Raw genomic sequence first — 113,549 nt, 5'->3', positions numbered from 1 at the left:
TCACAAACAGTGACGCACTTACGTAACTAACATGCAATCTCAAAATTTATACAATTATTTTCACATTACTCATTCAAACAATTTTCATGAAAAAATAATTATTTGGAATACAAGCGATAAGACATGAAAGATTATCCATTCGAAACCATAACAGAAACATCAAAGATGAATGTTGGATGTACAAAATACCGTGACACGTCGTATAGCAATGCAAATTCACACAAATTCTAAATAGCTGTCATATTCGGGAAAATGACAATGATCGTATTGAAAGGCAATTTTATGATTATTGGACAAGGACCGATAAGACATAACACATTATTCAACCGAAACTCGATCAGAAACATCAAAAATAAATACATGAATGTTGGATGTAGAAAATACCGACACAGATCGTATAGCAATGCAAATGCACACTCGATATAACAGTCATATTTGGGAAAAATTCAATATTGGTACTTAGCAGACAGACGACAAAGATGTTATACCACAATCTAAGACGTGGTAAAACTGACTTTTGTTAGTATAAACACAGACACATCGTATAGATCAATCATTTTGTGATGGTGTTCATAAAATTTACGGAGTGTCATTTTTAATCTTTCCTCCTCAAAACTCTATTGGAGCAGTATCTGCGTAAGGAACACACTCCTGTATATGAAGTCAGTGGACTAGTGTGAACATGCACGATCATCACGTATCAATTGATACATGTGAGCACCGTACGACGGAGCAGAGGGTGAGAAATGATATATTGATAATTGGAAAGTTGAAATCACCTCGTTTGTTATAGGTTTTAGTATGAAGTCGTCCATCTGTGTCAATATTGAGAAAAATATCATGAATCAGTTGTTCTTGTATCAGCAGTATACTTAATTTCAATTTCACAAGGATATTTGGGATTCAAGAACAAACTGAAATATGGGTTATTCAGTGATTAGACATCATCAATATACTAGTATCTGAAAGTAAAATTTTGCAAAGTGCTTTTTCTTTTAACCTTTTAGAAGATTCTGAATGAATTCTGGTCCATACGAGTACAAAACAAGTCGACCAACAGGGGTGCACAATTAGAACCCATTTGAATACTGACTGTCTGTTGAAATATCAATCCTCCATACTCAACAAATAAAATGTCGATTAAAAAGTCCAGCATTTTGATAAAAATCAAATCATTTTCATTGTATTTCCTTATATGCAAATCATCTAAGAATTATTAAGCTGTACTTTTTTTTCTTTTTCATAAGTCAAAGTGTTAATCAGCGTTATAATGGAAATTTTACGTATTTATAGCATCGACATTTTTGACTAATAATTAACCATCTTACATCAGTCCAACTTTTTATATTATTACTTCCTTAAAAATTTTTGGTTTAGTTTAAGAATGATCCTCCTTTGCATCTAACTAGATACACCCCCAAAATGTTTTTAAAAAAAATGGGTCACTGAGGCGTTAATATCTTTTCACTAATTGCATTGTTTTAACTTCCAAGTAAACACACCTTATGATACCGTCATTTATTGTGTAAAGATTAATGTGCTTTCACTGTACAAATGGCATTGATTAAACATTGATAAGTTTTGTGCGTTTAAGAGATTTAATACTGAAGAACACATTTAAACATCCACATTATAAACGTTTCTTTACCAATAAGTTACTCTGTTTGGTAAAATACTTATAAGCAACTTTGTTTATATATTACAGTTGTTGTTTATTGTTGTTTCGCTTTCATATTTTTTTCTTCCTGCACTGCTACCTGTGCCATCTTTTTGATATTCTGTCGGCATTCTAGTTCTTCGTCCAGTTCTTTGTCTAATTCATATATATATTTATTCGCTACATCCCCAACAATTTCAGAACAATTAACCTTTTTACTAGACATTGCCCCTACAACTTCACGTTTATCTACTAAGCTATCACGTTTCTGTTTTTTATCTAAGCTATCCAGGTTCTGTTCTTTGTCGACTAAGCTATTACGTTTCTGTTCAGATATGTGATGTCCTAAAATATAAATACACATGTATTTGCTAAAGGATAATGACTACAAGCAATTCAAATAATTGCATTTATGGGGCTAATGATATATATGAGACACATTATAAATTGATCTAGGCTGATGCGAAGGTTTAGTGTGTTTGACAGCAGGCGTAGTATTCAATCGTCAGTTGGATATTTTGATTAGGGATATTATCACTTGTGAGTGTAATTCTATTCCAAAGAAAACATTTGGTAATGGTTACAGTGTTAAATTGGTTGAGAAACCTCAGAAAACTGATCTAAAATAAAAGCAACAAACAAACTACCAGGTGACACACTAGATCATGATGATGATGATGATGATGATGATGATGATGATGATGATGATGATGATGATGATGATGATGATGATGATGATGATGATGATGATGATGATGATGATGATGATGATGATGATGATGATGATGATGATGATGATGATGATGATGATGATGATGATGATGATGATGATGATGATGATGATGATGATGATGATGATGATGATGATGATGATGATGATGATGATGATGATGATGATGATGATGATGATGATGATGATGATGATGATGATGATGATGATGATGATGATGATGATGATGATGATGATGATGATGATGATGATGATGATGATGATGATGATGATGATGATGATGATGATGATGATGATGATGATGATGATGATGATGATGATGATGATGATGATGATGATGATGATGATGATGATGATGATGATGATGATGATGATGATGATGATGATGATGATGATGATGATGATGATGATGATGATGATGATGATGATGATGATGATGATGATGATGATGATGATGATGATGATGATGATGATGATGATGATGATGATGATGATGATGATGATGATGATGATGATGATGATGATGATGATGATGATCCTCTTTCTCCATTTCATCTAGAGTTAATTCCCAGCTGTACATGAGACCGGTTCTATACCTTTCTGTTTTTAATCAGAACCTGGTGGTCCAAAATATCAAAATGAAAACCAATAGGTCAATCAGGTCGACTCTTCATTCAGAAATATGGACGACCTCTCAAACAAGTTTCGTTATTTCCTGAGACTGATTTGGGCAGACAAGGTGTACAGTTCAAGGCTATACATTTTGACCTTGCTTTAGCAGCCCTAATCTTGTTTCAGCTGTGGTGTTTTATCTTCATACTCATGCAGTACTCACGCATTTCTACCTAGACGATTCTCTTATCAAGAGTTATTGCCGATCTCTTCTGGTGGAACACCCCGATCTTGCGATGTTTCAACTCCAGAGACTCTGTTTTTTATTTCATGGGATACATCAGAGATAGTCCCCAGTCAGAGTTTCATTTTCCTGGAAGAACTGTTTTGGACAGATATGGATTTAGTGCTTCCACCAGAAACAAAGGTAATCAAGGTACGACAGTTAGTCAGTGCTCTGATGCAGTTTTAGACTGTCCCAGCTAGGCAATTTCTTCAGCTGGTAGGTTTTTTGGTTTCAATCATTCCACTAAGACGTCTAAACTTTCGTCCAATCCAGTTGTATCAGTCGTAGTAGTTTTGGCACCCAATTTCTCAGCTATTGGAACCACCTGTTCTAATTCTTCCTTGGTTGTTACCTCATCTTCAGGAAAAACATCTTCTGAAGGGAAATCTGTTGGATCTTTCAGAACCCAGTCTATCTCTGTTTACAGATGCGAGTTTGATGGTTGGGGAAGCTTATCTGGAGGGCCAAAGGCGTTGGGTTCCATCTTGGGACTTGGATTTAGTCTTGAAGGTTCTTCTGTTTCCTCCTTCTGAATCTTTGCATTCAGCCTCCTACAAATATTAATCGTATAAATGTTGTTTTCTTATTCCTTTGGTTTCTGGTCGTAGAAGATTTGATATTCCTGTCTTGTCAATTTCTGAGTTTTGTCTCACTGATTCTTTTTTTTTTTTTTTTTAGCTTAGAATCAATTTCCTCATAAAGGTTCGGAGTTGATTTATATTCCTGTCTTACTGCAGATAGTCAGGTGTTGTATCCTGCAAGAACTTTGCAACCTAGTATCGTGAGCCGTTCTAAATCCGCTTCTAATCCGATTTGTATCTTTCGCCAGGTAAAATTCGACCGAGTCTGTCACGACTGCGTCCCGATTCTACCGAATGTAATCCGACAGAGATCAGATAGTGACAAGACAGTGAACCGACGCTGACGGAAGTCATCCGTTCGAAAACTGTCGGCATACTCGGGATGAGCAGGTACTGTCGGAACGTAATCATATCACGGTCCGCTCTATCGCATTGCAAACGGCTTTGTCTGGTCTCAGTCGTATTGTATTCTGTAATTGTCGGGACTCTGACGTGGGTATCATTGACGAATTTAGAATTAATAACGGGACTGTTTCGGAACGGTTTCGGCAAAAACGGTTCGCAATCGACAAGATCTGGATGCAATCTGGACTCAATCGGCAGAAAAACAGCAATGAAAAATTTCTCCAGATCATTCCCGTTCCACAGGACACCGTCCCGAATACACAGAACATTATTAGGAATTCGATCTGATACAGCAGAATCTGTCACGTCATAGGCACGATTGTATTCCGACTAGAAAAAATCGGCTGAGTTTCCCCGAATGTTACGGGACGCACCTAACTGTCGGGTTGCTTTGCCGAACTATTCGGACCCTTCCCGACCAGTAGGAATTTGTTACGAACTAAAACGACTGCGTTCAGACAATAATAGGACATTCCAGATAATTGAGGATACTAATCCGACTTTTTCACTTTTCGTGTCGTATTGCTGTCTGAACTCAAACAGGAGCAATAATCGGCAATGTGTGAACCCCGCATTAACAATGTTTTTGGTTGTTGGGAATAGTATCATGAACATGTTATATAACTTACATATAAATCCTATCAATATAAATATATAGGAGGGTTAGCAGTGTTAAATTATCAGAAAGAATTCGAAGAAACTGTTGCTCACCTAATAGATTTATAATTATTGCCTGATATTCACGAGTTATCTTTTCAGCCTCAAAACAAATTTCAGAAAAGATGTCACAGAGGAAGCTGTATTCGCCAAGTTCTATTTTGCTTTGAAATGTTAAAGCATCAAAAATGTCTGGAAATTCCTTCTCCGGTTGTAGTATCTCACTGGGAAGATGATGACGAAGTAGCAGTTTTAATTCCTTCATTTTGTCTGGCTCTTGTAGGAATAACCGTCTTAGTTTGACCATCATTAATGATTCTTTGTCCTTAGCACCACTAATATTAGACACTAGAAAATATGTCAAAGACTTATTTAAAATATTAAGATAAAAAATATAATCGAATTGATTTAATGATTTGTTAAATAAGGAGGATTGCCTAAAAACAGAGGCTACGTGGGTCTTCTTGGCATAAATATTAACATATCTACAGCTATGTTTAACTCTGTAATATAAAATAGTAATAAAGAAAGAAAAAACGATGAATTAATGATTAAATAAGTTTCAAGATTTCATTTCATTACAAAGATGTGGTATGATTGCCAATGAGATAACTATTCACAAGAGACCAAATGACACAGAAATTAACAACTATAGGTCGCCGTACGGCTTTCAACCATGAGCAAAGTCATATCGCATATTCAGCTATAAATACGCCGAAAGGAAGTAAAACAATTCAAACGAGAAAACTTACGGCCTAAAATATGGTCGAAATAATGAACGAAAAACAAATATAAAACAAAGCAACAAACGACAACCACTGAATTACAGGTTCCTGACTTGGGGCGCAGGCAGATACATAATGTGGCGTTGTTAATCATTTTAGTGGGCGCCCAATCCCTCCCTTTTCTAGGACAATGGCGCAAAAGAACAATACAAGAACTGTGCAAACAATAAACAAAGAAAATATTACGCTGTTTAATTGGCAACCTTTTAGAATAAGTTTATTTAAAGAATCGGTTAGGTTACCTGGATCGTTTCTAAAATTTTCGGGCATGGTAAACATAATCTCCGTAAAATGAGGATGTGCTATCCCGTTTGAAATATATTTTCTACAGGTACAACCAAACTTCAAAACCAAATCTTTATATCTATGGAATACTTTAGTAAAGGTTTTAAGTAATTTGGGGTAGCGAACGCCCTGAATTAATAATATATTCTTGACATACATAGACTGATTACGTTCATTAAAATCCGAAATATCACAACAGACAATGCCATGGCATAATGAACGAGTTGTAAAATATAAACACCGTAAAAAAGTTTCAAAGGAAAATCACCATTCAACATAGGAATATAAACAATAGGGCGATATATCATAAATTTTTGTGTGGAGTTTCATGTGTAATGATGAAATATCTTAATCTAGGAAAGGACAATTATTGCCGTTTATATGTGATTCATTTAAAATGAGTTTAAATTTTTAAATTGAGTAAATTTCAAATGTGTATTAAGAAAACTGTTGATTATTTAACAAAAACAATATCATGTTACATCAAGATAACGATAAGTGTTGTTGAATTTGAAATTTAGACGGCTCTTTAATGAGTTTTGTCATAAACTGTGATTCAAAACACTATAAGATTAAGTCTGCTATTAAAGGGACACAATTAGTGCCCGTAGGACTACATTGCACTTAAAAACGTGCCGATAAACTTTGTTGCCTAACGTACAGAACTATTTTGATGGAGAAAATTAACAGCTTCAATCATCTCATCAAACCTCCAATAAGAACATGTATCATATTTACCTTTCTATTTATAGAGGAGAAGGCTTTATGAGTTGCAAGAAATAAATTTGCTATCAAATGTACCAAAACCAAACGACCATTAAATTAGAAAGGAACACTTTTGTGAAAATTGTGTTAAAGCGTTATGTTAAGCGCTGAAAAGTCAAAACTATCAACAGAATAAAAAGGACCATAAAAGGACGTAAATTATCTAAAGCGTTCATAGATTTTTTTCAGACCAAATGTTTCATATCTTCACCCCAAAGCAGCAAACAATTTGCACAAGTTCTTTTACATATATGTTTAAAAATTTCATAGAAAATGCAAAAGCATTTAAAAGTCAAAATTGAAAACTTAACCATGACCTCAAAAGTTAGGAACCAATGACATCAAATAAAAAGATAAGGTTTATACGGCAAACGGTTTATCGGTTACAATAACATAACGACACATTTATTTGGTAAACGTAGATAGCTCCCAGGAGATTTCACCAGATTGCTGTGATATAATTCGGTCAATAACTTTCTGAGGATGTAACGAACTTTTAGAAAAAGAATTTTGTTACTATCTTTTTTTTGTTACGAAGGAGGTGTACACATATTTGTTTTTCGTTCATTTTGTGTTCAAATAAATTTCATAACGACTAAATTTATTTCTTAGTAAAAAAACAAGTTTCACTGTTAAAAACCAAATTGCATTGATTAGGACGCAACGTTAGATATTACTTCTACCACGAAAAATAGCGCTAAGTAAATATTTGATTAGGAAATTTTCCTAGAAATGCTGAAATAAATATTTCAAATTATATGTGAAAATAAAGATTGCTTCATAAATTTTCACATTATAATAGAGAAAGAATAAAAATATAATATTCATAGGCTTCGGAAGATTCAGATTATCAGAAAAAACGTTCACTTGGCGTTGTCCAATGTAACAAACTCGAAACATTAAACTCGAACAATTCGCGAAATGTTAACACAACTCTTCGAAATTTTGCATGAATGTTCTATAACGTGATATATTTCAGTACTGGTTTACATGGCCTTCTCAATATAAAATTAACATAGATATTTTGAATATGTATAAATGACTGTCCAAGGGGAAATTTTACAGTTTGGAAACTTGAAACATTTCAGTTAAAAAAATTAAATTTTGACAAATAGTTTATTAAATTGTAAGCACGATCGTTTTGTACTAAGTGTACGCTCCAAAAGTTCAAATTGATGAATGAATTGGGCTACATATTCAATTCAAAACAGTAGGTTTGCAATGTCTTGCGGTAATGTCCTAGTTAAACTTTCTAGCCTTCACAAAACTTTTACTGCCAAAAAACAGAGATTTGATTTCGTGAAGATTATTTTTCGGCTTTGATTACTATACAAATAAAAAGTACTTTAAAAGTTGAAATTGTGACACCAAATTGTATTAAGATTACAGGGTTACCTATAAAAATTAAGGATTAATGAAAATCTCTTGCAAGGTTGTCCGTTAACATTATTTGACGTTGCCACAAGCGTAATATGGAAAGGCATGAACTGCATTCGCGGGTTTCTTCCTCCACTTAATGTAAATGTCCTACTTTCAACAAAACGAAATGAAGCACATATTACAAAAACCCACATCTATAAAACGATAAAACAGTTAAGAAAACATCAGTGTCATAACTATAAGCCATTTAATTGTCTCTTGTTCTACTGCTTAAATAAAATCATATTTGGGTTGTTTATATAATGCAGAAATATTCCCCAAAAGAACATATTATTAATAGAAGTAAAATGTAATATCCTATGTAAATTATTAAATCATATTTGAATGGAATATTTCAGCATTTTTACATGTGTGCTATACTTTGCATTTACCCAACAAGGAAGGCAGGATAAACTTGATAGTGCGCGTTTCTAATTTAACGTTTTTTTTTGTTACACTGAATGGTAGCAATATCTCACGTTACGTCTAGAATTTCATGCATTTTGGCATGTTTCTTGCAAGCACATTGTTAGCTAGGTGCAAGGTGAACAGTGGGCAATCTAGTGTAAAAATATTACCTCCACTATAAAAACTGAAACTTATCTATAAAATATTTTTCCTATTTAAGCACGGACGCTTTTCATTATAAACTTACTGGAACATGTTCTTGTAAATAGAAAAAATTGAAGTAAATTGAAAGAAAAAAAAACACCATTAAAATGTTATCATTTCCCGCATTAAAAATCGAACGACGAGTTGAATATGCTGTAGGAGCTTGATGTAAATTTGTTGCTTTTCGAAAAATTTCTAGAGCACCAATTTAAATGTATTGCCCCAAATTCTAAAGGAATCGATTAATATGATGCAAAGATTAACACTTCTGAAGTTGAATTACTACGCATATTCAAACGGACTTTATCCGATGTAACCTTAAATGTGGAGTACAACAATCGAAACGGAATTGTATAGATACCAACTGTATAATGATGTTTGTCTTTAAGTTTCGACCTGTACACAATATTTTTTACATTGAATTTAGACAACAAAAGGCATTCTGTTTTTTTTCTTATTTGTAAATGATTTGTTATTAATGAATATATACACACATTTAACTTTTTTTGATTGTGAAATGTAATATTTTGTACAACAGTTCTAGATTAACGAAGAAACAAGTAAAATGGCACATCAAAATGAAGTTTCTCTTTTAATTGTTTCTCTTTAAATTGTGCAAATTGTTGGGAAAGAAACATATTAACACGGAGATTGCAAGATTAGTCACTATGAGCAACTCACTATTATAATGTCTGTGCATTGAACGAACATAATGGGCTCTGTCAAATTATCTCCTAGAATAGAAAGTCGATATGCACTATTATTTTGTTCAAAGGTCAAAACATAGGACTGTACGGCATATTTTCAACATTTATATGCCCTGAATTTGGTAGACTTTAAAAAAATCATAAAACTATATACTAACCCTACATTTAAGGTTTGCCTACTTTAGAATTTATTTTCACCGCAATAGTATGTTCTTATACTGGTAACAGTCCCAAGTTATGTCTCTATGAGATGAAACATAGAGATCATATCTGGGAACGAGTATGTTAACTTTGTACTAGCTTGGCTTTATAAATATTTTTATATGAGCGTCACTGATGAGTCTTATGTAGACGAAACGCGAGTCTGGCGTACTAAATTATAATCCTGGTACCTTTGATAACTACCAACAAATCAAATTATCTATGAATATCATATATTTTTCAAAAGAGGCGTGGTTTGAGAAACAGCGGTATTTACAAATGACAACCTAAAGTATGACAAAGCTTTGGACGATGGAGATTTATAGGTGTATGTTTAAGCAATAGCTGACTACGCGGTATGGGATTAATTAATTGTTAAGGCCGCATGGTGACCTAATATGGGTAATTTCTGTGTCATTTGGTTTCTTGTGAGAGTTGTCTCATTGACAAACATACAACATCTTCTTATTTTTATTTAGAACATACTCACCCCTTCTCGTCCAATGAAAAGTCAGTTTTCCCCCTCTAATTTCATAGTACATGGTTTTCCATGCACTATGAAATGCTATACATGACTGACTTTTCATTGTCAGTTAATTATGAAAGTGAACTCTTAATAACTGCACTAAACAAGTGTACAATCCCCTGAGGCATTGTCCATGGGGAAAAAGCCTACTGATTAAAGATAAAAGAGCAAATATTTAAAACAAAACATTTAGAATTTTGCAAATTTTCATACATTTTCTAATGGTACACATATAGAATAAACAAAAAGCAATTGGGGTAAGGATGTAGGTAAAATAGTATTTATTTAATTTATATTCTTGAAATTTGAGGGATTTTTTTTTCTTTCAGGAAAACAATGCCAGACTGCTGATATATATAAAGCAATAGATTTTTTTGGAGAAACACAATACATGTAAATTTTTCAATAAAAAGTTAGCATTTAATGTTGAATGGTCTGAATTTAAATATTTTTGACATAGTTTTACATTTATAAAAAAAATCAAATTTCAAAAAGGGGATTAAATTTATATAACATTGTGTTGCTTTTAAAAAAAAAATAATCTCAAGATATATACATGTAAGTATTAAATTTTACCTGAAGCAGAATAAAAACAATTTATTCATTCCGTCCTCACAAACAATATCAGGGCTATTTCATTCCATCCATTGAAATGATGATTACCTATGTTTTACATTTAGATCATTATAAAAAGTGAACTCTTATTTAGGTTTGAATATTACAATGGGAAAGGATAATTTTGTAAGGTCACTCGAAAGTGTGAATATGTTCTAAATTGGTCAGACAATACTTGGTCATATTTTATGAAGATTGAAGCCCTCGGCTTCGCCTTGGGCTTAAATCTTCATAAAACATGACCAAGTATTGTCTAACCTATAAATCTACCTTTAAATTTAATCCGCTTACCACTGTTCAAATACATATATGCTGATTCTTTGTGATGATTAGTGTTATATTTTCAAGATTAACAATAACAATCAACATACTGGACAATTGATCTCTAAAATTAATTACCACGACGATCATTTAAGAATTGAACAAAATGTATTAATATTATGCTTTCAATATAGATTTATATGTTTTTTTGTTACACTTAAGTGTTTCTGTTGTTTTACTCTTATATTTGATGTGTTTCCCTTAGCTTAAGTTTGTAACCCGGATTTGTTTTCTCTCAATCGATTTATGACTTTCGAACAGCAGTATACTACTGTTGCCTTTAAAATTAAAAATGGTCTGGTTAACCGGTTAGTTTTTTTTTGGTATTTGATATTCGGTACTTCCTATGGTTAACTTAACCAATAAACTGTTGACACACTTTGAAACAGGACCTTAAAAAGCCAAAATCCATCTAAGGCCAATGTTGTCTGAGGGATTTGAAACCTTAGTTTCTTTATAATTTCAAAATCTATAAACGGACAATTTTAGAAAGATTTGTTTTATCGTGTTAATACAGCATTATAAAACTAGTTTAAAACGAGTCAAAATTTAAATGTTAAGATCAAGGTTGGAAATTTTTACACAATTGAAAACTGTAGAACAAAAAAAAAGTTATACAAGTACTTCACGTTGTTTACCAAACAAAAACAAAAAAAAACAAAAATCAAACTGTTTGATTGACTGGTGGGTACTTAAAGACTGTTGCCAAACAGTACGTACATATTACAGAATATAACAAGCCACATTTGCACATTCAAACGGTTGCTCCTCTGTCATTGTTCTTGTCGACATACTTGAAATACTGTATCGCCCTTTTCCAATTATACTACTACCCTTACACATCTTGGACGTAAGAGTATGGCAAACTTGACTTTGTTATGTTTAAAATAAACTATAAATTTCACCTTTGCTTCGATATAGTCTAGTATTTGGTATTGTCTGCTTTTATTGACTCCCCCCATTTTTTTAATAACTCATTACCTATGCATGGTTTACATACTATAATTTCATAACATATGGAAATATTCTTCCGTCGAACATTCTGAGAATCAGATTTACTGGATAAGGAAGTTTACATTATTAAATTTTATTTCTATTGAAGATCAATTAAAAATTTTAATGGTTTTCTGTTGTAGTTAAAATTTAAAGAGCTCTTTAAAGTTTATATCATGAAGTTGGCCTATATAAATTTTATTCAATAATTGAAATAACGCGTCGTTTACATTTATCATCAAATTCATATTTTTAAATCACCTAGTAATATTATTACACCTTTATAAAACGCATTTAATTTTCTGTCTAACAAAAATACAATTGTATAAACTTTAAGTCTGACAATTTTTTATGTTAATTTCGGTGAGATTTTCTTATAAACTGAAAACTGAAGAACAAATAGAAGTAGAAGGGAGAAACACTTGTTACAATAAAAATGCTAAATTTAGCGTAATCAGGAATAAACCACGAGAAAATTTCATAGCTTATTATTTTGTACTGAATGAACATTTTTAAGGAATGAATATGTTTCCTTTGCAAAATGGCGGCATCGAATATGTCTGTTTATGATCGCTTATTTGATTGTTAAAAAAATAAGTTAGTTCGAAAAAAAAAAGGTTTTATTCCCATCTAATGGGTCATTTAAATTATATTTGGTAAAATGTGTATGAAGGCAATCTTTTTTTCTTTTAAATTAGTAAAACGTTTACACTTTAATGACTAAACGTTGAAAGGCTGCTCCAACAAAGTTATGAGGAGAACAGATTAAAATTGACACTCCGTAAATTTTATGGACACCATCACGATTTGGTGGATCCATACGATGTGTCGTTGACCAAACTAGCTAAGGACATTTTTACCACATGGTAGATTGTGTTTTGTCCTAATGTCGTCCAATCTTTTAATTACCAAACGTGACTTATTCCCGATTGTGACTGTTTTGCCGAGTGTGAACTCGCATTACTATAAGACGTGGTACGGTACTTGTCTATCCCAAATTCATGTATTTAGTTTAAATGTTTAATGTTATATTTGTAATTCTCATCGGATTTTGTCAAATGTGTTGACGTCTTTTCTATTATATTTATGTTTTATGGTAAAGAAAATTAATCACCGCCTTCATTTATCAGATTTTATTTCGTTCAACGTAATCAGTACGATATTTTACGTTTGAAGTTAGATTCAAAACAAACCGGACATAGTTTTATAATACAGTTAATTGCTACTTTAGTTTGATATTAATAAGTATTAAAATGGGCTTTGTTATAAAAATGCAATATCAGTATTTAGTTCATATATATAATCTTAAATCAATTCTAATTCTATCTTATTCATTCTTATGTGACGTCATTTTTCATATTTTGATGATCTGTTTTACAAATTCAAATGATTTGAATAAAATTGAGAATGGAAATGGGGAATGTGTCAAAGAGACAACAACCCGACCAAATAAAAAACAACAGCAGAAGGTCGCCAACAGGTCTTCAATGAAGCGAGAAATTCCCGCACCCGGAGGCGTCCTTCAGCTGGCCCCTAAACAAATATATACTAGTCCAGTGATAATGAACGCCATACTAATTTCCAAATTGTACACAAGAAACTAAAATTAAAATAATACAAGACTAACAAAGGCCAGAGGCTCCTGACTTGGGACAGGCGCAAAAATGCGGCGGGGTTAAACATGTTTGTGAGATCTAAACCCTCCCCCTATACCTCTAACCAATGTAGAAAAGTAAACAAATATTCATTTTATAAAATTTACTGTTTGCAAAAGTATAAATTATTCTAAATTATAGGGATTTTCTGGTAACTAACAGAAAACCCTTGACGTTTTTGGCACAACCTTTTTGATCTTTTGGTCCTCGATACTGTTCAACTTTGTACTCGTTTCGGCTTTCAAACTTTTGTATCTGGGCGTCACGCGTAGGTCTTGTGTGGACAAAATACACTTCTGGCGTATTAAAATTTTGAACTTGTTGCCTTTTGTTGGCTGTTGTTCGTGTGATTCTTTGTCAATTGTGTTCTCCAATTTATTTATACTGTAGTCCTGTGTTGTCATTTTGATGTTATATTTCACATGGCCATAAAAGTGCGAGGTTTGGCATGCCACAAAACCAGGTTCAACCACCATTTTTTCCTTTGAAAATGCCCTGTACCAAGTCAGGAATATGGCCATTGTTATATTATAGTTCGTTTCTGTGTGTATTACATTATAACGTTGTGTCGTTTGTTTTCTCTTATTTTTGAGTGTAAATTCACATTGCGATAAGACGTGTCACGGTACTTGTCTATCCCAAATTCATGTATTTGGTTTTGATGTTATATATATATATGTTATATTTGTTATTCTCGTGGGATTTTGTCTATGTGTGTTACATTTTAGTGTTATGTCGTTGTTCTCCTTTTATTGAACCTATACATAATGTTTCAAACGTAATCATTATAATTCAATAGAAATAATGTGAGGTACATACAATTTACAAAATTGAGTCGACACATGTTAACGTACGTTTTTCTTTTATCGACTGAGAGCAATACTTATTGTTTATTTTAATCAAAAAAGGATATATTTGGGCTATTTGTCAATCAGACAACAACCTATCGACACATACAACATTTGTTAAATGTAAAGATCAAGGTTGGAAATTTTTACACAATTGAAAACTGTAGAACAGAAAAAAAGTTATACTAGTACTTCACGTTGTTTACCAAAAAAAAAATAAAAATCAAACTGTTTGATTGACTGTTGCTAACCAGTACGCACATATTACAGAATATAACAAACCACATTCGCACATTCAAACGGTTGCTCCTCTGTCACAGTTCTTGAAATACTGTATCGCCCTTTTCCAATTATACTACTACCCTTACATATCTTGGACGTAAGAGTATGACAATCTTGACTTTCTTGTGTTTACTAAAATAAACTATAAATTTCACCTTTGCTTCGATATAGTCTAGTATTTGGTATTGTCTGCTTTTATAGACTTCCCCCATTTATTTTAATAACTGATTATCTATGCAGGGTTAACATACTATAATTTCATAACATATGGAAATATACTTCCGTCGAAAATTCTGAGAATCAGATTTACTGGATAAGGAAGTTCACATTATTAAATTTTATTTCTGATGACAATCAATTTAAATTTTTAATGGTTTTCTGTTGTAGTTAAAATTTAAAGATCTCTTTGGAGTTTATATTATGAAGTTGGCCTATATAAATTTTATTCAATAATTGAAATAACGCGTCGTTTACATTTATCATCAAATTCATATTTTCAAATCACCTAGTAATATTACACCTTTATAAAACGCATTTAATTTTCTGTCTAACAAAAATAAAATTATATAAACTTTAAGTCTGATAATTTTTTATGTTAACTTCGGTAAAATTTTCTTTTAAACTGAAAACTGAAGAACAAATATAGTTGAAGGGAAGAACACTTGTTACAATAATTATTTGGTTGTTAAAAAAAATAAGTTAGTTCGAAAAAAAAAGGTTTTATTTCCATCTGATTGAGTCATATAAATCATATTTGGTAAAATGTGTATGAAGGCAATCTTTTTTTCTTTTAAATTAGTAAAACGTTTAAACTTTAATGACTAAACGTTGAAAGGCTGCTTATTTAGTCTTAGATGCATAGTTTTTTTATTAGTTGTTAGCGGCTTTGAACTGGCTGTCATTAACTGCGAGTACTCTCAGATTTGTACTAAGGGTCTTCTTGTTGTTGGGATATACAACAACCCGGTCACGTTCACTCAGTGTTTTTGTTAGATTTATTTCTATTTGCATCCATCTGATGAGTTAAATCTTTTTCAACTGATTTTTATAGTTTGTTCTCATTTTGTACTGTTACACTTCTGTTCAAGGTTAGGAGGAGGTTGGGGTCCCGCTAACATTTGTTTTTCGTTAATTTGTTTGTACGTAAATTATGCTGTTATAGCTGTCTATGCGGTATGGGTTTTGCTCATTGTTGAAGGCCGTACGGTGACTTATGGTTGTTAATGTCTGTGTCATTTGGTCTCTTGTGGAGAGCTGTCTCATTGACAATCATACCAAATTTTCTATTTTCTATTAAAAATTTAATCAGACAGGAATAGCCCTACATTTAGATTGGACAAGTAATCCTGTACATGCAATCACAATGTGTCATTTTCTAGTCTAAACCATTTAAAAAATACATGTTCGTTAAAGATTTTTTTTAGAGAACCCCTAAGTCATTTGGAAGAAAGTTAATTCTATGGATAACTGTATATGTGTATTCTTTATTTCGCATATGTATGATTTATTGTAAAAGTTATGACGCTGTAAACAAATACACACAGAACAAAATTCCAATGCATGTTTTAGTTGAATAATTAATAAAAAGTCTCTGTAACCATTAACAAAGTTTGGGCACGCATAGTCTCATATTTGTTTGAAATTTTGTTGATTGACCATTTTACTGAAATATGTCATAAACAGTGACAAATAAATGATGAACATCGACCCAAAGGTCAAAGGTTATTGATGACCCTGAACTTTAAAAACTGGTACTTTTGTATCAAATAAGGGTTGATTTAGGAAGGGAAAGTTTGAATGTTATTGGTAAAAGACCATTTCGACCAGCGACAAAATGTTGATTTACAGCAGGTCACCTGCATAGTCTCACTTATATGTTTTCTGACCTACGTAACCCCTCGCCAATGGTACGTTAGTTTGTAGGCAGTTCAATAATATCTTAAAACAGAACAGTGTGATAAACGATGCATGCGGAATCATAGATGCATTTAGTCGCATGTGCTGTAAATAATAAAATTGAGAAAGGAAATGGGGAATGGGTCAAAGAGACAACAGCCGAAGGCCACCAATGGGTCTTCAATGAAGCGAGAAACTCCCGCACCCGTAGGTGTACTTCAACTGGCCCCTTAAAAATATGTATACTAGAACAGTGATAATGGACGTCATACTAAACTCCGAATTATACACAAGAAACTAAAATTAAAAATCATACAAGACTAACAAAGGCCAGAGGCTCCTGACTTGGGAAAGGCGCAAAATTGCGGCTGGGTTTATCATGTTTATGAGATCTCAACCCTCCTCCTATGCTTCTAGCCAATGTAGAAAAGTAAACGCATAACAATACGCACATTTCACAAAGCGTTATTTCCAACAGTTCGAAAGAACAAAGCAGTTCACTTTTGTTATTTTTATCATTTTGTGTTATGGCGGAACAGAAAAACATTAATGTTTTGTTGTCGAATCATGATGCCAAAGTATTAAGTAGGAAATAGTAAAACAATACCTGTTTTGCATTTGTTTTGTTTTAAAAGCTATTTCTCATGATTCACAAATAAGTAATAAATACATTGATACATACTTTTTTCCATATCTGCCCTGGTATTACTCCGAGATCTTGATAATGCCAAGTGTTTATCACTCGTATTTCTATGAATGGTACTTATTATCGAAGGACTGTGTTGATCATCTGTGCCTCTCTCAATACATGTTGGATACACATTTACTATGAAAAATTCCAGAAAAAATCGTGAGTATCATTCAAATAAGAAAATTTTATTTAGTTTCAACATATGTAAATTGTATTTAATCAAAAAAAAAGATTAATTATTTGTGTAACCATAAAAAAGGAATTAACGATTATTTTTATGTATGTGTTCGTATTATATCTTTAAATTGATGAGTTATAAAAGGAGGACAATACTCATTTAAATGTTGACTGGTATACCTGTTCCTATTTCAGTACATTTGCGTTATTTCATCTGTCATCGAGCTGACGCAGGCGATAATTGAAGTGGAACACGTTCTGGCTATTCTCTCAGTGTATGCAGTTTTGCAATTTCAACAAGTTTGAAGTACTAACGGAAATATGCAAGACAAAATTCAAACAATGACGAATACTTGGATTTATTAATTTATATTTCGAATTCAAGAAAATAAAATGGCCTTATCATAACTGCTAGATTTCGAAAATGAGTTGGGGTTGTCTCTGTGTAGTTAACCGAAAAATGCAATTTGGTGCAACACAAAGACATTGTCGATTAGCTCGTTTTAGTATTGTATTTAACGGTTATATAAGAAAAAAATGTTACGGGCTAAAGTTCAGTCAACATGCTATATTTAATAACTGATTTTATCTTAATCTTAAAGATTTTTAAGTGAGAAAAAAAAACAACAGTAAAGTTCCTAAGTGTGACGATGTGGGTTTTTTTGCCCCTCCCTCTCTCTCAATTGATAAAGATAAACGGATTTAGTTCAGAATCTAGCGATACGTAACAACGTAACAATTAATGCTCAGGGGATCATAATTAGTATATGAACTACGTTTTCGTTTTTTGTTTGTTTGCGATAATTCAATCTTATGCATTATTAAGATAGCCAGAAATAAGGACTCAACATCGTCTTTTGCATGAACGACTAATCTGACACTAAATTGTATTTAATCGTGTGATTGGTCGATCCAGTCAAAGAAATTGCTCGCATTCATGATTTATTTTCAATTGTTAAAATCATGGAATGTATTAGATTTGTTGAAAAAAACTCAAATAATGATGTAAAATAAATGAAATAAATACAAAACTTTTACTTACGCTATTCCAAAATCCTCCTATTTTTTGATGATTGAATACACCTAAATTCGGAAGTACAAAGACAAGTGTGGGATTTAATGTTCACTCATACACATTATGAACATGTTAAATGAATCGGTAAAATAGGTAATAACTACGATATTCAAACATTCATTGTTGTCAAGGATGAGCATACCAAATTTGATGTTTGACCTGCTTTAAAACTTTTAGGAATATTTCGGATTGGATTCAATGGCGTCGCCTGAAAAGTGTGAAGGTACTCAGTCGAAGTCGTCTGTAAAATGTACAAATAATCAGCTGCGAGCTACTATAGATTATATTTTTTTAGAGATATCGACACGTTCAGGATATATGGTTACACCCGATAACGTTAAAATCCTTGCAGAAGCCCTTGCAAAAAATCAATGTTTTGATGATGGATTTCCAAAGGCTGATAATAGACTCAATTTCCTCGAAAACATCAAGAAGAAAATGACGATGACCAAAGAATCGAGGGCTACTTTAATAACATGGCTAATTAGTTTGTCTAAAATGTGTAAGTATTGTAAAATAATCTAACAGTAGTTCACCGATGTTCAAATCTTTAAATCGATTAATCGGGCATTTGCCGTAAATCGAGATTAGGTTTGTAATTATGATATATTATGTATTTCATAACAATTACATGAATATTAGTATTAATATAGAATTGTGTAAGTAATTGTGTAATTAATTCTATTATCTAACTATACAGGGTTTTCTTCCAAATCAAACAGCAAAACAAAACAAAAAAACGGTGCATATAGTTGCTTTAAACTAAAATCTTATAAACTGGGTGATTAATTACGTTTACTTTTTATATATACACATAGAAAATTAAAAACTTAATTAAAACTACAAACGATAAGACTAAAACAATATCTGATCATAATTACAAATAAAACATCATAACTAAATACACAAAATGTACATGGATGCTGGATGTTCAAATACGGAGACACGTCTTACATCAATGCGAATTCACTGTCAGGAAAACAGATATATTTGGGAAAAGGTCACGTTCAGTACAAAAGACCAGACGACTCAAATGATAAACCACAATCTAAGACGTGGTAAACATGTCCTTAGTTAGTTCAGACACAAACACATTGTATGGATTAACCAATTCGTGATGGTGTCCATAAAATTTATGGAGTGTTATTTATAACCTTTCCTCCTCATAACTTTGTTGGAGTAGTTTCTGCGTAAGGAACACACTCTCGTATTTGATCCGTATTGTGTGAACATGCACGAGCATAACGTATCAAGTGATATATATATATATAAAATTTAATTTTGGATGTAACGCGTCTTCTGATTGGCTGACGTTATTTTGTTATCAGCCCATAGACACAATTAAGTCATGTGACCGTGACGTCATCAACGTTTTTTCATGGTTTTCTACGGTTTAAAATGGAATTTAGAATTAAATTATAAGAAATGACTGTAATATTTTTTCTGTCTATTCGAAATAACAGATTGGGCAGAGGGTATGTTACTACTGAGAAATAGGAAAAGTTATAAGTTGAAATCGTCCCATTTGTCATAGATTTTAGTATGAATATGTCTGTCTGTGTCAATATTTAGGAAAATATCAATGTATGAAGCAGTCCTTTAAGTATCAGTAGTATCCTTAATTTCAAGTTCATATGAGATGTAAGTACTGGCTGAAAAATGGGTTATTCAATGATAGGACACCATCAATATATCTGATAGTTTAAAGATTTTCGCAAGGTGCTTTTCTTTTTGTCTAATTGAAGGTTCGTTTTCTTAATATGTAGAAAATGTTGGATAAAACCTGGTGTTATAGCTAGGTAAACCTATCACATGTATGACAGACGCATACCATATCACCGTATTGACAACTTTGTGTGATGTTTTATAATCTTAATCACTATAAAAACAGACAAATATATCAACAAAGAAACACAAATAGGCATAAAGACATAGCATATGAGCAAAAATGAGAGACAAGAATACAATAATTTCTTATCCCAGGCATAGATTACCTTAGCCGTATTTGGCACAACTTTTTGGAATTTTGGATCCTCAATGCTCTTCAACTTTGTACTTGTTTGGCTTTATAAATATTTAGATTTTTCACTGATGAGTCTTATGAAGACGAAACGCGCGTCTGGCGTACAAAATTATAATCCTGGTACCTTTAATAACTATTTACATGAACAAAATAACACAATAACAAAATGACGGGATGCATAAGTACAGATCCACGTCAAATGGATAATTACATAAAAGAAAGACTAATCAGTAAAAGTTATGTTCACAAAGACAAATAAAAAAATAGTACCACAAAGCCAGTAACTATTATCTATACTTCAAGACCATCGTGTATTATTTGTGAAGTTGATACGAAATACTTATCACTAAGGACTTGTATCTGCCGAACCTTTTTTGAAAGAGGACGAGACACATACCCCTGTTTAACCACCTTTCTGCTCAGACACTGATGACAGTCTTCAAATTCCAAGTAGCAGCTGCATATATAAAAGACATAACCGCAACAATATGGAATAGAAATCCTTATTTTGACATTCTATTTTGTAAAGCTACAACTAATCCTCCAAACCAAATCTTTGGAGACGTTCTACAAAGGATTCTCATTTAATTTTGATTTGCTTGCAAGCATTGCAACATTCACGTCAAATAGTTCCCACTGAAAACCACGTCAGAATACTGAATTTGAGACAGCAGATGTTAAAATCTCATAATTCCACTAAAGAGATACGAATCACGGTAAAAAACTGAGGGAATCGCTTTAATTCAGGGAGGTTCTAGACCGGATGCGTAAACAGGAAGTGCATCTGCTGCTGTTTACCACGCGGAATAAGAATCCATTCTTGAAAAAACCACCATTAACCGCCATTAACCACCCTCTAAATTTAAAGTAGTATAACACGAAAAATCTCTCATAGGATGGAATTGATCAAAGTTAAAAGAAAATGCTTCGGTTGTAATATTTTGTTGAGAATTTTCACAGATTCTCATTGGATCATCCTTTTTATTTTATTTTTACAATTTTCTAATATTTATCAAAGGTACCAGGCTTATAATTGGATACGCCAGATGCCCGTTTCGTCTACATAAGAATAATCATTGACGCTCAGATCAAAATAGTCCTGTCTAAAGATAGAAAAAACGTAGATTTCATTCTGTAGTCTAACATATGTCTTTTTAATTCTCACCATACAATTATCGAAAAAAGTCGACCTGACAAGGCTTGGCAAAGAAAAAGACGAAAAGACAAACAACAATATTCAAAACACAAAGACTAAGCAACCTGAACTCATATAAAAACAGTGAACTCAGATGCTCTGAAAAGGAAGCATCATATTCTGTGTCAGGCCTATGGTTCTTCTTAAATCATGTATACTGTAGCAAGTTAAGCATTAATCTCCCCTTAGTCATCCTCGTGTACCTGGATAATCTTTAATTATCAAGATCATGTCTTTCTGTGATTGTTGATGCCGTCTTTAACCTACATTAACATTTAAAGTTGGATGTGTACTGATTGATATTCTAGTCATAGATAGTAGTTTTTGGCTTAGAACTAGCTCATAGATGGTAGTTTTGGTTTAGAACTAGCTCATAGATAGTAGTTTTTGGCTTAGAACTAGCTCATAGATAGTAGTTTTTGGCTTAGAACTAGCTCATAGATAGTAGTTTTTGGCTTAGAACTAGCTTTTTGCGAGAAATCTCAAATCTGAGATAGACTCTTTTTAAGTGACCTACAATCAATGGTAACCGTTAATTGCTGTGTATCATATTTGTTTTTCGTTTATTGTATTGTCATACATTAGGCCTTTAGCTGTCTCGTTTCAGTTGTTTATTATTTGTCTTTTTGTGGCTTTTAATAGCTTGCCACAATTATGACGCATGGTTTTTTCCCCTTATTTGCCGTACGGGGATCTAAAGTTGTTAGCCTCTCCTGCTTTGGTCTCTACCAAAGAGTTGTATCACTGACAACCGTACTACATGTTCTTATTTCAATGTATTATTCGTTTGTCAATATTTTGTGAGATTTATATATTTTTACCAACAGTTAAGTTTTTGTAAGAATATAGCAGAGGAGGTTGCATGTGAGACAATTGTATTTCTTTTATATTTGCAGACTGTAAAAAGTTCGAGGAGAAGGAAACAATTGAAGGTGTAAAAGTATTATCGGCATCGAAAATGTCTGGGACTGATGAACCTAACAAATCAAAGGCAGCAGAATGGTTCAAAGAAATGGGTTTCAAGCCTTTATCAAATGATGGAATACCTGGAATGAGTTCATTACTACAATCAATATTGAAGACATGTAAACATGACCATGTCGATATTGGTAATGTTCTAGAAGATGATTTAGAGAAACGCTTAGAAGCTGGAATTACTAAAAAATTGCAATCAGAGGTACGTTATTTATCTGCTGATATGATAATGTATTTTTTCCCCTCTCGTTCCGCTAACAACAGCGTGAAAAATTAACGATATTTCTATACATATTGCAGACTCATAGATGTACATATTTATGGCTGTTACTATTTACCTAAAATGAATATTGGTAAATAAAAAACAGCAAAACAGTAATTCCTATTATGACTCAGACCGTGTATATTTACGCCAAACATTTTTCATTTTAAGCTGAAATATAGATTTTGCAAAATACTTTACAAATTTTAAAGTTAATTTGATTGATAAATGCAAAGAAAGTTTGTTGAAGTCAGTTCTGAAAAATCATTTTGACGTAAATGTACATGGTCTCGTAACACAACGAATAAATGCATGAAAGTTGAAAGATTATAAAACAAAATAAAATATAATTCATTGAAATTTCATGTATGATCTTGCCATATAAACGTTATACCAATATATTTCAAGCTGACGGATATTCCGTTACGTATACGACTTGTTTCTTTATTATTATTAGGTCGACTTCATGCAGGAACTTCTTAGGAAGAAAGATAAGAAGTTTGCGATATCCTTTAACTCTACTTTCCGCTATATAGATGATGTTCTTTCACGAAATAATTCAAAATTTGGTGACTTTGTGGAACGCATCTATCCCATCGAACTAGCGATAACGGATACTACAGATACTGTTAAGTCGGCCTCATATCTTGACTTACATCTATAAATTGACAATGAGGGTCGGTTGAAAACAAAACTTAAGGAGTTTTTGCCCTTTGAAGACAACTTTACACAATTTGTTCATCATGTTTGCTTATTCATTTTGTGTATTTAAACATCTTCTCTGAATTTATTGGGCCCAATACATCTTAACTTTTACTGAATCTTCCTTAGGGTAGCAGGTTTATAAATTGTATCCATTATCAAATATGGCCGCCATGGACAAAAAATAACCATAAAGGTCAAATGCAGTTTTTGGCTGAAAAAGTATAGCAGTATAAGCAAAAGTGACATGAGGTTAAAGCGATAAATAAATCAAAATCTACCTGTTAAGAAATTTTCAGATGAACTGGACCACCCATTATAGGGTAACTGTTCGAAACAGTTTATTTTTGTTTAGAAATTTTAGTGTTTTTTGTTTTCGTCTTTAAAATATAATAGATAGAGAGAAAGCATGATTGACAAAAACAATCACTGATGAAAGATTGAAGCAAACAACTACAAGTGAGCGATTCTGCTCTTGAGAGGTTCTTGTATTATAATCTACAAAAACATCTATAACTATCATTTCAAAATCATATACTTTTTGACTAATTAATAGTTTTTCTCCAAACTGGTAGAGCTGATTTCTATTGCTTGTAAGATATACTAATGCAGCTATCCATCTTTCTCAAGTTTACAATCTACGATCACACGGTCTTTTGACAATCAACATTCAAAGTATATATGAAAGATTTCGTCAACTCGGTAGTTAATTAGATGGCACCTAGACTAGAATACACACGAAACGAAGTTACATACTATCGACCTCACGACCTGTAAACTGTCTGTTTGAGACTTTCAATAGTTTGAATATATGTTTTACATTGTTATAAATCAAGTATGATAATTTGAGGAAAATCTGTGAACATCAATCTGACAGCTAGTGCCCCTTTAACCCCCCCCCCCTTCAAACCCGCATGCATATATTTCAGCATGAACACATGCATATATGAAGTTTTTTTAATGTTAATATGTGAAGTACAAGAGAAATAACATATTGAGAAATTGTATTTAAATACGATTCAAAGATATATTACGTTTCAGGGAAGCTGTCTAGGTATACATTACACTGACACTGACACTAGACACCAATATACACTTCCTTTTTAAAAGTTAACGGAATTATAACAAAATATGTGGATGTCATGGTATGTAAGACTTCCGAAACAAATATTCGATACAAAACCACTTAGTACCCTAAATCTGAATGATGTTAGTAAGTCAACACCATAAGAAAGCGTCAACTTCACTCTTGAGTATGTTCAGATAACCATATACTGATTAAGCATTTCTTCTGGGTCATATTGATTAGCGATTACATTTTTCACAAGAGATGTGTGAATATTAAAAACCAGCTAGAAACAAATATTGATACATGCATTTGTTTTTTTTTCTCGACGCATTGTAATGGTGTTTTTGCCAATTCCAATTAAAGTAGGCTTGTTGCATCATGTAAGAGAGTGAGCTGCTAGTGGTTTGCGGGACTTCAGAAGTACAATAACTTTAACAAAGATCCAGTCTGAAACAAAAATTCATATTTTTTTTACATCTGAGAAAGAGACCTGATTAGAAATAAAAACATAAGTGTTTTGATTTTAATATGTTGCTACACCTGGAATAGCTTTTTTCTGTTTATTAGCAAAAAGTAAAATACAAAAAATACTGAACTCCGAGGAAAATTCAAAACGGAAAGTCCTTTATCAAATGGCAAAATCAAAAGCTCAAACACATCAAAAGAATGGATAACATCTGTCATATTCCTGACTTCGTACAGACGTTTTTTTATGTAGAAAAATGGTGGATTATACCAGGTTTTATTGCTATTAAATTGACAACGATGCGCATAGGCGGATCAAGGGGGCCATGTAGGTCCGAGTTGCCACTTTCGAGGGAAATATTTGGTTGATTATATAGGGAATCACTGAGGCGTGACTGGAGTGGCCCCCCTTTTTAGGTCAGTCAGCGCCCCCACCTTTTACAAAAAGTTTTGGATCGGCCACTGATGCGTGAACAAAACGAACACACAAAAAAGGTAAAAATGTCAAATAAACAGCAGTCAATATCGTTTTATAATCTTAATCACTCACAAAAAACGAAAAAAAATATGTGACAAAGAAGCACAAAATGGCATAAAGACCCAGCATATTAGCAAAAATAAAAGACAAGAATACACAAATTTATCATACTACAATTACACAATTATAGGATATATAAGTCACGTCAAATATGTAACAAAGAAACATAAAAAGGCAAATTGATTTATTTATGTATATTAAATCCACCCATACACAATTGAACGATTTTAAGTACTGGGACTGAATGGTTAGAAAAAAGCAAAACCACAAAAATACTGAACTCCGAGGAAAATTCAAAACGGAAAGTCCCTAATCAGATGGTAAAATCAAAAGCTCAAACACATCAAACGAATGGCGACAGAATAATTTCATATATCTACCACTTCGGTCACTTACAGTTCCTGCACACAATTCAATCACATTCTTTAGATTTTGAAAAGATCCCCCTAGGAATATTTCGTCGTTATAAAGATAAAAAAATGTTTTGTCATGTTCTTGCAAATCAAAATCATTGTATTGCGAGAGTGTATATAATATTCACCTACACCTGTTTATTTTCAGGTGCACAAAGACATTTCTTACAATATCTAATTGGTGTACTTTCAATGACTTGAAGAATCAAATGATGATTCGAATTAGTTTAATTCGCATTCGAAACGTTTTACAGCCGACCGTAAATTCTAATTCGAATTTTAATGCGCCTCATATTTGCTTTACTGTCCGAACGACGTTAACTTTTAATTCGCATTATGAATTAATTTATAATAACTTGATTCTAATTAACATTTAAAAAGTGACCACACCATAGTTTAATTCGAATTAATGCGAATTAAATAATTCGTATTAAAGAAAACGCATTTCTGATGCGAATTAGCCAATTCGAATTCGATTCGAATTAGAAAAAGAAGAGTGTGTAAACGAGATTAACGAATTCGAATTTACCGTACGTGTGAACAAGGTATCATCTACCACCAATTGAATTAAACCTAGTTTTTTCTTTGACGCATTCCCCGTCTCCATTCTAAATTTTTCTCCTTATTGGTTCGGTTAGTTTTGTAGAATGTTCTACATCATATCGATCAAACACGTCCACGACAAAACAAGTTATTATGGTTATAAAGTCGTCCTTGGTTAGACGTGAAAAAACTGTTGTACCTTTTTACTTTAAGACTGATTAATACCATCTCTGATCAGGGAGTACTTTTTGTTGTTTATACAGGGTTATCACCCACTCAGCTAGAGGCAAGTTTTCCGTACAGTGTCAGATGAGAGTGCATTGTAATCATATTAATTGAAAATAATTGAGGCAAAATATTTATCGGAGATGACGTAATAAAACGTAAATTGTGGAATACTAAATTTTTACAGAAGAGACTAAAAATACTTTTAATACCGTAAAATGCTTTTCAAAATTTTCCCGCATTATGAAGGATCTGGGAGAAAAGAACAACATGTTTCTTGCAAACAATACGACAACAAAAATGTTTTTTTCACAAACAGGTCAACATGCAGACTTACTATTAGTTATTGGGAAGCAACATAATGCTCCGACGTATTAGGAGCATCAGAAGCAAGTTATTTTTTTCATTTCATCCAGTTGTTAACAATGCATGCTGAATGATGCAGCGCCTTTTCCTCGAAGTTATTAAAAGAGAGTAAACTCACCACTAGATACCTTGCCTGCTAATTTGCGTCATTTTAAACATATCAGGCACTCTCAAATGAATTCACATGCCTTAATTGCTTAGATCGTTGTATGACTCTCGTCTGCAAAATAGATATTTGAACCAGTCAAATGGTAATGCAATGGAGCGTGTTTTATTGAAAGATGATTCATCGTCATACGTTTTGGTTTTTCCCTTATTCAAATGAATCAAAATGCTTTCTTCTTGTACATGTATAGGATTTATAGCACGATCTTACTTAGCTACTTTACAGGTTCATATTTAATGGAATTAGCCTTGACCATAATTTTCCAGATTCAATCGAATGTGTTCCAATGTGGTTTAAAATTTATTTAGTCTATTCAAAAAAAAAAACTCAACAAGAATAATAACACCGCAAAAGTTATTACTCCTTAACATCTGTACTTTCTAAAACAGATAGACACAAACCTAGACATAAACATTGACACAAACATATATTCTTATTTACAAAACAAAATGCATATTTCATTCATTGTGAAAAACACAACAAATGTTAAGTCATTGCAAAATATGAAAAGGGAGCGTTACGTGACTTATTTTGTGGTGAATATTGAATAGTAAAATTGCTAAATGGTTAAGTCATGGGGGCTGAAAATATCGTGATTTCACCACGGGTTGGCCCTTTAGGCCCTAAGCGACAGCGAGAGGGAAAATTTCGGCATTAAGGGACAACCCGTGGTAAAATAACGATATATTCTAGCCCCCATGAATTATATCGATTCTAAAAAATACGGCAATTCTTTTGGATCGAGGCGCTCTAAGTGAAGGCAAATATTTTCCGGTCCCATAATTAAATGCACTATTAAATTGACGTAAAAGAACGGAGCAAACTGAATAAGTGACATGCTTAAACAATTAACAATAACGTATTTAGATAGTTTTGGATGAATTTGAAGGATAGTTTGCTAATATGTCTCAAATGTAAAAATAAATATGGCGAATAACACATTTAAGCATCGTTTGTTTCCGTTTCCTTGTGATTAATTTCGGTTTCACAAGCGTGTATACTCCCGTAAAATGCTTATATTCTTACGTCATCGTTCTATGACGTCGGGTAGCTCATTCATAAAAAAGCATATGCCGTGGGAGTACGATCGGAACAACCTTGGCAATATATTTATATTGTATCACGGGTGTTTACTCAAAGCGTTTGAAGGACGTTATGTTAGAATGAGTATTATTAAAAGGCTTGACAAAAGTCACATTCCAGTATAAAATGATTAGTATGTTCAATCAAACTTTGAAACATTATGGGTGGTTCCACTATTTTTGTCCAAATCGACTACAGAAAAAGAGAAAAATCGGAAATTCACCCTTTATACTACGATTTTACATTAAAAAAAACCCTGAATTTTTGGGAAACTTTACGACAGGGCTAAAATGATAGGATAATGTATATTATGAGAATTTTAAGCCGTCAGGTATGTCGGTCCATTAAAGCCTACAAATAAGCGAATTAAACTTAATTTGACACTCCTCTTAACAGTCTACACAACACTACACGGAAATACCAAGCTCCGAAATATAGTATAAATGGTTAGACATCTTCTCTATATGCCGGAACTGTTGGAATGTGAATTTAAAAGGGAAAGTTCAATTTTAGAAGCATCCTTTTTTCCCAGTCATATTTAGTTGTAACCAAATCGTCACCGAAATGATTCTTTTGTCTAACATATACTTTGCACCTTTAAGATCCTAATTATTTTTCATTTTAATTTCCTCCATTTTTTTATCATTTCTGAGTTTAACCAGTTTACAGTAAAATGGCAGTTTTCTTTTAAGTCATTTACTCTTCATTTCTTGCTTTTGAACTCAATTTAAAATACATTGTTATACACCCTTTGCTTAGCTCTTGACAACATGTACAAACCCTGACATCGGATATTCATAAGCACAGGTAATCACTGGTAATTTGGTAGGAAATTGCCTCTATTCCCACTTTTTATAAATCTGGTAAAAAAAGTTAAAACTTCATGCGGGAATAGGAGGAAAACTGTTTATACAGTATAATCCTTTGTTTACCCATTATTTTATATCTTTGATTATTGGTCCAAGTAAAGTAGAGTATACTTTTTTTCCACATCTCAAGATTATACTTGGTTATATTATTATTTATTTTTAAGTTTTTAAGTACAAATTAAAAAAAATTAATAATACATCTAACTCCAATCTATTTATCATAATTTTTCTTTATTTTTAAGTACAAAAAACAAAAAAATAAAAAAAAATCTAACTCCAAACTATTTATCATAATTTTTCTTTATTTTTAAGTATTTCTTTAATGAAAAAAAGAAACATATTACAAATAAACAAGGTATTATACCTAAACAGTGTACCAAATATGTTATGCTTTAGAAAAAAAAAAATCTTAGGTGAAATTCTAATTAACCTTGATTGTTATAAAACCAAATTATTTATCAAAACATCTTTTGTTATTTGTAAGTGGGAATAGAAGGAATAGTATTTTTAAAAGTGGGAAGACACCGAAATTGCAGACCAGTTGTCGGTTTAAAGATTTCGTTTACATAGTCTTGATTTCTTTTATATCACTTGAAACAAATTTTCCTTCTCTTATTTACCTAGTCAGAACGCCGGACTAGAAATCGTTGTCACATAAATCCCTCCAGTTCTGTAAGAATCATATTTTTTCTTCAATTTGATTGATAAATCAGTATTCGACAAACAATACTTTTAGTTAGTCTATTCTTTTAAACGCTGATTTCCTATGCAAATTGCATCGTTGCTATTGGCTTTAATTATAGTTATCAAAAGTACCAGGATTATAATTTAGTACACCAGACGCGCGTTTCGTCTACATAAGACTCATCAGTGACGCTCATATCAAAATAGTTATAAAGCCAAACAATACAAAGTTGAGGAGCATAGAGGATCCAAAATTCCAAAAAGTTGTGCCAAATACGGCTAAGGTAATAAACTTGACTATGTGCGGGTTTTAAAACAAATTGGTTACTACAAAACTAAATATATTAGGCAAAGCATTCATGATTTATATTTATATATGGGGAAGTAAATAAAAATAAACAATGACAAAAAGAGGAGAAAGTATTAGTTTTAGTTGACTACGAAGAAGGTGAGTACGCACTTTCAAAAGACATGTTTATACAACATACACGTATAATGTTATAATAAAATTTTACAAGAGATTTTGTTTTATAAATTGAACTGAAAATAAAGTTCTTTTTTATGATAACAAATGTCCTTTTTCAGATTTTTGACGACTGTATACCAAAAACACTATACAAAAATCAGGAAGAATTCAAAAAGATGTTTAATCTGTATCTGGGACTTCCACTATGTGTTCTGCATGCATCTGAGAATTTGAAAGTCAATATCCGTATCCTGTGTTTTCCTTTTAAAGAAGAGGTTTATTTTTATAACCAGAATTCTAAAAAATCAGGAATTGTCAGAATTAATTTGGGTTTGATAGGACATGAAACATACGTTCCTTTAATAAAAATAACACAAGGTTGGTATTTCAAATATATAATGGTTGACGTGACGTTTAAAAGATCATAAAATTATGAAAATTATTGGTATAATTTTACCCCATGAAAAAACTTATTTGAACAAATATTTATTGATTAAATCTGAAGAATTGCCTTAGCCGTGAGATATGACTTTTGTTATCAACTGCTTCCGGTTATTAGTACATGCCTTTTTGTAACGTTAGCGCATGTCATTTCGACGTCATTCGGAAAATTCCAGAAAAATACACCTAAATGGTACGTTTAAGTGAAAAAATAACTAACTTGGATAACAAAATATTAAGAATCAGGAAATATATCATTAAAAAATTCAAAACAAATAACACAATAAATACACTTTTCAAAGTTTAAAAAGAAAGTGTTTGTCTGTATGTCTTCAGCTGAAGTATATGATAAAAAAATCATAATTCAATTATAGCAGTTCATTTTTCATATCAGACCCATTATCAGCCCATAGTCAAAATCATCCCTTCAGTCTTTCAGCTCTCGGGCTGTTATGATGACCTAGGGCTGATAAGGGGCCTGATATGAAAAAATGTCATGTTATAATCTACAAGTATATGTATTTTATTATGTTTGGAAAAATTGTATGTCAATTAATACCGGTATTTTAATGTCGGCTGCTTTTAGATTCAGAAAGCAAAATAATTTTACGCTGATTATCATCCGATCAGAACCATTGACTCAGAGACTCAGAATACATACAATAATCCTCATCGTTTAAGTTAACTATAATGTTTTACATTATGCTCTTGAGTAAACCGATTTTGATTATTACACATTATGACAGCCATGATTAGCAAGACATGTAGTCTTAAAAAAAGTCTCGATAGGAAATAAAATAAAACGATTAAAAAAAAACGACTCAAAAGAAATTTGAAAGCAAAAGTTCTGCTTATATCAATATTATGGAATTTTAAGCCACTGTCATACAAGTTATAGTTTTAGCTAGCAGTAAAACCAGCTTTCATCAACCATTATCTTTCTAATACCGCAGTCCCATTAGGCCACGATCGCACTACGATCTGTGAAAAAAATGCAAATTTTGATTATCGTAGTACGATCGTGTAGATCGCAGTTAGGTCGTATCACCGTCGTGGTGAGGTCTTGAAAATCGTGGCCAACTTTGAACATGTTCAAAGCAATCATGGTGCGGTCGTGGCGAAATCAGGTCGTAGTAGAAGCGTAGTGAGAGCGAACTAAGATCGAAGTAAGATCGCAAAGGTTGCTGGAAAATTGTAGCGAAAGCGTGATTCTATTCGGAGAGATTGCGCTACGATCTCACAGCGACGTTAAGCCCAAGTCCCATTAGACCACGATCGCACCACGATCAACGCGATCTAAAATAATTTCAGATCGTGGTGAGGTCGCGGTATTAGCGGCATGAAAAGGTAAATTTTCGTTGCTTTCTCGATTCTTCTACGTCCTCATTACGCTTCTACAACGACCCCGCTACGATTATACCACGTTCTCACCGAGCTTATTCTGCGACCTCACTACGCTTATCAAGATCTTTCTACGCTCTTCACGTTCTCACTACGACCATACCACGAGTTATTCGATTGCAACACGATCTTACTGCGATTATAGCACGTTCTTACCACGATTATACTACTTTCATACTGCGATCTTTCTACGTTCTCAGCAATAACGTCGATATCGTGTTCCATATCAATACAGTTCCATTCCTTCTTTTTCTGATTAAAACGTAGATTTCTCGGAAACAATACAGTCATGACACCAAAATCTACTAGAGCACGTGAGCGTGGTGGTAGGGGCTGATGTAGAGGCAGAGGGAGCAAAGTAACGAATCCTGATCAAGCAGAGATGTCGGACCGACCAATCCAACCTAAATTACAACCTATTGCTGGTTCATAAAGCTCAAATGATGATATTTTGGTGAACGATAGCCGAGATGACACAGGTGTGTCAATAAATATAGGAAGATCTGATATGAGTGCCAATGAGACAACTCTCCATCCAAGTAGCAATTTATAAAAGTAAACCATTATAGGCCAAGGTAAGCCTTCAAAACGTACCTTGGCTCACATCGAACTGCTAGCTATAAAGGGCCCAATAATTACTTGTGTAAAACCATTCAGTAAACGGAAAAAACCAACGGTATAATCTAATAAAGAACGAGAAGCATGGTTGAGCCGCTAGAGCAAATGGATAATTACATACAGACAAACAAAATCTAGGGAGCTTTTTTATATAGTTTATGTGAAAATGACAATGATAATGATGGTCATAGTGTGAACGTAGTCAGAACGTAAGAAGAGCGTGATGAGGACGACAAGGGCGTGCTAGTATCGTACTATGGTCGTGAACATCGTAGTATAGTCGTAGTGGAAGCGTAGTTTCACGTGCTTGTTCACACTATACGGACTTCATATACAGGAGTGTGTTACTTACGCAGAAACTTCTCCAACAAAGTTATGAGGAGGACAGATTAAAATTGACACTCCGTAAATTTTATGGACACCATCACGAATTGGTGGATCCATACGATGTGTGTTTAACCAAACTAGCTAAGGACATTTTTGCCACATGGTAGATTGTGGTTTGTCATTATGTCGTCTAATCTTTTAATTACCAAACGTGACTTATTCCCGATTGTGACTGTTTTGCTGAGTGTGAATTCGCATTACTATAAGACGTGTTACGGTACTTGTCTATCCCAAACTCATGTATTTAGTTTAAATGTTTAATGTTATATTTGTAATTCTCATCGGATTTTGTCAAATGTGTTGACGTCTTTTCTATTATATTTATGTGTTATGGAAACAAAAATTAATCACCGCCGTCATTTATTAGATTTAATTTTGGTCAACATAATCTGTACGATAATTTAAGTTTGAAGTTGGATTCATAACAAACTGCACATATACATATTATAGTTAATTGCTATTAAAAAGTATTGCAATATGCATTGTGTTTAAATGCAATATCAGTATTTAGTTCTATTTTAATCTTTAATCAATCCTAATTCTATCTTACTTTTGAGATATAGTTTTTCATATGTGACGTAATTTTTCTGCTGTTTCTGAAATTTCATATGTTCAAATTTTTAATGCCTTTTCACCATCGTATGTGACGTAATGTTTAATGCCTTTTCACCGTCGTATGTGACGTCATTGTCATAATTTACTGCGTTGAGGCCTGGACTGAGTCGGGTGTGTCTATTCTGTGTTGGTCATTCATTATGTATTCGTGTTTGTTTTATGTAATGAGTTAATACTTCAGTTTCATTATGTATATCTGTTATATTCATTTGATAAAATTTACTGTTTGCAATAGCATTAATTGTTCTAAATAATTAGGATGTTCTTATCCCAAGCATACAAACTTAGCCGTATTTGACACAACCTTTTTCAACTTTTGATCTTCAGTGCTGTACAACTTTGTACTTTTTTTCGCTTTCGATCTTTTATATCTGGGCGTCACTGGTGCGTCTTGTGTGGACGAGGCGCGTTTTTGGCGTATTAAATTTTAAACCTGATGCTTTTTCTTATTCATTAATCGTGTGTTTCTTTGTCTAATACGTTTTCCTATTTATTTGTATTGTAGTCCTGTTATATTATGTTGTCATTTCTATGTTATATTTAACATTGCCATTAAAGTGCGAGATTTGGCATGCCACAAAACCAGGTTCAACCCACCATTTTTTCCTTTAAAAATGTCCTGTACCAAGTCAGGAATATGGCCATTGTTATATTATAGTTCGTGTCTGTGTTTGTTACAATTTAACGTTGCGTCGTTTGTTTTCTCTTATTTTTTAGTGTAAATTGACATTGCTATAAGACGTGTCACGGTACTTTTCTATCCCAAATTCATGTATTTGGTTTTGATGTTATATTTGTTATTCTCGTGGGATTTTGTCTGATGCTTGGTCCGTTTCTCTGTGTGTTAGTTACATTGTAGTGTTGTGTCGTTGTTCTCCTCTTCTACTTATCGCGGTCGCGGTATGAGCGGCATGAAAATGTAAATTTTCGTTGCTTTTACGATACTACTACGTCCTCTCTACGCTTCTACAAAGATCCCGCTACGATTAAACCACGTTCTCACCGCGCTTATTCTGCGACCTCACTACGCTTATCAAGATCTTTCTACGTTCTTCACGTTCTCACTACGACCATACCACGAGTTATCCGATTGCAACACGATCTTACTGCGATTATAACACGTTCTTACCACGATTATACTACGTTCATAGCACGATCTTACTACGTTCTCAGCAATAACGTCAACATCGTGTTCCATATCAATACAGTTCAATTCCTTCTATTTCTGATTAAATCGTAGATTTCTCGGAAACAATACAGTCATGCCACCAAAATCTACCAGAACACGTGGGCATAGTGGTAGGAGTTGATTTAGAGGCAGAGGGAGCAAAGTAACGAATCCTGAGCAGGGATGTCGGACCGAGCAATCCAACCTAAATTACAACATATTGCTGGTCCATAAAGCTCAATGACGATATTTTAGTGAACGATAGCAGAGATGACATAGATGAATCAATATATATAGGAAGATGTGGTATGAGTGCCAATGAGACAACTCTCCATCCAAGTAACAATTTATAAAAGTAAACCATTATAGGCCAAGGTACGGCCTTCAACACGGAGCCTTGGCTCACATCAATCAGCACGTTATAAAGGACCCAAAATATTACTACTGTTAAACCATTTAAACGGGAAAACCAACGGTCTAATCTATATAAAAACGACAAGCATGGTTGATCCGTTAGAGCAAATGGATAATTACATTCAAACAAACAAAATCTAGGGAGCTTTTTTATATATTTTATGTGAAAATGACAATGAGATTGATGGTCGTAGTGTGAACGTAGTCAGGTCGTAAGAAGAGCGTGATGAGGACGGCAAGTGCTAGAATCGTACTATGGTCGTGAACAGCGTGGTATAGTCGTAGTGGAAGCGTAGTTGGGTCGCAGTGAGAACGTGATGGTAGTAGTGAGGTCGTGATAACGTCGCTGTGCGATCGTAGCGTAGTCTCTCCGAATAGAATCACGCTTTCGCTACGCTCTCGTTACGATTGTACAGCGACCTTTGCGATCTTACTACGATCATAGTGCGCTCTCACTACGCTTCTACTACGACCTGATTTCGCCACGACCGCACCACGATTGTTTTGAACATGTTCAAAGTTGGCCACGCTCTTCACGATCTTGAAGACATCACCACGACCGTGATACGACCTTACTGCGATCTACACGATCGCACTACGATCATCAAAATTTGCATTTTTTTCACAGATCGTAGTGCGATCGTGGCCTAGTGGGACTGGGGTATTAGGAAATGTCTGTTCCAAGACTGGGATATGACAATTGTTTTCCAATCTTTCCCGATTTTAATTTTCGTTGGAGTTGGATCTTTTAGTTACTTTTACATTTTTCAATGTAAATAAATCTATATCTTTATTTGGTCTTTCTTACCGAAACAAAAATTGAGTTTCCATATGCCTCTAAAAGTCTTTATTTGTAAAAATAAGATTATGTACTTTAGTCTTATCCCCATGTGATAGGTAGAAATTTAAAACAACACATTTCAATCATTTGAAATTGAGGCTTTTATAAATTATAATCTTTACTAAACCAACATTTCGTGATGGAGATCAATCCATATTCATAGCCATATTAGACTTTGAAGGAGGGTACAGATTTAAGACGGGAATCATTTCGGAATTTCGAAACATTTTCTCGTGAGTACAGATAACAAATGTGAAAAATACATGAATTGCTGATACAATACAAAATCATATCAATACTACAAAACTTACCAATATAGGTTGATAAACCGTCGATGCTGGTAGAAGTTTAAATATTTGGAATAAAATTTACCTGATATCTATCAAGTTGTTTCTTCTTTTCTTGCAGATGATCACGGAATCGAACTTAGTTTAAAAGAGACCATCGCACAACTTAAACAAAAAATAAAAGAGTTAAATGCGAAGGAAGCAAGAACAGAAGAAGAGAAACGACAATTAAAGAATCAATTAGAAATATTAAAACAGGAGTTAGAAGAAAAAGAAAATCAATATAAATTAAAGATTGAAGAGATAACGGAAAAAACGAGACAAAAAATAATAAGGGCAACAGCAGAAGTGGCAGAACAAGTAGCTGATCATGTCACTAGGGAGTTAGTCGCAGATTTCATGAACTTGTAATAAAGAACAGATTTTATGCCCATATAGCCAGTTACTCACATCCAAACATAACTTCACAAATAAAAACAATTCCATTTATCATACAAATATATTTGGTATGATCACGTTTCTCCAGTATTCCAGGTACTTATACAAAAATAAAACGTTTAGGATAAATGTGTGTTTACTGTTTTGGACTGGCATCTTGATATTTATCTGGGCCCATATGCATAAAAACTCCTTACATAAATAATTATTAAACTGAAAAATCGCTAAAGAAAATCCGCTAGTTAAGTAAAATTCTTAAGCCGTGTGAAAAGAATTACGTAAGTCTTCACTTAACTACATGTAAGGAAGAATACTTAAATCGGATCATATGATAAACATTATCTCACCACATATACTCATTCGAGTAAGGTTTACTATGATTATTTACAATGGATGTACAATACATACGTTTAATTAGAGCTAGGGTTTATTCGATTTCGGTATGTAAAACAATTCAATAGTACGTGATAAAGTCACTGGATGTAAAGCTGATGACCGTAACTGGATTCACGGTCATCTCAAGATGACGGATGAAAAATTAAGTCAGTATCTGTATTGTCTGTTAAAGTGTTTCTATATCATTTTCTTTGCAAAGCATACATTGATACGGTGTAAATTAATAAAACATTCACACGGAAATCACAAATTAATACCAAGAAATGTGAATGAAACAGGAAATTGGATTTGAAAAAATCGCTAAGATGACCGTAAATCATAATTAAAATATTTTCAAGAGGACCGTTAAGGTTATAAGCCAAATATAAATTTAAAAAAACAAACTATATCATTCGAAAAATGTTCCTCAAATTTGAAAATCAATGACGGTTATGTCGAAGAAAGGTGTCAAACGGAATTAAACAATGAACTTTATGAACAATTTACAAATATTGAAGCAAAACTAAAAGAGATAGGGAGATACGAAGACTTGATTTCCGTAAAGAAATCTTTATCTAATGGAATATTAACTGAAAAATATTGCTTTTCATTTGTTACTGGATGTCGGAAAGAGTTATTCCTTGTCAACAATATACTCTACAAGATATGTTATAGACACTCTGTCATTCTAGGTTACTATTAAGAAATTATTCAAGGGTAAAGGAATTTACTTTTTTAGAGGTTATAAAGCCCAAGGATATCAGCAATAAAATGATAGAAAATGTTTTTAAAATACTACGACCAAACTAGTGAAGGTGCGCCCCAGAAAAATAGATCCTTAAAATAGTCTTGTGCGAATAGCGTATTACAAGGGGGACCTTGTCAAATTGTATAAACAGAAATGTTATTCATATATCAAGACAACTTAATATTTTACTCTACTTCCTCTTGAACCAAACACATGGGTTCGATATTCATACGTTTAATTAATGGGTACTTTTCCTCAACTTTTCGTCGTATCGCTGTCAATCTGTATTGGAATTTTAACGTCGTTAACAATAAATTTTCACTGTTTACGAAAATATGCAATTTGTTATCATTTTCATGAACTCAAAATACGGCAAATAGTAATAAAGGAATTTATTAAACATATGTATATCCGCTAATTGAGCCCCAATTGAGACAAACTCAACAAAAAGCTATGAATTTAAGAACAGAAAATTTCTAGAATTGACGGTCATCCTTTACAAATTACGGTCATCTTTTAACCAATCATCGTCACCCTTGAAATGTTATGAATCTCTGATCCTGTTACGGTCATCTCAATTATGATTTACGGACTTTTAAGCATTTTTTTGAAATCCAATTTCCTTTTTCAAACACATTTCTCGGTAGTAATTTGTGATTTCCATGTGACTGTTTTATTAATTTACATCATACCAATGTATGTTTTGCAAAGAAAAGGATATAGATAAACTCATCATAGATACCAGGATAAAATTTTGTATTTACGCCAGATGTGCGTTTCGTCCACAGAAGACTCATCAGTGTTGCTCGAATCAAAAAAAGTTCAAAAGGCCAAAGAAAGTACGAAGTTGAAGAGCATTTAGGACCAACATTCCTAAGAGTTTTGCCAAGTACAGCTAAGGTAGTATATTCCTGAGTTAGAGAAACGCTCTGACAGACAATGCAGATACTGATCGAATTTTTCATCCGACATCTTCGGATTACCGTGAATCCAGTTACGGTCATCAGCTTTACCCCATTGAAAGAAAATGTTTAAACAGCTGATAAATTTGCTTATACGAGAAATGGTTGATGTTTTGAGGGATGACTGGGAAGAAAGAATATTTATAATCCAAAACTTCTGCCAACTTCATCTTAAATTTATCTTTCATATATGTTGGTGGATAGATATGCCTGTTTATTTACTAGAGACAACAATATACCTTAACTCTAAGATCTATGATAAGGGTTTCAATGAAATAGCACCAGTGTAGCATTTTAAGCATGTGCCTTTAAATAATTGTATAACACATTTTTTTCATTCAGAATTTTACTATAATCGTTCAGCTTCTAGTGGGCTGCCTCCTCCTTCCATACCCCCTGCTTACAATTCTGTCTACGATTCGAATAAACTTGTCTCAATCTCTTTTTATAAACTATTTTCCATTAACTCGTATAACGAGTAAGGGCAGTTTTTTACTAATACACACACAATTGGATTAGTGTGTTCTGAATATTTCACTAGAAAGTAATAAATGCCTTAAGATGACTGAAAACTGCATACACTTTTTCTTGATTTTAGACAAATTTGAGCAATTATTAAAAAAAAGTGATAACCTAATTTGAAATAGAAACAACATGAAAAATCGAAATGTCCTATGGCTGTAGCTTATTTTAGTAAACTATTCTGTTACCTGTTTTCGTATTTGTGTTACATGTAAATGTTCTTAATCGATGCTCAACAACTCAATTTTATGTACGTTTATTATCATTGAAAATTATCACACTTTACGTTAAAATGCCATTCTAATATGACGTTCTTCTTAAGCTTTGGGTACAAAGCCATGTTCTAATTCAAATAGAACATGGGCTGCACGTGATTGACGTCACAATTGAAATTGCAACGTCAGATGAATTTTGAACAACGCCAGAGATCAAAATGGACAGTTTTGTTGGTGTTACTCGCTAGTAAATTAAATAAAAACATTCTAAAAGTAAGTTTAAATGTTTCTGTTTCTTTTTATTGATAAACTGCTGATTTTCTATAACGTTTCTATAACGTTTTTGGTTCATGAAATCAAATGGCGACATTCCGAGCGTCTACTATAGGTTCGCTTCGAAGTGAAAAAGTTCAAATATTCCTATTAGAATCGAAATAATTCTATCCTGCCATGCTCTATGCTCATTTTAACATGGGTAGGCATTATCTTTGTAAACATTTAATACCTCGCTAACGCTCGGTATTGAGATATTAACAAATATAATGCCTACCCATGTTAAAATGAGTATAGAGCATGACAGGATAAAATTATTTCTTAAATACGAGATATCCTATGGTTGAGCGGGAGACTTTTTTTTAATTCACCCTCTATGTTTTGTTGATATTTTTCCAAATTTTAAAACAATACATTTTTAAAAATATTTAAAAATGAAAAAAAAAAAAATAAAAAAAATAACCATAAGTAGTATATAATCAATTTGGTTAGTACTAATTAGCTTATTTTATCTTTTAATATAAAAACATTCATAAACTATAATATATACAAAGAATACAATATCGACATAGACTAATCCATATATTTGAAAAAGAATAGAAAAAATTAGAAAATAAATCAATCATACATGTAAACCAACATATAACAGTATTAAGTCATAACATAGATGGTGATGTGGATAAGGTAAAGAAATGTAAGTGAAAACAAAGAAAACGAATTGTTCATATTACATATTATTATCATCCAATGATTTCAGAGCACATTTTGAATGAGTAATTTTTAAAAGCACAATATGAATTTACAGGCACAATTTTCTTCACAAGTAATTGCAATATTAATAAGGTGAAAACATTAATGTATACAAGTAAATAAAATCAATTGAAATATAAATATATTAAATTTGTAGTAAATAGTCTTTGCAACGAAGCACTAAAGTGTGAGTTACACTGCATATTCATTGCGGCAAAGCACAAAAAGTACACTTAATTCACATTAAAAATGAGCACTAACACTGTAATACACTGCACCTAATTGAACACACAACATAATACGAAGTCTCAATCAATGTGCAGGAGATAAGAAGCAGCATCACCATAATGAACTGGCATAAGTACATCGTTCATTAACCTTGATTTCAGTCTTTGAAGTATTTTCTCTTCTAGGAACACGTTTCCAACCGGCTCTTATATAAAAGAGGGATGAAAGATACCAGAGGGACAGTCAAACTCATAAATCGAAAATAAACTGACAACGCCATGGCTAAAAATGAAAAGGACAAACAGACAAACAATAGTACGCATGGCACAACATAGAAAACTAAAGAATAAACAACACGAACCCAACCAAAAAGTAGGAGTGATCTCAGGTGCTCCGGAAGGGAAAGCAGATCCTGCTCCACATGTGGCACGCGTCGTGTTGCGAATGAGATATCAAATCCGGTAAATAGTCTAAATCGGTAGGTCACATTAGTATTTATGATAGGGAAGGGGATTGTAGTTACGACGTAAGGAACATATCCGATATCATTTGTGAAACGGTTATTCCGTAATGGTCAACCAACTCGTGATGGCGTCCGTAAAATTACGAAGATGTGATTTCAACTTCACCATTTGGAACTCTTGATTTAATAGCTTCCTTGTGAGCAACAACCATCTATCAAGAAAATCATGATAGGAAATGCAAGCACGGGAATATCGTATCAATTGGGAGATATATACACCGTATGCAGGTGCTGCTGCGAGGTTGCTACTTAGAAATGGAAAGTTCACAATTGGAAAGCTGAAATCATCTCTTTTGTCGTAAAGTTTTGTTTTCAATCGACCCTCATTGTCAGTTTCTAGATGTAAGTCAAGATATGAGGCCGACTCAATTGTATCTGTTGTATCCTGTATATCTAGTTCAATGGGATATATGCATTCGACATAGTCACCACATTTTGAATTATTTAGTGAAAGAACATCATCTATATAGCGGATAATAGAGTTAAAGGATATTGCCAACTTCTTATCTTTCTTCCTAAGAAGTTTCTGTATGAAGTCAGCCTCATAATAATAAAGAAACAAGTCGGCAAGAAGAGGGGAACAATTCGTTCCCATTGGAATGCTGATAGTCTGTTGAAAAACACGTCCTCCGAACGTAACACATATGTTGTCAACCAAGAAATCAAGAATCTTGATAATGTCAGTTTCAGAGATTTTTGATTTGAATTAGACTGATCCTTTGCAAAGTAGGATGTTTCCCTTCCCAAGACAAGATATGTGTATCTTCGTTGACCATTCTTTTTTATGAAACAAAGCAATACCAACTCTTTCAATTTGTCTTTTAGTTTGGAATGTGGAATTCTTGTATAAAGTGTAGAAAAGTCAAATGTTTTAATACTATTACAAGATGGAAGAGAGTTAAATTGTATGTACTCTTGAAGATCTTTGGAATTTTGAAGTATCCGCATCTGATTCACGGCACCTCTAGAATAGGCAGTTTTCTTCTTCTTGTCTCAACAACTTAATTCCAATAATGACATTTTTAAATTCTTTGAGGATAAAGTCGAAAGGTAGGTTACTATTAAAAGTTCTAACTACCTTTTCTTTTAAATACTGTTTTTCTATACTTTTCCAGACTACTAAATGCTTAAACTACTTTTTCTTTTAAACAATTATTTTCACCAAGAAAATCAGTAATAGAAGCACTCATTTATAGCTTAAAATACTTTTTACATTTCATCAAACCAAAAGAAACAACATAATTTTACATAAATTTCATATAAATAATTATTTTTATTTAATTTCTACAAGTTTTACCTGTGACCTAATTTTACACTAATGACTAAACAACATATTTTGCAATAACAACACCTATTGTTTTTCCCTTAATCTACCATGTAGGAATAGCCAGAGAAGTAAAAGACAAAATTTAGTAACAGCCCGATAATTTGTTTATATGAGCTTAATGACGCAAGCTATTATAACGTCTAAAAGGTTCTTCAAATTTTTTTTTTTTCAAGATCGCAACATCATTTATATATTTTTATGGAAAATAGAGAAAGAAAAATATGAAATTCAATCAAAACAAAATTTACAAAAATGTGGTATTTCATATCGACTTTTTAGATCTATGGAATCTACTTTTTTGAAATATGAAAATCCAGTTATTGTATAAAGACATATGCTTTGTTAATATTTTACCAAATCTTAAAAAAAAACGTTTTTAAAAATATTTTAGTTACGAACTGAAATAGGCGGTTTACAGGTAAATATCAGGATGCAAATCTTTACTGTTGTTTTGCAATGATGTCAAATGTTTGAGAAAACATGAACACACCTAATATTATGTTACACATAGTAAGATTATCTTCATGAAAGACCCCAAACTTTCAACAGTCTTATTTTTTGGTTAAGAAGGACCCTACTTTTGTTTTTAAATACTCTTAGGTGTTTAGGAGTATAACTTTGTTTCAATTAAAAAAGAAGTTTATAATCAATGTTTTCAATAATTTTTTTTACTTATTTGTTCATTTTATAGCCAATAAAACATAAAAATTATAATCATCGATTATGGACATTTGAAGAGGTCAATACGTTATATATAGACCTGTTCAGATTATATTGATTTTAACAGATCCGTATAAAGTGTTATGGATTTTATTTATGCCGAAATAAATACTTTTCCGAAATATATGAATATCGTAAATCTACTTTCCCGGGGCCTCTTCTTCACAGAGTTATCGTACTACGATAAAATATCAAGATTTATGAGTCATTATGTTTATCAGCTTGGTTCCTATATTAGTAAACCTTTGAACAATTTAAGTTAAAAAAAAATGCAAAATTTACTATCGCAGTCAGTGGTTTTGGAACTTAAAGCTTTAACGTGATTTGTTAATCCAATATGATTGACGTAACTCTTAGTTTAGTATATATTTTTATGTTGTACATACTGTATATTTCTTTTACGAAGACGTCTTATGCTATAATGAACCAATATTAAAATCTGAAAATAATATAGAAAGTATTCAACAGACTTTTCAGATTTTCATTAGCGCATTTAGCAAGTGGGACACCCGCTAAGATTTATCCTGTATAAGACTTGGTTCACAGGTAAACAGTTTGGGCATGCATGTTAACAATTTTTGTCTTGTTGACAAAACTAGAAACTTGGCTTTTACTTGTTTTGTAATTTTTGTTGTTGTTATTTTTGGCTTCCTAATTGAAGAGCGGTTACATGGCACTTTATTTTTTTTTGTAATGCATAAACAAGATAGCACATGTAATAAAAATAAATAGAAGACGAAGACCACAAAGACAAAAGAATAAGGAAAACACATATGAAAAATACGTGAAAAATTTCACATGAGATTTACCTCAAACCAGCTTATACATGAAACTCACCTGAAATTTATCATGCGAATTTCACGTGAGTACTAGAAATTTATGTTTATGGCATTGTCAATTCGTGTTCGATCTATGAGTTTGATAATCCCTTTGGTATCTTTCGCCTCTATTTTTTAACGTCTAGAGAATGTGGTGCTTATCTGCATGTTTCATAACATGGCATGTGTTAATGTTCTGTGTCAATTTGAGACAGATGCAATTCAGAGAAAATTACAGACCGTGTGATATCTTCATTGGTATAGATATGGTCAATGTCATTTTAAATGGGCTGAAAGGGTATCTTCTCTCTATCTCTCTTGATTTTGAAAGACAGGACTTACATTGGTCTCCTGTCATGTGGTACATTCCCAGTGTTGATGCATATTTTTAAAATGCCTCTAAGGTTTGGAGCTATCTCTGGAATTTTTGGTCCTCAATGCTCTTCAACTTCGTTCTTTATTTGTCCTTTTTATCATTATATATAATAATTCGAGCGTCACTGATGAGTCTTTTGTAGACAGAACGCGCGTCTGGCGTTAGTATAAAATTTCAATCCTGGTATCTATGATGAGTTTATTTGCTACTTTTTAGTTTTAATCTTGGTCATATTTTTATCAGGTCCTGATGTTTTCTTTTGATAATTTTTTCTGAAGTATTTCAGTACTGAGTATTTTGTTGTGTAAGGTTCCCCTGAGAACGGGTTCATTCATGCTAAACAGACTTCATTACCAAGGATGTGCTCTTGAAAAAAGGTCCTACATAGTTAGGTGGAAGAACGGATGAAATCGACATAAGTTCTCTGTCACCATCACAAATAGGTTGAAACACGCGATGTGTCTGTATCTCAACTCTCTATCGACATGTTTCGCGGCCTGAGCTTTTATTTATTATAATATTCGTCTGTTATGTAATTGAACTGATTGTATCCTGAATGTGATTTCAACACGATAGGAAATTATACTGAAATGACTTTCTCGTTTTTTTGTTTTTTTTTTTGTTTTTTTTTTTTATATAGATTTGACCGTTGTTTTTCCCGTTTGAATGGTTTTACACTAGTAATTTTGGGGCTCTTTATAGCTTGTTGTTCGGTATGAGCCAAGGCTCCGTGTTGAAGGCCGTACATTGACCTATAATGGTTTACTTTTTTTTAAATTGTTATTTGGATGGAGGGTTGTCTCATTGACACTCACACCGCATCTTCCTATATCTATTTGCTGGTCTCGTTCATATAGGAATGTATGTTATTCCCTCAGTTTCAGTTCCTAAACTTGTATTGTCTACATTTTAATCGATTGTCGAGATCTAAACATCGGAAAAGTAGTCTTAGATAATAGATTTTTTAATTTCTAATAATTTTTATTGTAATTGTTGGCTTGATGCTGGCTGTCAGTAACTACTCAGATCCCAAACCTGTCCTTTCTGTCTTTTTGGGTTGTTTGGGTTTTTTTTATCAATCTAATGAATAAAGTCTTTCTCAACTAATTTCTATACTTTGCACTTAGGTTTTGCTGTTGTATCACTGTCCTATGTAAGAGAGAGGGTTTGGTGTCAGCAACATGCTTAAATCCGTCACGTTCTGTATGTATTTGTCCCATGTCACGAGCCGGTAATTTCGTGGTTGTAGTTTCTTGCTGTTTATTGGTTTAAATGAAGAGTGTATCCCAATCAAAGACTGCAGTAGTTTTTAAACGACAAAAAAATCATCTATCCAATAATAAATTCTAACATATTTCAGAAGTAACGGCGACATGCGTTATAGAAATCATTACATACTAGTTATACGGTTAAAATAGACAATTTCTACCGCTTATCTGACCTTTATAGTAGCCAGAACATTTTGACACTGCTTTCCAAGCTTTATGGTAATATGAACTTCCGTGTTCAGGATAGTGCGGATCCAGTTGGTAGCTTATACAGGTTTTTATTCATTGTGTTTTAGTTTTACGAGATTCGTTCTAGATAATTAATGGAGTGTTCGCATTTTACATCTTTCTTTCCTGTAACAAGTCAAGATATAGACTGCGTGTGGTGTTTGTCTTTGTTTGTCTTTGTGTTGTTTCCTGTTTTTTTCATCGAGTGTTGATGATTGATGTGGTCCGTTTTACTGCTGAGTATTTTTTATTGATCCCGTTAGCCTTTCTTTGTAAATAAAAAATGATACACATGAATCATAAATGTTCTTCCAATTATGATTAATCGAAGAGTTTACATACAGGACGCCGATATATGTAAAGACGACACTTTAATGGGTAAAGACAAAGAAAATAAAATCAATTATTTGTCTGTAGTTGGTATCCGAAGATAAATTGAGTGCGTGGTTACTTGATATTTAGATTTTTTTTATATTAGGAATTAACTGCAATGAAGACAACATTGTCGACGGTTAATGGTTCTTCTAGGAATGTGCCATACTATTTGTCCTTTTAAAAGATTATCAGATGGTAAACAACCCTCTCAATTTTGTCTTGATTTTTTCCCCTCATTTCTGTCTATCATGGTTACTCAGATATCAAAATGTTGTTCAACAATAACAGTCTCGTTAATTTTTTTACATACACAACATTAGCACTTTATCCGAGTTAAAACTTGCAAAAAAGCACCGAACTTCTTTCGACAACATCGTTTTATAAATATACACAAACATTTATTGTTTACTTTTAGCAAAACACTGCCATAATCTGTTCGATGTTGTCTGGTTATTTTAGTAATTTTAATAACAAAGTTGATAACCGTAAAATATTGCAAATATTACAAAATACTTCTATAAAAAATATTTTCCAAGTATTGTTAAATCGTTACAGTTACAGATAAGCCAATAACACTTGCATGCTATACAAGTAAAATCCTACGTCGTTTCAGTTGATGAACTGACTTTTTTTTAAGTATCTTTGCAATTCTCCTCTTAATACATTCTGGACACAGATGGTTGTAGTCCAAGCATACCATTAAGATAATTGGCGTTGCCAACATTACTACGCCAAAATACCCAAATGATGCAGCAGAAGGTCTGTCGTCACGTGCTGAGAGATTCTTCGTCTAATGGCGGATGATGTTTTTTTGTTGTCCACAGTCAAATTTCCTTTAAGTTCAATAAGTTCTTCTTTCATAATTTCTTTCAGCTCCGCTAAAGTTAGGTTAAGATCCTTTAGGTACCCCCATTTGTAAACTAAAAGAAGAGAAACATATTGAACGATATTTTTGATTAGAATGCCGATATATAGTTAGTTATTCGAAATGAAATTATAAAAAATATTTCTCATTTCCTTAGAAAATTGCTACCTTTACTGAATAACAAGTACGACATTTTAGAAGTTGAACATTTTCAGAATCAATCTCTTATTCATAAAACTTGTAGTTTGACGGATAGCTCTATAGCAATGATATCGATTAACCAGTCAGGATTCTACCTCGTCAAAATTATCTCCCCATTACGCCAGTTCATTTTCACAATCCATTGTAAGGATGACGCGCTGCCAATTTTGCTCTCGGAAACCGATAAATTTATCCACATTACACCATTACGATCCTTCTATGTCAGTTGTATTTAAAAAGACAAATGTATATACTAGCTAATGAGCATCAGTTAATGATCTTGTCTGCATTGATTCAACTTAAAACTATTGTCTGATCGGTTGTCAGGTGTAATTTTCGAAAATTCATAAACATTTAAAAAAATTCTAATTAAATATTTCGTGGAAGGGCAGACTAGATGTTTTTAGAGGTTGAAGACTATAAACCCTAGTTTTCACACACAAAACATTATAATTTTTCGAAGATATGCATTTTCATCAACCAACTTGAAAGACTTTCAGTAAAAAAAATAGCTATTCGAACACACCTACTCTGTTTTTGTGATTCATTAGATAGGTATTTCACTTCACCCATATATTTCATCTTTTAGCACTGTGATTTTTTTTATGTTATAAAGTCAACCTGTAGCTTTGATATATAAAAATGATAGAATCTGAAGCGAGACGATGTATGAAATATTCTTGGTTTGTACGATATCAAGACAAAATATTCAACTCAAACACGCCCTAACATAAAAAGGTGCACTCGATTTTCTCTTTTCGATACAATTGTTACCCATTTTTTGGAATTTGTTCTTGGGTCACATAATGGAAGGGCAGACACGAAAATTACTGAACTAATAGATTGATATGTTTCCCGTCCGTGGTAAAAAAAAATTTTAAATTGGAGGTTATGCATTTTCTTCATCCAACTTGAAAGATACCCATGTCGTCGACTTGATATCTAATTGTTCTGCTTAACTATGTACTAAATAAATTGAAAACTTATGCAAATGGTGTTTTTAAAATAAAACACTTCGTAATTGAGAAGAAAATTGTAATTTTATTTGTTTCTATTAACTTTTAAAATTTTTGTCACTATAGTAAACATTACAGTAAGCATTTATCGCCTTCTCTAACAAAGAGCTTCGATTCTTTTGTTCTATTTCAACCGGGTTTCCGACTGGATTAACAAAATGTAAAATATGCACATTTCGAAAATATTTTATTTCTGACCAGTGTGGCTTGAAATTGAAAAAAAAATATCAATATTCGGAAGTTACGAACACAAGCAAAAGTAAAATCACAAAACATATCCAGAAATCAACGCCACTTTGCTCATTTGAATATTATACTAATAAAATCGGATACGGGTCACGGAAATTATATTGAAATGATAGGATTTTTTGAAAAAATGTTTATTTTAACTTTAATTTAAGTGATAGACAGGTTGCCGGGACAGAAAATAAATATACACAACAATATACACCATTTAAACGAAACATAATGACTGTCGTTGCAAAAATCAAGGTTCCTGAGCTATTTTGAAAATCGAAGCGAGAGGCTTTTAACATTGCAGTATAAAATACAGGCTAAAATGGCTGAAACGTCAAATTTGCAAACTTCGTGTTAAAAATTGGCTAACAAGGTCATTAGAAAAACAAGTTGCCGGGGTGAAACTTGAAACTTGGATGTCAAAAGAATAAGCAAGTCCAAACCTTGTATGTGTAGTCGTTGAACTCAAGGTTCCAACGTAAAGTTAAAATACCAATATTTTAAGAAGAATAAACTCACGCGAACACGAAAAATTCACTTAATTCGCGTTCATTGTTTTGATTTTGAACGCCTGGCAACTTTACGGAAATATCAGAATGATTATAAACAAGGACTCTGTGACGGGCAACTTATAATATCCGTGTTTTAAAGATTTTAACGATTTCAAGCCAGTCTAGTTCAAACTATAATCACGTGGTACAATTCTCATTTACATATTATGAATATTGATTAGCAAAAGCACTACTAATTTCTGGTTATGACTCAGAGGAAAATTCAAAAATTTTGCTTTATACATTTTTAACACAAAACTACTCAACTGAAACATTATAAAACATGCCTGAACAAAATAAGCTGCCCCCGACTGCCTCGTTTAATAAAAAAATATCAAAATTTCCAAATTAACAACTCAATTGAAACATTATAAAACATGCCTGAACAAAATAAGCTGCCCACGACTGCCTCGTTTAATAAAAAAATATCAAAATTTCCCAATTAACAACTCAACTGAAACATTATAAAACATGCCTGAACAAAATAAGCTGCCCCCGACTGCCTCGTTTAATAAAAAAATATCAAAATTTCCCAATTAACAACTCAATTGAAACATTATAAAACATGCCTGAACAAAATAAGCTGCCCCGACTGCTTCGTTTAATAAAAAAAATATCAAAATTTCCCAATAAAACTTTTACCGGGACAAACGTGCAAACATACAAACTAATGCTTTAAAAATATCAATCTTTCATCTTTATTTGGATGTTTTGGGTAAATGTTTTTTTTCAAAGATTTTATTTTACTCGGAATTGTGATTTTTTGCTTATTCTAACAATTTCAACAACTATTGACCGTTTTCGTCTTTTGAAATTTACTTTTCATATAGATCACGACCTGGATATTCGATATCATTGAACAAGATATTAATTTCTCTAGGAATTGCAAATCCTTTTTGAAATATTTTTATTCTCTGTTCATTGCACATTCGATTTCAAAATGATACCAATCCAGCTTTGTTAAAGCTCAAGGCGTTATCAGATATTACCCTGTTGTTTTTTTACTTTGTATCTAAATTAGAATAACCGTATCACAAATGATATCGGATATGTTCCTTACGTCGTAACTACAATCCCCTTCCCTTTCCTGAATGTGACCTACCGAATTAGACTATTTACCGGATTTGTTATCACATAAGCAACACGACGGGTGCCGCATGTGGAGCAGGATCTGCTTACCCTTCCGGAGCACCTGAGATCACCCCTAGTTTTTGGTGGGGTTCGTGTTGTTTATTCTTTAGTTTTCTATGTTGTGTCATGTGTACTATTGTTTTTCTGTTTGTCTTTTTCATTTTTAGCCATGGCGTTGTCAGTTTGTTTTAGATTTATGGGTTTGACTGTCCCTTTGGTATCTTTCGTCCCTCTTTTAGAATAATAAAAATAAGATAGCTGTAAAGACAAGAAAAGCTTGAATACCAAATTAATCGATGCAGGTAATCAGGGTTAATTTTCAGTCATGTTTTTTCCGACGTAGTCGGTATAGTTTCGGTTTGTGCCCTTTGAACTTAAGGACGCTTAACTATTGCAACAGAATACGCATGTTAGAACATCATTTCTGTGATTGGACAAAATGCTGTCATGGTGGGTGATTTGGTTGTGTTTGAAAAAACCTCTCGTTAATTATATCGTGATGGAAAGCAAGTGAAAAAGTATAAATATTTGGACTAGATCTTACAAAGATTTATATTTTTATTTAAATGATTGTTTCTACAATAGCTCTTTGCATCCGTGACAGCTGTTTATTCGGGACAATTATATAATTTTTAATGTAAACTTTGTTGTACGAACGTACATGAATTTTAGAACGCACCTAAGCGGGGTTTTGGTGAATGTAAACAAAAAGATACGAGGACCGAGATTCTGAACACAAACAGAGAAAACGTTATTTAAATGGTATCTTTGTGCTTCTAAAGGTTATCGAAATGATAGTTTTAAACATATACTCAAATTTAAATACGTCGAATATCTTTTTTAAAGATAGTTCTTGTTTGGACATCTTTTTAATAATTATTTTTTTTAAAATAGCAACATATACTGACTGCTCTCAATTTGCATTTGTCTGTTAATATGAAAGATATAAGCAGAGGCTTTCTCATTAGGTCGAGCAACTTTGGTGTTTTCCTATGTTTACTGTGAGACTTTACAGCCATTATTTTTTTTTTAGAAAACTTGACAGTTTGTTAGCATTTCAATAAAACTTTTGGATTTCAATCATTTCTCTTTGAAATATATTATAAGATGAATAATGTTTGTTACATACCAGGACATTCGCGTAGATTACACCATTCCAACGTTGTATTTTTGCCTTCACAGAAAGATTCTCCATTTGTTGCAACAGGGTTATTACATTCTCTAACCTTCAATCTGGTGCCATTTCCACAAGAATGAGAGCAATGCCCTGCTGTTTGCCAACATCCCCAACTTCCTAAACATAAATTAGAAATGCATTGTAATTCAGGTATAATAACTTACTTTTTTATGCAAAAAATCACATTTGAAATGAAATGTCTTTATATAGAACTCAGAATTCAAAATTGAACTTGGAATCCAACATTTATCTCTACATAAGTAATGGTAGAGGAGATTTTAGAATCACAAATCCGTCCTTCTCTGCTTTGAAATTAATATCAAAACGACAATGAAAATATCTGTCTTCAGACTGGATACCTTAAATTCACAACATCCTTATTCGCTCGATCGTCAAGATGTTCGACTAACATTCTTGTAAAGTTCTGACCTTCATCTTTTCTACAGCAAATGCCAGACTTTAGAAATATTGGGATGAGTTGTTTTCAACCATCAGTGTCACTCAGACGTGGATTCTTGTAACATAAAAAAATAGTCAGATACACTTTTTTTTTTAGCAACAAAAAAATTCCCTTATGAAACATCGAACTGATTCAAAAAACAAACACAACAAAGGTGACAAAATGATCATTTTTGCTGAGGTTACTTGTTTAATTTTTCAACATCTTTTCCTGATTTATTGAAGTAAGTGAACAAGTAGGCAACAACATAAATACAGTCCGTTTCCAATGAAATGCCAATTGTCTGTCACACAAACACAATCAATAATTTGTTAAGAAATCAAACATCTTAAAAATGCCAGTACTAGTGAGGGTGAATTTTGTGCTTTTATCAGAGGATACTTTTTAAAGGGTGAACGATCCCTTTTCAAACTAGAGATATTTTTTTTACATTGAACTTTTTTTTGTCGAAAAAAGTAAGACTTATTTGCTCAATCTGTCTTAAAATTTAGAATGAAAAATAATAGTGCACTGGGTAGAAAAGAAAAATCTTTTTGCTATTGCAAGATAAAAGACACTTAGATGTACTGCACAAATCTGTTAGTATCCGAATGTGATTCCCATCGCTATTACATTAAGTAGCAACAAACACGTAGCTTGGCTTTGATTGCTAATACATTGATGTTGATAGTTTTCTTTAAGCTCGTAGCAGACCCAGCAATGTTCGTTGTTTGTATGAGTCATGAGATTTAGGTATCCAAAAAAGGGTAAAAGAACCTTCAGTCCATCTTCTCTTGTTTAAATACTACTTTGAGGCTATTTCGTGGCTGTCTGTTTTTATAGGTGGAGAAAGCCGGAGTGCCTGGAGAAAACCACCGACTTTCGATATGAAAGCTGACAATCCTTTTCAATTTAGATTGCAGTCCAATGCCTCTGCATTAGCGGGGTTCAAACTCACAACCTCAGTGCTGACTGGCTAGTTTTTACAGTAGAAGGACCACTTATACCACTTCGTCACCGAGGACCCTTATGCATGTTATGAAATGCAAATTTAAGTCACAACTGGTTAAGCAATGTTAAGGTATAAGAGATGATAGAACAGACTGTAGATCTTTTCAATTGAATACATTTAAGATGAAGGATGGCTTCAAGACTCTCTCTGACACATTTCTGAAAATGCCAATGGAAATGTCTGAAAACCTGTGACGGCCAATATCCGAGATAAAAGATATTTGTTTGTATAAGTTGAAATAATAATTTGTAACAGTGGCTTCATTATATAAGTTGGACAGAGAATGAAGTTAAGAAATTTTACAGTATGGTTCTCACTGTTAGTCAAGTCTGAAATTCTTGTAGTATTGTACACGGCAGTGTCCGGTTATTAATGCTTTTGAATCTAGTAGCACAATGATCTGAACATATTAAATCAAAGAAAAATTGGCATGGTCTGCATTGTAATATGATTATTTATTAACTGTTTTCAAAACTTCGAATTTAGGGTTCTCAATCAAAATCTCCAAATTGATTCGACCGTTTATGATGATTCTTTTACGTCAAACATACCGGTATCTAAAATAAATTTATTTGACTGATTCGCTTGACAGTTGAAGCATTTTTAAAGAAAATCGATCAATTTGGCGATGTTTTGGTTAATTATCATGGTTTGTATGGTCGGAATTTATTTATGAGTTTGTAATATCAATCCTAGCACTACTATTTCCTTAGTTTATTCCATTCATTGCATGTAAAAATAACAGATGTGTAGGAAAGCCTACAAAAAGTTTTTCATGTCGACCTAATTTCGATAAGCATAAATGATATTAAGTTTCATCGTACGGCTAAAGTTACCTGTCCTGTTCTGCGTTTTAATATTGTACAATTTTGAAGAACAATTGTCTAGTTGTCTAAATAAGTCTTTTCTTGGTTCTTCTAATAGTCTTTGTTGACTTGGGTGGGTAATTTTGAATGTGTAAAATATGATAAAAACCTAATAAATTCTTGTGTATCCCATTTTTCTTTAAATACGCGCGTACTCGATCAAGGCTTTCCCAAACATGCAAGAAAACCAATTATTTTATTCCTTTCATACTTGGACTTTGATTAAACAGTATTTATTAATGACAAATTACAACAATACAGCATTAAAGTATTACAATGTTACAAAATTTTCAAATATATATAATTTTTCAAAATGCAGCTTTGAAATATAATTTGAGAAAGTGACTTCAGTTTCACTATGATCTTTACAACTCTAAATCTTAGGAATAAAACTGATAAGCGTGAAATAGTTTATAAACATCTTCCATTTCTTCTTTTTTCCTATTTTTTTAGGGGGGGATTTCTGAGTTTTCCTTCAACTTTCAAGTCCGTCCGAGATTGGATTTACTTCTGCTTTATTTGTAAAGCTGCTCTTAAAATAATTTTATTAGATTTGAACTTCGAAAATATTTTGACCTCGAGTATCAAACATTAATTGCTGAAATTTACATTCTTACATACCAAATATATTTCATCTTAAGAGAAAATGTCACTATTCAAAGATAAAGAGTACATATCTTAAGACGACAAACATAATAACATGTCTTGTGTTGATTTCAAATAAATGTTTCAGTGCAGAGAATATTTTGTTGATGTAATGGCATTCTACAAAATTATAATATCTACGGATGAAAATATAAAAAAACAACCAAAAAATAATTATGGCCTATATATACAAATGTCTTCTATAAGGAAGCACAATACAAAGATCCAACTCCCAAGTTTTAAAATGCTGTAACTTTCTTAATAATGCTTAAAAATTTATAAAAGTGGTAGTTTTGGATAGCTAACAGATTATTCTTTCCAATTAATGCAATGTAAGTATTATGCAACAATTATGTAATCAATCATAATGCCACTTTCAAATGAAATTAGATTAAGCATAGGTATCCCTAGAGGGTTGATTGATTTTATTATATGTTGTTCATATGGCCATTATCTACAAAAGCATGTCTCAGATTTCAGATAGAATGTATAGAACAAATTTTACACCTAATTAAACATTATCTTCTTTTATGTGGTTAGGATGTTTACACTAATTAGAGATTTATGAGAGAATGTAATAACATAGAGACAATCTCAGACACCCTTTTGAAGCCCATGCTGTGTTGATTAAGATTTCGTTAAAGTTTTCTGTATAGTTAAAGAGATGATAGAGCTAAATTCTTTCAAGTGAACTAACCCAGATTTTGCCACGAATTACATAATAATTGATTACATAATGATTGCATAATGAAAATATTGCATTCATTTAAAAGATTAACTCTTTACCGTTGCTATAACCCAAATTCGGGTCATAAGCACTTTTTTGCGTAAAATTTGGATTCAAACCTTAAGTTCTTTGCCATTTGACTATCAACAGATTTCACCAAGGGCTTAAATGACACCTGTGAGTTTTCGCTACACGTTAAAATGGCAGTTATGTATTTTGGGGCTGATCTTTGTGGTTAAATAAAGCAATTAAAACAAATCAGCTAAAATTTAATAGAAAAAAACTTTAGAATTGTGTTAATCTCGAATCATGAAAATATTGTGTTTGGTTGTTATAAACCGCAAAAATCGGTCCGTTATGGATCTTTTTCTTTCAGGTTTGTGTTGAGCTTTATAAAATGAAGGTTCATTGAGTTATTATTTTTTATTAATTTCTACGAAACACGAATACAAACAGTGAACAGTGTCAACATGTCAGTAATTTTCAGCAACTATTTCTTAGATTTTCTGCCCATACCAGCAAAAACGTGCATATTGTGGTTCCAGAGGCCAAATAGTATAAATAAAATGCATTTCTAACTACTTACTTGTTTTTGAATTAAAATCATAATTACCCTCCCCCTTTCCCCCTTTCCCCCTCTCCCCTCCCTCCTGGTTTTACAGACCATCCCACATTGTGTGTTTTTTAAAGATGTAAAAAAAAACTAAAGTTTTTACGTCTTTCTGAATATCTTGTTATAATCTAATATTTGTATGTGAAAGGTCAACATAAAAATAAATATTACAAATAACATTGAAAATAATTATGAATTTAATCAATCTTGACCGTCTGGTCCCGTAGCTGAGGGGATGTATCTGAGGCTAGTAATCAAGCGATCCGGGTTCACATCCTGCAAGGATGAATGCACGGTTTAAAAAAAAAACCAATACCAAAATTAAATAACTTGATTTAACTTTAATTTAATTCTAATTTCAAATTAAAAATGCTTTTTTCCTTGTGACAAAGTTAATTGTCTGTTTTGTTTATAGTCGTTTATAGAATAATAGAGACATACATGTTAAGATAATCTATTACAAATCGATAACTATGGGATTCTGAAGCGGCAAGACTTTTGTTTTTCTGTCTTTTAAATGATTGTAGGGATTAGAGTGTGGATGCACTCCAGTTGCACAGTTTAGCTACGCTTTTTACCCAGAAAGCTCGAAAATAGCAATGTTGACCCAAATCACCAACATAGCATGTTTGGCTATAAACATTGCTGTTTCTCACATAAAAGACCATGCAGGGTTCTAACATTACCTATGTAAATTTTAAAATTGTTTGCATGCACATTGAACGACAAATTTATATGACGTTTCAAAAGATTTTCTGACGTCAGACACACTAATCAATGAATGTGTTTGTAGATAGATGTTTTTGTGTTCTGTTAAATTGTCCCTTTTAAAATTGTTATACGATGATGACTGACGTACCCATATTTTGACTATTTTATTTATTGTGTCTGTTTGGTTTACGCATCAATGTAAATATAACGGAATTTGACGAGACTGTCATCAAAGTGAGAGGGTGAGCGCTATAAAACCAGGTTTAGTCCACCATTTTCTACATTACCAAGTCAGGAATATGACAGTTCTTGTCCATTCGTTTTTGATGCGTTTTGTTATTTGATTTTGCCATGTGATTATGGACTTTCCGAATTGATTTTCCTCTAAGTTCAGTATTTTTGTGATCTTACTTTTTTCTTAGAGATGTTATTTCTAACATTTTATTTTAATGCTCTGTTGATACTATTTCCATAAATAAACTTCAAAAAAGGATATTTTGTATCGAAATTTTACAATTTCTGAGTTTTTTTGTTGTTGTCACGTGACATTGGACTGATTATCACGTGATCAAAGATGATATATTTTTTTACAAACCTGTCATTAACATTACTGAAAAACTATTTTCTATAAAAAAAGTCTTAGTTGATAAGTCTACTAACAGTAATAAGAAAGTCATGATTGATTGAAATTTGATCGTTGATAGTGCAATTGTTGCCGAATGGTAAAGAGTTAATCTTTTATCTTTATATATATAAAATTGAGAATGGAAATGGGGACTGTGCCAAAGAGACAACAACCCGACCATTGAAAAAAACAACAGCAGAAGGTCACCAACAGGTCTTCAATGTAGCGAGAAATTCCCGCACCCGGAGGCGCCATTCAGCTGGCCCCTAAACAAATATATACTAGTTCAGTGATAATGAACGCCATACTAATTTCCAAATTGTACACAAGAAACTAAAATTAAAATAATACAAGACTAACAAAGACCAGAAGCTCCTGACTTGGGACAGGCGCAAAAATGCGGCGGGGTTAAACATGTTTGTGAGATCTCAACCCTCCCCTTATATATCTTTTTATTATTTTCTATTCACTCATTAGAATTGAATGAAATAAAACATAGCATGAATGTTTCTTATAAGGTGTTGATCTAGATTTGTGTCTTTGATGGCGATCAATCATTCAAAATTGCCGCCAGCGGGGGACTGAGTTAAACATAGAACCGTATGGAAAAACATGCAAATGTTTTCTTTTAGAGAACCACTCAGTGACTCATTGGAATGAAATTAAACATGGCATGAATGTTCCTAAAATGTGTTTACTTCATAGCTAGCCAATAAATCATCTAAGATGGCTGCCATCGGGGAACTAATTTTAACAAAGGACCCTTTGTGAAATACATACAAAAGTATGCTTTTGAATAACCACTGAATGGAATGAAACCAAACATGGAATGCATGTTATTTATGAGGTGCTGACCAAATGTTGTTACTTTGGAGCAAATCCATCAACTAAGATCGCTCCTAACGGGGACCTAGTTTACCAAAGGACAATATGGAAATATATACAAATGTCGTCTTCTAGAAAACCGCTTAATGGATTTAAACCAACCATAGCATGAATGTTTCTTTCGAGGTTCAGACCATGTGTTTTACCATGCAGCTGATTTGTAATTCAAGATGATTGTAAGCAGGGGAAACATGTTTAACATAGGACCTTATTGACTTGAGTTATCATTGATTTGTTCACAATTATAAATTAACTGTTTACAAAACATAGAACTTTTGAAGTACTAAGGCTTTTCTACCTCAGGAATAGATTACCTTAGCTGTATTTGGCAACACTTTAAGGAATTTTTGGTCGTCAATGCTCTTCTACTTTATTTGGCCTTTTAAACATTTTATGATTCGAGCGTCATAATGAGTCTTTTGTAGACGGAACGCACGTCTGGCGTAAATATAAAATTTTAGTCCTGGTATCTATGATAATCTTTTGCATGAAATTATTGTTTTTATTCGAAAACTTCGACGCGTTTGAGAACACCCCATGATAAACAAAATTGAGATAGAGCCAAATTTCAAATTAATTTATAACCTTTTAAAACAAATTATAAATTATTGACTCCCAAATTAATAACAGAACGTGTCAAATGCAAAAACAAACATAAATTTCCAGTCAAATGATGGAAATTGAAGAAAAATTGATCGTTTCCTTAACATTGAACAACAAAACTTTAAAAAGAAAATCACATTTCTGTTATAACATTCAATTGTCTGTCACAATTTTAAAACACTCCTAAATTATGTTGGTACTTAAAAATATTGAACTATCGATCTATTGTAACATTTAAGGGAGACACGGAAAATGATGAAAAAAAATATATATAAGTTATGTTTAAACTAAAAATGTGTTCATAAAATTTAATAAAATCACATTTTGATATTTAGATGACACGCCATTTCGATAATTTATAATATCAAAGTGTTTGCTTTCATTTTTGTGTACTCGAATTTTCACACCTTACAGCTCCATAGACTTTTGAAAATGGCCGCTAGATTGTGACCGTTTTTCATCATGAACATAATCATACCATAATCCCAACAGTTCAACTTTATCGAAATCAATTCAGCAGTCAGTTGTTTTATTTTTTCGTTTATATTTGGACAATTGATTCTTGTTATAACGGCTTTCACGGCACAAATTGCATTATGAACACATAATCATGGCTTAATAATATAATAAAACACAATAGTCCAGTCAATCTAGCACTACCCTTGAATTGACAGTAACAGAAAATTTTTTAAGTTTTAATCTTTAGCATTATACTCCAAATATATACAGAAAAAATCCCAATAATGATAAAACCTAACTTGAGGAAAACTCAAAAATTTAATTTTAAATTCGTATGGAGATTTGCATTAATATTGTAGATAGCTCTGCTTAAAAGCTAGAAATATCAATAAAAATTGATACAAAATTATAACTTTGTCGCTTCTATTCAACAGAACGTATTTATATTTTAGCCGTCTTTAGAGTATAACAAACAACCCTGAAGGTGTTTTCATATCTTGTATTAAGCAACAACCTATATTTCATAATTCATTAGTTGATCATTTATTAGATCTTTTTCAGCATGTCAAGGTAAAGAATCTCAAATTGAATAAAACATTTTTTTTTTTGTTAAATGGTCACAAAGCCAAACATTTGCAATTTCTATATGAGAAATGTGCCAATTTTTTTTTTTTAAATACCCAAAACACTTCGGTTTTGTGCATTTAATGAGCAGAAGATTATATAATATAGTCAAATATTTAACATTTAAGAAAAGCAAGCAAAAGCTGAAAAAAATGACTCATTTTTGCAGAGTTATCTCCCTTTCCAATTTTAATTTCCATAAGAAATTAAAAATGCTGATTTTGAGTTTTCCTCAAGTTAGGTTTTATGGGACTCTTTTCTGTGTATCTTGACGCTAAATGCTATAGATAAGAACTTAATCATTTTCTGTTGCAATCAGTGTGATGTTCAAACTTTGGACGACAACGTTAAATTTATTAAAATCAGGTTTTATTTAATATCGATTCAGACGATGAATCATGACGAATTACTTTTTAACAATGCGTAAATGTTTCACGATCTGATCACAATGCTTGACCATCGTTAGTTATTATTTCAGTATCATAACTCTCGATAAACTGAATGACACCCATGTACACAGGCAAAATTTGCTCACTTTAATTTCACATGAATCTCACATGAAATTCACATAAAAAAAATGCAAAAAAATAATGTTTTTCATGATTTTAATTCAATTTAAAAATTTAGATGTTATTTGAATTACTCTGTTTGAAAATTCATATGAATTTCACATGAAAAAAAATATACTTGATTTCCATGTGAAATTCAAATGAGTTTCACATGAGTTTCACATGAGGTTCACATAAAACTCACAAAAATCGTTTAACGAGAGTTTCATGTATAAGGTCGTTTGAGGTGAAATTTATGTGAATTTCACGTGAGATTCACATGAATTTAAATTCACTTGAAATTGATGTGAGTGAAATGCCCGTCTATGTCATTTTTGCCTATTCTACTTAGTTTCCTGTAACAAGTAAGGCTATCGACTGCCTGTGTTGTTTGTCTTTGTGCTGTTCCATCTTTTTTGCATCAAGTGTTGATGATTGATGTGGTCTGCTGTATTGCTGAATATTTTGATCCGTTAGCCTTTCTATAGATATAAAAATTGATATCCTACTTGTTCTTCCAATTATTATCTAAACATAGACATATAGGACGTCGATATATGGAAAGATGGCACTTTAATGGCTCAAGACAAGGAAAGTAATACCATTAAATATTTAGCTGCAGTGGGAATTCCGAAGATAAATTTAGTGCGTGGTTACTTGATATTTAGATTTTTTTCATATAAGGAATTAACTGCAATAAAGATAACATTGTCGACGGTTAATGGTTCTTCAAGGAATGTGCCATACTATTCGTCATTTTAAAAAATCAAAGATACTCTCAGATGGTGAACAATCCTCTCAATTTTGTCTTGAATTCTTTTTTTTTAATTTTGTCTATAATGGTTACTCAGGTATCAAATTGTTGTTCGGCAATTACAACATTACATTACATACACAACCCTTACATGTTATCTGATCAAACTACTTTCGGCAACTTCGTTTTATAAATATACGCACAAATTTAGTGTTTACTTTTAGAAAAACACTGCCATAATCTGTTGATGTTGTTTAGTAGTTTTAATAAAAAAGTTCATAAGTGTAAAATATTACAAATATTACAAAATAATACTTTAACTTTTTTCAAGTATTGATAAATCGTTACAGTTATAGATAAGTCAAACACACATTTGCATGCTCTACTTGTTAATCCCTACGTCGTTTCAGTTGATGAACTGAATTTTTTAAACATTCTTGCAATTCTCCTCTTTATACATTCTGGACACAGATGGTTGTAGTCTAAGCATACCATTAAGACCATGGGCGTTGCCAACATCACTACACCAAAATACCCAAATGATGCCGCAGAAGGTCTGTCGTCACGTGCTGAGATTCTTCGTCTGATGGCGGATGATGTGTTTTTGTTGTCAACAGTCAAATTTCCTTTAAGTTCAATAAGTTCTTCTTTCATAATTTCTTTCAGCTCCGCTACAGATAGGTTAAGATCCTTCAGGTACCCCCATTTGTAAACTAGAAGAAAGGAAACATAATGAACGATATTTATGTTTAGAATGCCGATATATAGTTAGTCATTCTAAATGGAATTATAAAAATAAATGTGGGTTTTCTCATTGTCTTAGAAAATTGCTACCTTAACTGAATAACAATTACGACATTTTACGAGTTAAACATTTCCAGAATCAATCTCTTATTTATAAAATTGGTTGTTTGACGGATATCTCAATAGCAATAATATCGATAAACAAAATGTAAAATATGCACATTTCGAAAATATTGTTCAGTGTTGCTTGAATTTGAAACAAATATCGAACTTCGGAAGTTACGAAGACATGCACACAGTAGAATCACCGTGGAAAATTCAAAAAGGAAAGTTCCTAATCAAATGGAAAAATAAAAACTACTAATTTAATCGATCGTTCTAAAAAAAATTATGTTACGTCATTTGATTAGATATCACCTTTGATTCATAATATAACCTCGATATCTTACAAACACGTAGATCATTTGCATTTCAAATTTCTTGGTGAAATAGAAGTTTTTAATGATCTTGACTGGATATACAGCCCTTGCACGGTCGGCTAAATTTCTTGGATAAACCCATCGTATCAATATTTGGCATAACCTTTCGGAACTATTGGTTTAATCTTCTTTCACTTTGTACTTTATTTATTTTTTTTTACATTTGAACCTGTTTTTGTATTTTGTATTTAAATACATCTATTCTGTTGTTGTGACTTATTTGAGAGGTGTTTCACTTGACTTTTGTAGTAATGAATTATTTTTTTATTTTGATTTTTCAATGCTATTTTATCAACATATAGGGGTAATTCATAGATTAGTAGAATTTGAAGCAAGATGGTGTATCAAATAGTTTTGCTTTATACAATTTCAACACAAAACAACTCAACTGAAACAATATAAAACATTCCTGAACATAACTTTTATTTTCTGTTTATTGCATATTCAGTTTCAAAATGATACCAATACAGCTTTGTGTATACTTAATTTGTTAAATCTCAAGGCGTTATCAGATATTACTCATATGATTTTCTCTGTTGTTTTTCTACTTTGTATTTAAATTAGAATAATTAAAAAAAAAATAGCTGTAAAGACAAGAAAAGCTTGAATACAACATTAATCGATGCAGGTAATCATGGTGAATGTTCAGTAATTTTACTAAAGACACCTTTTCCACTATTTGTTTTTAATAACAAGGAGCATATACAGTCTGCTCTCAATTTGCTAAAGTCTGTTAGTTGAAAGGTCCAAGCAGAGGGTTTCCCATTTTGTCGATTAACTTTGGTCTATTCGTGTGTTAAATGTGATTCTTTACAGCCATGAATGTTTAGAAAACTTGACATTAAGTTAATATTTCATAATACTTTGTTAACTTTTAAAGATATTATACGATAAATAATATTTGTTACATACCAGGACATTCGCGTAAATAACACCATTCCAACGTTGTATTTTTGCCATCACAAAAAGACTCATCATTTGTTGGAACAGGATTATTGCATTCTCTAACCTTCAATCTGGTGCCGTTTCCACAAGAATGAGAGCAATGCCCTGCTGTTTGCCAACATCCCCAACTTCCTTAACATAAATTTAAAATGCATTGTAATTCAGGTATAATAAATGACTTTTTTTATGCAAAAAATGTTTTGAAATGTCTTTATATAGAACTCAGAATTCAAAATTGAACTTGGAAGCCAACATTTATCTCTACATAAGTAATGGAAGAGGAGATTCTAGAATCACAAATCCGTCCTTCTCTGCTTTGAAGTTGATATCAAAACGACAATGAAAATCTCTGTCTTCAGACTGGATACCTTAAATTTACAAACATCCTTATTCGCTCGATCGTCAAGATGTTCGACTAACATTCTTGTAAAATTCTGACCTTCATCTTTTCTACAGCAAAAGACAGACTGTAGAAATATTGTGATGAGTTGTTTTCAACCATCAATGTCACTCAGACATCGATTCTTGTAACATCAAAAGAATTACCTTATGAAAAATCGCACTGATTCAAAAAATAAATACAACAAAGATGACAAAATGATCATTTTTGCTGATGTTACTAGATTAATCTTTCAACCTCTTTTCCTAATTTATTGAAGTAAGTGAACAAGTAGATAACAACATTAATACAGTCCGATTCCAATGAAATGCCAATTGCCTATTGAAAAACTTGTCACACAAACACAATCAATTATTTGTTAAGAAATCAAACATCTTAAAAATGCCAGTACTAGTGAGGGTGAATTTTGTGTTTTTATCAGAGGATACTTTTTAAAGTGTGAACGAACTAGAGATATTTAATTACATTGAACTTTACTTTTGTCAAAAAAAGTAAGACTTATTTGCTCAATCTGTCTTAAATGGAAAATAATAGTGCACAGGGTAGAAAAGAAAAAACTTTTTGCGATTGCAAGATAAAAGACACTTAGATGTACTTCACAAATCTGTTAGTATCCGAATGTGATTCCCATCGCTATTACATTAGGTAGTAATAAACACGTAGCTTGGATTTGATTGCTACTAAATAGATGTTGATAGTTTTCTTTAAGCTAGTTGCAGACCCAGCAATGTTCGTTGTTTGTATGAGTCATGTGATTTAAGTATCAGAAAAAGGGTAAAAGAACCTTCAGTCCATCTTCTCTTGTTAAAATTCTACTTTTAGGTTATTTCGTTGCTGTCTGTTTTTATTAGTGGAGAAAGCAGGAGTGCCTGGAGAAAACCACCGACTTTCGATATGAAAACTGACAATCCTTTTCAATTAAGATTGGAGTCGAATGCCCCTGCATTAGCGGGATTCAAACTCACAACCTCAGTGTTGACTGGCTAGTTTTTACAGTAAAAAGACTACTTATACCACTTCGTCACCGAGGACCCTTATGCAAGTTATTAAATGCAAATTTAAGTCACAACTGGTTAAGGTATAAGAGATGATAGAACAGACTGTAGATCTTTTTAATTGAATACATTTAGGATGAAGGATATGCTATATTGATGGAATCAATACTTATGTTGTCATAGGTAGGGTAAAACAGGATTTTCTCCGACACATTTCTGCAAATGCCAATGGAAATGTCTGAAAACCTGTTACGGCCAATATCCGAGAAAAAAGATATTAGTTTGTATACGTTGAAATAATAATTTATAACAGTGGCTTCATTGGAATGAAGTTAAGAAATTTTACAGCATGGTTCTCACTGTCAGTCATGTCTGAAATTCTTGTAGTATTGTACATGGCAGTGTTTGGTTAATAATGCTTTTGAATCTAGAACAATGATCTGAACATATTAAATCAAAGAAAAATTAGCATGGTCTTGCATTGTAATGTGATTATTTATTAACCGTTTTCAAAACTTCGAATTTTAGATTCTCAATCGAAATCTTCAAAATGATTCGAGCGTTTATGAGTCTTTTACGTCAAACATACGGGTATTTAAAATAAATTTATTTGACTGATTCTCTTGACAGTTGATGCATTTTTAAAGAGAATCTATCAATTTGGCGATGTTTTGGTTAATTATCATGGTTTGTATGGTCGGAATTTATTTATGAGTTTGTAATATCAATCCTAGCACTACTATTGCCTTAGCTTATTCCATTCATTGCATGTAAAAATAACAGATGTGTAGGAAAGCCTACAAAAAGTTTTTCATGTCGACCTTATTTCGGTAAGCATAAATGATATTAAGTTTCATCGTACGACTAAAGTTACCTGTCCTGTTCTGCGTTTTAATATTGTACAATTTTGAAGAGCAATTGTCTAGCTGTCTAAATAAGTCTTTTCTTTGTTTTTCTAATAGTCTTTGTTGACTTGGGTGGGTAATTTTGAATGTGTAAAATATGATAAAAACCTCATAAATTCTTGTGTGTACCATTTTTTTTTTAAATACGCGCGTACTCGATCAAGGCTTTCCCAAAACATGCAAGAAAAACAATAATTTTATTCCTTTCATACCTGGACTTTGATTAAACAGTATTTATTAATGAAAAATTACAACAATACAGCATTAAAGTATTACAATGTTACAAAAAATTCAAATATATATATTTTTTCAAAATGCAGCTTTGAAATATAATTTGAGAAAGTGACTTAGGAATAAAACTGATAAGCGTGAAATAGTTTATAAACGTCTTTCATTTCTTCTTTTTCTCCTATTTTTTTTTTGGGGGGGAGGGGATTTCTCAGTTTTCCTTCAATGTCATCAAAGTCTGTGTTATTTTGTTCATTTCTATTCTCCGAATGAAACAAGTAACAGTACTTCGATACCATTAGGAAAATACGTATATTGTTTTAATAATAATTACTGTAATAAATTTCTAAATAGTTGTTAATTAAAGACTATATATTTCACTCCGTCATAGCTCTGGATTCTTGTCCGAGATTGGATTTAATTTTGCTTTGTTTGTATTAAAAGCTGCTCTTAAAACGATTTTATTAGATTTGAACTTCGAAATAATTTGGACCTCGAGTATCAAACATTAATTGATGCATTAAAATGGGAAGAATTGATGTTATAGCAATAACCAAATATAAATCATAAATTAGCCACGTAGCTGTTATCCGAATACATCCAAATGTATCAATATAATAATAGGAAATGGCACCAATATTTGAATCTTTGCACAAAGAAACCTTGTGATTTGGAAATATCCCTTGATTAAAAGTTGTGACAAATCTGATCGGCTATTTTTTTTTTTAAAGTTTTAAAATGTATAAACCGTCTCATGAAAACAAGTTAATAGACAATAAATCCTAAGCAAGAAACGTGTGTTTTTTTTTTTTGTTTTTTTTTTTGTTATTTTATTCTTTCCTACCTTGACATGGAATTACGTTACATTCTAAGTTCTGTATGTGATCACCAATACAGTACGTTTCATTAGTTTCCGGAACAGGGTTATTGCATTTCCTCTGAAATAACTGATTGCCCTTCCCACATGTAGCCGAGCATTCTCCAAATGGTTTCCAAGTTGTTTCCCATCCTCCTGTTAAATACACAGAAAATCGTTAACACGTTGAAACCACGATGTAGAATCGTGATAAGTAAAGACAATTTCGCATATTATTTCTCTTTAAAAATTTAGAGATCGCCTGTTTTTTTGTTGAAATAAAATCAGATATACACTGCTAAATGAATAAGAAGAGGTGTGTTAAGAATGTAACAAATATTAACAATTATACACAATTCTTATGATTTACTATTTTATATATTTGAAACAAAACAAAATATTTGTACCTGAGATAAGACATTCATACGTCACGTTCTGATATTTGTAAACTCCTGGATAAGGATCCCCTACTCCACTTCTTGATGGTAAGCATGATTGCTTTAAATCACAAATATCCTTTGTCCCTGTAGTAATTGACACAGTTTTATTATATGTATTGGAAGAAACAACAGAACCATGTGGACATACCATGGAATTTGTTCTACCGTATGAGGCGTCGCTGACCATGATGACCTGACCAACAGAACATTCAAGTTCTGGACTTGTATCGCTTTCACATAGTATGTACTGACCTGTGAAAAAAAACCATTCTAACATGATTACGAAACATGTACATATAACGCAGTAGTCAATAGTATCAGAAGAACCGGTAAATAACAACACGTTGAAACAATGTATTTTGATGTACCTAATTTTGAAATTTATCGAAAACATCATATAAACATCTTTACGGCAAATGTTTCTTTTAAATAAAAATTTAAAAACATTTGAGTTTTTTGACTTTCTTTGTTGTGTTTATGAACTGAAGGTGTGTTTTTTTTTTCGTCGTATGTTGTTGTTTTCCATAGCTTATAGGTTTATTTTGTTGTTTTCCATGGCTTTATGGGTTTATTTTGTTGTTTTCCATGGCTTTATGTGTTTATTTTGTTGTTTTCCATAGCTTTATGGGTTTATTTTGTTGTTTTCCATAGCTTTATGGGTTTATTTTGTTGTTTTCTATAGCTTTATGGGTTTATTTTGTTGTTTTCTATGGCTTTATGGGTTTATTTTGTTGTTTTCCATAGCTTTAAGGGGTTATTTTGTTGTTTTCCATGGCTTTATGTGTTTATTTTGTTGTTTTCCATGGCTTTATTGGTTTATTTTGTTGTTTTACATAGCTTTATGGGTTTATTTTGTTGTTTTCCATAGCTTTATGGGTTTATTTTGTTGTTTTCTATGGCTTTATGGGTTTATTTTGTTGTTTTCTATGGCTTTATGGGTTTATTTTGTTGTTTTCCATAGCTTTAAGGGGTTATTTTGTTGTTTTCCATGGCTTTATGTGTTTATTTTGTTGTTTTCCATGGCTTTATGTGTTTATTTTGTTGTTTTCCATGGCTTTATGTGTTTATTTTGTTGTTTTCCATAGCTTTATGGATCTATTTTCGACTCATGCGTTTGAATATCCCTTTGATTTCTTTCGACTCTCTTGTATCTGATATTGGAATTGTTGTCTTTGTTGTATATAATGTGTCAACAAATCCATATTTCTGTTTGGAATTGCTCGCATAGAATAAATTCTCCGATCATCATGTAAATGTGTGTAATTGGCGATATATTTTTTTTAATTTTCGGTTGAAAAAGTCACGATATATTTTTTTTAATGACATATTATTTAAATATTGAAACAGAGTCAAAATTTGGAATTACATAAAGGCAACAGTAGTGTACCTCTGTTCGAAATTCATAAATCAATTGAGAAAAAAAAATCCGGGTTACAAACCTAATTAAAATCAATTGTTTGTTTCCTGTCCGATAATAAAGGTACACATTTTTGCTTGAACACATTTTCAAAATCTAGAGTTGCTTATCATTTTGGTCATAAATTAATGAACATAAGAAGTGATAGTTTAATTGCCAACAATACAATTATCCATCAGAGGTCAAATGAAGCCGAAATAGGCAACTTAAGGTCACCGCACTGTCCTTTAACATGTTAACAATGAGTTAAACCCATTCCGCATCTTCTTTTATAATGTTCAGTATGAAATTGTTTACAAATGACATAAGTGATGTGTATTCTAATCTTAAAGAAGTTGTCTTATTACAATTAACAATTGGCTTGATATATTTTTGATCTACTGAAATATCATATAGCATTGAATCATATAAAATATCATTTGTTTCAATTTTTAAATTATTGTCGTCTCACAATTTATTCTTAAATATATTGACCTTATTCCTTATAAATTTTTCTTTTATTATAACTTACTGCTATTGATTTTTGGATTCAAAATTTTAACATCTTTAAAAAAAACCTCTTTTTGTGAGTTTTATTTATTCAATGTGTAGAATGCCACATGAGGGGTGTCGGCTATGTTTGACATGGGGTGGCGGTTTTGAAGCGGAGAAGAACGATCACGTATCAAAATTTCTTCAAAGTACCAAATAGTTAACAAAGGTACCAGGACTATAATTCAATACGCCAGACGCGCGTTTCGTCTACATAAGACTCATCAGTGACGCTCAGATTGAAATAGTTGTAAAGCCAAACAAAGTTGAAGAGCATTGAGGACCAAAATTTCCAAAAATTGTGCCAAATACGGCTAAGGTAATCTATTCCTGGGAGAAGAACATCATAAGGTTTCAAAAAATTCTAAGTTTTGTTACAGGAAATTTATAAAAATGACCATATAATTGATATTCATGTCAACACCTACGTGCTGACGACTGGGCTGGTGATACACTCGGGGACGAAGCGTCCACCGGCAGTGGCATTGACCCAGTGGTGTAAATAGTTATTAACGATACCATTATATTTTATAATGATTATAATTTAATACGCTAGACGCCGGACGCGTGTTTCGTCTACATTAGACTCAAAAGTGACGCTCAGATAAAAGTAGTTTTAAAACCAAACAAGTAAAAAGTTGAAGAGCATTGAGAACCAAAAGTTTCAAAAAGTTGTGCCTTTTACGGCTCAGATTTTCTACGTGGGAAAAGAACATGCTTATTATTTAGAATAATCCATACTTTTGCAAACAATTTTAAAATTTATAAAAATTACTATATAATAAATATACATGATAACACCGAAATGATAACTAACTACAGAATGAAAACGAATACATAAAACAACCTAAACCAGCGCATAAAACTTCACAGCCAAGTCAGCCGGATAGATCGACAAACAAAGTGACATATTATTTGAATTTCTAAATATTTCCAAAAAGTAGGTTAGAATTAGGATAGAATTCAAGATTAGAATAGACCTTACTTAAAATTTATTTTCATGAGAAGTCTTTCTTTTAATGATCTTGTTCAGTTACACTACACACAATGTCAAAATTTCAAAACGTTGTGCCAAATACGGCTACAGTAATCTATTCCTGGGATAAAAAAAATCCTTAGCTTTTCGAAAAATTGAAAGTTTTGTTACAGGAAATTTATAAAAATGACCATATAATTGATATGAATGTCAACACCGAAGTGCTGAATACTGGGCTGGTAAAAATGTATTGTTCAGAAGATACAGAATCATAACCTAATTACAGCAAGCAGAAGCATACGTTTTAAGTTCTCAAACACCTCTCCCTAGTTTACCGTGTTATATACTTTAAGGCTTCATATGCATTTTTTTTGAATGAAAAACTACTTTTGACGATTTTTCAGTATGATTTGTGTAGGATTTAATTCCTATCCGTAGATGGAATTTAACCACATGCCACCTACTCTGATGACAAATAACAACCGTAAGCTATTTCATTTTAAGCCTATATTCTAGTCTGTTAAGAAATGTAATTGTTTTATGTTAGCAACGAAAAAAACCCTCAAATAAGATTTAGAATGGAAATGGGGAATGTATTAAAGAGACACGACCAAATAACAGAAAACAGCCGAATGTTATGGAACGCCGGAACTGTCTTATACTGTAAATATTTAATGTGTTTTGTCGATTTGCCTTTACGTCCTGTCATTTCTTCTTTATGTTATGTGCAGATGCCTTTATTTCCTGACACGGCATCTCTTTGTTATGTAAAATTAGTAATTTGTTTAGTCAAACAATTGTATGATATGTCATTGCTAAACTTTGTTGTGTAAAATATGCATTACATTATGCTGTAACTACTATATATTCTGTGAATAGTTCGAAACTTTATGATCAACCACCTTTTCATTCTCTTATATTTTATCTATGCTGTGTCTATTCTTCTTTTACGTAAAGTCAGTTAATAATTGCGTCCCGTCCCAAGTATTATTGTTATGTCAAATGTTCTAAAGCTTTTGTTTCGATACACCTTTGTTCTATGTAAATCTCATGATATTATAGTATTTTGGCATTATGTTTTGTTTATACATATATCTCCAGTGAAAAACCCAATACATCATGGTATAATTCATATGCGTTTTGCCGAACAATTGATACTCTCTGTGAACATTCATTGCATCATGTGCAAATGCCATTTACATTATGTGCAAACAACTAATACATTTTGTGCAAACCTCGTTTACCTTATGTGCAAACATCGTTTACCCTGTGTGCAAACATCGTTTACCCTGTGTGCTAACATCGTTTGCCTTATGTGCAAACACCTATTACGTTATGTGCAAATACCTACTAAGTTATGTATAAAAACTACATCATTATGTGCAAACACTATTACGTTATGTGCAAATACCGCTTACATTATGTGCAAACACCATGTAAGTTATGTGCAAATGCCTATTACATTATGTCCAAACATCTATTACGTTATGTGCAAACACGTAGTACGTTATGTCCAAACGCCTATTACGTTATGTGCAAACACCTATTACGTTCTGGTAAACGCTTTTTTGACACAGATTAAAACAAAACGCATCAATGATATGCATTTTGAAAATGAAGAAAATTAAAAGTTTGACCTTTCTAACAAACTGTGGATTTTTATATTAATTATATTGATTGGTGTAAAAATGCTATATACATACAATGTATCTAGTTTTATGGGAAATTATTTTGCTCTACGCAAGAGTTTGCGTTATGCATCCATGCTTTGAAAATTTGTTTACTTTACTTGTTGAAAATTATAACAAATATACAGACACGACTTTAGTTTTTCAAGAGGTGCAATTGAAAGGACCAATACGATATAAAAAGGAAGATGTGGTACGAATGTTAATGTGACAACTCTTCACAAAAGACCATGATGATTTGTTATTAGCCTCCAAGTAGGGTTTTCATCTAGCGAGAAACGTGTACTAGATTAATGCTACAAATGTAATGACGTCTCCCACGATTCATGTAGCAGCTAAGGAATCCTACAAATGTTTAAGTTTTTTTGATTTTTTTTCATATTAAAAACTGCATTATCCTGTAATCTACAAAAATGACGCATACACATATTTTTTTTTTGAATGAAAGGGTTATCAGCCTTGTTTCACCTTCAATGGCCATACTCGAAATTAAATCTAGCAAACTCCAGATAATGACTTTCATTTATCCGTATTTGGTCCGGTAACTTTTCGAACCGTGTCATCATGAACGATACAAAAAATCAATATTATAGTAAATTGAAATGTTTTCTTCTATTATTTTTTTTAATAAGTGATATGCATATCGTTTATTTTGTTGTCTATAAGAATAAATAAATAATTTCGTTGCTAAAATGGTCATCTTAACATAATTTTCCTTTTCAATTTCAGAAAAAAAACGATTATCTATAAAAAAAAAGATGTGGTATGAATGCCAATGAGACAATTCTCCACGAGAGACCAAATGACAAAGAAATAAATAACAATATGTAGATCTTCGTATAGCCTATAACAAAACACCCATACCGAATCTACTCTATTTATTTTTCTACCCCATTTATTTTTTCACCAGTTAAAAAAAATATGGTTACAGTTAAGTAATTTGCTTTTATCCTGCAATTAGCTATTTATTGTATATGCCCGCGTCACACTGTCCCGATTTTTACGCCGATGGCAACACGATAATGGAAATTTTCAAAATCGGGACTGATCGTATCCAGATCGGGCTATTCGTAGTGCCATCTTTAACCATCGTAGAACCATCGGCCACTTTTTCTAGCCTTCGGGGACAATTTCGGGAAGGGTTCTAAATTTTTTAACATGTTAAAAAATCCCCGAAGGTGCGTCCCATGTTGAGGGTTCGTATTGAGTTCGTATCACCATCCTCACCATCGTAATGTCACCGGGAATGCATCTTTGCACATCGTATTGCATTCGTGTTTCCATCGTTTCCATCTGGCAGTTTTGACATTACGATGTCTACACGAATGAATCACGAAGATACCCGAAGGTCTAACGATGGCAACACGACTTCGTGAAGACCTCGTAACCCCGTCGTGTTGTCATCGAATAAAAGTACGAAGGCGACAAGATGGAACTACGACGGCAATAAATCCAGCTAAATGTAAGTTAATGTTCGCGCTAAAATACATTTAAAGTGCCATGCGCGATATGCACTGGTCAGTCTAATACGACAGTTGAGAAAGACTTTCACAAAACATGGAGCTCATATCATATGATTCTATGAGAACAAGAAAGGCGACAGCGTTGTTTCTATTAATTCAAATGGAACAAGAGCAGCTATTACAGGCTCAGGATTTACTTTAACAAGTAAAATATTATTTTTTGTCAATTTTTCATATCAAGTAACATAATGAAAATCATAAACACGCCTCGTACACCAACACTGCAGGTACACGTATATAGGTAAACCAACTTTTTCTTCATTATTCTGATTTTTTATGTATCGTCTGAGTTGTTGTCACACGAATGTTTACTCCATAACCATTTTGTTTCCTATGTGTCATATTTTGCCGCATTTGTTGCTTTCCCCACATCCTTTTTTTTTGTCTATATTATTATGATATTCTCCTGGAAAAAGCTCTTTTTGAATAAAAGGGATCAACGAACCCATTAACTTACCTTTACGATAGATCAGTAAACATGGACATAATTATGGGTGATTATTCAGACTAGTGCACACATTTTACAGTTCAAACAAGGCAATGCCGAGCTTGGCATCCCCTCGTATGTAACATATTGGGGACAAATATGGACACTATATCTGTATATGACACATGCAGAAAATGGTAAATTGAATATGCATATTTGATACATAAACTATTTTTTAAGAAATCAACCAAAACATTCAGTTACTGGAAATATCTTTCATATTGTCTTTAGAACCAGCAGGTAAAAAAATGAGCAACCAATTTCCTGTGTATTATGCTATTTCAAGGAGAAAAAACAAGTCCATCTGCATGACCTTGACCTTTGGCCTTGAACGTAAAAAATTTAGGATCATTACAAGGAGGAACTATATACCAAATGTGGTTTAAAATCTTTTGAAGCATATTGGTTTTAGAGTGTCCACAAGGGTGATATTGCCTTGTATTACAACTGCCACTGTGACCTTGACCTTTGAACATTAAAGTCAATAGCGCTTAAGATATTCTTAACGAGAAACACCATACCAAGTTTTGAGCATTTTGGTTCTAGAGTGTCCATAACAATTTAATCTACACGCAACTTACATGTAGTAGGCGAGGGGATAATACACTAAGTTTTATAAGAATTAGAAAAAAAAATCGATTTCCCGCAATGCATGGCAGACTTGTACAGAAACGATATGTTGTCGAAATTCTGTTCGTATCTTTTAGACATCGTATGGCCATCGCGCCATCATCGTAATCCATCGTGTAGCCTTCGTAATCCATCGTGTAGCCTTCGTGATCCATCGTGTAGGCTTCGGCTGAGATATGAAGCTTAAATACCCGTCTTCGGTTAACCTTCGTATGTCCATCTTTTGCTATCGTATATAATTTCGGCACCATCGTATAGACTTCGTTATTCATCGTACTTGCTTCGGTCACTTTTTGGTATTTTAACGAGATCGGGACCAACTTCGTACGAACTTACAATTTTCGCATTCGGGTGTCCATCGTATATAAAAATCGGGACAGTGTGACGCGGGCAATACAAATAACAGATAAACAAATTTTTTTTTGCTTTGTTTGTACATGTACAAATAAATTTTCCTGCTACCCGTTTCCATGTTGATCAATCGGTAATATATTTCTCTCTGGGTAATCTTCATTTTGGGGTTTTCTTCGAGTCCGCGTTTCAATAATTGTAAAAATCAAAGACAATGGTTAAGATTTAAACAACTTATGCTCAAATACCAGGTGTAAATTGTAAACAATATATGTACATTGTCAGAAATATAAAATGTATTAGTTCTCGCTGCGAAACAGGAGAAAATTCGGTAAGTCTCGCTTTTCGTCCTGTTTCTAAAGCTCGTACAAATAAATTTCACGTTTACCGACTAAGTAAATTTATAATCAATACATTATTCCACAGTTGTTGATATATATAAAAGAAGATGTGGTATGATTGCCAATGAGACAACTATCCACAAAAGACCAAAATGAGAGACATTAAAACAACTATAGGCCTGTTGAAATAAATTTATCTTTTTGTTCAATATTTCAACGAATATCGTCGTATAAACTAGAAACATCAACCTATTTTCCGAACGGAGGGTCATAAATTCAATGAATATCATTGCGGGATATACGGTATAAACGGTAAGCTTCGATGCGTTTAGTTATGAACGCGAATGGTGCGATTAATATAGCTAAATACACAATTAAGCCAAATGTTCATAAAAGGGATTTGCTGCACATCATTATTTAAGAAATCTTCTGTTAAAAAAATATAAAATTTCATACAAATATATTCTTTTGGATCTAAATGTTATCATTCTAAAATATGTTTTGACAGTTTCCGTTAAATATTGCCATTTTTAGATATATCGGTCCCCCTTTTCTCGGCTACTGTAAAAGCGAAACGGGTTTTTTATTAATAGGTTGCGAGGCATGAAGTTCATATGATTCAATCCAAATTATCCTCAAAGTGCGGTAACAATCTTGAATTGATGCAATCTTGTTCGCCTTGAAATCGACGTAACATATTTAGTCAAAATTCTTAAAATAAAATCACCTATATAACGAAAAGAAAACTGTGAAGACTTTAACACGAAAGGGAAGGCTTAAATTCTTCTGTAATTTTCCTGCTACCAATTATAAACTAAGAAAGTCATATTTTGTATTGTTGGAATTTCGGAACCCTCTTATTCATCCGTTTAAAGCACCATGAAATAATTGCCAGCTAACTCCCAGTTTTCAAAAATCTTTAAATGTGCAGTATGTCATTGATACGGTTTGAGTTCTCAAAATGAATCAAGATAAAATAAAAATAACAAGACATTTATAAAAAAATATAAAACCCTTGTTATACTTTATCAATTTTTGAGAACATCTTTAGGTTGAAGATATTAATCAAAGTACTGAAGTACTGAACATCGGATGACCGCAAGTTCTAGTGGACGGTCACAAGCACTTGTCTTAGAAAATCAAATCACATCTCTTTACCTGAAAGTGACGTTAAAGTACAGATATATATTTTTTCTGTGCGTGGATGATAAATTCAACCTCATCGTAGAAGTGATACAAATCAGTAAACTCTTTGTTATACATTATTTCAATATTTGTAAATTACAGTTACAGGTATATATAATTTTTATCCATTTATATATCATTCTATTGCACTATATTAATTATAGTGCTGTGCAAGTGCATGGTGGACACTCTGCTGTAATAATTCGATTTTTCTGATAGATTGAATTTGAGTGGGCATTCATATTTTCCAGCAAAACATTCAATGTCCCACGCAGAGAGAGGGAGCAAAGACAGATAACTTTGCATTGGAGATTGCAAACGTTCTTATAAATATTAAAGTTGTTTTGCTTTATTTATGTTTCTAACGAGTTTAACGACATTTTCATATCATTAATTTATGTTCAAAACACAAATTAAACTCTATATATTTTAGATCAAATGTTATTAATTCATGGTCGTTTCATTATGCATATATATTACACACTGAAATTGAAAATTGAAATATCAATCATTAATAAGTGTTTATTTGCATTGCATCTGCAATATGCACGATTTGTTTGCTAAAAAATGTTCCTGTACAATGTTTTCAAAAATGCATTAAATGTATTTTATGACTTTTGTCAATCTAGGCACACCCACAGAGAGACACACCTCGAGAATCGTGTCTATATATTTGTAAATATTTTAATTTTCAACAAGTAAAGTGAACAAAATATAAAAAGAATGGATGTATAACGCACACTCTTTAAAGGGGCACTAGCTACGAGATATATAAAAAATATAAAGTTTGATTTTTTTCTGTTCAATCAATAATGAAAGTGAAATAGTGAAATAACAATTCGCTTTTTGCAGCCAAAAAGGTTCAATTTTGTCAAATTACGCTAAGAAACATTGATAATTAGTAACTCACTTGCAAGTGAATGAGTCGACCTCTTTAAATCCGTATTCATGTGAACTTCAATTTAACCCCTAGCTAGAGATTGACAACTCGTGCATTGTACGTGTACTGGTTATTGAAAGAAAACGAATGTCAACAATGAAAGTGAAACTACGGTAAATCATTTGATTACTAATTCGATGCACATAAAATCATTCTTATACGGTTAAAAACAATGAGAAACATCTATTTTTAATCTATAAAAAAAAATCAAACAGACCTATATGTTTACATTGCTTATATGGTCATCTGAGGTCAAATCGATAGTTAATTAGATGGCGTCTGGACTAAAATACACACGCAACGAACTTATATATTATCTACCCCATGCTCTGTAAACTGTTTATTTTAGACTTTTGATAGTTTGGATAAATGTTTTACATTGTTATATATCAAATATGAGAATTTGAGTCAAATCGGTGACCATGAATTTGACAGCTAGTGCCTCTTTAAATAGAACAAAAAAAACTAAATATTTATATAACATTTTTATATCAATCAATATATAAAAATACTACATTTCCAATACTAAATCAACATCCCGATGCACATATATAACCTTAAGTTCACATTCAGCATCCAATGGATATTACCTTGAAAAAGAGTTCAGAGCTTTTTAGAAAGCTAAAACTTGTAATTTTCTTAATTTTCAAAGTGTATATCACTGATGCGTTTTGTTTTAATCTGTGTCAAAAAATCGTTTACCAGAACGTAATAGGTGTTTGCACATAACGTAATTGGTGTTTGGACATAACGTAATAGGTGTTTGCACATAACGTAATAGATGTTTGGACATAATGTAATAGGCATTTGCACATAACTTACATGGTGTTTGCACATAATGTAAGCGGTATTTGCACATAACGTAATAGTGTTTGCACATAATGATGTAGTTGTTATACATACCTTAATAGGTATTTGCACATAACGCAATAGGTCTTTGCACATAAGGTAAACTATGTTTGCACATAGGGTAAACGATGTTTGCACATAAGGGGAACGATGTTTGCACAAAAGGTAAACGAGAATTGCACAAAACGTATAAGTTGTTTGCACATAATGTAAATGGCATTTGCACATGACGTAATGAATGCTCACAGAGAGTATCAATTGTTCGGCAAAACGCATAGGAACTATACCATGATGTGTTGTGTTTTTTACTGGAGTTACATATGTAATAACACAACATAACGCCAAAAGACTATAATATCATGAGGTTTACATAGAACAAAAGCATGAAAAGTGTATCAAAACAAAACCTTTAGAACATTCGGCATAACAATAACACTTGAGACAGGACGCGATTTTTAACTGACTTACGTAAAAGAAGAATAGACAGAACATAGATAAAATATGAGAGAATGTAAAGGTGGTTGATCATAAAGTTTCGAAGTATTCACAGAATATATAGTAGTAAAAGCATGACGTAAAGCCTATTGTACGCAACAAAGTTTAGCAATGACATATAATACTACTGTTTGACCAAACAAATAAATAATTTGACATAACACAGAGATGCCGTGCCAAGAAATTCAGACATTTGCACATAATATAAAGAAAAAACGACATGACGTAAAGACAAAGTGACAGAACACATTAAATATTTACACTATAAGACAGTTCCGGCGTTCCATAGAAGGTCACCAACTGGTCTTCAACGCACCGATAGAAATACCGCATCCAGAACAAAATATGCACTAGTTCAATGATAGTGGCATCTCACTGAAATCCGAAACATATGAGTTAAATGAACTAAAATTAAAAAAAAAAAACAATACTATTAAAGGTCAAAGGCTCCTGACTTGGAAGAGAAGCAAAACAGTTTTTTTTAACATGTTTTGTGAGATCTCAACACTACCTTATTCCTTTTGCCAATATAGAATAAAAGAAAAAAACAGCAGTACCCATAGTAAATTCCAGTTCAATAGAAGTTCGAGTGCGATGTTATAATAGGTAACAAAAGAAACATGCAAAATGACAATGATACAAAGCTTAACATGGAATTGTTATCAGTTACTAAATGCCAGCTCGAGACCTTAATTAAACTGATTGAAAGAATGTGCCTCCATCATATGAAAATCAGGAATAAACCTTCCCATTACTGGTTTAATATCATATCATCATCAATCATACGAGAAGATCATAAATCGTATCATTCCAACAACTGGTTTTAAAATACGTGTTAATGTATTTATTTCCAATGCATAGACCATATAAGTGAATCAATATTAATACCAAAATATGCCATATCAGTAATGTCATGAAAACACTATCGTAAGTATGTTTAAAGATCTGGTTGACTTTTGAGGTAAATGTCGATATTTTGCGCTTTGTACAGAGTATTGCCATAACAGATTGGATGTGAAATATCTGAACTTATAAATGACTGCATGTTGATTCATACGAATGATGATAGAATTTAGTAAAACTATTCAAACAGGAAATCCAAGGGTCTAATCTATATTAAACAAAAACAACAAACGAGGAACACTTATGAACCACATCAACAAACGACAACTACTGAACAAGGACAAGTGCAAATAAATGAAGCGAGTTTCAACGTTTTAACAGACGCCAATCTTCACCCTAACTTAAATGTAACATAACAACATAGAAAGCCACATTATAAAATACCAATTTTCATTTAAAGACAAATGCAGCTGTATACATTTGTACTCTAATACATGCATTGTCAAAGAACATATCAATCTGCTATATGTCCGTTTTTTTAACCTTTAATGACCTTTACTGACGTAATCTTAACGTACTTGGAAAACGCCATTTTGTGTGTGTTAGATTTGAATGTTGTGTTTCTGTTGTGTCGTATTTCTCCCCTTATATTTGATATGCATAAGTTCATAAAAACATTATAGTGTTGAGCTATAAGAGATATGTGGAAATCATATGATCTTGAGTATACATTTTCATATAAGAAATTGAAAAAGTCACGGAAAGATAACAAATTGATATGTTCATAGCATTTTCTTGAACTCTTTTCTGTGCAAGTTTATTAAAAAATAAAATCTTATAATGAATCGGGTACATCCTTTTGCATCCATACGTGTGTTATTTAACTGTTTTGTGCGTTAAACGTTTAAAAGAAAAACTTAAAACATCTCTACTCTATAGTAATAGGCTACTGTTACTGATCAATTTTAGACGGCGACGTTCTCTTGTCAATAATTCATAGTTTGTATATATCTGAAATTGTTCGATACGCTCGTGTATTTAACAGAGTATTTGAAAAGTTTTCCTCGAAGATTAAGCAGATACATGACTATATATTATTTCCACCCAATCTCAATACGCATTGAATATTAGATTTTTTTTAATAATATTTTTTAACCTTTAATGACCTTAACTGACGTTATCTTAATGTACTTGAAATAAATTATTTTTTTATCTTATTATGATTAGGACTTTCCGTTTTTAATTTTCTTCAGTTCAGTATTATTGTGATTTTACTTTTCAATTCTTGTCTACTTCAATGTTTATCTTATTCTTTTGATATCACATTTCAATCTCATTTAATTTTTTTCCATTCCATTATCTTAAATCCACTTATCTTTTGTATCGATATTGGAGATTTCAATATCGGATAAATAAATAACTGCTGCTTTAATTAAGCTTTTCTAGAACATCAATTGTAAATTTCTTTCCTATATTTGTATTTTAGATTTAGAAGATTTACCTTTAAGAAAACACTTCCACTTATAACCTTATTTTGAAAATTAAATTGATGCTTAATATCAATTAAATATCTTTATAGCATATATTAATAGAACGAATGAATCGGCCAATATTCAGTTATTATAGAAAATTTTGAAATTCATGTTAGAAATGGATATATTGCTATAATTTTATTGCTTGTTTTTTAAATTTAAATCCAACAAAACCATTTGAAAAAAAGGAAAACAACTGGATAAATGGAGACAATAAATGCAACAGTAGTATACTGCTTTCCAAAATTCATACCTCGATTGAAAAAGAAAAATCCGGGTTACAAACTAAAACTGAGGGGAACACATCAAATATAACAGGAGAACTACGACACAACAGAAACACAACACTTAAAAGTAACACACACAGAAACGAACTATAATTTAACAATGGCAATTTTCCTGACTTGGTACAGGACAATTTAAGAAAAAAAAGTCGATTGAACCTGGTTTTGTGGTTAGCCAAACCTGACGCTTTTATGGCAATGTTCAATATAATCAAAAATGACAACATTACATGACAGGTCTTCAATACAAGTAAATGGGAGAACTAATAGGACAGAGAAACACACACATAATAGCTTTCAAACAGTACAAAATAGACTATAACGCACTTAATAGAACATTAAAGTCTGAGCAACACGAACTAAATCAAAATTCTTGGGCGATGACAAACATACTATCAGTCTTTGAAAATAAAGCACGTGGCAAGGGCACGCTTGATAAGTCACATTTAATCATCATTTGATATGCTAACTAATGTAATTTGAAAAAATAATAACAACGTTTTTTCTTACCGGGCAGTTTAGTTCAATTTTTAAAACATATTTTAAAGATAGCATTTATTGATTATTTTCCAAAGACAATGATTACACATTGTTTGATTATGCATGCAATCTTTGGTATGACCCTCAATTGAAGTTGGGCCCTGCATGTTTTATTTGAGAGAAAATAATGTGAAAAAAAGAAAAGGAAGGCAGTAAGAAAAAATCATGCCGTTATCTGTGTGAACTGGTAAGATCAATTCATTTATGCTTTAAATCAATGATATGCATTAAACAACCAAGGTATTTGTATGTATACCATTTAATTTGTGTTTTAAATTGATATTTTTATTTCTATTTACAATCTTCTCATGTGATCACGATGATTAATTACATGGCTTATAGTCTTTAGACAAGCATGGGGGAAAAGTTAATTATGAGTTCATTCATTGATGATTGTTTTTGTTTGTTTATTTAATTTACGTAATTTTATGTATATGGTTCTATATTATCATATCTTATAAATGGATTTGAAATAAATCCAATACTTATATAAGTTAAAAAAAAAGAAGAGTATAGATTGAAGGCCATACGGTGACCTATAGTTGTTAATTTCTGTGTCATTTTGGTCTCTTGTGGACAGTTGTCTCATAGGCAATCAAAATTATAGTATAATTCTGAATTATAGTCATATTTTGTACCTTTTTTTTTACCTGTAAAATTGTTTTCTTGATACAATATTCTGCTATTAAATCAAGGAAAATGTGCAAATATATTTTATATTTGATTAGTTTTAAGCAGGAAAATGCATTGAATTTGACAAATATAGATTATTTTTTACTGTATTTTTTTTATAAAAATTACATTCTGCAATTAAAGCAAGGAAAATGTGAAAAGATATTTTTATTTAATATAATACAAGTAGGAAAATGAACTGAATTTGACAAATAAAAAAAAATAAGAGTCAAAGATGTGTACAAAAAAAATTATTTATTTTACAATTTATCAATGAAACGTTTTAGTTATAAGTACATTCTGAAACATTGCAATAAAATAGGATTTGTATTGGAGTATTTATAATATGAAAAGCATTCAGAAACTAATGAATTGTTTACACACACTATAAATAAATGTTTTGTCTTTAGTCGTACATGTATGAAATGAATAGATTGAATTGATATCAAATTATTGATAGAAAAAATATTTGATTTATTTTTTATTCATTTTACAAATTCAAATGGAATTACAAAAATAAAAAAAAAATATCTGAATGTAGTAAGAAAACACCGATAAACTCTATCAAAGTAGAAACAGACTGTACAATTGTATGCTCATTAAACCTTTTGTCTTTTTTGTTTTCTTTGCAAATAGATAATTGGTATACATTGTAATTAAAAGTGGCAAAACCTGGAGTAAACCCAAATTATTTACTTATAAGAATTTCTTTCCTAATTATATTATAAACATAGAGCGTATGTCAGAATCTATGACCAAGTATCATAATGGTGAAAAGATTAATTGTAAAACAAACTAATTAAGGTTTTATGACAATGTTCAATTATCTATTATTTCATCATGACAAGGTTTTTATTGATCTTTTGACAACAATGGAACACTTTTACAGTAATTTTTCCAAGTATCACTCTTGTTTTAAGGAAAATTTATGAAATAAAATGAAATAACACGAAGAACTAAATCTGATATATAGTGTTGTGTTATTCCATCAAGTGATTTAAGTGAAGTGTGAAAATTAATTGAAAATAGAAAATTAATATGCAAATGATTATTTTCTTAGTTAATCAAGAAATCTTAGTTTCTGTTTTTGTTAAATCTCCAACATTCTGTTAAAGATATATAGTAATTGAAAAAAGTAATACCATGTAATGATGACGTTACACAACTTTTTGCTAAAGCAATGCATCACATTACAATAACATGTAATGCAAAAATTGCTACATGACACATTACATGCAATTACTTGGAAAAATGTATTTCACTACCATGCATTACAATTACAAATTGGCATTACTCCATGCCTGTGACATAATGAACATAATCTATTAAACGGATATTCTATAAAGGTCAACCAACTCTAGATGGCGTCCGTAAAATTTACAAAGAAATGATTTCAATATAATCATTTGGAACTCTTGGTTTAATAGCTTCCTTGTGAGTAACAACCTTTTATGGAGGAAATCAATATAGGAAATGAACCCCGGGAGTAACGTATCAATTAAGAGATATATCGTAAGGCTTACCTCTTTAAAAACTAAGCAACGCAAACCCGAACAAAATCAAGGGATTATCCAAAGGAAGCTATTGAACCAAGTATTTCAAGCTGGAGAAATATCTTTGGCATTTTTATTGATGCAATCACAAGTTATTTGAACATAGTGAGTTACTTGAAATTTGTATTTTATGAGAAGGCTCTGTCGTTTAAATTGTATTAATTTTGTCTTTTGTGGAATATCGGTGTCACAATTGCTTACGGATGTGTTTCAATTATCGTTAACACAATCTCGTCTTTCTTTCCTCGCTTAAGGTATCACCGACAGTAGCTATATATGGAGCAGGATTTGCTTATCCCTTCAGAGCACCGAGCTCAACCTCGGTGTTTGGTGGAGTGCTTGTTCTTTGTCAGTTTTGTTCCGACGTATTAGTTTTGAATATCCTATTGATATCTCCTGCCTTTTTCAGTTTTGATAAAAACAATTAATGCTTTCACGTTAACCATAGTAAATTCAATAGTATGCTTGGTAATATGATACTCGTATACAACAAGAAATGAAACCCAAGAAAACAATTCCTATGAAAGTACTGTGCCATAAAAGAACCAATTTTAGGAATGGATAGGTATTTGGAAATTGGACGCTATGTAATTTATTGGATATCTTTTTATCACTGTTATGTTGTGTTATGTATATTGACATAAATAGAGTTTTGAAGTTAAAGATATACCCATAATTACAATGTACGTTTAATTCAATGTTTAATCAAGTATTATATAAAAACATGATCATAAATCGATTGAGAGAAAAAAAACAAATCCGGGCTACAAACTAAAACTGAGGGAAACACATCAAATATGTGAGGAGAACTACGACACAACAGAAACTCAACACTAAACTGTAACACACACAGTAACAAACTACAATAATACAATGGCAATTTTGCTTACTTGGTACAGGACATTTTAAGAAAAAAATAGTGAGTTGAACATGGTTTTGTAGTTTTGTAGCACAAAGTTGAAGACCTTGGATAAGAACATCCTGATTATTTAGAATAATTCATACTTTTGCAAACAATAAATTTATAAAAATTACTATATAATAGATATACATGATAACACCGAAGTGGTGACCAACTACAGAATAAAAACGAATACACAAAACATCCAAAACCAGTGCATAAAAAGTCACAGTCGTGTTAGCCGAAGAGATCGACGTTCAAATGACCACATTTGAATTTCTAAAAAAATCCAAAAAAAATAAAAAGTCTCTTAATGATTTTTGTTACACTGAACACAATGCAACTTTTAACATTCGAGTGACCCCTTATTTAATAGTTCAGATTGAAAAATAGCAAATATGGTAATCACTTCTATTAAATTATGCATAACAGATAACAATTCATAAACCCTTTTGAATTTTTAGTAAAAGTACATGCATTTTTTTTCCCTCAAACACTGAGCAAATAACCAGATATAATACTTTCACCACCCAATCTCAATACACAATTGTTAGAAGATTTCTTCATTAATATTTTTTTACCCTTTAATGACCTTAACTAACGTAATCTAAATGTCCTTGGAATAAAATATTTTTATTTTTATTTATCTTTTATCTACTTTAATGTTTTATTAATACCTTCATATGTTATCGCATTTCAATATCTTTCAATTATTTTCATACAATAATCTTAAAACCATGTATCTTTTGTATCGATTTTTGGGATTTCAATATCGGGTAAATTAATTACTGTTGCTTTAAATAAGCTTTACTAGAACATACATTGTAAATTTCTCATGTCATCACGATGATTAATTATATAGCTTATAGTCTTTAGACAAGCATGGATAAGAAAGTATATTGTGAGTCCATGCATTACTGATTGTTTTTTTTTATGAACTTGTGTAATTCTATGTATATTTATATATTATCATATCTTATTAAGGATAGAGTTTGAATCAGTTAAGTGGTCATCAATTTGACATCTAACGGATTTTAAACAAAACCAATACCTATATAAGTTTAAAACCGAGATGAAAAACTTTTCCTCAAAATACAAAGATTAAAATCCTAGTGGAAAAGATACGAACGATATCAAGGGGAATTCAAAATTGCAGACTAAATACGACAAAAAGACAAACAAATTCAAATAATCTATAATGGTCAACATAATGTTCAACCTACTCATCATGGCGTCCTTAAAAATTTCCAATGGATGATTTCAAATTTATAATTTGTGCTCAGGTTTATAACTTTCTGTGGAAGAAGCAACACTTGGCCTGCATCAAAGAAAACGTGACAAAAAGTGTCATCTCATAAATATCGTATCAACTGGGAGATTTATACTGTATATGCAGACGCTGCCGAAAGTTTAATTCATAGATTTGAAAAGCTTATAATTAGAAAGCTGAAATCATCCCTTTCGTCGTAAAGTTTTGTTCTCATCCGACTCGCATTGTCAATGTAAATAAGATTTATTTTGCAATTTGAAAGCTTCACTTTCACTGGTAGTCAGTAACCAAATATGAATGATCTTCCCGACTATCGTATCATTTTAATAACAAAAATATACATTTGAAAACGAATGTCAATATCTAAATGTGTAAATAATAGATAATGAATCTCCACTTATGTTTCTTAAAAATATTGGATAAATGTATTGAACATATATCAAGTCTGTTACAGGTTATTCGTTATCCCAATAAAACTCTGCATTGAGCACGTTTTACGTCATAGCTAGAAAAGGTAAATATTAACCCAGATCAGAGAACAATTTAACTTAATGTGTCATGTTTTATTATTCTATTTCAATGAATAGGACGATTAAAATACTTATTGTCTGATATTTAAAAATATTGTAACGTTCTATAAATAGTTTTCAAAATAGTCATTATTGGCAATGATAAACAAAGTTTAATTATCAATAATATAATTGGAATAATAGTTATCAAAGGTACCAGGCTTGGGATTTCATACGCCTGACGCGCGTTATAAAATAGTTATACAGTCAAACAATACTACATAAAGGTAATTTATGCCTGGGATTAAAAAACCCTTAGCATTTCAAAAAATTCATACTTTTGCAAAACAGGAAATGTATAAAAATGACCATATAATTGATATTCATGTCAAAACCGAAGTGCTGACTACTGGGCTGGTATAAGTTACAAATTAAAAGACTTAATAAACTTGATATATAACTTTGAAAAACTCTATCCATCTCTTTTCAATTGTTTAAAACAAGAACTTTTTTTTTTCTTTGAAGTTATATAGTCAGACATGCTCCTATGTATGCACAATGTAAAAAAAATGTTTGGTGGTTTAATTCTTTATCCAGTAAAGTTTTGTTTCGAAATCGTTTTCCATATAATGGAATTTGATGCGACTGTCATACAAGGGAGAGGTTTAGCTAGCTATAAAACAAGATTTTATCCAATATTTTCTTCATCAGAAAATGCCTGTACTAAGTCAGGAATATGACAGTTGTTATCCATCTGTTTGATGTATTTGAGCTTTTGGTAATGCCATTGATTAAAGACTTTCCTATTTGAATTATTCTGAGTTTTTTTCTTGCTTGATATTTGATGTCATTAAGGAGTAAATTTACCCTCAATTGTTGTACTAGATATACAACAATTAACTAGTAACTTATGTACTAAAATACAAATTATTAAACGAAACGACCATATCACATATTGCACCTGCTGTTTATTCCCTTATTTGACTGAGTTGTTCCTATCATTTGAAACCCCCTTATAGCACATCACCGATATGGCATTATATATTATCATTTTAAGTAGATTTATGCACTCGCTCCCTTCTTTATGCCTGGTTCATTGTGTAGTTTTATATTGTGACTAAGCATTAGCTCGGACCATCTTATTCACTCGTTTGGTACTACCGAGTATCAAATACTAAAATGATACTCGAGGAATTGGTTTACTGTTATGCTAGTTTCTCACTGCCGATCAGACAAACTAGATCAATCCCGATCAAGACAGATTAAGTCATTTGAAGCTTAAGACTGGTCTGGCTCGTTCGATAAGAATGTTCGGGATGGTCTACCTTAATCTTCATCGATCTGACTTTTTACCCTAGTGTTTTTGACATTTCAAAAACATTCGAGTAAGGATCGAGAATCCGTTCACTCGAGAAAGGAAAGAGAATTTGGCGAGTAGCGATAGAATTGATCGAAAATTTATCGTGAAGGGATCGAGTTTGGTCGAAATACAAATATTTGAACGATTAGTACTTAATCATCTCGAGCTTTGCTCGGCCAATATTCGTGACGAGATTATCACGGGATAACGACGTTCTTTAGTTTGTACATTGCCATTGGCGACGTCGGCGACTACAGTGACGTCGGCGTGGGTTTGAGTTGTTATAAAAAGTTATGGCTGAACAGACGTGTTTGTTTATATTAGCGAGAATATCATACTTTTAATCTCCACAATCCGATCGTTTCTAGCAAATGCCATCTTGTTTTATTCCAGACCAACTCAACCAGATCTCTACTCGACCAAATTCGGCCACTTTTTTTTAATCTCTACTCGGATATTTACGAATATACATGCCTGCTACAAGTTTGTATGAACCCTCTTGCTGCCAACCGTTTTTCAAGGTTGCATTTCATATGCCGGAAAATACGACGGCTCAACGTCTGTGATGTAACATGCCAAATAATGCATCATTTTATATATGACGTCACGACATAATGACCGTTACATTTGGAAGCATGGTTGAAAAACGTAACACTGTTTAATCTTCGGTCTTTTAATTGAAAGAGATACAGCATTGATGAGAAGCTTGCATAAATTCAACCATTGACATATGTGTCCCTCCGGCAGCAAGAGGGTGTGAAGATTCGATTAACATCCATTACTTCCTTTGTTATATTTCAAATGTACATAGAATTAACTCCACGAATATCTCCCATGTAGATAACTTAGATGTACGTTTACAAAGAGAGGAAAAACATATCAAACGAACAATCAGACACAAAGGTCAAAAACAAACCGACGCAGCCATGGAGAAAAACAAAAAACGAAGAAAAGACAAGCAGCAGTCAACATAACACATTATTGAAACTAAAACCTTTTTTAACGACATTATATATTTATTCACCAAATATGGTTGTTACATTGTTACTTCAAGAAACTAAGTTTTTCTTGATGTATCTTGTTATATTTCACTGATTACCCAGGTTAATAATCAACTGCTGGTATAAAACAGTATGCCTAAGAATTCTTAGTGTGCATATTACTTACACAAAATGTGTTCTGAAATTATTAAAAAATAATATTGTAATATTAACATTTTTTTTAATTTCCACAAGAATTACCTGATTTTACCTTGATTCATTTGTTTAGTGTTGTTACAACAATCCTACATAATCCTATTGAAATAAAAATTCTGGGAACTCCTACATAAAATTTTACTGTTTTACCAATAAAATTCAAAATGTAGGAATAGCCAGAATAAACAATTTATTATGTACAAGTTTCTTGAAATACAATTGTACAACATTTCATTGCCTTTTTTTATAATCTATTCAATCGTCTAAACTTCATTTTACTGTCTTCAGTAATTGATTAAATTTTATTGTTCTGTTTTCGTTATATCTTTTAATGTATTCGTGAAAAAAAATTTGATAAAAAATTATACTTGTCATTCTAACATACGTTCTTTAAACGCTGTGAGTAAACACCTATGGTAAAATATGAATATATTGCCTGAGCTGTTCCGATCGCACTCCCATGTCATATGGGTTTTTTTCTGAATAAGCTTCCCGACGTCATAGAACGATGACTTAAGAATATAAGCATTTTAAAGGAAATTACACTCTTCTGAAATCGAAAATCATCACTACAAGGAATCGTAAACAAACGATGCTTAAATGTGTAATAAGCCATATATTTTTTTTTAACATTTAAGACATTTAGTAAATTATCATTTAAATTCATACAAAACTATCTAAATAAGTTATTGTAAATAGATTAAGGATGTCACTTATTCAGTTTGCTCCGTTCTTTTACGGCAATTTAATAGTGCGTTTATTTATGGGAACGGCTAATATTTGCCTCCACTTGGAGCGCTTCGAGACAAAAGAATTGCCGTATTTGTCCTATTAGAATTGAAATAATTCATAGGGCTTCAAAATATCGTGATTTTACCACGGGTTGTCCCTTTATGCCGATGTTTTACCTCTCGTTATTGCTCAGGGTAAAATATTTAGCATCAAGGGCCCACCCGTGGTAAAAGCACGATATATTATAGCCCTATGAAATATTCCTTAAATTTCTGATTACAATATGCATATGATTTGTATCTAGAAAAACCTGAAATTATTAGGAAATAATCCAGACCAAAATAATTTTTGTCTTAAATTTTTATATCCGATGACAAATTGCTTTAACGATACTTTGAAATTTAAATCTTATTTTACCATTTATTCATTTCCAAATTTTTTCTAAAAATCGACAACGAATTAAAAAAAATGTTATAATCTTCTTCTTCGTTACATACATTACATATACGGGTATTCTTCTGTTTTCATTTAAACAATACGTGTTTTGTTGGTAATATGAATTATAAAAGTTTTCATCTTTATATCTTTAATTTATTCTCTGCTAAATAATGAAAATTGAAAATATATAGCTGGCTCATACTAAGATTCCCATTTATTTGTAAAATACTCATCCATTTGCTAACACCTATTGATGGTTCAGTTTTATCTCAACAAACTGAATAATATATTATGCTTGTTGGAAAGCTTGAAGCCTCAATGTAATTACCTTTTCAGATCAGTGTCTGTCTATGAATATTTATAATACTTATGATAGAACTTTCAGACTTTAACATCTGAAGCCAGTCTTTTTGCAAAATAAGATGTTGAGATATATTACCAGTGTCATCTATAATTTTATGACAAATATTAAGTTACACTTAATCCAATTTTCAAAACAAATGTTCTATTTTAAAAAGATAATCAGTTTGCCTCCCCAAATAACCTCTTTTTCTGATTTCTGTGAAGTTGGTACGTTTTTTCGTCTGTCCACCGCCGTTATATCAATTACCCAACATTTAAATACTTCTCTATCAAATTCAGGGATGTGTTTGATATATCTAGGATTTTCTTCTTTTAAAAATTCATCTTAAAACACAACCAATTAATACCAACCACACTGGGATATTTTAACTACTAATTTGAAATATCATTACTAATGAGTTTACCTACCCAAGATGCTTTCAGAGACATAAAATTACTTTGTATGTCAATCATTTGTAACCCCCTTTCTTCGTATGACTTTATCATGTTGTTTCTTTTAACCTAATCTGGTTCAACATCCCAGATGCATTAACAACATTTGCCCTCTACATCTTTTCTAAATTTCTTATGAACTGTACAGGCATTTGCCAATTCAAAAAAGGGGGAGGAGTAAAACTGTTAATTTATTATTAATCAAAATCTTTTATTGAGTTATATACATATAACTTTATTTATACTTTTCTTGTGTTATAGATAAAGCTTTAATGATTTCTGTATTATAAACATTCATATATATTTGTATAGTTTATATTTAACAAATTTAATTAAACAAATTACTTTTTCTGCAACAAATCTAGAAAATGTGTCAGATTTGCGTTGTTTACAATCCATTATCTCAAAATGCTGACAATTCTTTTCTTCAGATAATCATTGATACAATACATTTCTATTCTACTTGTTTGTGAAACAAGTTTAAGAACTAGTTTGATTAATATCTAGATATAGGTCGTCGGTTAGTACTACACGATCATTTCTTACGCTGTATTGCAGTTGGGTCCCATAGTCATATATAAGTCAGATACTTGTATAGGAGTATCGATGTGCTTACAGTAACTTCTAAGTACAACACGTTCTACATAGTATATGTTTTGAATTATATTATAATGATTTAGTTTAGAATAGACAAATGTATGTTTGTTTAGAGATGTTGGTAATAATTTATGATCTTTATTAAATGTTGTATCGCACATAAAAAATAAGTTACTGCGAGCAAGTCAAGCCTACATTTTGACTTGCCTCTTATTTAGCCATGTTGATAGAGTAGAATTGATTTAAATTCGGACGAATTCATGAGGGAGAACTTTTAAAAAAATATTCACAGGTATCATGTTACCATACAAAGCACAATAACCAATGTAGTGTGATGTCCTATTCTAATTTTATCGAGGAAGATTTTCAGTTTATCCAGATATTTCCATGTTAAATAGAAATATACATGACATGAAGAATTTTTCTTGAGAATAGTTATTGATTTAATAGCAGTATGTAATGTAGAAGTTTCCACTTAAGTATTTGCATTTCTTTTTTTCACTGGTTTTACTAATTTAGAGTGTTAAGTTAACCAATTAGCATGAGAAGATATTTTATCTAATAACAATGTTTTAATTACTACTGATACAAGACTGCTTCATGCCTTGATCTTTCCATCAATATTGACAAATGGACGACATTACACTTAAATCTATAACAAACGGGATTGTGAATTTGCATTGATTTACGACGTGTCTCGGTATTTCACACGTGTATTTATATATGATGTTTCTGTTGTGATTTCGGTTGGATAATATGTTATGTTTGTAGTCCAAAAAATTATAAAAAAAGCTTTTTTGGTGCCTTCATTGTCATGATCATTGTTTGGACTGGTATTGTGAAAATCAATGTATGAATTTCATGATTAAATATTCGTCCTTAAATGTCCCGTATCAAGTGAGGAATATGGCAGTTGTTCGTTTCTATGTATGTTGGTATTTGTTTTTGTTGCACTTAATGGTTCCTGTTGGTTCTTTGTTTTCCTCCTAGTGTTGATGTGTTTCCGTCGGTTTTAGTTTGTAACCCGGATTTTTATTTTTTTTACCAAAAAAATGCTGAAAAAAAATAATATACTAAAACTACTTATATCTTAAATGTACAATACTACCCAGACTCTCATAATTTTTGTAATGATAGTCAAAGAAAAATTAAATTCACATATTTTTAGTCCTTTTCCTAAATTAATTTTAGCATTTAATGTGTGTATAAATACAAACAAAATGCTTGACTCCAGTAACATATGTGGTTCGTGTTGTGTATTCTTTAGTTTTCTATGTTGTGTCATGTGTACTGTTGTTTGTTTGTCTTTTTTCATTTTTAGCCATGGCGTTGTCAGTTTATTTTAGATTTATGAGTTTGACTGTCCCTTTGGTATCTTTCGTCCCTCTTCTATATGTACAACGAATAATTCTAGTTTAATATATGTGAAAAACATTAATTTTTATTGGGACCAATCTGTGCTTAAAAGGATAATGTATACAAGTAACTTAAACACATAGGAAAGTGCATAAATGATATATATCACACATCAAAATTTAATAAACTATATGGCACACAGTTTTTATTCTGACGGTTTTTACTTCATAAAATCAAAAGTTGAAGTGCCTGACCTCCTTGAAATCTCAGGGTTTTGATGGTGAAATGTTCAAACATATTTTTTTCCAATGTAATTGAATTTATTTTTATACGAAATAATTAGTTCACGTGACACTTTCTTTATTTGTAATCAAGTTACCTATTTGTCTTTTTCATTTTTAGCCATGGCGTTGTCAGTTTATTTTCGACTGTCCCTCAGATATCTTTCGCTCCTCTTTTAAATTAATGATCAATATTAAAAAAAAAATGAAGGATTATTAAGCATATCACTTCTTCTGTTATGTCTGTTAATTTTTAAATAAAAATAAAGAATATTAATATTAAATCGTAACTTACGTGGATAAACAATAGCAATCAGTGTCCAAATGACAAAGATACAAAACCAACACCACTTTATCATCAGGACGCCTAGGAAATCGATGCAGTAATGAAATTAATCAGAAAATCATGTGCTAATTTGGAATAAATTTTAACTCATCCTTGCAGTTGTCCTTTTAACTGCTTAATATACGATACTGAAGTTTTCCATTTCATTATTTTTGTTCAGGTTATGTCAAAACAGTATTGTCACGTTCTATCTCGTTAAACTTTAAAAATTAAATAGGCGGATGTATTCCATGCAGTTTTTGTGTTCAATAATAGGCAATTTTATCGATGGAATACAAATGTATTTACTTATCTACCTTAAAATTAAAACAGCACTTAAAACGAAAACAGGTTGCTCAGCAGAAGCGAAATGTCATTTGTCACTATATACTGGTATTATATGATATCCTCCTGAGTATATTATGAAGCTATGGTCGACCATATCAGCATGATTGAATATAAATTACTACCAAAACAAGGACTTGAGAGTTCAATGTATTAACTTAATTAATATGAATGACCGTTTTAATGAGCAAGCCTTCAAATTAAAAAAAAACAAGATACTTTTCAAAACATAATAATTCGTGCATAACTTATACCTAGTAACATATCGGTTATATAAGGACTAATATTTATACTGAATACAAAAGCTTTTCAACATTAAAACTCACTGTGTCAGTTTTGCTACAATATATTACTACAGTCTATTCCCCGAGCTCTTGCAAACAATGGCAGAAAAAAACTTATCAGTATAATGAGCCACACATGGTGTCAGACAATCTACTAAACAATTGAAAACAACTCGTTGAATAATTTCTTGCGTTCGATGCGCTTTTCTGGATTTACCTTCATCGGGAACGCTGAAAGCCAATATATAAAATATGCAATATATCGGGTCAAAATTTTAATTCCTAGACATTGACAAAGTATCTTTTAGGAAGGTATGGCCATCAGACTTCAGCCTTACTAAAAATGAACACTTTCAGATAACTTGTCCGAACGAAATACCTATCACAGATTGTTATAATGTGATATCAGGACGAAATGGTATTATCTCTTTCGCATACCAAAATTAATATATGTCAAAGAGGGACGAAAGATAACAGAGGGATAGTCAAACTCATAGACCGTAAATAAACTGACAACGCCATGGCAAAAAAAAGAAAAAAGACAAATAGACAAATAGACAAATAATAGAACATAATACACAACATAGAAAACTTAAGTCTAGTAAGAACATTTTTAAACAATCTCTCATTTTAAACCAACCGTCACAAGATGGCATAATGTTTATGCTTCAACATCTAAAGCAAAAATTGCTTAACCAAATAATCAACATAGCACTATTATAGATATATCTTTAAAAGTGACAAAGGAGATCATAAAATAAGGAAATATCAAAATCTATGATATGACCTTGACCTTTAACCTTGGCCTTAATTTTATTCCATTAAACAAAGGACCTAAAATCAATATATCTTGTTCTTTATCACTTACCATTCATGCTATACATTTATATATTCCTTATGTCTAATATTGAAGGGCAAATAACTCTCATATGGAGTCTTTGTATTGCTTCTGTCAAAATTGGACACAAACATCATGAGGATATAACGAGGAATTTGGTAAAATAAATTTGTCGCATTCGTTTAAGGTTACGGAGGAAATGCACTCACAAGGAAAACTGTGTTCGGCGAGATTACTCCTACAAAGAAAAGTATTCGGTTGAGCAGGGTAAATTTCAAATGCGCATAAACTGTTCGATATCATATACCAAACAATTAAGTGACATCCAGCGAAACAAAATTTATAAGTTAGAAATTTAAGTAACTGAAGTAGAAAAAAATCAGTAGAAGAAATTCATAGGTCTTTCCACAGAAAAGTGGAAAGACCTAATAAGGCTTTGCACGAAGTTTTCTACTGCTATATGTACAAAATAGTTAATATTTGTTTAGGGGCCAGTTGAAGGACGCCTCCGGGTGCGGGAATTTCTCGCTACATTGAAGACCTGTTGGTGACCTTCTGCTGTTGTTTTTTTTTCTATGGTCGGGTTGTTGTCTCTTTGGCACATTCCCCATTTCCATTCTCAATTTTATCTCCATTATTTTTTTTTATGCTGTTTTGATACCATTGCATTATAAATATTCGTAATTCACATGGCTGCAGAGGGGTCCATAAACCTTAAGCCCATATTTTAGTTGTTTAAGTCACGTAAAGGCAATAAAAGCATACAGGTGTTCAATAAATAAATCCGGGTCACAAACCAAAACTGAGGGTTATACATCAACTATAAAAAACAAAAAAAAAAAAAAAAAAACAGAACAACGGAAACACTGATACAAATGCCTGCGTGCAAAGAAACGGACTATTTGATAACAGCTTTAACTGCATTTTTAATCTTAAAAATTATAGTGAAAATGCCTCAAAGTATTTCGTTTTACACCTGTATATTATTTGTTTTCCCTTTTCAGTTACTATCATGGTCAAGACAAAATTTGCAGCAAAATCATTGAGCAGACTAATAAGATATCCACGAAACCCAATGTCAAACTTAACCCCGCATGTGGCGTTATAGAAGGTGATATTGTTTTACATAAGGTAAATACAATAGTTATATAATTAACAAAGAGAGAATAACTTGTAAATAAATATCTTGAACAAATGTGTAGTGTTAAAATTAAACTGTAAAAAGAAAATTAGAAAAAAATACTTTTATAATAAGCATCTAGTTGCTCCGTCTTTTGGGAGGACTTGTAGATGAAGTGTATATTTCTGAGCCATTTGTAGACGAAACACGCGTCTGGCGTACACACTTTAAACCCTGTTACCTACAATAACTTCATTATCTCGTGTTTTTTGTACATGAAGTGTGTATAGGTCCTGCTTTGTTTCATTTAATAGAATGACCGACGAAGATACAAGTATCTTGTCTTACTGAGGAAAAAAATCGTAATTTGGATAAAATCAATCTGATTCAAACAAAAACTCAACTGAAACTGACAACATCAGGATACTTGATGTCTTGATTCCCAACATATTTGTTACGTTTGGAGGACGTGCGTTTGAATATACAATTGGTTTAACCATGGGAACACAAATTACTGATATTATTGTCGACTTGTTCCTTTTTCATATGAGTCTGGCTTCATAAGGAGCTTCCTAGTAAAACCAATTATAAACTAGCATTATCCTTCAACTTCACTTTATACTATAAAGATGTGTCCTCTTTCTTAATAGATTTTAGTTTGATGACTATTTTGAACGCACATTTCCAATCGAACTTGAAACAGAGGATACAACAGAAACAGTTACGGCTGTCTTTTATATAATAGTATATATTTATTAATTTTTTATCTATTTTTTTATTTTGTGATTATTTTATTTTTCCTGTTAAAACATGTAAAATTACATACTACAGTAAAAAAAAAGTAAGAAAAAAAGTTATACAAAAATAAAATAAAAGCTGCTTCTAACGAATGCCATTTCTGACCAATTTTTACTTTTTTTACAGGGGTTAAGAAACACACTGAGTAATTTTTCTATATTAATCAAATATTTTAAATATTCTATCCCAGCATATTTAGAGGGGGGGTGTTCTTACATCTACATTTGTATATATAATATTTGAATAGCAACAAAATATCATTAACTGTTTTACTGTTGACAAAATCCTCAGACATATACCATAAATGTGGACTTCTTTTGCACTGAAAGGCAGGAGAATGTCATATTTTGTAATCCAGTCTATAATGGATAGCCAGAATTTTTATGTAACATTCCCAAAAAACGTGAAAAATATTTTCTCTAATTTCTGAACAAAATGTACATAGTTCAGTTTATTTTATTTTAATTTACATTTTAATAAAAATTGAATTACGTGGTAGAATCCTACGAACAATCTTAAATTGAAAGTTTTGTTAAAAAAAGAATTTCTGGTTATAATGAATGGCATGGAATAAATAGCATTCTAATCTTCAATCTGCATATTTAAGTCTATTTCCCATTTATTACGGGAAGATAAAGATAACACTTTATTATCCTCCAAAAGTTATTTATAGAAAAATTTACAAGATTTTGGTTCCTTTTAAACCTGATCAATTTATCTTCAATGATATCCAGTTTTGAACTACCTTTTATCATACTTTTCCATCTATTTAGCATCGTACATAATAGTTATCAAAGGTACCAGGATTGTAATTTAATACGCCAGTCGCGCATTTCGTCTACATAAGATTCATCAGTGACGCTCAGATTAAAATAGCTAAAAGCCACAAAAGTACAAAGTTGAAGAGCATTGAGAACTTAAAATACCATAAACTCTACAAAATACGTATTGATATAATACTTTTTTTTTTAGTTCAACTTATGAGAATAATGGTTTATTATCTGACACCAGATCATTGATAAAGAATATACAATTTTCAATATATTTGAACTTCAAAACCATCTTGCCATCCATTTTGATGTTTGGGTTCAGCCATATGGACCAGAATATCAGTATTGTTTTCAACTTTAAGTTTATTCTTTAACTCGGAAAAAATTTCCAGGATATCATGCAAAAAGGGATTGATTTTTTCAGCTAAATAAAGCAATCTTTCTTGACTTAAGTGTAAAATGCCCCCTTCCCCAATGTTGGTATATAGCTCAGCAGCAAGACTTCCAAGGAGAGCAATTTGGGGGGATCTAATAGTTCACACAGCCAAGACCTTTCTACACTTTAGCAAAAATAATAAATATTAGGCATCTTAATACCGCCATCACCAGTTTTCGGACATCATTTCTTCCCTTTTCACTTTATCAGGTTTTCCTTTCCGTAAATAATTGCCATATATCTTGACTTATATGTAGAATGAGGGTTTATTGAGAACAATACTTAGCGACAAAAGAGAAGTGTTCAGCTTTTTGATTTTGAACTTTCCATTCCAGCATAGTGTGCATTCAAAGTATACATCTCCAGAGTGATTAGATAATCGAGAGCATTTCCTATAATCATTTTTTTAAGGAGTTTTATTAACTATAATGTAGCTATCAAAGCAAGGTTTCCAAGTGATAAGTGTGAAATCGTCCCTTCGAAAATTTCACAAATTGGTTAACCATTGTGAAAATTATTTTTTTTTTTCACAGACTATGACCGATATTTTCCTATTGTCGTAACCATGATCAGAATCATGTTGAATATGCAAATTAGTTGTATAATGGTTGTTTGAAATAAGCAGTAAAATTATAAAGTAAATTAGAACTTGAGAGACGAAGTTATATGATTAAAATATAAATCATGTATCGTAGCTAAGATTACAAGCTGATTAAGTTAATGTTTATTAGCCTACGCTTTGCTTACAACATAATTATGATATATATCATTTGCACAGGATGGGCTTTCATAAATAATAAAAAAAAAATTTCCCCTTCCTGTTCTGGTAAGTATTGCACCAGCCAGTGAAATTTAGGCCTATACATTTTCAATGATGTTTATCACTGCGACAAACCTCAAATGTCTTAAAAGTAGATAATATTATGAGATATTATTAGATCCTTTTATGTGAAGCGTGAACAGGATCTGTATTCCAATTATACTGTTCTCTCATTAGTGTAAATACTTAATGTGAAAAGATTGGCTGCTAAATTGATTGCAAACCTTGGTTTTAAGTTTGTTTCGTTATTTGTTTATGAATAACATAAAGATCGAATACATGAAGATCGAATACATGAAGATTGATTACATATGTACAATTTTAAGTATAGTCTTTCAGATATTTTCTTTTAAGTCTATTCTATGATAATTACATCAACCCTACAAAGCAATCATAAAAATGGTATGACTTTAATGTTTGTACCAGTTTTACAATATTAAAACCATCTAGGACCGATTGTAATGGCAACTATTCTTTTTATATACATAGTAAAGTCATTAACCATATGTTTTTCTATTCTTATATAATATACTTGATATTCACTACCTTTCACAAAGATCTATTTCTCCTCAATTAATACAGCTATAGGTTGAACTATAATATGTTGGATATCCCCAATACCAAAAAAAAAAATCCCTTGCATCTTTCTGTTTTAGTTTTAATCTACATTTTTATAATGAAGTTTGAAGTGCAATTAATATGTCTACTGTGTCCATATTCTCAACAGTAAATATACAATACCATTTCTTTTATTTCAGTGCAAAAAATGCACATTTCTGTTTCTGTTAAACCCCATGTATAAAGAAAAGAGTTTGTATCTATACATCTATTAAAAACGTAGATGGAGAATTTTGAAATTTAGTGAATTTATTGCTTGAAATGCAGTGTAGAAGATTTTCCCCAAATCTGAAATTTTGATACATAAATCCTCTGAGGTTCCTAAATATTGGCAAGGAATAATTGATAAAAATATTTACATTTTTTTGTATCATTTTCATTCGTTTTCAATAATATTTTTAATTATATCTATTCTAACTTATCTTAAAAATTCTTCAGCTACCTTGGATCAAGTTAAATACAGTTGCTATTCACTTGTTTTATGTGTTTGACATGTTTGAGCTTTTGATTTTGCCATTTGATTAGATACTTTCCGATTTGAGTTGTCCTCGGAGTTCGACATTTTTGTCAATTTACCTTTTGTCATCACAAAATCATCATATTCAACAAAATTAATTTCAATTGTATACCGAGATTTAAACTCTCTAAATTTCAGTAAGTTTTTTTCTCAATATTGATAGATCATTTATTAAAAAAAAAAACCTCATTACAATAACTGTCATAGATAAAAGTCTTTCGAAATCTTTTAATGTTAATATTCAGCCAAATGGGTTGATACAGGATGTTTCATGTTTCATCTTTTCTGGCTTCAATTTGGACAGATTAAGCAAATTGTTTTTTTTTCAAAAAGGATTATTTTTTTCACCAGTTTCCAATCCCTATTTTGTCAGTTGCTATAATATTTTTTTTCAATACTCAGTTATGAAATATTCCAAGAGGAAAAGTTAATGGGATCAATCATTTTGTAAAGCCATGATATTTTAAAGGACAAACACAGACTTTATATATTGAAATATTTTAAATTTCCGTCATCCTAGCAAAACTCCTGGTGCCGAATTTTCTTGTTGCATTGAAGACCCATTGGTTATCTTCGGCTGTTATCTGCTCAGTGGTCGGGTTGTTGTCCATCTCCATTCTCAATTTTATCCTAAGTAGATATACTAACCTTGCTTTTTATTTCGTCTGGTTTTCTATTTCATAATCATTTGATGACAATTGCTTGTATTTATTTCATTAACCTGAACTGGAGAATTTCGAAGTATTGTTAGCAAAAGTTGAAACGCCAAAATTTTTTTTCGTAAAAATGGTTTTGCCAATATATGTCAAGTTCTTGTATACCGATTTTTCACTGCTTCTAATATTTTCTGTAAAGTGTTGTCCTCATTAGGAGATTGAAACTAGTTCTTAACAGTCAAAAGTTTCCTGATGTATACCATGATAGTTTCTAATTTGGTACCTAGTTTTGTGTAAACCAATATGGCTTTCGAGTTATTTATCGTAGAAATATGTTTTTTCTCTCATAGATACGATACCTCATGACCTGGGTATTTATCCTTGGAGTTAGGTATTTTTGTCATACTATTTTTCTTCTCATTATTCATTTAAATGCACACATTAGTTTGATTCGATTAAAATTAATTTTATTTTATGACTATGATACGTTAATTTACACTATATGAATCTAGTTCGATAACTGCTGAAAAAAATTACATTGTATTTCAATTTGGTTTCTTTATTAAAAATTAAATATAATATCAAATGCGACGATCGCTCTAATCCGCAATGTCACATGATTTCCATTGCCAAACATTTTCTTTTGCTCTACGCTAACTTTGACTCCTTTTTCACACTTTATTGTAAAACTTCATCCCTGTGTCCATTCTCTGACAAGATAATCGAATCTACTTGAAATAGTGCAAGCTTTTTTTCTAGTGATGAACTTAAATCAATTGTACAATTTTATCATTAAAAATTTATCTCAAACACGAATTTAACTACTAGTATTTATCCATTGCTTAACTAAATAATGTTTTTTTGGCACACGAAAATAACTTTACGGAATGAAAACTATTGGAATCAGGCTAATCGAAATGGACTGCAACACAATTTACGATTCCCCCCTTGTGTCTACTCGTTTAATCATTTGAAAAAGTCAAGGCAGAAACAAATTGACATGCTAAAGCGTTCCATAGATATAAAATCAGAACTATTTGAGATTATTCTTAAAATCTGTATACTCTTTAAACTCTTTTTAGAAAGATGAAAGGTTCAGAATATTCTATATTTTTATCATACTCGAACACATCTGCGAAATCGCGGGCATTTAGAGAAGATGGGCGAAAGATACTTGAGGGACAGTCAAACTCATATACTGTGGATTCATTTATTTTCGTGGGTATCAATTTTCGTGGATTGCTGAAAACTTGCATATTTATGGATATTTAATTTCGTGGTTTTACCAATCTCTGTATACAAAGCCTATTGGAAATATGTTATTCGTTGAACATTTGAATTCATGGTTAACCTGTACCAACGAAACCCACGAAAATTGGTATCCAACGAATAATAATGAATCCACAGTATCGAGAATAAACTGACAATGCCATGGCTACAAAGAAAAAGACAAACAGAGAAACAATAGACACAACATTGAAAACAAAAGACTAAGCAACATGAACCTATTAATTCATATATCAATAATGAAGTATTTACAAAAACAAATAATTAATTGAAGAATTATGGAAAATTATTCAACGTGTTACCAAACAACACAATAGTTCATGAATGCGCATAGTGCTTTGGTTTATTATAAGTGTCAATGATCACGATTTGAATGTTTTTCGATACATGAATTATTCGATTATTTATTCCTCTCATTACAATGACCATGAGCTAATTAATTTTAATTTCTGCATTCACAATTTGTTGTTGCAAACACCATCAACAATGTCTTCAGGTCTTGACAGACAACTGGTCTTATATTGTCTAATCCGATTAAGTTCAATTGATTCACAATTCATGTCAAGATTCAAATGTCATCACGGCATACAGACTCATGAAGTTATTGTTTGGGTTAAGTGAGTCATGCATCATTTTTTCGTTGATATGAGGCTCACTTCGGAAATCAGACTTTTAAAGATGCAACACTTGAATTATACCCCTGCTGAAATAACAAATCAATGTTACACTAAAAGAATGATATCAAACTTGTACAAATCTTAACTTGTTAACGGGGCATTCGCTATCAAATTCATTTTCACCAATTTGACAAAAAGTCTTATATTTGATTTATAACCATGTAAAACATTTATCCAAATTATGAAAAGTCTTAAATACTAGTAAACAATTTAGAGGTGCATGTACTCGATAATATGAAGCTTCGTTTTCTGTGTAGTTTAGTCTTGATGCAATCTAGTTACATGTTATTATCGAGGTTACATCCACAAACCTCCAATGGTTAAACAAGCGATATAAACATAAATATTTATATATAAATAGATATAAATCATACTTTACATTTTTATACATCTCGTAACTAGTGCCCCTCTAATGACATTTCCTCACCGCCGAACAACACTTTTGTTGTCATGTTTTCAACAAATAAAGTGCGAATTTATAGTAAAATGAAATCGAAATCAATACATTTTAAATTGTTCAGAACATGAAAAGGCAATTATAGTAATCTTTTCTGAATCAAGTGATGTACCTTCAAACACCACTTGCCGATTATTCTCGGGTTTATTAACACTCTTATCAACGATGCACAACTTTTTTTAAATTTCAACCATGAATACATTCTTTGAGTATTCATAATCTCTTTCCTTTTCCGGGTAATTCGAACTTTTTATTCCTATATATTGCTTTTATTCATATATACTAAAACATTTCTCGAATTTCTCCATCCCGTAGATTTTTGTTTAAATCATCGATTTCTTCAGATATTGAGTTTTGGGTCTTCTTTCTGTAGAACATATAGATTTTGAAAAAATTTGTGAAACCCAGAAAAAAATTGTTGCGAACTTACGAGTACTGTCGTATTTGAATACAATTATATATTCTATTGTGTGTTGACGAATTGATATGAAAGAGCAGTTCCTTATTTATCTGCTGTCGTGTCATAATCGTGTCATAATATGCACAATGGCATCAATTAACTCACCATCGTCGTAAATATGCAATAACTTTAAGGAAATCGCTTTTGCATTAGAACAATTAGTTTAACAAGCTAGTGATAAAACAAATTTAAATAGATGAAGGGTTGATCTCATTGAAAATCTTACTGAGTTCATAAACAATCAACAAAATTATATACATAGCATCGGAAACGTATAGAGTAAGTTGGGGGGGACTGAAAAAACTAGAATAAGAAGGGGCGTAAGTGGAATATTGACATCAGGTAGTGCAAGAACATTGATTAAGAATTACTAAATAGTATTTGTCTGTTTGTCTTTGATCACCGAATATTTACTTGTCATAAGCAATTAGACGTGAACGAATAAAGAAGCAGGAAATTATCACCATTCTTTTTCAGTTGAATTAATACACAAAAGTTTGCAGTGTTTTGTATTATCTAATGTGTATTTCACAAAGGTCGAAACTCTTTTTTATTTACTGTACTTTGAGCGTTTTTATTTCAAAATGTTACATCATGACATGTGTTAGGGTAAGACCATTCATCTATTCTAATAATTGCAATACCTTTGTTATAGACTAGACTATCATATCATGCTGCAACGGTGTTAAATCGTATTGGCTTTTGGAAGTATCTGAACAACAATGGTTATTTTTCTAGTGAAGCAGAATCATCTTGTCCCTATCTGTCATAAAACTCTGTACTCTGAGTACAAAATTAGTGTTAGTATTTTGAATTTAGAGCTCAAAACACCAAATCCAGTATTTTGAATTCAGAGCCAGCGTATAAAAATTGTGCTTGAAATGTTTATGACCGCAAGTGTTTTCAGAATTTCAATTAAGTTTATGCTACTTAATTTTTAGTATCCTGTGAATGTTTAATGGGCTGTTGCTGGTCTTTTCCTGTTCCATTATGATTGTCATTTTTTCTACCAATAAAGATTGTTTTTGTTCCAAGTATTCGTCTATATCTTAAAAGCTTTTTTTTACATAAAAAGATATGATGAGAGACAGTGGTTTTTCACATGAAGACACTATATTCTTCATTTTTAACAACAGTCAATTTTTTTTTAAAACCACTCAAATGTACTTTGGTAGCCCTACTGCATTTTATCTATAATACAAATGATATATAGTACAAATTGATGTAACCAGAAACTGTTTTAGAAAATGAGATGCAAATATACTGAGCTAGCTTAAATATAGTGATAAATTTCCTGTCAACTTCCGCCGGTAATTACAAGACTGTCATGACACAAATAGAAAACACAAAATAAGCAGCAGCCAATCGATACTTCGTCTGTTATAAAACGTTCATCATATACTTGTAGTTTTTATCTTTCAATGTATAGTCATATATAAACACACTTAACACATATTATTAATGTTCAATTATATTTGCTTATATCGGTATACTGATGTTACCTTTATTTAAATATTACTTAGGGTAGACATCTAAAACGCTTGTTTGACCTCGATATCCAAGTCAGGAACATTGTCGGTTGTTGTCTTACGATATATAATTATGCTGTTGGTTAGTTTGAAAGTTTGGTGATGATGGTATTTTTTTGAAAATCTCAATTTAATAATCAACTTTCTTTTTTTTTAATATTCATTATATTCGGGAAATGATGACGATGATGAGTGGCTCTTAACTCCCGTTAGCAAATTAAATGCATCTGTTTAGGAAGAGAACAGATCAATATGTTATAAATATGCATAAAAAGTAGAATAACAAAAATACCAAACTCCGAAGAAAATTTGAAACGGAGTCTCTAATCAAATGGCAAAATCAAAAGCTCACACATATCAAACGAATGTCCTGACTTGGTACAGGCATTTTCTTATGAAGAATATTGTGGATTAAACCTGGTTTTATAGCTAGCTAAACCTCTCATTTGTCACGATTATGACCGTCGTATAAAACTTTATTATGATGATAACATTGTGTGAACAAAACAAACAGTTACAATTGGTAAAACTGTTCAGAAATAAGGGTACAGCAGGCAAAGTCATGTTATAATAAAACAAACAAATAAGTCAACATGGACCAAGAAAAGGCAAACAGACACATCACATAAGCAAAAAGGTAGACAGAAATACAAAAAATCTCCATAGCACAATAACACAATGACGGGATGTATTAGTACCGATCCACGTCAATTGACATTACCAAAATTGGTTAAACAGTAAAGTAATATTCACAAATAAAAAGAAAAGGATACTATAAAACGTTATAAAGGTGATAAACAACGTCAGTACCTAGAATTTACACTTCAAGATCATTATATATTATTTGTAAAGTTAATTGGGAATATGTATTAACAAGGTCTTGGGATCTTCCGATAAAGAAAATGGAAGAGACGTTCTTTGGCCTACCCCTGGTTCATCAACTTTCTACTCAAACACTTATCACGTTTTGCAAAGTAGCAGCTGCAAGCTCTTGAATACCGAAAAAAATGAGAATGTATATTTCATACGCAGGCGACGTTGGTATATATTGCTAACAAGCTGGTGAAAATTGATAATTCAAAATTAAAATCTTCTCGTTTGTCATAAATTCTGGTACTGAGATGACCGCTTATGTCAAATGCGAGGTTTAAGTCTAAAAACGAACCTGAGGAAGCCATGTCACTTGTTTCTTTAATTTCTAGGTCTAGGTGATATATCAATGTAACCTTATAAGAAAACTTTGGATTGTTAGATTTGTAAGATTAGAGAGAACATCATCAATATACTAGTATCTGAATGTGAATTTAAATAATCTGCTTCTTTGATTTACTTGCTTTTGACTGGTGTCTGAAGGAACTCTGACTCATATGAAAATAAGAAGAGGTCGGCAATGAGAGGCGCACAGTTTGTTTCCATAGGAATGCCGACAATTTGTTGAAAAGGTCTATCTCCAAATTCAACAAATATGTTGTGAATAAGAAACTCCAGAATACTGATAACTTGTTATTCTGTGTCGGATGTTTTAGCTTTAGAAAATAAGACCGAACGATGACGTGTCACCGTACCTGGATACATTTCTTTATCTGCGACGGAGCTGACAACCGAGGCTGTCGAACGTCGGAAGATATCTAAGGATAAGGGTGCAGTTTTTAAAATACGCCTAACGAATTGCCTTTGCAAACATTCACTACATTTGAAAAATTGTATACTTGAATTTCAATCTGCATTTACTAATCCCTTCAAACCAAAACATTCAAAGCCAAGGATATAGAACTACTTTAAAAGGTTGGGAGTTATATGAATACAAGGGACCTAAAGCGAATAGCCAAATCCCGTTTCGGGTCAAATTTGCCTGAGCGACTTGAAACCTTGTTTTCTAAAGATCAATTATAATATAAACGAACTTATCAAGGACGCGTTATAAATCATGTCGGAACCGAAGCACTGACTATTGCGCTGAAGATATCCTCGTATACTAGTAATTCATCAGCAGATGTATTAACACCGTGCTAGTAAATTAAGTTAGCACTTTTTATGGTCCGCTAAAGTCAAAATAACAACTAACACATATTATGATGATGCAGGCCACAGATGTGATAGTTTATGTTTCAAAATCAATCATATCAAAAGATACATGTATAAAATTTGCATACACTACAATAATAAGTACCAATTATGAATTAAAATATACAATACTATCATTAGACATTACAGTCTGAACCAATGAGCATATTATGTAATAAATGAAAAGACAAATGTCATCAATTATTGAAATTGAATTTTTTGAAAAGTCAATCAATTTAGAGTTATCTCCCCTTGACTATAAATTTGTTAATAATAGTGTAACATTTCAACTATTGGGAGCAGATACCGCTCTTTTTGTCCTCATCTAATTCAACAATTAACAAACCTCTTTTCAAGGTGGAAGAAGGAGGAGGGGGAGGGGATTAAAATATTTTATGAAAATTGAATGTCACCAAATTTCTGTGTGATCTTCTAAAAATTGCCTACAATGCCGTAACAGCGACATTACACAGCTGTTTGCCGTGACCAGGATCCGAACCTGGGTTGTCGCGGCCACAACGCGAAGTACTAACCACTATACGATCACGGCTATAACTTGCAAACAGATTAAAATATTTTATGAAAATTGAATGTCACCAAATTTCTGTGTGTTCTTCCTTTGGCAGCTATTTGGAAAAGAGGCTGGAAATTAAAACATGTGCTTGAAGTAGCGCCCCCTTATCAATTGCAAAATTCCAAAGAGTTTCAGGTTAGATAATCACATATGTACCATCCGTAACTTTTTCTACATAATTCTAAAATTTACAAAACATGATAACACAAGACAGAATACTGTTCTGGACCTTATTCATCATTTATTCTTCATTTGATCATCATTTTATATTGTTAACGTTTCATTGCGTACATCGCTTTATGTGCGCCAGTTTTAGGAGTTCAGTTCTATACAGGACAGTGTAGGAATCCGTGTTACTTTCCCTTCTCTTCTGATTGACGTAAAAATGCTCAGCGAGTCGTGTGCACAACTACAAGGAACATTCATCGGACACGTTGTCCAAAGGAACAATTCGTGGCTAACCACAGCGTGAAATACATTTAAAACATTACAAATCATGTCTTTACATTAGCGATGAACTGTTTTAATATATTTCCCTATGTTATAAAGAAACTATGAAAATTTTACCGTTCAAACTGTTCGTATTAATACATCGCAAAGGTTTGCGTTATACACTAGTTCTCCGTTAAAGCGTCCAACGTCAGAGTAAAAAATGATAAAATATAAATTGCAGCAAAACTTGTTTATAAAGAACATAGAACATCTTCATAGTGTATTCTATCCACCCTATAAGTTTCAGCATGTAATATGTTACCGTAATTTGTAATGATCGAGACAGTTTAGATAAAAAAAAAAAAAAACAATAAAAAAAAAAACACTTAACGTCATTTTATTTCCTTTGACGTCGTGATTTCCAATGCCAAAACTTTTATCTCTTTAACACAAATAAAGGTGATGAATCTTCATTTTGGCCTTTTCTGTGTGAACTAGTACGATAAACAATCGACTCAGCATTTCAGTCTTGTACAAAGCAGGATTGATTAACATGTTTTCAACCCAAATATGCATATAATTCACCACTGCATCCTCTTCCTTGAATCTCTTGCTTTGAATTGTTTTGAAAAATTCTGCCGAAGCCGAAGCACAACCCTTGATGGGTTACTTTCTTTGATATTCATTAATACCTTTTTGTTCATCGTATCGGAAATTTGAAAAAAATAGGAGAGAGACGAGAAGTGTCTATAAGTTTTTTAGCAGACCAATGGGAGTATGTTTCTTAAAATTGAACACTTGAACACTTTAATATAACAATAAGAAGATGTGGTATGATTGCAAATTAGACTCCAGTCTAAATTCAACTAATAAAGATAATCGGTAAGATAAATTCGTTACATAGTGTGTTAGTGACCTAATACGATATACATGTATACAGGCTCAGTGCTCAGTAAATTCCATTTAAGGTTCTATTTTCGCTAAAATGTCTTATGGAATTTACTGACCACGTATTTATCGTACAAGGTCACTAACACACTATGTAACTGATAGTATCTGACTAAATTTAAACGAATCACTTATTTGATAATGTTTACAGTTAGTATAATACTACAATTTTGGAGGAAATATGATTTGAGCTGCGTCGGATAGAAATCGACCTAATGCAAGTGCATGTATACATGTACATTGCTAATACTTTGATTGATTTTGTGACATTCAAATGCGGAATTAAAGATGGATGCTGGTCTGATTTGAGAATTTTTTGTCTACCCAAAATTAGTTAACAGATGTTTGGATATTTATTTGCATAAGGTCGATTTCTATCCGACGCAGCTCATTTATTGATTGATGTTTTCTGAACGTACAGTGGCAAATATGTCATGCAGATTTAAGACCGGGAGGAGAATATTAAAAAAAATGAATAAGATTTTACATGGGTTGTCGTTGATAAAGAATTTAAAAAGGTTCAATATTTGTTTTATCTTATTTCTTATTTAAGATTCAAAGGAAACAGTAGTTATTAATGGAGGATGCTGTATAGATTATCACCTTTTTAGTCATTGCAAAGTAAAATGCTTGAATAATTATATCATATCATTGACTAATAATGAGCAGAATAATATAAGAAGATGTGGTATGTGTGCCAATAAGAAAACTCTCCGTCTAAGTCACTTCGTAACAGTAAACCATCATAGGCCCAAGTACGGTCTTCTACACGGAGCATTGGCTCATACTGAACAACAAACTATAAAGGCCCCTAATACGATATCAATGTTACTAGTATATATATTACAAAGAAAATTGAGTAAATTGAGGTTATACCTAAGAAAAAAAAATAAACCCTGCTAATATAGCTATAACCGAATATAAATATACTTCCAAAGTAAGCTCTCGTTTGAGAACTGTGTAAAGTAGGTTAGATTCAAACAAGCTACCCTTTTGCAATAAATGTATAGATAGAAGATGTTTTATTAATAAAATTATGTTCTCTCTATTCAAATTGCTACCAAATACTTCATTATATTGAAATGAAAATTCAATGACTTTCTATCAAAGAATCTTGATCATATTCTGAGAAAAAAATGTTTCCTTATTAATAATTCATTTTAAAGCAGAAAGATCATTTTGTCTATTTGATTTGGAGGTTTCCCTAATGTATGACATTATTTTTGATCTTTTAATTTAAATATGACTATATACTAAACTATATCTATTTTCTTGTTAAATTATATACTTTTCTGATGCACAAATCAGTCTTAATTTATGTATAATTGCACTTCAAGTATTCCATTATTCCTATGCATATTTATTATAACGATTTGGCCTTGTATGTATGTTCCTTTTTTCATCTACTAGTAAATCACATCAGATATTTGCGTTATAACGCAAACATAGGAAGAAAAATTAAAAAAACATGTGTGGCGCTAATACGCTTCCGTAGGACAATGCATTGATGAGTTTATCCTAAAACACCTATCTATAGATGGACTGGTTTATTATGAGCGAACTGGTTAAACTCCGCCCAGTCAAGTGAAATAAATCGAGTAATAGGTTACTATTAAAAGTTATAACTACCTTTTCTATTAAATACTGTTTTTCTATACTTTTCCAGACTAGTAAATGCTTGAACTACTTTTTCTTTTAAACAATTATTTTCACCAAGAAAATCAGTAATAGAAGCACTCATTTATAGCTTACAATACGTTTTACCTTTCATCAAACCAAAAGAAACAACATTATTTTTACATAAATTTCATATAAATAATTATTTTTATTTAATTTCTACAAGTTTTACTTGTGACCTGATTTTACACTAATGACTAAACAACATATTTTGCAATAACAAGATTGTTTTTCCCTTAATCTACCATGTAGGAATAGCCAGAGAAGTAAAATACAAAATTTAGTAACATAACGATATTTTTTTTATATGATCTTAATGATGCAAGCTATTATAACGTCTAAAAGGTTCTCCAAAAATATCATTAATATATTTTTAATGGAAAAGAGAGAGAGAAAAAATATGCAATTTAATCAAAACAAAATTTACAGAAATGTGCTATTTCATATCGATTTTTTAAATCTATGGAAACTACATTTTTGAAATATGAAAATTCAATTATTGTATAAAAACATATGCTTTGTTAATATTTTACCAAATTTAAAAAAAATACGTTTTTAAAAATATTTTAGTTAAGAACTGAAACAGGCGATTTACAGGTAAATATCAGGATGCAAATCCTTACTGCTGTTTTGCAATGATTGTCAAATGTTTGAAAAAACATGAACACACCTAATATTATGTTACACATAGTAAGATTATATTCATGAAAGACCCCAAACTGTCAACATTCTTATTTTTTGGTTAAGAAGAACCCTACTTTTGTTTTTAAATACTCTTAGGTGTTTAGGAGTATAATGTTGTTTCAATTAAAAAAGAAGTTTATAATCAATGTTTTCAATATTTGTTTTTTACTTATTTGTTCATTTTATAGGCAATAAAACATAAAAAATATAATCATCGATTATGGACTTTTGAAGAGGTCAATAATCTATATATAGACTGTTCAGATTATATTGATTTTAACAGATCCGTATAAAGTGTTATGGATTTTATTTTGGTCGAAATAAAATACTTTACCGAAATATATGAATATCGTATATCTACTTTCCCGGGGCCTGTTTTTCACATAGTTATCGTACTACGATAAAATATCAAGATTTATGAGTGATAATGTTTATCAGCTTGGTTCGTATATTAGTAAAGCTTTGAACAATTTAAGTAAAAACAAATGCAAAATTTACTATCGCAGTCAGTGGTTTTGGAACTTAAAGCTTTAACGTGATTTGTTAATCCAATATGATTGACGTAACTCTTAGTTTAGTATATATTTTTATGTTGTACATACTGTGTATTTCTTTTATGTAAGATGTCTTATGCTATAATGAACCAATATTTAACTCTGAAAATAATATAGAAAGTATTCAACAGACTTATCAGATTTTCATTAGCGCATTTAGCAAGTGGGACACCCGCTAAGATTTATCCTGTATAAGACATGGTTCACAGGTAAACAGTTTGGGCATGCATGTTAACAATTTTTGTCTTGTTGAAAAAACTAGAAATTTGGCTTTTACCTGTTTTGTAATTTTTTGTTGTTGTTATTTTTGGCTTCCTAATTGAAGAGCGGTTACATGGCACTTTATTTTTTTTGTAATGCATTAACAAGATAGCACATGTAATAAAAATAAATAAAAGACGAAGACCACAAAGACAAAAGAATAAGGAAAACACATATGAAAAACACGTGAAAAATTTCACATGAGATTTACCTCAAACAAGCTTATACATGAAACTCACATGAAATTTATCATGCGAATTTCACGTGAGTACTAGAAATTTATGTTTATGGCATTGTCAATTCGTGTTCGATCATTATCTAT

At 31.7% G+C, this 113,549-nt stretch overlaps 3 protein-coding genes across 3 annotated transcripts; 1 reads left to right on the top strand and 2 right to left on the bottom strand.

Moving 5' to 3' along the window:
* Window positions 1-1,502: 1,502 nt before the first annotated feature.
* On the bottom strand, window positions 1,503-18,826 carry LOC143070518 (uncharacterized). The gene is made up of 4 exons (XM_076244775.1): window positions 18,749-18,826; window positions 17,521-17,664; window positions 4,983-5,276; window positions 1,503-2,002 (listed from the first exon to the last, which is right to left on the bottom strand). The coding sequence occupies exons 2-4, from the start codon at window positions 17,528-17,530 to the stop codon at window positions 1,713-1,715; spliced, it is 594 nt and encodes a 197-aa protein (XP_076100890.1). The 5' UTR covers window positions 17,531-17,664; window positions 18,749-18,826; the 3' UTR covers window positions 1,503-1,712.
* A 47-nt stretch (window positions 18,827-18,873) lies between these two features.
* Window positions 18,874-37,558, top strand: LOC143070517 (uncharacterized). The gene is made up of 4 exons (XM_076244773.1): window positions 18,874-19,283; window positions 22,896-23,176; window positions 30,945-31,203; window positions 37,119-37,558. The coding sequence occupies exons 1-4, from the start codon at window positions 18,980-18,982 to the stop codon at window positions 37,406-37,408; spliced, it is 1,134 nt and encodes a 377-aa protein (XP_076100888.1). The 5' UTR covers window positions 18,874-18,979; the 3' UTR covers window positions 37,409-37,558.
* A 24,517-nt stretch (window positions 37,559-62,075) lies between these two features.
* LOC143071549 (uncharacterized) lies at window positions 62,076-94,588 on the bottom strand. Its single transcript, XM_076245916.1, has 5 exons — window positions 94,392-94,588; window positions 67,792-68,076; window positions 67,373-67,540; window positions 63,968-64,132; window positions 62,076-62,545 (listed from the first exon to the last, which is right to left on the bottom strand). The coding sequence occupies exons 1-5, from the start codon at window positions 94,453-94,455 to the stop codon at window positions 62,229-62,231; spliced, it is 999 nt and encodes a 332-aa protein (XP_076102031.1). The 5' UTR covers window positions 94,456-94,588; the 3' UTR covers window positions 62,076-62,228.
* Window positions 94,589-113,549: the final 18,961 nt, after the last annotated feature.

Source organism: Mytilus galloprovincialis, chromosome 4 (genome assembly GCF_965363235.1).
Source record: "Mytilus galloprovincialis chromosome 4, xbMytGall1.hap1.1, whole genome shotgun sequence".
NCBI lineage: Eukaryota > Metazoa > Mollusca > Bivalvia > Mytilida > Mytilidae > Mytilus > Mytilus galloprovincialis.
Note: the sequence above shows the minus strand (reverse complement) of the source record. Positions and strands in the feature narration are given on the sequence as shown.

Coding starts and splice junctions, on each gene's coding strand:
- LOC143070518 (XM_076244775.1), bottom strand. Junction 2,003..4,982: donor AATAATTATAAATCTATTAG/GTGAGCAACAGT, acceptor TTTATATTTTAG/GACATCACATATCTGAACAG.
- LOC143070517 (XM_076244773.1), top strand. CDS start 18,980: ATGGCGTCGCCTGAAAAGTGTGAAGGTACTCAGTCGAAGTCGTCTGTA. Junction 23,177..30,944: donor CTAAAAAATTGCAATCAGAG/GTACGTTATTTA, acceptor GTCCTTTTTCAG/ATTTTTGACGACTGTATACC. Junction 31,204..37,118: donor TTTAATAAAAATAACACAAG/GTTGGTATTTCA, acceptor CTTTTCTTGCAG/ATGATCACGGAATCGAACTT.
- LOC143071549 (XM_076245916.1), bottom strand. CDS start 94,455: ATGATAAAGTGGTGTTGGTTTTGTATCTTTGTCATTTGGACACTGATT. Junction 64,133..67,372: donor TAACGTAATTCCATGTCAAG/GTAGGAAAGAAT, acceptor ATTTATGTTAAG/GAAGTTGGGGATGTTGGCAA. Junction 62,546..63,967: donor TTATTTACGCGAATGTCCTG/GTATGTAACAAA, acceptor CCTTTCTTCTAG/TTTACAAATGGGGGTACCTG.